At 36.9% G+C, this 117,582-nt stretch overlaps 5 protein-coding genes across 17 annotated transcripts; 1 reads left to right on the top strand and 4 right to left on the bottom strand.

Moving 5' to 3' along the window:
* Positions 1-6,233: 6,233 nt before the first annotated feature.
* glrba (glycine receptor, beta a) lies at positions 6,234-34,562 on the bottom strand. 6 transcript variants are annotated; one of them, XR_014626501.1, is made up of 12 exons: positions 34,065-34,511; positions 32,213-32,338; positions 31,608-31,714; positions 29,976-30,043; positions 29,593-29,819; positions 27,297-27,379; positions 27,011-27,151; positions 15,483-15,635; positions 14,252-14,322; positions 13,967-14,115; positions 9,787-9,945; positions 7,010-7,731 (listed from the first exon to the last, which is right to left on the bottom strand). XR_014626501.1 is itself a non-coding variant. In XM_084402306.1 (11 exons), exons 2-11 carry the CDS (start codon positions 32,326-32,328, stop codon positions 7,435-7,437), a joined length of 1,494 nt encoding a protein of 497 aa, XP_084258432.1. In that variant the 5' UTR covers positions 32,329-32,338; positions 34,495-34,562; the 3' UTR covers positions 6,234-7,434. The 6 variants fall into 6 exon arrangements, 4 of the variants coding, with proteins under 4 accessions (XP_084258432.1, XP_084258430.1, XP_084258431.1 ...); XR_014626502.1 differs by having other exon boundaries at positions 7,013-7,731; positions 9,793-9,945; XM_084402306.1 differs by lacking the exon at positions 14,252-14,322 and having other exon boundaries at positions 6,234-7,731; positions 9,793-9,945; positions 34,495-34,562.
* Positions 34,563-35,557: 995 nt separating this feature from the next.
* Positions 35,558-64,870, bottom strand: wdr19 (WD repeat domain 19). Of its 3 annotated transcripts, XM_084401579.1 has the most exons (37): positions 64,809-64,870; positions 64,317-64,408; positions 64,166-64,231; positions 63,877-64,002; positions 63,659-63,774; positions 63,143-63,258; positions 62,955-63,035; positions 62,452-62,564; positions 61,618-61,791; positions 60,894-60,964; positions 60,599-60,771; positions 58,633-58,747; positions 58,102-58,208; positions 57,886-58,008; positions 56,722-56,871; positions 56,268-56,415; positions 55,769-55,976; positions 55,422-55,581; positions 53,418-53,528; positions 53,200-53,309; positions 49,970-50,027; positions 49,449-49,595; positions 48,394-48,476; positions 48,196-48,279; positions 47,166-47,312; positions 46,869-46,993; positions 46,098-46,207; positions 45,812-45,880; positions 42,653-42,730; positions 41,329-41,425; positions 40,936-41,060; positions 39,688-39,769; positions 39,156-39,306; positions 38,109-38,232; positions 37,774-37,850; positions 37,524-37,670; positions 35,558-36,833 (listed from the first exon to the last, which is right to left on the bottom strand). In XM_084401579.1, exons 1-36 carry the CDS (start codon positions 64,812-64,814, stop codon positions 37,556-37,558), a joined length of 4,038 nt encoding a protein of 1,345 aa, XP_084257705.1. In that variant the 5' UTR covers positions 64,815-64,870; the 3' UTR covers positions 35,558-36,833; positions 37,524-37,555. The 3 variants fall into 3 exon arrangements, with proteins under 3 accessions (XP_084257705.1, XP_084257703.1, XP_084257704.1); XM_084401577.1 differs by having other exon boundaries at positions 64,317-64,812; XM_084401578.1 differs by having other exon boundaries at positions 37,532-37,670; positions 64,317-64,812.
* A 3,617-nt stretch (positions 64,871-68,487) lies between these two features.
* ncapd3 (non-SMC condensin II complex, subunit D3) lies at positions 68,488-85,372 on the bottom strand. Of its 3 annotated transcripts, none has more exons than XM_084403291.1 (35): positions 85,261-85,372; positions 84,683-84,834; positions 84,389-84,551; positions 84,007-84,182; positions 83,663-83,833; positions 83,307-83,368; positions 82,651-82,738; positions 82,435-82,568; positions 82,206-82,278; positions 81,623-81,748; positions 81,251-81,503; positions 81,089-81,127; positions 80,894-81,001; positions 80,733-80,806; positions 79,855-79,989; positions 78,408-78,628; positions 78,103-78,294; positions 77,800-77,897; positions 76,023-76,132; positions 75,827-75,934; positions 74,286-74,394; positions 73,928-74,029; positions 73,599-73,837; positions 73,421-73,500; positions 73,189-73,326; positions 72,910-73,043; positions 71,593-71,789; positions 71,393-71,503; positions 70,461-70,631; positions 70,203-70,336; positions 69,967-70,034; positions 69,656-69,697; positions 69,498-69,560; positions 69,299-69,362; positions 68,488-68,742 (listed from the first exon to the last, which is right to left on the bottom strand). In XM_084403291.1, exons 1-35 carry the CDS (start codon positions 85,310-85,312, stop codon positions 68,670-68,672), a joined length of 4,260 nt encoding a protein of 1,419 aa, XP_084259417.1. In that variant the 5' UTR covers positions 85,313-85,372; the 3' UTR covers positions 68,488-68,669. The 3 variants fall into 3 exon arrangements, with proteins under 3 accessions (XP_084259417.1, XP_084259419.1, XP_084259418.1); XM_084403293.1 differs by having other exon boundaries at positions 81,089-81,124; positions 85,261-85,360; XM_084403292.1 differs by having other exon boundaries at positions 83,663-83,830; positions 85,261-85,360.
* Positions 85,373-85,676: 304 nt separating this feature from the next.
* primpol (primase and polymerase (DNA-directed)) lies at positions 85,677-93,538 on the top strand. 3 transcript variants are annotated; one of them, XM_084395447.1, is made up of 15 exons: positions 85,677-85,758; positions 86,054-86,190; positions 86,272-86,469; positions 86,551-86,645; positions 86,821-86,959; positions 88,194-88,341; positions 88,496-88,547; positions 88,732-88,868; positions 89,871-90,033; positions 90,159-90,253; positions 92,081-92,167; positions 92,321-92,429; positions 92,524-92,606; positions 93,020-93,066; positions 93,166-93,538. In XM_084395447.1, the coding sequence occupies exons 3-15, from the start codon at positions 86,287-86,289 to the stop codon at positions 93,400-93,402; spliced, it is 1,575 nt and encodes a 524-aa protein (XP_084251573.1). In that variant the 5' UTR covers positions 85,677-85,758; positions 86,054-86,190; positions 86,272-86,286; the 3' UTR covers positions 93,403-93,538. The 3 variants fall into 3 exon arrangements, with proteins under 3 accessions (XP_084251573.1, XP_084251572.1, XP_084251571.1); XM_084395446.1 differs by lacking the exon at positions 86,054-86,190 and having other exon boundaries at positions 86,191-86,469; XM_084395445.1 differs by having other exon boundaries at positions 86,054-86,469.
* Positions 93,539-94,815: 1,277 nt separating this feature from the next.
* adamtsl7 (ADAMTS-like 7) lies at positions 94,816-110,458 on the bottom strand. 2 transcript variants are annotated; one of them, XM_084402272.1, is made up of 12 exons: positions 109,644-110,458; positions 107,296-107,479; positions 104,046-104,221; positions 103,525-103,636; positions 102,758-102,925; positions 102,200-102,329; positions 101,452-101,665; positions 100,290-100,463; positions 100,040-100,216; positions 98,336-98,515; positions 98,108-98,252; positions 94,816-97,050 (listed from the first exon to the last, which is right to left on the bottom strand). In XM_084402272.1, the coding sequence occupies exons 1-12, from the start codon at positions 109,791-109,793 to the stop codon at positions 96,911-96,913; spliced, it is 1,950 nt and encodes a 649-aa protein (XP_084258398.1). In that variant the 5' UTR covers positions 109,794-110,458; the 3' UTR covers positions 94,816-96,910. The 2 variants fall into 2 exon arrangements, with proteins under 2 accessions (XP_084258398.1, XP_084258399.1); XM_084402273.1 differs by having other exon boundaries at positions 102,758-102,922.
* Positions 110,459-117,582: the final 7,124 nt, after the last annotated feature.

Here is a 117,582-nt window from a genome sequence, read left to right as displayed (position 1 = left end):
CTGTATAAAATTGTTTGCAGTACAGTTTAATATATTAATGTAATTTACAGTTTATTATGGTGCTGCTTACATTAAAAAGCCATTAAAATAATCATTAACCTAATGATTCACATACTTAAACATCAGCGACAACATTTAGTTGAATGTTACTTTTTTTTACTGTAGCTTTGGTTGATGTTATCTTAATATGTACTTCATAAAATTGTTGAGGGCTTTTGACCTTGTGGTCACAGAAATGGGTCAGTACATAGAATCTGAGCAAATCTCCATTGTGCTTGTGAGCCTTTTTGTATGTATAAGGAACATTCTAACAAAAAGGAACTGATTTATAAAATAACGATGAACACATCAAGATGAAACAAGTGTAAATATCTTTAAAAATACAGCACATAATTGACAAACTCTGAACCCTTGATCAATTATAATATTTAAAAGAGTTAGTTCACCCAAAATTGAAAATTCTGTCATTATTTACTCATGTCGTTCCAAACCCGTAAGACCTTTGTTCATCTTCGGATCACAAATTAAGATATTTTTGATGAAATCCGAGAGCTATCCCCCCATCGACGGCAATGTTATTACCACTTTCAAGGCCCAGAGAGGTAATAAAGACATTGTTAAAATAGTCCATGTGACTACAGTAGTTAAACCTTAATGTTGTGAAAAACAAAAATAATGACTTTATTCAACAATTTCTTCTCTTCTGTGTCAGATCTCTGACGCTGTTCACGTGAGCACCACGACACATGCATGTGACGCTTATTGAGCCGGCGTTCTGACGTAACCCAGAAGCAATGCACTGTGTTTACAACGTGAACAGCGTCAGAGACTGACAGGGAAGAGAAGAAATTGTAGAATAAAGTCATTATTTTTGTGTGTTTTTGCACACAAAAAGTATTCTCGTCGCTTCATAACATTAAAGGGATAGTTCACTTTGAAATTAATTTTTGATATGTTTTAGCTTACCTCAAGGGCATCCAAGATGTAGGTGTCTTTGTTTCCGCAGTAGTTTCAATTTTGATATTTTTAGGTCAAACCGTTCTTGACTGTCAGTCATATAATGCAGGTCGATGGTCACTGTCTCAAAACACAAGCACAGAGTCCAAATTAAAACAATTCCCCATCGTCCAAATGAAACAATTCCCCATCATAAGTACACATTGATGGCCTAAGACACGAAACGAGCGGTTTGTGTGAGAAAACGAACAGTATTTATATCGTTGTTATCTCTTGAAAACAGCACACGTCCAAATGATCTGACGGCGCGGGCGGGTATAGACATATACATAGATGTCGCCTTGGCTACGGTTTCGTTCCAATGAACTGCAGTAGCGAAGGCGACATCTAGAGTATACATCTATACCCGCCAGCAGGCGGGTATAGATATATACACTAGATGTCGCTTGGCTACGGTTTCGTTTCAATGAACAGTAGCCAAGGCGACATCTATGTATATATCTGTATATATCTATACCCGCCTGCACCGTCAGATCATTTGGACGTGTGCTGTTTTCAAGAGATAACAACAATATAAATACTGTTCGTTTTCTCACACAAACCGCTCGTTTCGTGTCTTAGGCCATCAATGTGTACTTATGATGGGGAATTGTTTCATTTGGACGATGGGGAATTGTTTTAATTTGGACTCTGTGCTTGTGTTTTGAGACAGTGACCATAGACCTGCATTATATGACTGACAGACAAGAACGGTTTGACCTAAAAATATCAAAATTGAAACTACTGCGGAAACAAAGACATCTACATCTTGGATGCCCTTGAGGTAAGCTAAAACATATAAAAAATTAATTTCAAAGTGAACTATCCCTTTAAGGTTGAACCACTGTAGTCACATGGACTATTTTAACAATGTCTTTACTACCTTTCTGGGCCTTGAAAGTGGTAATAACGTTGCAGTCTTTTTTGGGGTATCATCAGCATTAAACAGCATATAAATCAAAAATGCCTAATGTTACTGACTGAAATGTCGACCCAGGACGAGGTCTGTGCAAGCTTTGGGGGTGTTGATGGACTCGATCTACTCCATCTATGTTTTGATCATCGTTCTGAAATTTATCCAGAAAAAATTCGATTTTCTCAGTTTGCTCACAAAAAATCTTTTTATTATGTAACACCCATTCAAGTGCTGATAAAACACTTTTGACTTTTGCATGTTCAGATATTCATGCAAAAATATTCTGGGGGCCATGAACATTTTGTTAAAATTATCAAAAATGCTGCCATGGCTGGCAATTAAAAACAAAAAAAAATGCTGGCGAGGAAAGTTAACATATCACAAGGATGTGCATAGACTAGAGTTTAAGCCAAACAGTATATAAATTGACTTCAACAAAACATCAAACAAAACAAGATTAGGTTTAGATATTGAAGAAGTCTTTAGGTGCCCTAATGAATTGTGTTGTTTTAACAGCAATTGTCCAATACTGCCATATGGCTATTCAAAATCTGCTTGCAGCACAGTAGTTCCCAGCACAACCAGCAGAGAGCATTGAAGTGCTGTGGAAGCCTGATCCAACAAATGCTGAATCTTCTAGTACAGGGGTGTCCAATCTTGCCCAATTTCCTCCAGAGTTTAGCTCCAACCTGTCCCAACACATTTGCCTGGAAGTTTCTAAGACTGTGTCCGAAATCGCTCCTATACCCTTATATAGTCCATTTGTCTACATTATCAAGTGCACTCATTCAGTCTCGTAATGCACCTTAAATCAGCGGTGTCCAATCCTGCTCCTTATGTCCTAATTCTTATGTCCATCGTATGCACACTTCAGAATCTTTCCGGAAGAAGTAGGTCATACGGGTTCTTTTTACCTACTCTTTTATGAATACTGTGAATTGTACATACTTCTTTTGTCACATACTGTTTTTTGCCTACTGGACGAATGCAGACACTTTCAGGCAGGTGTGTTGAAGCAGTTTGGGGTTAAACTCTGCAGGACGGCAGCCCTCCAGGAGCAGGATTTGGACACCCCTGCTACATATTCCAAACTTGTAATTCTTTTAAGACACCATTATTTTAAGCCCTCATATAAAAAAGTGCTTTACTTCAAGTTCATTCTATTAAGTATACCTATGTAAAGTTCAAGTATTCTTTACTTAGATCAATGTAGTAGTATACTTGTAAGTGTACTATTTCAGTACTTCTTGGGACTAAATTGGGCCACTTTTTAGAATAGCACGTAAAACTATGTGGGAAAAAGTTATTAATTGGCTGCTCAATCAAAAGAATAAACACAGTTACAAGCAAAGTATACTTAGAATATTTAATTATACTTTTTAAAATATCACAATCAAGTACATAAGATTGACTTTTCTGTCAGTATAAGTCAAGTATGCTTTTAAGAATATTTGAGAAGTAATAAAGAGTAGACTGGAAGTATACTATTAGCACACTTGAATAAACTTATTTTTTTTGTAATGGTATAGGCATATAGGCTGCAATGTGCATGACTTATACATAGCCTATGAGTTCTATGAGAACTAACTATAATGTCAAAGTTAATTTTATTATATAAGAGATGAATACAATAATATGCAAATTCTGTAGAGGTTTGATCATTTTAAATGTGCATTGTGCATGTATGGGTTTGACTAGCTTTCTCACACCATTCCAGTGAATTAAGTGTTAAACATTTGAGGGACTAAGGAATATTCTAAGAATATGCAGCCAGATAAAGCAGCAAATTTGCTGAGGAAGTGATTTCCTTAGATGAATCAAATCATTTTGCAGACATTTTTGCATCAGTCATACAGATTCCAGCCAATTGTATGATTAACTGTGATACTCAGTTTCCCTAATTTCCCCATGTTTGCATGGATATGTAGGACTGGGCTTCATTATTACAAATGTCTTAATTTAGGAAAAACACATCTACATCTGAGTAGGTCAGCCAGCAGCCATATCACCCTGTAGCCCAAGACTGGTTGTCCAATGAAGCTAAGCAGGGCTGAGCCTGGTTAGTACCTGGATGGGAGACCTCCGAGGAAAACTAGGTTGCTGCTGGAAGAGGTGTTAGTGAGCAGGGGGTGCTTACTCTGTGGTCTGTGTGGGTCCCCTAATGCCCCAGTATAGAGGCGGGGACGCTATACTGTCAAAAAGCACCGCCCTTCGAATGAGACGTAAAAAATCCCAGGATGTTCTTCGAAAGAGTAGGGATTTAACCCTGGCATCCTGGCCAAATGTGCCCATTGGCCTCTGTCCATCATGGCCTCCTCATATATCCCCATATATACTGATTGGCTTCATCACTCTGTCTCCTCTCCACCAATAAGCTGGTGTGGTGGGCGTTCTGGCGCACTATGGCTGCCGTCGCGTCATCCAGGTGGATCATACAACAAATGCAAGAGCGTCAATGGCTGATTTCTTATGTATTTAAAGCTTGTATAGCTTTATGAACATAACTATTCCAATAGCTGGCCTTTCTGCACATTGGGAGTCTATACCTGCGGGCAGAAGGAAGGGAGATAAAATACTGATAAAGTGGAGGGTCTGGATCATTTAAAATTTGATGTGCCTTCCTGAAATGAAATGACACAGGCCAATAAATTTTCTAGCTTAAAGCGGGGCTCAGTCTATGGGCTCAGTAACTTCGGGATTTCTTCGCTGTATTCTCGCTTTTTGCTCGCAGGTTTCTCTCTAGAGCTCCCCCCACAGCTTCGGAATAGATATTTGACAACACTGTTGTAAAAACTCGTTGGTGATTCTCAGACACCAGAGGCTAGCAGATCAACGACATCAAAGCAGATGGGACATTCTTTAAAACGTCTTCTTCATTCGGGTTCGAACAGCGTGAGGGAGCGCAATAATGACAGCATTTTAGCAGATTTCTTTTGGCCGTAAAGCAATTGTTTACATCGCGAGACCTGATATCACGCGATACTTCCTGACGCGGCGGCCAGCGGCCCGCCGCCCCAAAGTTGCAAGTGCGTATTTTCCGCTCACGGGCACCAGGGGGGTGCGAAACGACCACCATTCAACCCGAAATAAGTAATATAACCATTCCAATGACTCCGAAGCTGTTCAGTTAAGGTAAAAAAAGTTACTTAGTTCACCTTTAATTGGTTATCTTTAAGAGTGTGTTCTTATTGGTAGCTGTTTTGAAAGAAACAAATGGCACCATACTTAAGAACTGGCTTGATAATACTTTGATACAGAAGAAGAAGAAGACTAGGCTGAACAGACAGATGTTTTAGTTTACGGATAACTGTAAGTCTCTGTTGACAGCACTTGTAAATACCTAGTGTTGAGATGTTTATCCAATGTAATGTCAAGATATCTGGAATGCTCCGCCCTTTCAACCATCTCTCTGTTAATGATAATACTGGAAGGATTAGTTCCTTAGTCTTTGAAATATTATCATCACACCATGCACTAAAATATGCTATGGGGTGTTGATAGTCCAAAAAAAGAATCATATTAAGTTCTTATTAAGCAGTGCAAGAATGGCTGTATCATCTGCATATTTAAAGTAATGAGTAGCGGCAAGTAGACTCTGACAGTCATTTGTATGGAGAATATAAAGAAATGGGCTTCGTACACGCCCCTGAGGGGCACCAGTGTTGAGAACAATGGTGGATGATAATGCATTGTCCACCTTTCCCACTTGTGGTCTATTAGAAAGGAAAGAATAAATCCAATGTATTAGAGGATGGAGCTTGCAGACACTGTAATTCCTTGATTACCCGGTGACACTGAATTGAATTAAAGGCGGAGCTACAGTAAAGTCAATGAGAAGAAGTCTGGGATAATTTCCAGGGATATCTTGGTGTTGAAGTAGACAGTGCAAGAGACAAGCCACTGCATCCTCATTTTCTCAAAGCATTTTCATTATGATAGAGATTAATGATACAGGCCTGTGGTGATTTAACTCTTGATAGGATGAGTTTTTGTGGGGGACAGGAATAACAACTGATGTTTTCTATTTGACCGGAAGTGGAGTGCAGATTGATCGAAGGAAAAGAAAATGAAGAATGGGGGTTAATATGAAGTCAAAGAACTCAACATATGTATTTATCACAACCAAAAGTGCTGCACAATGCATTTAGTAAGTCTGCATTAGACACACACACACACACACACACACAAAAACAGAAAATAATGGAGAGATTTTCATGCATAGAGATTTATAGGTTAATAGTTTAACTAATAGCAACACATAATCTTGAAAAATAATGGTGAAATTAATGTTATTGTAATGAAGTCCACTGAAGGCAAGTTTGCAGAACCCATGTGCAGTTTATTAACATAAACGTAGACGAAATATACAATAAACAAAGACTTTGACATGAACTAAACTTGAACAGAAACACAAACTTTTTACACGATTACAGACAAGGGAACAATGAAACATGAAGCATAAAGTAAAATAAACCATGCAACCAAATCAAAAACAACATGACAGTTATAGAGTAATACTGAACGTAATACATCTGTCCACTGATGAAGCCCAGTCCTACAAACACAAAAATAATGTATTCTTTAAGTATTTAACTAGTATTCATCTAGATATCTCCTAAAGGAAATACCAGCGCTTGCTAGGCAGTAATACTGTACAATTTGATGTACTCTAGTCTTTCTGCATAAAAGAAAATGCTGCAGAGCCGTTGTCATGACAGTGATCATGTGTCTTGTTTTCAGGCGGCTGCACACAAGATTCAGCACTAGTGCAGTGTAAAGGCAGCTAAAAATGGCTAAATGCAAGACAGGAGTAATTCATTCAAGATGTACGAAAGAGGACAACCAGTTGTAATTCAGTATGGAAATATTACAACATGATTGCCGTTGGTTACGATTTATGTACAGAGCATTTTTATTAAAGCACATATATTAGATTTTGACTGAAATGATCTTCAAAAAAGTCCGAATGTATGTTGTTTGTATGAGTCTGTACATTAAGTTGCTAAATTAATATGAGAAGTTTAAAACAAATCCCCGAACAGAATGTCAACGATGCAAACATATGATTATCCCAAATAATATAGACAAGAGAATGCAGTTGATAAAGGATCTTTATTGTACGGCTCAATAACAGCAGTTTAATCCCTTTTCATCACAGACTTATATGCAATAAGCCCATTTTGAAAACTGCATGCTGCCTTTGTCCAGATCTTATACAGTCCTTTATTCCATAAGCACATTCTCGCCTGAGTTTATAAACAACCGATATTTATTGAAGTGTTGGCATGGGACACTATCTAGCAGCCTGGGCCAAACATGGCTGAACACACACTGTCTGTACAGTCATGCTGCTCGTATTAAAGACACACATCTCAAAAAGCGACTTACAAGGAGAAATACAAATAAGCAGGACTATTTAACAGACATCAAAGTATGTAAAGGATGAACATTTCGACACTTTGTTCATGCTTAATCATCGCCCTCATCAACATAAATGCACACGCACACACACTTTGTCATGGTTACAGGTAGACAGACCAGTAAATAACATTGAAGAAGAGGAAAGTGAAAGGGAACAGAGCGCGTGCGTAGAGATCAACCCGTTTAGCAGCGGACGGAATGACGGGTTTCGGAGGTGAAGGCTTCTTGTTGTTCTTGTTCTGTGATTTGCCGGAGGCATCTGTGACCTCTATGGGCTTGCCGTAACAGTCGAAGTTTGAGAGTTCGAAATCTCGCGGGAGAGAACCGACAATACTGAAATCATTTGAGCGCAGATCTGATTTAGAAGTGCACACCTTCTTACTGCGGTTTTCCACAACCTACAAAAGCGTGAAACACACAAAAGACATTTAGAAATGTAGACATCCATCTATCTATGTATCCATCCATCTGTCTGTCCATCCATCCACTTATCCATCTATCTATCTATCAGTCCTTCCATCTGTCTACCTATCCAACCATCCATCCGTCCATCTGTCTACCCATCCATCCATCTATCCATCCGTCCTTCTATTTATCCATCTGTCCATCTGTCTACCCATCCATCCATATCTATCCATCCATCCATCTATCTATCTATCAATCTGTCCATCTGTCTACCTATCCATCCATCCATCCATCCATATATCTATCTGTCTGTCAATCTGTCTACTCATCCATCCATATCTATCCATCCGTCCGTCCATCTGTCTACCCATCCATCCATATATCTGTCAATCTGTCTACTCATCCATCCATCCATCCATATCTATCCATCCGTCCGTCCATCTGTCTACCCATCCATCCATCCATCCATCTATCTAGCAATCTGTCATCTGTCTACCTATCCATCCATCCATCTATCTATCCATCCATCCGTCCATCTGTCTACCCATCCATCCATCTATCCATCCGTCCATCTATTTATCCATCCGTCCATCTGTCTACCCATCCATCCATCCATCCATCCATATCTATCCATCCATCCATCTATCTATCAATCTGTCCATCTGTCTACCTATCCATCCATCCATCCATCCATATATCTATCTGTCTGTCAATCTGTCTACTCATCCACCCATCCATCCATATCTATCCATCCGTCCGTCCATCTGTCTACCCATCCATCCATCCATCCATATCTATCCATCCATCCATCCATCTATCTAGCAATCTGTCATCTGTCTACCTATCCGTCCATCCATCTATCCATCCATCCATCCATCCATCCATCTGTCTACCCATCCATCCATCTATCCATCCGTCCATCTATTTATCCATCCGTCCATCTGTCTACCCATCCATCCGTCCATCTATTTATCCATCCGTCCATCTGTCTACCCATCCATCCATCCATATATATCCATCCGTCCGTCCATCTATCTGTCTACCCATCCATCCATCCATCCATATCTATACATCCATCCATCTAGCAATCTGTCCATCTGTCTACCTATCCATCCATCCATCTATCTATCCATCCATCCGTCCATCTGTCTACCATCCATCCATCTATCCATCCGTCCATCTGTCTACCCATCCATCCATCCGTCCATCTATTTATCCATCCGTCCATCTGTCTACCTATCCATCCATCCATATCTATCCATCCGTCCGTCCATCTGTCTACCCATCCATCCATCCATCCATCCATATCTATCCATCCATCCATCTATCTATCAATCTGTCCATCTGTCTACCTATCCATCCATCCATTCATCTATCCATATATCTATCTGTCTGTCAATCTGTCTACTCATCCATCCATCTAAATATCTGTCCATCCAACCATCCATCTATCTGTCTACCCATCCATCCCCTACCCATCTATCTGGGTTACTGTGTTAATCAGACAAAGTATAGAGAAAAGGAAGTCAAAACCAATAAGTGTATTGTCAATTCGGTCAGTTAAATGCAAAATGAAAACCGTATGATTGGAACACTATTTTATTCATAAAAAAACTTCAATCTCCTGCCATTTCAGTCATCCTATCAAGACATTTCTCTTAAATATTGTTTTTAACATGACCTCTACCCCTTATTCATACACACACGCACGTGCACACGCACTTGTGAACCCCTGTGCTGCTCTGTCATAGCTTCAGGCCTCAGTGCTGTCGGGTCACATTACTCTCAGTCCCCCAGAATCCTCTGTTCTTCTCTGCACCCATGTCCCACTGAGCACGCCCAGAGCAGTAGACTCAATTACAGCCATTTCATCTCCCCATGTACCCATTAACACACACACATTCATCTTACATAAAGAGAACACATACACACATCATACATAGAGAGACAGTCACACACTCATAAATGTATGTGAATACAAACATTAGAGCACACACACATGAATGCACACATTCATCTTACTTAAAGGAATACATGTGCATACTTACACTGACCTGTAGTGTGCTGACATGTACAGGTGTCCCACCAGTACCATTGGCACTGTTAGTTTTGGGTGGTATCTTGCTCTCTCTTTCTATTCTAGCTTTCTCTTTCTCAGCCATCTTTATTTTTTCTTCTGCAATGCCTCTGGGACTGTTCAACATCACCTGGGACATAGCACAAAAAAACAACAACACTTGGACACTTTAGGGCCACTTACACAGAATGTGTTTTTCCATTGTACTGCACTACTTTTCGATAGTTCTTTCTATGTAAACACGTTAGACCAATGTCTTTAATCTTGTGTCTTACGTCTTTCGCAGCGTCTCGCGCATGACACGCCATTCTAAAAAACACAGCACTCAATATTAAAATAAGTTCAACTTTTAAAAACCAACTCTAGACCTCTGGATCATTCATTCCACTGACCTGCGACTCACGTTTTTTGACCACAAAAATGAGTTGTGTCAATTTCCCCTAAGCCACACTTTTTGTACGAATATGAAGTGACATTTGTTTTAGAGAAGTAAAGTACGTTTTTAATCAATACATTTCACGAAAACAATTTTGGACACTTTATGGCACTCAAACTTCATAAATAGTGTTCATATTAAAGGCACACTATGCAAGATTTGTACCTTAATATAACAGCTTCGAAATCATTTAGATGGTAAACAAACTCGTAGTAGGGCGTATCATCCCGATAGCAAAGTGGGGGGCAAAACCAGCAATGTAGGTTTGAGAGGTAGCGCCCCAACAAATCACGACTTGCTTTTCGGCACGACGTCACATACAACAACAACATATGAAGCAGCCTCTATGAAAGACACTAGCACGCATTTCAGATGTGAATCATGGCAGAGTCGACGAAGAAAGCGAAGCAAGCGCGGTCGGAAGAGTCAAGGAAGGGAAGGGGGGGGAATCAGGCCGTGAGTGTAGAGACGGCTCTGCGTGAGTGGTATTTACGATAGTAACGTTAAATACAAGTACTCCCCAGCGACTCTAGGGGTCGCTGTTTGAGAAAAACGGAAACTGCATAGTGTGCCTTTAATAAGATAGACTAAACCAGTGTTACTCATTGCCCTTTATGCAATTAACCTGAAAGCTTTAAGTCCCCCTGTAGTCATAATTTTATCACTTAAAACTCATATTTGATCACCAAAATGATTTTTCATTGAAAAAAATGTCTTCATGCCTTAAAATAGCTTAAATGTAACTCTACACCCTTGCCTCATTTAAGCCCTGTCCACATGAACACGGGTATTTTTAAAACCGCAGCTTTTTCTATGCGGTTTGGCCGTTTGTCCACACGATGGATTTGTCTGCCGGAAGCTAGTTATTTTAGTCGATAAAGTTTTAAATATGGATATTTTTCTTACACGAACGTATCGCTTCGATTCAGACGGCCTTTATTAACCCCCCAGAGCTGCGTGGAGCACTTTCATCATGGATGGATGCACTTTGATGGACTAAAAAAGCCATTCACTGCCATTATAAACCTTGGAAAAGCCAGGACATTTTTTTTTATATAACTCCGATTGTATCCGTCTGAAAGAAGAATGTCATATACACCTAGGATGACTTGAGGGTGAGTAAATCATGGGCTTATTTTCATTTTTCGGTGAACTGTTCCTTTAAAGCATATTAAAAACACCACATAGACATATAAACAACATTAACAACATTGTGACTTGTTGGTTAACTGGTATAAATGTCCAGTTTAAAATAATATTAGGGCCATTATGGTAGCAGTCTTCTTCTAGCCTCCTCCTTTCTCTCTTTTCCATTGATTGCTCCTGTAGAATCAAACATATCTCTACTGGTGGGGAAAAAAATGCCATTTTTAAAAATGATTATTACTGCTGTGTTGATTTTACAATTCATATTTATAATAAATATTTATTCACACACAAAAAAATCTGATAATATTTGTAATGCAGGAGGTTTTCTGTTATCACTCTAGGTCACTTTTCAAATTTCTTAATGTTAAGCACAAAACTAAGAATAAATGATTAAGTAATTGCAGAAAGTAAAGTGCAGTATTTTCTGGCTCTGTGCTCCCGGAGCTGTTTTTTTTTTAGGATTGAAGGACAATGTAACCACAGGAACTGTATATCTGTATCATGGTTCAGAAGGATTTCATTGCTTCTTAGTAAGGATTTTTATTGCGGTTGCTGTTCTGTTTTCAGGCTTTGATTACTGATCTATTTTCTCCTCGAAAAGAGTGCATTTCCATGTCAGCCTTTTTTACTTTCCTATTTAAGGAACAGCTATACAAGACATTTTGGGTTCTGGGATAAAGTTTTAAGAGTCAAATTCAAACACACTGGGATAGAAATCCTGCTAATGTATCCAAAACATATGGCTAAAAGACTGGAGTAAGACAGCAACAAGAGTTCTCATCTCCACCAGACGTTCTGCTCACATTACTCCTCTGTTTCATGACCTTCACTGGCTACCCGTGGCATCACGTATTCACTTTAAGGTATTACTTCTAACGTTTAAGGCATTAAATGGTCTTGCACCTTCATATCTGTCTGATCTACTTTACTCTTACCGCCCTGCCCGGTCCCTTAGATCAGCTGAACTTGGTTTATTGTCCGTCCCTCGTTTCCGGTTGTCTACTGCAGGTGGAAGGTCATTTAGTGTTAATGCTCCTAAATTATGGAATTCACTACCCCTTACACTTCGTAATATCTCATCTGTGGCTACATTCAAGACTCAGCTAAAAACATATCTATTTAACATGTATTTTGGATAATGTGACTTTATGTGTCCTTATGTGATTGTAATGTGTGTAAATGCATTGTAATGTACAATTTAAAGCGACCTTGAGCTAAGGAAAGACACTATAAAACTTCTTCTTGGAGTGAGAAAACATCAGTATATTGCTACATGAGCAGAAAGCAATCGTTTAAAGTGGCAAACTGCTAATCAGTATTAGCCTACAGTTTCAAGAACTATTTAAAACTATTATTATAAATAAATAAATGTAGAAAACATTGGTCTCTGCTATCATTATTACTGTTTTTAATAAAAAAAACAAAAAAAAACAGAAAAGGTCATTCCTTGCGTTGATTTGGACTTTGTGTCATGTCTTAGAACACTCCTTTTCTGTGGTAAATTCACTGTACTGTACAACCTCTTCTGGTTTACTACTTTTAGTGATAGAGGTTTGCCTCAGCAGAAAGACGGGAAATCTCATACAAACAGATCCAACATAACAGATCTGTTGTGCAAATAACAACTTGCACATAAACAACACAAACTGTTTTGAGTGGTGCTGTCCGTGGTGCTGAACATCATTATACATAATATTCGCTCATGTTGCTGAATAAGAGATAAATACATACACAAACAAATACAGATATGAGATATAAATATAAAGGTATATATATATATATATAAAGATTCCTGAAGTTGTACAAACTCATGTGAAATAAATAGCTCTGGATAAAAATTAAGAGACCACTGCAGAATTAGCAGTTTTTCTGGATTTACTATTTATATGTATGTGTTGAGTACATTTTTTGTTTTTGTTTTATTCTATAAACAAGTGACAACATTTCTTCCAAATTTCGAATAAAAATATTGTCAATTAGACTACAGCAATTATTTACAGATTTATTAATGTATTAAAACATTTTTTATTCTATCTGTAAATTTGTGAAATTATGCAAAAAGTATTAAAACTGCATTTTAATTACGTGTTTTTAGGGTACATATAATGTTAAGCACAACATTTGTGCTTAAGCTTAAGCACACAACATTAAGTGCTTAAGTAATTTAGAGTTAAGCTCTAAAATATACCTTAGCAAGACAAAAGTCATTTTGCTATAAAATTCAGTGTCACTCTCACCACAGAACGTTATTAAAATACATAATTTAAACAAGGCTGAAATGAAAATCAAATTTTCACTGTGATGAAAATGTTCATGTTCAGAAAAAATGAATGACAAAAAAATACAGAATTCTGTTGTGATGCATTTTATCCACTGTTGGGTACTGTTAGCAGAAAAATAAACTAGTGAGAGTGTGAAATGTGTATTTTAAGCAAGTTTATTTTAAGCAAGTTTAGTCCACAGGGCCCAAAGTGTGAAACACCCATATAGTGTGCTGAAGCAGCTGTTAAATCTGTAGTTCTGCAGTGTTTCAATGCAAGACAACAGCAGACATGTGCATACACACCTGAACCACAGCGTACTCCACAAGAGAGCCAAAACCATACAGCAAACAGGCAATCATCCAGATATCAATGGCTTTCACATAGGAGACCTTAGGAAGTTCAGATGCTAGAGATGTACACTCAGACGAGAGCGACAGAACAGACAGAATACCTAAAGAGAGAAAGATGGGGGAAAAAGAAAGACACATTTGTCATGTAGTTGCATTCATGAATCACTCCACTATGCCCTGATCTTGAGCAGATATCTTGAGTTTCCTTTAATAAAACGCTTTAATTTTAAAACTGACCTGGAATTGACAGCCATCCCTGGAATGGACAGATGAACAAATGAGAGAAAGGAATGAAGGAGAGGTGGAGCCTATGAGAGGAGGAATATGGAGAGATGAGAGAGGAAAAAACGGGTTGGATTTCGGGTAATCATGGTAATGACTGACGGATGAAGTTCCCAGTGCAATTTTTTTTTTTAAATCTGTGAAACAAGTTCATGGCTATGAATCATTGTGGAAAATATTGTGATGTAGTGTGTTTAATTCAAGATTGTTTCGACAATTGCAATTAAATGCATGTGTTTTGTTTTGATGGCTCCCAGTTTATTTAATAAAGCTTATTTTTTGTTAAATAAAAATGCTTTAAAAAATGTGACTAATTTTGTAATCATTGCGTACGGTTAGCTCCCCCCCCTTGACCACACCATCCCTCCTAAAGATTTTTACAATTCGACCACTGGATACCTTTCAAGTAAGAAATTAATACTTGTATTCTGCAAGAATTTATTTAATTGATAGTAGTGAAAAAATCTATTTCAACTAAATGCTGTTCTTTTGAACTTTCTATTCATCAAAGATTTCTGGGAAAAAATGTTGGTTGCACTTTATTTTACAGTACATGCACTTACAGTGTACTTACCTTAGAAAGTACTGGTTAATATAAGGTAACTACATGGGTTAAGATTAGGTTTAAGGGTAGGATCACGGTTGGCACCTAGTTATTACCCAGTTATTGTAATAACTATAAGTAGTACACAGCATATACATAGGGAACAGGGATGTAAAATAAAGTGCTACCAAAATGTTTTATGATTTTCAGAAATATCAAGCAACACAACTGTTTTCAGCATTGATGATAATAATAAGAAATGTTTCTTGAGCAGCAAATCAGCATAAAAGAATGATTTCTGAAGGATCATGTGACACTGATGACTGGAGTAATGATGCTGAAATTTCAGCTTTGCCATTACAGGAATAAATCACATTTTAAAATATATTAAAATAGAAGACTTTAAAATGTAATAATATTAGTGTTTTACTGTATTTTTGTGAGCATAAGTGACTTCTTTCAAAAAACATTTAATTATTAGGAATTGCTATTACCAAAGCCTACAGAGCTGATCACCATGGTCACATAAAACCCCATGGCTTATAAAATCATTAAATGGGCAATGTAATGAAGAATAGTATCTCTGATATGGGTCATCGAACACAACACAACAATATCAGCTCCATCTGAAGGCTGACTCACCTAAGGGGACTCGGGCTGCACTGGCGTCTGGGTTGATCCAGAAGGACAGCCATGATAGGACGACAATGAGCAGGGTGGGAGCATAAACCCCCATCAAGTAAAAGCCCACCTGCCTCCTCAGAGTGAAGATGACCTCTACACATGTATAATAACCTATACGTTTTGAGAGGGGAAACAAGAGAGATGCATACAATTATATGAAGTTCTTGGAAACGTTGCACCATATCTTCATAATTTACTTTGCAACAAGGTGCATATGTAAAGCTTTTATTGTTTTATCCTCGTCCCAGAACTTACACTTTCAATCTTAAAATATAAAAATCCTCATAAAAACATTGCATTAATAATCTTAGCAAAGACAAAGAGTGATATAAACAAACCATTGTACTTGGTTACCCAAGAGACCAGGCACTGTTAAGTGTAAAATGTGAACAGAATATTTTCATTGCATGTATTTCCAATCAAGATGTCATTTGACAAAATATTACAAAAGTGTACAAATACTCAATTCTGTCTTTAGAATGAATTAAATACTGGCTATGAAATTAGCCTTAGGAAGATAAAAAATAGTGAGTTTGAAACATGTGTTTTCTAAAAGTCTACAGGGCCAGAAGTTGCCCATAGTTTAATCATTCTGATACACTCCACCAAATTATAGATTCAACTGATACACATTCTTATTTCAGTGCTCATGTGTCAGTGCTGTGTGTTTGTGTGCAACCATTTGCAGATTCCCTATAGGAGTTCATCTGTCTCCTGGGATCACTGTGAAATCTCTGTTGAACACTGAACATCTGTCAAAAAACCATTAAATAAAAAAATAAAAATAAATATATATCACACTGAATTAATCAGAGGAGCGCAAGCTTTAATTCCCCACATTAAATGGAGCAGAAATTAACTCATTAAGGCCAAGATTTTCCCCAGAAATGCCTTACATTCAATTATTTTCACATGAAAATACTGTGCATACTGTATAGCCATACATATTTGTGTTCTTTTGTCTTATGTCTTTAATTTATATTATTATTATTATAAGTTATTATAAGTATATGATGATAAATAATGATGATGAATAATATACAGCAACTTTAGTGATCATTGGGCATATGGACAAAAGTATTGGGACATCTGAGCATTACAAAAACAGGGATTGTAATGACATCGTATTCTAAACACATAGACATTAATATGGAGTTGGTCCCCCTTTACAGCTATAACAGCTTCCACTCTTCTGAGAAGGCTTTCTGCTAGATTTTGGAGTGTTTCTGTGAGAATTTTAGCCCATTCATCCAGTATAGCATTTGTGAGGTGAGGCACTGATGTTGGATGAGAAGGCCTGGCTTGCAATCTTTGTTCCACTTCATCCCAAAGGTGCTGATGGGGTCGAGGTCAGGGCTCTGTGCGGGCCACAATTCAATAGGAAAAAAATAAGGGGTTTTGCCAGGTGCATTACTGAAACTGCCAGGTGCACTTCTCAACACAATGAAGTTGGAACATGAATTGACCACCACATGGATACACTGTCCAGAATGTTGTCAAAAGCTCTTCCCAATGTTGTCGTGTTTTTTTCTTTTAACCTTTATAGTCACCTCAAAAAATATTCACAGTGGAAGAAACTTTAGCAACGGTGCAGTGAGTTCAAATGAATTATGTTTACAACCGGATCAGAGTGCAGACAAAGTTGTAGAATAATATTTGACAGATTTCTCTGATTTATTAGCATTACTGAAGACATTCATTACCTATATGTAATAGATAACACAGACACTCCTGATTACTCTTAGAAGCACAATCTCTAGTGTTCAATTTAAAGCGGTATCATCAGTCATACGGATCATCAGTCAAATGAAGAACAGAACAGTGCATTTAGAAACACAGGGCTGAATCGCTGACTTGTACATCATGTGGTGATATTATCATCACTGTGAAAATATAAAAATATGAAACTATGAAAAATATGATTTTTCTGAAGTAGCACAAGCTTTGAGCTAAGAGTGACCGTATTCCTGTAAAATAGTTAAAGAGATTATTAAGACCAGACAAATGTTTTTATTGTCTTGTTTGTGGTGTAACTGTGTTATTGTAAGTATATGATGATAAACAATGAGGATGAATAATATACAGCAACTTTAATGATCACTGGGCATATTTACATGACCGCGTGAACTAGAGGTGCTAAGGGTGCTGCTTCAGCTGTTTCACCACATTGCTGGAATTTAAGATGACACACCTTTTAATTTTCCATCTTTATTCATAAAATTACTCTAAAGACTATTTTGTTTATATATGTTGTCGAATATGTTTTTTTGACTTTGAGAAATTAATTTAGGCTATTTCAAAAGCCAATTTCGCATGGAGTGAGTGACGTGACTACACTGGTTGAGGACCAGCGTGTCTCAGAACTCATTTGACACTTATGCATGTTCACACAGATATCGGTGAAAAACTAAATATAGAGATCTTGATTAAAGCATTCATTGGCATCAGGGGCCGTTCACACTGAATCGTTTTTCCATTCCTCTGTGCTACTTTATTTACATTGCTTTTCTATGTAAAAATGCTAGACAGACATGTTCAACCATTGCGCTCGCGTCTTTGCTGCGTCTCGCGCATGACACAGCGTTCTAAAAACGTGGCGTTCAAGTTAAAATAAGTTCAACTTCTAAAAAACGTGTCTCGAGACCTTGCGTTTTTCCCTCATTCCAATGGCCGTGTCTTGCGTTTTTGCTTTGAAAGTTTTTGCTTTTTAAAATATTTGGATCAGTTAATAGAATTAACTTGATGTAGCAGATTTAATACCACAATCAACTAACCTGTTTGTCCAACGAACTCTTAGTATTAATTATTTATTAATTCTAAAAAAATAAATTTCTGGAGCAAGGGAAATAACTTTCTTACTGTACAGTACTACTCAGAGCATGCAGCCAAAATCTGCATGATTAGGGACTCCAGTATATGAGTTTGAAACACAAACAACTTTACATGTGACATGAACAAGACTTTATTAACTAGACTAAACACATACAGTAGACTAATTTAACACACACATACATGCATACATGCATACAGTTAAACAATGGAAAGAGACCTGAAGCAGAATACAGGAAAGCAATAAGTTATAGCATTGTTTGAAATTCAGCAGATCAACAACCTTGAGCAAACCATCAGTTTCTTAGTCCTAACACTTTTCTTCAAAAGGCGTAGGGATACTTAATGTATCAAATAAAGAGACTAAGGCTCACACTTGGCATGTTTGGTTCGATTATAACGAACCCAGGTGCCATTGTTCTGTTAGAGAGGTTCATTTGAATAAGTGTGAATGCTGCCATCCAAACCCTGGTGTGCACCAAACAAGCGGACCAAGACCACTGAAAAGATGGGTCTCGGTCCGCTTCCAAACGAACTCTTGTGCTTTTTGAATGATATAGGAACGCAACACAAACCAAATACATGTAAACAAACCAAAAACAGGAAAATGAGACCCTAAGAAGGACAGAATGCTCACGCATATATAGTTTTTTTTCTCGTCATAGTCGCGAGTTTGCCCATCACAGTTCAGTACAGGCATCAGAACTGCGTCTCCTCGCAGCAGATTGTTTGTGTATGTGACGGAGGGTTTCCCGCCGCTGTTTTGACTCCTTTACACATTTCTCAGTATAGCATTTGTGAGCTCAGGCACTGATGTGGGACGAGAAGGCCTGGCTTGCAATCTCCGTTCCAGTTCATCCCAGAGGTATTTGATGGGGCTGAGGTCAGGGCTCTCTGCAGGCCAGTCAAGTTCATCCACACCAAACTCATCCAACCATGTCTTAAAGGGGACCTGTTATGCAAAATTTACTTTTGCATGGTGTTTGGACATAAATGTGTGTTGGCAGTGTGTGTACACAACCACCCTATAGTGATAAAAATCCACTCACTCCTTTTTTTTTAAATCCCCATAAATCATAAGCAGTGTCTCCCAATGACCTGTTTTCAGCCATGGGGCTGGTGTGACATCACAACAGCCACAGGCCCCGCCCATGAGTGTTGACAGACACTGCCGTTTTAACATAGAACTGCCCTGATTGAGTTCACAGTGAGTTGTACACATCCGCCATTGCTGCACTGACGAGAATGTCTCCCAAGCGTTGTAGGTGTTGTGTGGCTGGATGTATTAATCCACATAGCTCTCTCTCTATTTACTCCCGAAATCTGAGTCAGCCACTAAGGCTCAGAAGAGGTGGATTGATTTTGTTTTCAAAGAAAATGCTCCCTCAACTCTACCGAAATGCGTTTATGTACTTGCGCCTTCTTATACTGTGTTTACTCAGCTCTTACGGTGATTTTCTGGAGTAAAACTGACGCTTCATCTTTTGTGTGATGTACTTGTACTTGTGTGATTAAACTCATCAGTATATTTTTGGGGACGGGGTCTGCTACAGCAGGCTTGTATTAATAGTGGATACAAGCAGATGACAAATACGTTATAACCGTAATTAAACTAAACTATACCTGTTCCATCTCCATACAGCATATATTCTCTGACTCTGAAGGCATTATTGTCCGACTCCGGGTCAGAATGAACACGGTTACTGAGAGTTTCTGTTTTGATATTATCATCGTTCCGTGAGATGAGATTGTTCTGAGACTGAGCGCGAGTTCGTGAGGCTCCGCCCCCTGTGCCGTGCAGCAGCAGCTCATTTGCATTTAAAGGGCACACACTAAAACGGTGCGTTTTTCTCAGCCCCAAAAGGTGACAATTTAAAAATACTGTAAAAAATTATTTGTTGGGTATTTTGAGCTAAAACTTCACATACACACTCTGGGGACATCAGAGACTTATTTTACATCTTGTGAAAAGAAGCATGATAGGTCTCCTTTAATGGACCTTGCTTTGTGCAAGTTGAAAGCATAGCATTGTCCAAAATGTCTTGGTATGCTGAAGCATCAAGATTTCCCCTCACTAGAAGTAAGGGGCCTCGCCCAACCCCTGAAAAACAGCCCCATACCATTATCCATCCTCCATCAAACTTTACAGTTGGTACAATGCAGTCAGGTATGTAACCTTCTCCTGGTATCTGCCAAACTCAGATTCGCCCATTAGTCTGCCAAACAGAGAAGTGTGATTCGTCACTCCACAGAATACATTTCCGCTTTTCCAGAGTCCAGTGGTGGCGTGCTTTACACAACTCCATCTGATGCTTGGCATTGTACTTGGTGATGTGAGGCTTGCATGCAGCTGCTCTGCCATGGAAATCTATTCCATGAAGCTCCTGCCGCACAGTTTTTGTACTGATATTAACGCCAGTGGATGTTTTGAACACTTCAGCTATGGAATCAGTAGAGTGTTTGTGACTTTTACCCACCATGTGCTTCAGCACTCAGTCACCCCACTCTGTTCACTGCTGTTCCTAAATGCTTCCACTTTCCCATAATACCACTTACAGTTGACTGTGATAGCAGAGATGAAAACTGATTTATTGCAACGGTTGCATCCACAGTACCATGCTTGAATTCACTGAGCTCTTCAGAACAACCCATTTTTTCACAAATTATTGTAAATGCAGACTGCATGGCTGGGTGCTTGATTTAATACACCAGTGGCAATGGGTCTGATTAAAACACCTGAAATCAAACATTAAGAGGTGTGTCCCAATACTTTTGCCCATTTAGTGTATCTCTACTAGGGATGTTGCGGTGAAGGAATTTCCCTTGCGGTAATTTTGAGTGGCTCAATATGGGACGAGAGGAGATTTTTTTTTCACTGTCAGCGAAGGGCAGTGCTGGAGGGACGTGAGGAGACTTTTTCAATATAGATTTTTCTTTGCCCGATGCCAGGCGACTCTTTCCAGAGAGACCTCTCTCTCCCTGGGTCATCCCCTGATATCAGACGTTTATGGCCATCGACTTTGTGACGGCCATACGTCGAGTATCTGCATCAGAACCAACTTGCATTCCCGTGTTCTGCTGCCACGGGCCTGCACAAAGAGACAGGTAAGTGTGACGAGCCGAGAAAGCCTGTCTTCCTCCGCTGTCACCAACCCCTGTAATGTGGGCCCCCGGAGCAAGGTAGGTGTGCTACTACACCATACGCCACGGTTTCTTCGGGATGCTGGGCCTACTGATGTGGCAGAACCTGCTCCACCTTGCCGCGAGCCTCCCACCCTGGGTATCCCGGATGTTTTTCCATTGGTGCTTCTTGTGCAGAGTCTAAATGTGTGGTTAGCGCTGTCCTAACCGTCATGTTGGCTTATCAACATATCGACTTGGCTATGTAATTCAGTCCACCAGGTACAGCATTGTGCACTACTCCTGCGGGCAGAGATCGCAGTCCTTTTAAAGAAGGACCTGATAGAGCCTGTCCCTCCAGCTGAGATGAAAGAGTTTACAGGCCTTACTTCATCATACCCAAGAAAGACGGTGGGTTGCGACAAATCTTAAACCTGCAAGTACCGACTCGGGCCCTGCACAGGCTCCCGTTCAAGATGCTCATGCCGAAACACATGTGGACGTGTCTGGCATCAAGATTAGTTTGTGGCGTTAGACCTGAAGGACGCGTACTTTCATGTCTCGATCCTCCCTCAGCACAGACCGTTCCTACGGTTTGCTTTCAAGGGTCAGGCATACCAGTAAAGGCTCCTCCCTTTTGGGTTGTCCCCATCTCCTTGTGTCTTCACGAATGTCGCAGAGGCTACCCTTGCCCCTCTCAGGGAAGTGGGCAATTTGCATACCTGGGATCTGCAAGCCCTCTCTTCTCTATCAGAAATTCATTCCAAGAGTTTGGCCTGGCATAGTCTCCTGTTGTCCTGAGACCCCGGCCAGGCTACGTGCCCAAAGTTCCCACTACTCCCTTCAGGGACCAAGCGGTGAACCTGCAAGCGCTTTCTCATGACGAGGGAGACCCAGCCCTGTCCTTGCTGTGCCCAGTGTGTACTTCACGCATATACTTTGAACGCACACAGAGCTTCAGAAGATCTGATCAGCTCTTTGTCCGCTTCGGAGGTCAGCAGAAGGGGAAGGCTATCTCCAAACAAAGAATTCCCCACTGGATAGTGGATTCCATTCATCTGGCTTACCAACCCCAAGGTGTACCTTGTCCCTTAGAGCTCAGAGCTCACTCTACCAGAGGCACTGCAGCCTCTTCAGTCCTGGCGAACGGTACGTCATTGACAGACATCTGTAGAGCTGCGGACTTGGCTACACCCAATATCTTTACAAGGTTTTGTAATCTCCATGTAGAACCAGTTTCATCCTGGGTTTTGGGTACTAACAGGTAAAGCTTGGACAACTGGTCGATTGTAGTGCTTGCATGAGCGGCCTCCCCCTCCACAAGGTGGAAAAGTGCGCCTTTTCATCCAAGAGATATTCCGCAGGTTAGGTGAACCTAGGACACCTATACCCCCTAGTACTCATCTGTGACAATTTCGGCAAAGGAATTCCCTACCAGGCACATTACTTGTGGTATGCCCCTTTTAGGTGAACCCTTGTAATCTGGCTAGTGCTCTGTATGTAGTGGTTCACTACTGGTGACCCAAAATGATGTATTCTTCCACTGTTCAGTTTCCCTATCGGCAAACCTTTGGTCTTCCCCTGGAGTACTCCCCATCAGGTGAGTCCTTAGGATGTACTTTCACATTCTAACCTCCTCCTTCAGGTAGGATGTGGTTTCCACAGTGTTAATTTCTCAGCAGAAAAGAGAACACTTCCCCAATGTAAACAACCATGTGTACTCAGCCGTAAAAAAACAACAACAAAAATTATATATATATTTTTTGAAAAGCAGAAGAGGGCCTACGGCTGGAGTGACCTCTACCAAGAGGTAAGGAGGTCCCCTTGATAGGGAGACCTGAGGTAATTTACTCTGGGTGCTGGAAGGTTGCAAGACAGCATAGCTGCACTTGTCATTCTGGCACATGAAAGCCTGCCAACATCTCCACCGCCAGTTCTCGAGACTCAGTTCTGTAGTTGTGGCTTTTAGTATAGGGACCCCTAGGGTCATCACATCGACACCACATCGAAATGAATGACAGTTACTGTTGTAACCTCCATTCCCTGATGGAGGGAATGAGACGTGATGTCCCTCCTGTCACAACTCTGAACTGCTCGCTGAAATGGCCTGTCTCAGCTGCTCAGCACAACCTGAATGAGTGGATGCACGCCACTTTTTTATACCCGTATGACGGGAGAATGGCATGCAAATTCCACTCGCCAATTTTCATGGGCCTTTTCTGATATATCAGAAGTGTATGAGTGTATCCCAAATGCGACCCCTAGTATCATCACATCGACCCCATGCCTCGTTCCCTCCATCAGGGAATAGAGGTTACAACAGTAACTTAACCGTTTTCTTTTAACATTTATAGTCACCTAAAAAAAATATTCACAGTGGAAAAAACTTTAGCAATGGAATGGATTATGGATTATGTTTACAACAGGATCAGAATGTAGATAAAGTTGTAGGATAATTTGTGACAGATTTCTCTTATTTATTAGCATTACTTATAACATTCATTACCTATATGTAATACATAACACAGATACTCCTGATTACTTTTAGAAGCTTTTAGTGTTCAGTTTAAAGCAGTATCATCAGTCATACAAACGAAGAACAGAACAGTGCATTTAGAAACGCAGGGATGAACCTCTGACATGTACATCATGTGGCAATACCTTTGTCACAGTGAAAATATCAAAATATGAAACTGACAAGTAGCACAAGCTTTGAGCTTAGTGTGACTGTATTACTGTAAAATAGTTAAAGAGATCATTAAGACCAGACAGATGTTCTTTTTGTTGACTTGTTTGTGCTGTAACTGTGTTTGATAATGTATATACAGTATAAGTGTGAAGGTATTGCTGTCAACTGTGTGTGTTCTTAGCGAGTTACACTCATGCTGTTTTCTTATATAAGAAGTGAATAGTGTATTATGTAATGGATTTCCACGGGAGAAATACACTCCAATACTTCTAAAGCTATACTTTATGTTAAAGGTACAAATGTGAGTATGTGTGTTTATTAGGGGGGGGGGGGGGGGGGTGTAAATAAGGGATTATGTACAGTTAGTAGGTTATTATTCCAAATTAAGTTTTTTTTTTTTAAATCACCCTGAAAGGATTTATTTTGCAATAATGACCAACTGACTATACACTATTCCCCCTTTTAAAGGCTACTTAACATTACAAATAAATAAAATAAATGTATATGACATTTTGATTCATGCATATGTACTCAGTACTTGGTTTGGGCCCCTTTTGCATGAATTACTGCCTCATTGTGGCATGGCATGGATTCTATCAGCCTGTGGCACTGCTGAGGTGTTATGGAAGACCAGGATGCTTCAATAGCGGCCTTCAGCTCTTCTGCATTGTTCTGTCTCATGTCTCTCATCTTTCTCTTGGCAATGCCCCATAGATTCTCTATGGGGTTCAGGTCAGGCGAGTTTGCTGGCCAATCAAGCACAGTAATCCCATGGTCATTGAACCAGGTTTTCGTTCTTTTGGCAGTGTGGGCAGATACCAAGTCGTGCTGGAAAATGAAGTCAGCATCTCCATAAAGCTTGTCTGCTGAAGGAAGTAGACGGCTGTGTTGACTCTGGACTTAATAAAGCACGGTGGACCAAAGTCCTCTTTTCTGATGAGAGCAAATTTTCATTCTCATTTGGAAACCAAGGTCCCAGAGTCTGGAGGAAGAATGGAGAGGCACACAATCCAAGATGCTTGAAGTCCAGTGTGAAGTTTCCACAGTCTGTGTTGGTTTGGGGAGCCATGTCATCGGCTGGTGTTGGTCCACTGTGCTTTATTAAGTCCAGAGTCAACACAGCCGTCTACCAGGACATTTTATGCTTCCTTCAGCAGACAAGCTTTATGGAGATGCTGACTTCATTTTCCAGCACGACTTGGTATCTGCCCACACTGCCAAAAGAACGAAAACCTGGTTCAATGACCATGGGATTACTGTGCTTGATTGGCCAGCAAACTCGCCTGACCTGAACCCCATAGAGAATCTATGGGGCATTGCCAAGAGAAAGATGAGAGACATGAGACAGAACAATGCAGAAGAGCTGAAGGCCGCTATTGAAGCATCCTGGTCTTCCATAACACCTCAGCAGTGCCACAGGCTGATAGAATCCATGCAACGCCGCAATGAGGCAGTAATTCATGCAAAAGGGGCCCAAACCAAGTACTGAGTACATATGCACGATTATACTTTTCAGAGGGCTGACATTTCTGTATGTAAAATCCTTTTTTTTTTATTTCATGTAATATTCTAATTTTCTGAGATTTAGAATTTGGGGTTTTCATAAGCTGTAAGCCATAATCATCAAAATTATAACAAATAAAGGGATGAAATATCAAAACTTTTGCACAACATTCACATTTTTCGAGTTTCACCTGTATATTAGGGCTGTGAAAAATACTTAAAACACTAAGTACCTTTGATTTCAAATCCAGTATAATGAGATAAAAGGAACGCATTTCAGCTTTGGTATTGATAGATTACTGATAGGAGTTGGGGGTACAAACATTAAATAAAAAATGCTGGGAATCCCTGAACTGCTAAAGCATGGTATTCATACAAGACTGTCACACAAAGATATAACTACACACATTACATGGCAAACATGCTGTGCACAATCTATAGCAACATTAACAGTATCATTATCACTAACATCTCTGCCAGTCTGCCTCAGGCACAGAGTGCAGCAGAAACTAAGAGAGCTATATATATGATTTGTGAATAAAGCAAATGATTAGCTATGTTCAGAATCAAATACCTGCATACCGTTTGCTATATACTGCACAGTACAGTATATACTAGATATAGTATGTGAAACAGTGTGCAATATGCAATACTAACATTTCAAGCACTGGAAACATCTTGGATTTTGTGTTTGGCATCCATTACCACTTGTAATGAATAATTTTTTTTTAATTTTCGAAAGATTCAATTTTTTAAGCACCCCTATTCGCTGTTTGGAAATATAAAAAGTTTCAGACCCTCTTTGTGGAAAGTGCCAGATACAGTATTTTGCACAATGGGCTATGGTTGAACATCAAGTTCAATGTATTTCTGTATAGCGCTTTTGACAATACACATTACTTCAAAGCATCTTTACAGAAAGTATTATATATATATATATATATATATATATAGATAGATAGATAGATAGATAGATAGATAGATAGATAGATAGATAGATAGATAGATAGATAGAATAGAAGGTGCATGCAAGATTTATCATTTAAAAAAACACTTCATAACAACAACATTCATTAAAAAAGAAGTGTGATCAATCCAAGAGTTTAATGCTATAGTAAGACTCTGGCTCTGATGCTGAGGTCGTTCATACAAGCTACCGATCTCAGAGGTATTGATTCATTTGAGTCTGAATTAGGAGTGTAAAAGAGGAATGAGCTCAGCAATTTCTCACTTGTGTGTGTGTGTGCTGTTGAGTTGTTGCCTTTCTAAACACTATGTCCTCTTTCTCTGTTGCCCTCCTTTTATATGTATGCAAATATGAATATATCTTTATGTCAATCCATACCTGTTCCTGAGTAGAACTTTGTGCAATTTCCATACTTGATGTCTTCTTGCTTTACATCAAACTGTGGCAAAGCAATCTCATCCATCTGAACAGGGTCTCCAGACTGCCACATAAACACCAGGTCCTTTGTGGTGTAGCCAACTACGTATGCACAAAAAAAAAAAAAAAAAAACACACACACCACATTAAGATGGCTGTTTTACCTTATCCTCAACTTTCTTTCCATTTCTTAAATAAAAATAAAATGTAACGCAGGAGCACCAGTGTGTGTGTTTAATTCACTTACAGCTCTCTAACTGCATCTTGCAGAGCTGGGTGTCCATAGGAAAGAGTTGTAGATCCAGAGGGCAAGACAGAGTGACAGACAACCTGAAAAAAAAAAAGGGAATTTACGTAAATACATAGCCAGTTTGTCCAGAGTTTAGAACAGACGGTATGTGTGCGAGAGAGTATGAAGAGAGGATACACACACACACACACACACACACACGCACACACACACACACTGCAAGGTTCATTAGTCTTGGGTACATGTGGAGCAGCAGTAGCAGATGAGAGAGAGAGCGAGAGAGAGAGAGAGAGAGAGAGAGAGAGAGAGTGAGAGTGTGTGTGTAAAGGAAGCTGTGGGGTGGGATTCTCACCCCAAGGCTCTCTCTCTCTCTGTCTCTCTGTCTCACTCACACACACACACACACACACACACGGCAAAGCAAAGATGTAGCATATTCTCTCATCTGCCACAAAGACTCTTTCAGCTTGAGCAAATAGCCATGGCTTCTAACATTCTGCTATCTAAATACGCTACAGTTAAAGATCAGAGCAGAATAAATAGCACGATGGAACCTAAAAAACAGCAAGAAAAATATATGCTGGAAAACTTTCAAAAGATAATTGTGAATGTGAGAAGAAACAGATCAGATTTCAACAGATCTTTCAGCAAAGGAAATGTGAAAAGAACACATTGCTAGAGGTGCAATAAGCATTTCATACAGTATATGTGAAATGAGTAAACTCCAGGGCCAGATTTAACATTATGTTCCATTATATAAGCAGTATTAAACAGTTTTTCTTCATATTTATCTTTATATCATCCTATATGCAACATATTTACAACTACTACAAATATAGTTTAGACCTAATTCTAATGTAGGCCAACTGCTACAAACCATTTGGTAAATAATGCATTAAACATTGGCTCACTGATGTTGTTTGACATGAAACTCTAAACTTTCTGAAACACCATAAAGAGATTACATTATTAGATTTGAATATATACCATATGATTATTAGATTTGAATGATACCATGTGATAAAAAAAAGTTCCAAGGATGGTGACTGCTTTAAAACTGCATGGGAAGCCCGGTTTACTTTTCAATTTAATAAAACCTACAAAAAATACACTGCCATTCAAAAGTTTGGGGTCGATACGATTTTTTTATGTTTATTTTAAGTCTCTTATGCTCACCAAGGATTGGTGTATTTATTTGATTAAAAATAGAATTGTGATGAATAATAGAATAGTGCTGAAGATCAATGTTATGTTCATCTCCTAATTTTTATAATAAATCAGATAGTTCCGACTGGTATAAATCTGTGGTGATAAATGCACACCTGTGATTACACGTTCTATAAAAATACTATATAAATAAACACTGTTGCTTGGCCAGTGTGAACGGTCTAATGACCTATATTACATGGTTGGTAATTGGTTATTCTGATGATATCATAAAGTACATGGTCTCATTTAAAAGGAAACATTTAAAATAGAAAGGAAAATAGATTTTGATCATGTTTGGCAGTTCTTATGTTACAACACTGCTGAGAAACCTGAGAAAAAATGGTGCAAATTATTGACTTATTCTGTTATTATTCATGCTTGACATGATGACTATTAGAAATTATAAAATCAAGTTTGGTTTAGTTTTTGATGATCTTCCAGTGCTGTTTTTAGCTGTGCGCTCCTTTTCTATGCCGCACGGTAATCAAGACCTGTCAATCAGAGCGATCGATCCAATCCAAGCGTTCTCCAGTTGTAAAACAGTGTCCGCTTGGTCTTGACACATTGTCCCTACCTCACCATACTCGAGATCCAGTTTTCATTGGTTGAACTTTCAAATGAAGTTGGAAAATGATCGCGATGCAATCCCGGATGTCCTATAGCTTTAACCAAGCAGCATATCATGTCACTCCGTGACGATTTTCTCAAGATCTGCACATCGTTATGTTGTGTCTGGGCTCATTTGAATCGAGAAAACCTGCTCTAAATAAAGATGTGTGACTTACTATAGTTTACTAAAGCTTCATGAAGATACAAAGCATAACGTGGCGCAAAAGCCTCATCTGTATACTGTTTACATGCGTGTCAACGGCAACTTTTTGCGGTTTTACGTCATCAAATTCCGATCGGTTCGTGAGATCGGCCAAATTTGAGTCATAGAATGTGGTTATCCATTTGGTAAATTCAGATATGGCAGATACAGATCTGCGGCCGATCGATCGGAGTATCCCTATATTGACCATTGCTGTTTTTATTATCATATTGCCACTGTATTATTAAAACAGTAACTATGGCCTTGACCTACCTCATGCTTATGAGGACATCTCCATTGCGGAAGATGAACAGGAGTATGTTATCCTGTGTGACGTCGTGGAAATTTGCATTTTTTTCATTGGCGAAAAACAGATCTGGCTTCCACAGGCACTGGAACATTTTTGGATCAACGGTCAATGCATCCGACTTAAAATCAGCTGGCAAACGCAGCCGTGGGTCATTCCAGCGCTGGCGCAGGAATATATTTATACGGTAATCCTGGAGATGAAACAATGTACAATGTAGTTTCAATAGAGGCAAATATATTTTGTAAATCAATCAAATGAACAACATTTAACAAGATTGTGTGCCTAAATGAATAATATGGATTAGAATATAAAGTAGCCAACAAGTAAATTACACGCACATACTAACCATTGTTGTCTCTTGAATCGACCCAAAGCTGTTGATGAAGATGTTCACTTTATCCTCCACTGGGATACCTGCAAACACACGATAGCAACTCTTTCATAGGAATATAATCATGGACATCAACCATGTGTGTAGGATAAAAGCTGTGTGCTATTCTCAGATTCCCCAAAGTGCAAAACAAATACTCTCAAATGTGAGAATATTCTGTGCTTCGTTGGATGTAAGAACTTGGAACCGTAGCAGAAGCCCATTGATCTAACAGTTTCGTTCTGACATATTCTTATCCTACTGGGTTCAGAACGACACATTCTAATCCCACAGGGTCTAGAGATGCTCAGCAGCACGATGGAGGAGAATTTCCAATTACTCTGTACAATACACACTCTTGCCATTTTCTGACACTGTGATTAAATTATCATTCCAATGAGGTCATCCATTATGTTATTTGTGACTTTTCGAAAAATGCAAGTACTGAATTTTATAGTTGTTTTATGAACATACTAGAGGTCTGAGACGTTTGGTAATCAGGGTATGACACACACAAAAAAAAAAAGCTTCACTAAAATACTACTATCAAATCAAAGACCACTGATCTGAACCTAAAAGAATTTCAGAGTAAAACAGGATATTTAAAATAAAAAAAATTGAAAAAAAAATGAATTGGAAAATAATTCAATTCTGTTTGCATCACTGAATCATTATTTTGCTGTTTATCACTGTAAAGCTGCTTTGAAACAATCTGTATTGTATAAAGTGCTATATAAATAAAGGTGACTTGACTTTACAATCAATTTCAATTCATTAACATTAGTTAATCCATTAAAATCCAGAATTTATCAGCTAGGTTAATTCATAAATATACTTACTACTTATTGTTATTACATGGCTTGGTTGAATTCCAATGTAGAATGTGATCTGTTATTTCTTGATAACAGACCGCTGCGAAGTATAACACACCGTTGCCATGAAAAACAGAGCGTTGCTATGGACGCAGGATTCTAACCGTAGAGACGGAACGGACTATTTTCTTTACCGGAAGCAATACAATAGTTTTTAAATCAATAAACTCCTTTTTAAATCAATATTTTGTGTCAAATTATTGATTTATTTGGTGGGTAGCCATGTAATAAGCGGAAAGAGTTGTAGATCCAGGACATCAACCATCTAGAATTTACGCTTCGTGTCGGGGTCCCGATCAGTCTGTCGGGGTTGTATTCGCTATAACAACCGCCTCGCTCTACATTATCCCTTACTTAATGTATGTTCATTCATAATATATTAACACATTTTAAATGTAATAATATTTCATATTTATATATTAGAAAAATTTGTGTATGTAGAAATTAATATTAACCTACAGTATATTAATAAATTGTCATTGTTAGTTCATATCTAATGCATTAACTGAAGTTCATTTTTATTTCATATTTATAGTTAGTCATTAGTCATTCTTACTGATTGAACCTTATTGTAAATGTGTTACCGATAATTTTCATTTTTAGATTTTTTGTCTTATTTTTTCGTCTGTAGATGTTTGGGAGTCATTTTGGTTATTCCTTCACTATGGCAAAGATAATATGACATAAACATTTTTATGAGAAAGTATTTCAAGGTAGTATTCTGAAATCTCAGTACCTTTGAAGTTTGGTCGTATTCGTGAATCATAGGTCATCAGCAGGCGGTTCAGTATGTTGCTGGTCGAGTTGGCTGGGACTCTGTCCAAGTCCTCTGCTGATAACTGACTGGCAATGTCAAAACAGACACATTCACATTATACTGGCAGTGCATCACTCATCAGTCATACTAGGATGTAACCTGCCCTGGCAAAAAAAAATAAAAATCACAGCCCTCTCAGATTTAAGAAATATTCACTATTCAGTACATCATTCCTCTGGAATAATGTCTGCTATCAGAAAATACAGTAAAAAGCAGACACAATTACTCATGCTTAGTCATACAGAAATGGACCACTGGCCCTGCCTATGGCCTGAGGCCAATTTAGCTAGATCTGTTAGTATGTAATAGAGAGTGTTGATAAGGACACAGCTGGTCCTGGACCAGTACTAACAGAAACATTCAGCCTGGCAGGCTCCGAAATGTATTGCCAGTCTTTCACTCTGCTTAACAGCACTGTAATTCTTCATGACTGACATCCTTGCAAACAAGGCAACCTTAGATGATTATGGGATCAGCACACATATGTATGCATGAGAGTGTGTGTTACTGCCTGGGAGACTTACGAGGGGCAGACGACCTGTTTGCCTTTTTTCGCCTTCTTGGGTTTGACTCCTTCTGCTGTGCTTTCTGCAGAGAACTGAAGCAACAGCATCAGCACGATCAGCCCCTTAAGAACCATGACTGCACACCTGCAACACACAGACCCATTAGTCAGCAAAAATACAATGGCAAAACGCTTGAATGTAACTGTGGGGTTAATTTAAATATGCCATTTACTACATCAATGCCGCAAAAAATCAGGCCAGATCAGGAATAAAGAAATTCTTTAATCATTTCACTTGAACAAGTTACTGCTGAATAGATAACAACGCAAATTCTAAATATATGAAATTTCTCTTTCAAAAAATCTTTAGTGCCAACCCAGTAACATAAAGTCGCCATGGAAGTTGGATAGTCCTTTTTCCATATTATGTTGTACATCCAAGTGAAACAGCTTCTCAAACAAGCGACAAAAAAAAAAGAAGGGCGGGACTTGATTTTGTCCGTCAGGAATTGATTGGATCGTAGTGGTTTGTGAGTGACAGCTTGTGCCGCCCTCGCGCCAGTAAACACATCATCAGAGAAGAGATGAGAAGAGAAAGTTAAAATTTTTAAAAGTTGATTGAGCTTGTATAGGCCAAGTATATTAAGTATATAGAGGCCAAGTATGCAATATAATATTTTATAATATATATATATAGTATATCATATATTAACCATGATTTAACCAAATAATAATAATAATTCCATGCATTAGGCCTATATGATGTATGAAAGATCAGTGCATTGTTTTTAAAGATGAAATTGTAACATTATATTTGAATAGAACAGGTTTGAAAATAAAGTGAGGGCCAATTCAAATTTAGAATTTTCACAGATTCTATTCTATTATACTTCTCCCATATAATATATAAACACAGTCACTTATTTTTATATGGGAGGCCTGGCCAAGGCTAGCTGTCTAGCTATTCAACATTTTGATGTCCAGAAACAGAAACAGTTCACCGAACACACGTTCAGCTGGGGCCATGTTGTCTTAGTTTTTATGGTCTAGGACTAGGTTGTCACAATGAAACATTATGTTGACCAGTAGGCCTTTCAGCTAAACAAATTGAATAAATAAATAAATACAGTAAAACAATTTATAAAAATGCAAAACTGCAAATGGAATGTCCAAAGCATATTGTAGGCTACATGAACACTTGAAACGATGAGCAAAAATGATAAATGTGTCAACATTCCCTGACATATTTATGAAATAGCCTACCCTTGTCCTGAGAGAACACGTTAGTTCAACATTTTGGTTAAAATCCATTTTCATTAATTGACAAGTCTGAATGTAATGTACATGTACATGTAAAAGCTACAGTGGCAAAAATATGATATCTGAATTTTAGTTTGGAGAACAGAATTCACAAAAATGATCCCCATGTAAAAAATTGTTTTGAACTATAGATGTTTATAATTAGGCCTATATAAAAATGTTTGGTTTAGTTGCGTATCGTGATAGAGAAATGTCATAGCTTAAAATGAACACTACAATATCTTACAAAACCCCTGGAACAGCTTGATCCTCGCGCTTTGATCAGACCTTGAGAATAATGTACAGATTAATTAAAGCTAATAAAAGCTCTCGCTCCAGTGGCGAAGTGAAAAACACCCGGGACTGAATCCAGCACTAGAGATCCGCAGTGGGAACACCAGAAAACACTCATTACATCGTTAAACACTCTTAAGACCCCCTCAGTGCAGACTTATCCTACAATATAAAGACACCCGTAATAAGTCTCTCTGAGAACTTGCGAAATCATGTTGAAGCGAAAAAAGCGCGTGTCAGTGAGAACATAATGACAGTATAAAGCCACGTAGCCTCACCTCAGGAAGAAAACACAGATTATATTAGTGCCCCCCGCTCAAACACGGTTCCAGCAAACACACGTCTGTCATTGTATGTATATCCACACTCCAGGCTCAGTTTCGGTGTGTGTTATGGATTGCGCGTGCATGCACCTGTCCCGCCGCTGCAGTGAGTTCTGCTGTGCTCTCGCGTGATGAAGCAGGCGCTGTCCCGCACCGGCGTCACTTTCTCCTCCTGGATTTAAGTTACGAAACCTACTGAGCTACAATACCATTAAGTGAATTTGAAGATATAAGGTACGTGTTATGTAAAAGCAAGAGTGGTATCATTTAAGCTGTTAAACGTACACGCACATTCAACGAAATAACGGTGAAAGCAGCACACTCTGATACTGAGCAAGAAAGACTTCACGAGATGTTGGTGGTTTTGTGAGCAGCTCCGCCTCACCTCGACTTGTCCTTTGTGTCACATTAAATCACGGCCCCTCTCTCTTAACAGATTTACACTGAGCCCACAGAGCTAAACGAGGGCATGGGATGGGCTCTCTGTGTGTGTGTGTGTGTGTGTGTGTGTGAGAGAGAGAGAGAGAGGAAGTGGCAGGAAAGATAAATGATCCCACGTGAGAATAATAAAGAGAGAGAGAATGAGCAAGATACACATATACAATATGAGAATAGGATGACTTGTATTTGCTCAATATATCTTATATATGTATACATAAATATATCATTAATATATGTATAAATTATATCATATAGCTCATATATTATTTGCTCAGTATACCCTATAAAGTTATATCTTTTATATTTATATCTTTCTTTCTTTCTCTCTGTATGTAGGCTATGTATATACACATACATGAAGTAACAGCATATAAAACTTGCGTGCATAGGTGTGTGAGATATCAGTACAAAGAAATAAAGTGCAACTGGGAAATAAAACACTACAACTGTGTTTCTGAATTTGTGAAGCCATTCTGCTCACAGTGTGGCACAACGCCAGCATGCTGCAGAGGAGACACACACAGACTCTCTCGCTGTGCTCGCACACACACACACACACACACACACACACACACACACACACACTGGACAGCTTCATGATGGTCTTTACAAATTACAAACTTACCTCAGCATTTCAGATGCTGTAAAACATCAGCTCTTAATCCTCTATCACACACACACACAAGCTTGTCAGATGTGGTAGTTTCACAGGTGAATCAGGTGAATATTGTGTAATACAATTAGAGTGAGTGACTATTATTCTTAATAAAGTGATCATTAAAGGACATACTACATAACCGCTCTGATACTACAAAACAAGACAGATGCTATGCTAAATATGGGACATGCTTTCATGCCTTCTACACATATACATATAACACACACCCACACCATCTGTCCGGGGCTGACAAGAACACAATTCATCCTGAGCTCAAACTATTTTTTGACCACTATAAGCAAATAATGGAGTTCACTGACTGAATACCAAAGACAGAGCAAGGGTACATATTTTTAATCCACATTATGGACAGTACTTTGTATGATAAGAGCACTGACCTAATTTTTTACTTCTAATTGAAATGCTCAAAAATATCTTCATAAAAATCTGTCACACAACACAGGGACACCTAAGATGTTCCAAAAATACATGTTAAAGGGATAGTTCACCCAAAAATGAAAATTCTGTCATCATTTACTCACCCTCAAAGGTCACCAAAACTAGGCTAACCAACATTTGTCAAAATATCTTCTTTTGAGTTACACAAAAGAAACAAAGTCATACAGGTTTTTGAATGGCATCAGGGTGAGTAAATGATGACAGAATTTTGGGTGAACTATCCCTTTAAAGAACATACTTCAATCTCTTTAAAGCATATACTGTAGTTCAGCCTCAGAGCACAGACATACCACAAAATGCAAATAAATCAGGCTTCACATGCTCTAATAATTAGAATTACAATTTTTTAGTACAGTAAAGCTAAAGCTTATACAAAATGCAGAACTACTGGCCTAAATGCCTAAAACAGTGAGGTGAAGCTCAACTTTAAAAGAGAGAGTTGTTGACTTTAAATCTATGTGCACTAATAAATTTAAGGCCACATGTAAGGTGAATGGAAAGTCCAGCTCATAATAAATGTCAGCACTTGGGTGGTTAGATTAACTGTCTTTCTCCTTTTATTAGCTCACACTGCAGTGCTGAACTCTTGTGGTCAGGCTACAAAACAGCAGTACAAAACACTCAGATTAAAGCTTATGTGCAATTTTCTCCTATACAAGTTTAATATGCAGAGATAACATTCATAGGCTGATTTCCCCAAAAAGTACAAATGCAGAGGCTTCGTGGTACTTTCAACATTGCTTTGAGTGTTTAAAAAAGGCCCAACATAGCAACAGCAACTTAGCCAATGGCATGAGTTTGGGACGGGACTACCTGTTTGTACAGCCAATGGCAGATGAAAGTATGCACTTTACCTTTAAAACACTGTAGAAGTACATGTTAGAGTCACTATACAGATATACATATTTTCTCTGTATTTTAAGATAAATATACCATGATTGCAAATTGCTACAATATTGGTAAATAAATATTATTGGTATATAAATAATATAATGTTTATTACCAATAAACATTTTTGTATTTTCAACAATATCAGGAAAATGCAATCATGACTGGCTTGAAAGGTTACAATAGTGATCCCACAATATTGATTCTGTAAAGACTGACCATCATACATCATCAGAGGTGTGACTGTCAGCAAACTTGAGAACATCAATTCTCTGTATCTGAAAACAAAAAACATAAGGGGCACTTTAGATGCTTGAAAAATCATCCATTTTAACTGTGTTTACAAAAAGAATCCCGAAAAATAATAATAATAATTAAAACACTAATATTCCATATCTGTCTATTTTGTAAAAATAAAGGGAATGATAAATATAAATATAATGTTAATACATAATTAAATATCAAGGACACACATTTTCATCAAAATGTTATTTGATTAGGCAAAAATAAGTGCTAGAAGATGTAGTCTTTGACATATATCTATATCTTTTGGAAAGTGTGCTGTGTAGTTATATACAGTGGAAATAAATACAAACCTAGAAAACTAAATGAAAGAACTGTTAAAATGATATAAAACAAACAAGAAATACTTAAAGGGATAGTTCACCCAAAAATGAAAAAGGCTTTCTTTCTTCTGTGGAACACCACAAAAGAAACAAAGTCATACAGGTTCGGAATTACATGACGTAAGTAAATGATGACTGAATTTGATTTGTGTGTGTAAATGTTAACAATAAATTCCATGTAAAAAATAAATTAATTTCAATTAAGCACTTTTTATATAATATATATATATTTTTACATTTATTAAACTAGATAAACGCAAAAAAGAAGCATTTTCATTAGTTTCAGACATTTAGCCCCGATTGTATGAGTAAAAACAGCAAGATATGTTTTTCTCTTATTACCCTTTCACCTCTCCTTTCTTGCTCTCTCGATCTCAGCGCTCCAGTTGGTCCTGCTGCAGATATTTAGAGCAGTCTGAAACCTTTTTCACATCACTGACATTTAAAGTCTCAGAGCACATGGGGCAAACTGACTCTGTCTCTAAGAGTCTGAAACAAAACGCATACAAATACAGAAAATCAATGGATGGATAGGTGACTAGATAGATGGATGGATGGATGGATAGATGAACCATGGATGGATGAGACTTACTGGGTGAATTGCGAGTAGAGAGCAGGAAAATCACAGTGTGGGCAGACACTCCAATCTTCCTTGACCAAGTGACGACCCTGAAAATGATGACACGCGTATCTATCAGACATACTGTGGAACTGTGCGTGTCTGCATTTACACACTTAAAGGTCAAGTCAAGTTTATTGTCATTCCTCTCATTACGGTCACAGATGAGTCATGAATGAAATATTGCACCTAAAGAGGGAGTTAAAATAGGGTCTGTTTGTCAGGCAGAGGAAGAGGCTGTGACGCCTGCACTGTGGAACTGAAGCTGTAGGTTGCAAGAGCTGTCAGTGCAGTGACGCAGTACTCACTGTGGCGATACAGTAGGGCAGACTGTTTTTGCATCCGGGACAGAGCAGCTCACAGTCAGGCAGGCTGAAGCTGCAGTAGGGACAGGGTGAGCTCTCCTCCTCCACCTCAGAAGTATCTGGACGACTGATGGAAGACAGAAAAAGGGTCAATGATTGGGTCACTGCAACAGCAGGATATTTCATACATTACAGTAGTTTAGAGGTTAAAAAATAAATAAATTGAACCCTCACATACAACAGATTGAAAACAAAAAAACAAACACTAATCAAACAATTTTAGAAAATGCAAACTTCTTTTCTACTTGTAAAAGACAGATTAACTAGTTCATAGATGGACAGAATGATTCAATTAAAAAAAAAAAAGTTTCTGTATTACCATACAGGTAAAGAGTATTCAATAAATTCAATAAACAGTTGTGCCACTTTTGTACACTGTATTTGTGAAATTGAGATTTATACATCTTCTGAAAGCTGAATAAATAAGCTGTCCATTGATGTATGATTTGTTAGGATTATAGGACAATATTTGAGATACAACTATTTGAAAATCTAGAATCTGAGGGTGCAAAAAAATCGAAACATTGAGAAAATCGCCTTTAAAGTTGTGCATTTATGTTCACGATTGTGCTGCATTCACTCACAAAAATAAATGTTTGATATATTTACGGTAGGAAATTTACAAAATATCTTCATGGAACATGATCTTTACTTAATATCCTCATGATTTTTGGCATAAAAGAAAAATCGATAATTTTGACCCATTCAATGTATTGTTGGCTATTGCCACAAATATACCCGTGCGACTTATGACTGGTTTGGTGATCCAGGGTCACATTTTGTATGGTTATTTGCTAACCATCCACAGTACAGAAAGAACAGAAAGCTCTCAGATTCCATCAAAAATATCTTCATTTGTGTTCCGAAGATGAACAAAAATCTTACTGGTTTGGAACGACGTGAGGGCGAGTAAGTAATTTTCCTTTCTGGGTGAACTACCTCTTTAATGGGTGCAATTCATTAATAGCAAATGTCTCTTGTGCGTCTTACCGGACCATGGCCTCTATCTTCTTCTTGTATTTGAGATCAATCTTGTTACGATACTCTGGTCTCATCAGCATAGAGGCAAAACTGAAGGCAGAGTTCCTTAATCCAGCACGATGACATTCAATAACCGCTGATGTGAGGATGGGAACAATGTCTGTAGGCCACACAGACACACACACACACAGACACACACAGACAGACACACACAGCTTTATGTTACATTACAGGTTGATCCAGAGCCTACAACATTAGCTCAAAAAGGAGCAATGCTCAGGGAGACCACAACTGCTATTGTGTGGAAACAGCTCATTACTCAGCACTGTAGTAAAACTCTTAAAGCGTTTCAATGAGGTCAGGGTCATTATATAATTAGCTCACAAGCGCAAGTGACCCATTATTGACAGTTAAACCAGTGATACAGACGTAGAGGTTGTCATCTCCTCTCTATATAAGAAAAGATCTGGTGGATATGACAGCCATAACAGTGCTGAAGTGTGTGTGTGTGTGTGTGTGTGGGTGTACAAGAGAGGCTCACGGGATGGGAATTTGCTGATGTTGTTGGACACACGGATAAGCATTCGTGCCCCCTTTAAATGATCTCCCCTTTTAACATGGATCTGAAAAATGAATGAAAAACAAACATCTAAAACTTTAAAGAACACTGAATACCTCATGAGCACATGAACACGTTGAATATGAACGTCCGACATAGACAGATTTCTAGGCCTTCCTCAACTATTACATGTTTGTTAATTCAGTTTTCTTCATTAAATAAACATGAAAAATACTGGGGCCACAAAAAGTATTTAAACACTCTTGGTAAATTAAACCACATTTAAAATGTATAAATTGAAAATATTAGATACAAAACATCAAATCATGTGATGCACAACCAACTGGTATCTAGGTGATTTTTAGGGTACGTTTACATGACAACGATGTACTAAAAACGGAAACAACGTTGTCAAATCCATCCCCATTCAAACGATTAAAAACGCTGTATTATGCATCCCAGGCCAGTAGTTGGCGATGTCCCTTTGTAAAGAAATCTACACACTTACAGACTGAACGCACTGAATTTAGTTATAAATCAAAAATATTATAAATATAACTATAATAAATTATACTATATACTCCCGTTTAAAAATTTGGGGTCGGTAAGATTTTTTACACGTTAAAGCCTCTTATGTCGCTCCAAGGCTGAATTTATTTGATAAAAATACAGAAAAAAAAAAAAAACTGAAATATTGTCAACTTTTATTACAATTTAAAATAACTGTTTTGTATTTTAATATATTTTAAAATGTAATTTATTGCTGTGAGGGCAAAGCTGAATTGTCAGCAGTCATTACTCCAGTCTTCAATGTCACATGACCATTCAGAAATCATTCGAATATGCGGATTTGGTGCTCAAGAAACGTTGAAAACAGTTGTGCTGCTTAATTGTTTTGTGGAAAATATAACACTTTTTTTAGGATCCTTTGATGAATAGAAAGTTGCAACCTTGACTGTTTTGTAACAATGTGAAAATATTTACTGTCACTTTTGTGTGTCAATTTCTGAAAAAAAAGTATGAATCATACTGAACGCACTGGTTTGCTATTTTTCAATATACTGCAATAACATTCGTTTTATTTTTACTTTTTGTGCCCACTACATAAAATGTAAAGAATGCATGTTGTAACAGTGACATTGTATTTTTCACTATTTTGCTTCAAATAATGTACATGAGAATGTTCTCATCCACAGTCAAGACATGTCTTTGTGTAAACGTGTTTCCCACCTTCACTAGTATGTAGCTGTGCAGGATCATCAGGTTTGTGGCCATCTCTGCTGGGATCTTAATGTGCTGTGTCTGAAGCTCAGCGTACATGCTGAACAAAACATCATGGGCATTCCTGTAGTTTCCTACAACACACACACAAATAAGTGTGCTTCACAAAAAACACATGGTGGGAATTCCCTAAGAATGTATTGCGTCTTCTTATTTGCACAAAGTGTCTGGATTGTTTTAGAGCTTGGTTGGAGTTAATAAGTTGATAGGTAAAGATGCAACATGCTACCAAATATTTGCGCTGAAGGCAACAACACTGAATGACAATCTGTTGCATAAAATAACATTATAATATAAACCTATACTACCAAGATAACTGACCAAAAAGCACTGAAATCTGACCTGCAGATTGCTCCTCTCTAGCAATTATAATAGCTGTTCTCGCTGCTTCTCTGTACTGTTTGAGAGCCATGTACAACCGGAACAGATATTTTGCATCCTAGGAAAGAGCAGAACCAACAAATATTATCTAGTTGATACAATATTTCTGATAGCACCGCTGATGCTAAATACCAGTACATTAAACAAAACATAAAAGTAGACCACCCAAGTTCTATACAAAATGATTTGGGCTGAATCAAACCATTTTCAAACATGTAGTTTAAAGAACTACAACACAAACACACACAGTCAGAATATGAAATGATTAAGGAGAGGAACTGAACTGAAACACAAAAACACTTTCACATATGCACACAGAGTGCCTTCTGCTGGCCGGGTCACCACAAGGGGAAGTATCAGCAGATGCAATGAGCTACTCACGGCAAGAGACTACACACATGCAATGATATGCAAGAGAGAGAGAGAGATGATGAGTGAGAGATGAAGAGTATTAGGACAACAGGCACCAGACAATGAGTTACAAAATATTTACAGAACATAATTGAAAAATCAATAGATGCTTGTTCTAAAGACAGGCACTTAAAGGGTTCAATGCCCACACATTTTAAAAGAGGTGACGCATTTACAAGAAACAATAAATGATAAAGTGAAAGTCAATGTTAGAGCTCTCTGGAGACACTAGATAATCCTCATGTTAATTATGATTTAATAAAAGATTATTAAAAGGGTTCTATTCAGTGAAAATCAAGTCCTGGATCAAGGAGTGGTGATGAATCCAGTGGGGTAATGGAACATACAGGAAACAAATCCAGCAAGTTGCAAAACTACTGTTCAAAATGGAGTCAGTAAGATTGTTTTAATGTTTTTGAAAGAAGCCTCTTATTTGATCAAAAATAAAGTAAAATAATAATTATTTGGATAATTACAACGTAAAATAAATGGTTTCTATTTTAATATATTTTAAAATGTAATTTTTAGTAGCCATTACTCTAGTACTGAAGTGTCACATGACCCTTCAGAAATCATTCTAACGCATTTGGTGCTCAGGTGACATTTTAATTGATTTAATTGACATTATTGTTATATGTTGAAAACAGTTGTGCTGTTTAATATTTTTGTAACAGAGTAAAAGTTTCTTCTGTAACCTTTGATCAATTTTCTTGCATCCTTTCTGAATAAAATGATCAACATCTTAATAAATTTAAATTAATTATATTTCTTGAAGGAAAATTTCAATTCAAAGAAATATGTTCCAATAAATGTATTCATTTTAATGTATTAAAATTTCAATTTTAGTTTCAGTTTAATCCGTTGTTTTAAATACCTTTGGCATTCCGTCACTTTCCCCCATCAGATAATCAATAAGCTGATTGGTTAGAGCTTCATCCTTTGCTTCTCCTACCTGTTAAACAGACAAATCATCATCATCATCATCATCATCATCATCATCACAACAATTTTCTAGCAATAACTGCAACAACTAGATATAATCATCATCACAATTCTCGCCAAACACCTTGATTCTGATTAGAGCATCAATATAGGAATTCTAGCTGATAAAATTAATTATAATTATTTGTTAAGATTAATAACCATCATGATGACTAGTTATCATTTGCAGCCAAAAATGTTGTAAGTTCATAAGTATTTATCTTAAGTTTAAAAAATATATATTTTATTAACCTTATTAAACTAATTATATTAAACTATGTTTGCAATTTAGCATCTTCAATATATTGGCATCATGTAGAGAAAGTTTGGTGTGAATCGTATGACGCCCTTTGGAGCATTAGTTAAAAATTCTGAGCTTCAAACAAAAATAGCTGACTTCCTGTTGGTCGGAGCTAATGACTGTCAATTAGAAAGTTGTCTGGCCCAATGAGAACAATATATGTAGAGAGTTTTGTAACTGTAGGTAAAACTAATCCCCCACTTTAGACAAAAAGTGGCACTACACGGCCATTTCTTAGAACTTTGTTTTGTGTGTCGAGTTTCATGCAATTTCAAGCATGCCAAGAGCCTCAAAAAGTATATTAAAGTTTGACGCGTTGCCATGACAACAGAATTTTGATGTCTTGACATTATGACAAATCTGACAAAGCCAATTTTAAAGCATTTTGAAAGTGACACACTTCCTGCTATGACTCTCACAATAGACACAGCCATGTGATCGTCCTCCTACAACGAACACACAGCTGAAGTTTAATCAAAATCAGTCAATGTATACAGAAGTTATAACACACTGCCTGTTTCCTTTTTATCGCCATAAATTTGTTGCCTCACCACAGCCACACCGTTTGAGATATTTAGGGGCAGTTGTGGCCTGATGGTTAGAGAGTCAGACTGGTAACAGAAGGTTGCGGGTTCGATTCTCAATGACTGAGATGGCACAGCAAAAATGGCTGCCAGTGTGTGTTCACTTCTAATGTGTGTGCACTAACTTGGATGGGTTGAATGCAGAGGATAAATTCCAAGTATAGGGTTTTATATCATGATCACTCTTGAAGATGATCAATCTGAAGAAGACGATCGTAGTGTGAAGTAGATCAATCTAATTTTCAAGCAAATCGTAGAGATTGTGATCTTTAATGTAATAAAAGTAATAATGTAAACATACAGCAATGACTGCCTACTAGTAGATGGCTGGCCAAATTATATCATGTGTCTCTATCAAGTGTATTTCATGGGTGGTGACGCATTTGAAAAACAATTCAATAGCAGCAGGGCTGTGTGATGTATTATGCTGTATTATTAATGAATAAGCCCTCAAATTATCTAGAGATCTGGCGATATGATCAGTCTCTGGGTCATAATACTATTCTGGGTCTACTATTCTATATATATATATATATGTATATATATATATATATATATGGAGGGGTCTGAAATTGTCATCGTAGGTGCATGTCCACTGTGAGAGACATAATCTAAAAAAAAAAATCCAGAAATCACAATATATGATTTTTTAACTATTTATTTGTATGATACAGCTGCAAATAAGTATTTGAACACCTGTCTATCAGCTAGAATTCTGACCCTCAAAGACCTGTTAGTCTGCCTTTAAAATGTCCACCTCCACTCCATTTATTATCCTAAATTAGATGCACCTGTTTGAGGTCGTTAGCTGCATAAAGACACCTGTCCACCCCATACAATCAGTAAGAATCCAACTACTAACATGGCCAAGACCAAAGAGCTGTCCAAAGACACTAGAGACAAAATTGTACACCTCCACAAGGCTGGAAAGGGCTACGGGGAAATTGCCAAGCAGCTTGGTGAAAAAAGGTCCACTGTTGGAGCAATCATTAGAAAATGGAAGAAGCTAAACATGACTGTCAATCTCCCTCGGACTGGGGCTCCATGCAAGATCTCACCTCGTGGGGTCTCAATGATCCTAAGAAAGGTGAGAAATCAGCCCAGAACTACACGGGAGGAGCTGGTCAATGACCTGAAAAGAGCTGGGACCACCGTTTCCAAGGTTACTGTTGGTAATACACTAAGACGTCATGGTTTGAAATCATGCATGGCACGGAAGGTTCCCCTGCTTAAACCAGCACATGTCAAGGCCCGTCTTAAGTTTGCCAATGACCATTTGGATGATCCAGAGGAGTCATGGGAGAAAGTCATGTGGTCAGATGAGACCAAAATAGAACTTTTTGGTCATAATTCCACTAAACGTGTTTGGAGGAAGAAGAATGATGAGTACCATCCCAAGAACACCATCCCTACTGTGAAGCATGGGGGTGGTAGCATCATGCTTTGGGGGTGTTTTTCTGCACATGGGACAGGGCGACTGCACTGTATTAAGGAGAGGATGACCGGGGCCATGTATTGCGAGATTTTGGGGAACAACCTCCTTCCCTCAGTTAGAGCATTGAAGATGGGTCGAGGCTGGGTCTTCCAATATGACAATGACCCGAAGCACACAGCCAGGATAACCAAGGAGTGGCTCTGTAAGAAGCATATCAAGGTTCTGGCGTGGCCTAGCCAGTCTCCAGACCTAAACCCAATAGAGAATCTTTGGAGGGAGCTCAAACTCCGTGTTTCTCAGCGACAGCCCAGAAACCTGACTGATCTAGAGAAGATTTGACCTCAGGAAACGTTTGACCTCTGTAATTGCAAACAAAGGCTACTGTACCAAATATTAACATTGATTTTCTCAGGTGTTCAAATACTTATTTGCAGCTGTATCATACAAATAAATAGTTAAAAAATCATACATTGTGATTTCTGGATTTTTTTTTTAGATTATGTCTCTCACAGTGGACATGCGCCTACGATGACAATTTCAGACCCCTCCATGATTTCTAAGTGGGAGAACTTGCAAAATAGCAGGGTGTTCAAATACTTATTTTCCTCACTGTATATATATATATATAAATTAACTATACATACAGTATTTAAATATCATGAATATATTGTGATAAATTGTGTGAATTTTATGTGGTGAAGAGTGAATTAATTGCTCCCCAGCTGTACTCACTGTCTCAATGGCCATCTCTATGGCCAAACTGTCATCAGAGCTAGGACATTTCAAAAAGTGCTTCAGCGCCTGTGTGCAGACAGACAGATACAAATATATTAATAACATTTAATGACCAAGGTAATTAGCACAGTCAGTTGAGTAAATAATCCCTCTGGAGATAATGAGCAAAGAGAGCGGGGCAACCAAGTGTGACGAAAGTGAGAGCTTGAAAGACAGAGGGGCAGTGCGCTCAGGCATGGCAGGGAAAGAGAAAGGAGTCTAACAGCACACACAGATCTCATACCCTGTTGTACTGTCCACACTTCTGAAAGAACTTCCCAGCCTGAAGATGATTCTTCTCCCCCTCGAAATACAGCGCTATGCTCTGATAGTCCTCTATTGTAGCCTCCGAACCTGGACACATGTAGTTAAATTAAGTTATTTACTTTTAACTATATATCTTAAAAAAAGAAAAAAAGAAAAGCTTAATATGCAGTATTTGAAGGAAGTATTTATATAACAGGGTTCCTCACATTTTTTGAAATATACACACTGGTCAGGTTTAGACACTTAAACTACTAATTATAGCTTGATTATTTACACAATGGTAAGAGAATGAACAGAAAGAAAATAAAGAATGAAGTAAGCCATTGCTAAGTGAAGGTTTGAGAGTTTACACAATAGCCTCAACTTTAAGTAAATTTTTTTTAACCATGAAAAATTATGTTCTTTCTTTGGCTTTGTAAATTAAAGGGATATTACAAAAGATTAACAGAATGAAAGTCCTGAAGAGTACATAAGAAAACCTATATATTAATTACCAATTAAAACTATATCCTCGACATGAAAACATGTTGTGTTTGGAACATTTTGATTAGAGAAAGAAAAAAGTAACCTAGAATATTTCTTAGTATATACCAAAGTATTCACATGATATAACCATTATCTTCACATAATTGTGATATTTTGAAAATTACTAAGATTTCCATCTTTTAAAAATGTGAATTTAATATTTTATCAAGACATATAATGGGACGTAGGAATGACCCAAGTATGAGATGATCAGAGAGCTCACCAATGATGTCAGCATAGACCTCCATCTGCCCGTGCTGCTGGGCGAGCTGAAAAGCTTCATCGCTGCAACGCGACAAAACCAGGAACTGGATCGCTGAGCCGTAATCACTCAAACGCAGGAAAAACCTGTGCAGTCAAAGAACATTTAATTTCACTAAAAGAACATCCAGATGAGCAAAGAACTTGAAATAAAGGCAGATGTTAAATCCTAATAATCTATAAAAAAAAATCACTTGTTGAGACTACATTTTACAAAAGAAAAAAATATTTCATTTCCACAGCTGCTCTCTTTACTGACCTGGCTACCATTTTGGCTCCTTCAATGGACTGAGTTTCTCGTACGATGCGGACAGCCTCCTCAGGGTTGTTAAGATTCTCCAGTAGGATTCGAATTACGTTGTCCCAGTCTCGTGCACTTTCATAGGCCATTGCTGCCTCTTTATATCTAAACACATACACGCACAAAATTTGAAAAGTGGCAATTCGGTTGATGTTTCTTGAATGTGGTTTCACAGTAGTATTCATAAAACAAGGAGAAACATTTTCCAGGATAAACACCCAGGAAACAATCCTACCCAGAGGACAAACATGCCTCCTCAGAGGACCATTTAATAAGCTGAGCTGAATTTTTATTTATTTTTTCATACTCCAAAAGCCAGATTATCAGTCAAGTTTGTTTGCAAAATAAACATTTTCTTTGTGAAAATGCACAGTGCTGTATCTCATTTCACATGTGAAGAGGCTGTACTACACAACAGTCACAACAATGAAAACTAATTGTAATGGTCACAGGGTTGAAAATGGATCATTCATATAAAAAAAAATGGGAAAATTATGGAAAATGTATTTTTCATTTTGGCAAAAAATCTTTAAAATAATAAATAAATAAATAAATAAATAAATATTAGTATGAAGTGACCTCTGTAAGTCATTCATTATAGACCTTATGTAGCCCCGCCCCTTTTCAGCGCTCCGCTCGTTGTCTTTTGTCTTCCGGTCTGTATTTTCATAGCGATCTTGCGTATTTATGAATGAATGGCTCGTTTTAAAATCTTCCCGGTCTACTGACATTTGTTTAGACATCTGCTTTAAACATTACAGTCCTCATGATAACTTTCGTTAACTTTACTTTAAGTAAATCCACTTCAAAAGCTAATTACTCCTGGACAGCAATGCCATAGAAATATACAGAGCGCAATATACCGCAAAAACGGAAGTTCAAAGACAATATTCTAAAGATGGCTGCGCCCTTGTTTCTCTGGCGCATAAGGTCTATATGAAGTGAGTGTTTACGTTGTTGGAGGGACTGCATTGCATTTGGTACATACTTGCCATCAGCCTCCTTTGCCTTAGCGTACTGCAGGTGAATCTTCGGGGAAGTCACATGGGGTAGGAGCTCGCCCACCTTTGCCCTGACATTAAGAGGTTAGAGATCAATATTAGTTACAAATCACAAGTATGTTTCCCTAGCACAATGTTAAAATCAGTGATGTACGCTGTTAATTACAATTGTGAAGTTGTATTACCAGTTTTTGCAGCGTACGTAGACGGAGGCAGCTTTGTCATAGTACTGGCCTTTCTCATATAGCTGAGCCGCTTCTGAATATTGCTGCACACAAAAATCATTCAGCAAAAAAGAAAATCTGAAAACTTTCACTAACTGCTTTATTCATGGGCTAGGGTCCTCGTACAGTGTGCATGACGCGAACATCAGTATACTGTACAAAAACATGCGCATTGAATTGTTTTGACCAAATTAGTTCATCCACAATGGGGCAACAGTGCCCCAGGGCCATTGATTGAAGGTTTGAGAGTTTACACAATAGCCTCAACTTTAAGTCAATATTTTTTAACCATGAAAAATGATGTTCTTTCTTTGGCTTTGTAAATGAAAGGGATATTACAAAAGATTAACAGAATGGAAAGTCCTGAAGAGTACATAAGAAAGCCTATATATTAATTACCAATTAAAACTATATCCTCGACATGAAAACATGTTGTGTTTGGAACATTTTGATCTCATATAGCTGAGCTGCTTCTGAATATTGCTGCACACAAAAATCCTTCAGCAAAAAAGAAAATCTGAAAACTTTCACTAACTGCTCTCACTTTTTATTCATGGGCTAGGGTCCTCGTACAGTGTGCATGACGCGAACATCAGTATACTGTACAAAAACATGCGCATTGAATTGTTTTGACCAAATTAGTTGCCACTGATAATGGCATTGATTCACAAGGTAGTTAAAGAACAAATTTAATAAACAGAAGAGAAAGAAACATGTGCAAACTACAACAACAATGGATGGCTAAGTAAATGAGAGATTTTGAAAGGAGGTTAAAAAGAACCTGCATTTGTACAACTACTAGCCTAAACGATTATAAAGATGTGTAAATATCTTCATGACAGATATTTCAGGGCTACAAAGATGCTAAAGGGAAGTAGTGCAAGTTGGCGTATTGCGCATGCGCCAATTGCCTGTTTAAGTGTACTTTTTTTTAAATGGGGTATACTTTGAAAGGCTATACGTACAACTGTGCGAAAATGACGTATACTTTGGGCTAAATGAACACACACACACACCTTCATGCTTTCCAGAATGGCTCCACAGTCTTTCTTCAGAGCCCTGCTGGGATGTTTGATGGCCTGGTTGGCTCCTCTACGAATGTCACCCATTCTAATGGACATACGAGCCACTCCTGCTAGACAGCTCTCATCATGATCCTGGAACTACAAACACACACATATCAGGATCTACTGTCTATGCGCATGGTTCTAGATACCATAAGGAGGTATTTTTGGAATTAAATCATGTCATTTTAAGTTGTTATTCATGTAAAATCTTCTCCTCTTCCATGATTCTCAAATTTTATTCTTGAAAAAGATATTGTATGGCTTCAGAAGACTCGACAGCCCTTGGTCACCCCATTCACTGTATTGAAATATGCACCATGAATATTCACAATTTCTCCTTTTCTGTTCCATGAAAGAAAGGCACTCTGACAACTTTGTAAATGTGTAAAATGATAACAAATTTGTCATTTCTGGATGAGAATTTCCTTTAAGGTGGTTGATCATCATTTGACACACATGCAGACACTTACCTTGTTGTTTCCTGTTATGCCTTTCTCATAGTGAGCCAGTGCATTCACATAATCTCCACTAGAGGGTGACACAAAAACATATGACATTACATCAACAATAGAGTGCTGTATAGGGATCACATATTTTTGTAGGCCAAAAGCCAGAAACAAGTTGGCATTTTAGCAATTTTATCTTCCTGAAGTCAATAGGTGTGTTCCGGTTTGCGAACTATTCGATGCTGTTTTGTAGTATAAATAGTGCGAGTAGTATGCTCAGACAGAAAATTCCAAAAGGCAAAAATTCAAGCATTTTAAGGCCTTTAAGCACAAGCGTATAAAGGTATGTTTTCTTTAACTAGCCCGTAACCACCAAGATCGTTGATGGAAAAGACCATTTACAGCCAATACAGACCATTTACAGAGGAAATTATGGTTTTAAAGCTTTTAACAGATATAGCCCCACCTATGGGCCGATCCCCATAAAAGTTTGCATGCTTGTTTGGAATCATATGTCGCATGTTCTCACTTGTTTTTGTGAAGTTTCGAGTTTTCGTTTAGAAATGATAGGCTTTTGGGTTGACTTGGCTACGCCTATTTTCTAAATGTCCCAGCTATAGTTTTCAAAAAACAGCTTGTTTTGATACTGGGGGGCCTCAGACCTGTGACGCCACACGGGCAAATACATTTGCAAATGACTGCCTCCAGAGAAAGACATTAACAATGAGTTATACATCATCGCACCATAGGCCCCGCCCACTGGCACTGAGTTGCTTAACGGCTGACATTTGCCAACACAGGATGCGAGCGTCACATCAAAAGCAAAAAGAACCCATTATTGTCAACCAGACAAATGGAAGACTGAAACAACGTTTGTTTTGATGCATCCAATTTTTTGATTTTTTAAATTATTTTAAGTATTTTACAACAATACAATATGAGAAGAAAAAAAAAAGAATAAGGACTAATTTGATGTAATGAGGGACAGCTCTGAAAGTTCTCCTAACAAACAGAAAGAAGGGGATAAATTGTATTTTAAAATCACAATTTCTCCGTAACCTCAGACCAAAAAATCTGAAATTGGGTACAATACCATTAAAAATAGAGGGCTATTTTAAAGTTACATTGGACACAGACTGGTGAATTGGTGAATTGACGCATCCAATTTAAACAGCTTATTTGCGTCTCTGTATAGACTTCAGAAGGATCCCAGCGTCGGAAAATAAGTGGATGGTTTATTTTAATGGCGTCACAGTATAGCATTGAAGGATTATATGTTTCATCAGACCATTTTGTTGGAGAGTGCGCAAAGAAACTTTTGTTGAAAGATGAAGCAGCCAACTGTATTGGATTTGACAGCAGCTCCATCACAAACCGTAAGTAAATGATTTCATAGTGCTTTGTCTGTAAATGATGGTTTTATATGGATAAAGTTTTCAAAACACTTACTTGGTTGATACTGTTTCCTATGCACTGACGTTAGCCAATCATAACAGTGACCGTTTACTGACAAACCTTAAAGGAGCCACCCCTTAAAAATGGGTCATTTCAGACAGAGGGTCAGAATGTAGTGATGGCCAGATCGAGGCCTCGTGAAGCAATTGAAACAGTTGAACCAAATGTGCCATATTGTTTCGAGGCTTCGAATCAATCCGACACCCGTCTCAACGGTGACACCTAGTGGTCACTTGCAGGTGTTGATCTGAAACAACCTTGACGAGCCATTAAAAAAAATGTGTTGTTTTTTTTTTATTATAATTTTCTAATATGTGAAGATTGTAACCTATAGGCTCCTCACTGTGCATAATCTTATTTTGGTCTTGCAAAATGAATATTAATAAAAGAAATCAAGCCACAATGTCTCACTTTTTTAGAGATTTTTATTCAAAAATATTAATTTCTCTGCTGTGGAAGGACTTAGACTACTTTTTTTACAGATAATTTCTCCAGCCTTCTCACAAGGGACACTTGTTGCTGGCATGCAAAGATATATATATATATATATATATATATATATATATATATATATATTGTTTTGGTGATTTTCCTTTTATTGTGACAGGACAGTAGAGAGATGACAAAAAAAACGAGGCGGGAAAGGTCCACGAGCCGGGACCCGAGTGCAAAGACGCTACATGTCGGCGCACTGACCACGAGGCCATTGATGCCGACGGCGGAGATATTTTTTTTAGCTAGGACATACAAATGAGGAAAGATTACTGCTATCTCTTTCCAGTTTCATTTAAATTCATGTTAAATTTAAATGCAAGCCTAAATAGCCTATAACTAATCAAATCGCACTATGTCACTATATCACCAAAAATCCGCTATCTCAAAATCAAACTCCTCTCACAAAAACCCACGAGGTCAAGATGCGTTGATTTCACTTTTATACAGATGTGCGACTGTGTGGTCTGTTCCCGACCGTGTCAATTAAACGCTGATTCGGCGGACCACACCTGATGAAACACTTAGTGAAACACTTCGAGGCTTCGTTTGGCCATAGTCACGTGACATAGGTGTTTTGAATCACGCTTCGGATCAGTGTTTCGAAACATCTGCGCTTCGGGATCTCGCAAAGCTTCGGAACGACTGTTTCGCGTCAGCCATCCTTATCAGAATGAGGGTTAAAAACAATTGTTTTTCTGCATATATATATTTGGTTGGGGGGATTTTTGTGCAAAAAACTTTATTAACATTATAAGTAAACATTTAATTGAAGGAACATATTAAATAAAAAAAATGAAATCCATTTCATGAACCCTTTAAACATCATAACAACAAACAGGTCAATTCATCTACTCACTAGTTCGCTTTCTTTCAGGGAAAATGTTTTTACAAAATGATGTTGGAAGATTAATGGTGGTGACCGTGGTGTAGTTTGTTTGTAGCCTAAATTTAGCTTTTTACTTCTGGCGATTGTATTTAAGCTTCAAAATTCATAAAAGTATTGTTAATTTGTGAAGTTTATCAGGGAATAATTATAAACTTTTGTTGGTCACAGTGCTTATTTCCTGCAAATGGAAGCCAATGGAAAAATCCTATTGTTTTTGTATTGAGGGAACCTAAGTAATGCAAACATCCGTGTTGACACATCAACCTTGCAGCACTCTATTACACCGGCTTTTTCTTTCAGGTGCATCTAGTACAATAAACAAGTCCATGTCACTTCAGGTGCAGTGAAATGTGCATGTGATGTGTTTCCAAAACAGCTGTTTTAGATGTAATTAACTAATGTAATGTAGTTGACTTACACAAACTCCAGCTGTATGGCATATTCTTTAGAAATGAATGGGATCTCTTCAGGGTCCAGTCTTTTAGCCAGCTGTAACGCACTGTCCCAATGCTGCAGGTCTCTTCTCATCTACACACACAACAGTACAGTAGTCAATGTGACTTGGGAAGTCTAAAAACGTACATAGTTAGCATGCATATAAACGGTCATGCATGTGTGTGTGCATGCCTATTTTACCTCCAGGGCTGCCATGGGATACGAAGATGTCAGATACAGGTCCTGGGCTCGGTTGTAGTCATTGCAGAACATGGCCAAATGTCCAGCCAGCAAATTTTGATCCTCTATTCCCTGCAGACACAGTCAATGAACAATTTACACATTTCAGTGTGTAAAAGAGTTCAAACTCCTTCTTTACTCCGGACACACAATGTCTCCGTTCCAAAACCCAGTGAGCTCCCTCACTGCTTACTGCCTAAATGGGGTGCTTCCTTCTATGGCAACATCCTAACTGAAATAGAACCTTATAAAAGACCTGATTTAGAATGGTATAATGTGTCATATAAAAGTGCTGCTTGTGCACTGGATACTCAACATTGATACAGGCAACACAATAATTAATAACAATAAATATACGTGGCACACAAATTTTATATTAATTACATTTTTGGTAAAACTTTACAGTAAGGTCCCATTAGTTAATGTATTATCTAACATTAACAATGAGCAATACATTTGTTACTGTATTTATAAAATTGTATTAACATTAGTTAATAAAAATACTACTGTTGATTGTTAGCTCGTTATCTGAGGTCTATTAAATAATATTAACAGATACAACTTTTTATTTTAATAATGTATTAGTAAATATTGAAATTAAAATAAGCATAAGTGCTTTAGAAGTATTCTTCATTGTTAGTTCATGCCAACTGATGTAGTTATTAACTAATTAAACCTTATTGTTAAGTGTTTTTCACTATTAAAAAAATGTATCAATACTTCTAAGTATTGAATGAATCATTATGTTATCATTTTAAAATATTTATAATAAACTTTGGTTCACATTGGTTGTCACAGTGCATTATGGCATTATATTCTCCGTGGAATACATGCAAAGCTTTTATTTTAGGGGGCAATGAAATGAGATGCCAAGTTTTTGGAACAGAAGCTTTAAGAATCAGTGCACATATGATGAAGTCACGATTTAATGGAAGTAGTGAAAGATCTTTTCTTCAATACTGTGACATATACATCCGAGTGAAACGGATTATCGGAAAAAAAAAGTAGGATGGGTACTTGATTGGATAGAGGAAGATCTTAATACGAACTTGCAGTCGATTGTAAGTAAGGGGGAGGGTTTATGTATACAAAATAACTGGAGAAGTCTGTTGTTTCGCCGGAAAATCGGTTTATGACAGTCTGATAAAAAATGTGAAAAAAATTCATAAATGCATGGATAAATTGTTCACAATAAGTTCAATAACATGCATTTAAAAAAATAGATATGATAAATTGCAATTTTATGCTAACTTTAAACTTCTGCCTACCTACTGAGGCAGTACACGTTTAGAACAGATCTAGGCCTTGTCCACACTAATACGTTTTTGTTTCTGTTTTTCCCTTCTGTCTACACTGAGACGGCGTTTTTAGCAACAAAAAACAAAGCTTTTTGAAAACGCTCTCCAAAGTGGATACATTTGAAAATGGCGTTTTCGCGTTGTAGTGTGGACTGTGAAAACGGAGGCATTTAAAAACGATGACGCAAGTTTAGTCATGTGACGCATATTGAACCCAGATATTCATGTTTATACTAGTATTGTGCTTGTTATATGCTATTCACTTTCACACAGTTGCTAAAATATGTTACTTTGCACACTCTTCATATCACAATCACAAACAAAGATGGCAGAAAATTCACTCGCATTTGCTGTCCTGTGGCAAAACATGAGAGCAATCGTGTTTTAGACCAAACATGTAATGGTGAGTGAGTGAGTGCAACCTGGGCGCATCAGTGAATGGTGAGATATTTTGCTAAATAAAATGATCCTGCCAGAAGAATTGCATGATAACTTGATTATGTCTTGTTCTGTCTGTATCAACTCAGTTAGGTTTTATGATGGTTTACGCATGCTCTGTAATTAAGTGCTTTACGACATTTCAGTGTGGTTGAGAAACTTTTGGAAAACACTTGAAAACTCTAGTGTGGACGGAGAGCATTTTGTGCATCTAGTGACATGGTCACACCTTGATGTCCTCTAGGGACATGACCATGCCGACGTTTCCCATCATGCGGTATACTCTAATGGCCAGTTCCACCTCCATGTGGTGCAGGCATGCCCTGCCCAGCTCACCCCATGCCTCGGTTTTGTTCAGAGCTTTACAGGTATTCCACGCATCAGAAAACCTGCACACAAACATTTGACAGAGTTCAGAACATTGCTGAAGACATCATGTGGATACAATCATTGATAAATTATACATTTAACAACCTTGCTTTCAGAAGCATTTAGGTTTGTATTTTTGGGCTTGATATCCTGTAGTTAAGAATGCACAATAAACTTCCAAATCAAACTAATGTAGCATGAAATTACCTTTTCAGCATGATGGCCTGTTGCAGTAATGACTGGAGTTTGTCTTTGGTAGTGTCACTATGTGGGTTGTTGAGGAATGAATGTGTGTTTAAAACCACACTGTTAATCTTCCCACTTTGGGTTTGACATGTCAGCTCCCCGTTATGCAACAGCAAGGGCTTATGGGAAAATGGCAACTTGGTGGCACCAACTAGAATCACTTTAGAGCCTAGAGAAAAACACACAAAAACACGCTACTAACGAACATTCAGTAGCAATGTAGTCTGTTTCATTGCCCAATAAAACAAAATGTCTATTACAAGGCATTGATGATTAGGAATGGGAATTGAGACCTTTTTTTAAAAGAATTTTAACACTGTCCATGCTTCCTCAAAAAAATGACTAAAAGAACGTCTATCAGAACCATTAATACGTATCCGTAATCATTACATGAAATCGAAACCAATATTACAACTCCCATACCTATTAATGATAAAAACATTCTGCTTTTTAGTTTTACCCTGTATGGTGTCTTTGTGGAAGGCATATGTGTAGACTTTGTCCTCCTCATACGCCACAAATACACCCTTATTGCTGATCCAGTTTTCCCACAACACCCCTTTAATGGCAGGAGAGAAGTCTGGGATCTCAAACACTGAATCATTCACCTATAGGAAAAACAGATGTCACTTGGTTTAAAGGTTGTCATTTTTATTTATTTTTACTGCTGGTCATTAAAGACATAGTTCACCCAAAAATAAAAATTCTGTCATCATTTACTCCCCCTCATATCATTCCAAACCTACTTAACTTTCTTTCTTCTTCGGAGCACAAAATAAAGATATTCTGAAAAAAGTAATACAGGTTTGGAACAACATGATGGTGAGTAAAAAACAAAAAAACAAACAAAAAAGGTTTTAATTTTTGCATGAACTACCCTTCTAAGAGTGGAAAACGTGTTTGTTTGTGTGTACCGGACAGTATAGGAAGCCGTCACTTTTTTCATCAATAAAAACGAGACGTGTCCCATTGGGGTCGGGAAAGACTTTGCGTACACCCACTGTATGGCGATATTCAGTCACACTCTGCCAGTCCTCAAAATAGAAACACTGAATCAACCCGGTCTACAGAATGAGAGAGAGACAAAAACAAAGGCAGAAAGAACACAAAGAATGACACATTTAGGTAATAAGGTACGAAAGGCCATGTTATATAATGAACAGAGTCACACTAAAGGGCTCACATTACTCACGCTTGAGTGCCTTATTGCTTTTATCAAACTACAAAATATTAAGGGCATACATTTTCATTAAAATGTTATTTTAATAAGTATCCTGCTGCTAGAGGACATAATATACTTTATATAAATAATACAACTATAATATATTATTAAATAGAGTGAATCTCCAGTTGTCTCAGCAATTGATTCAATTACGATTCAGAAGTTATTGATTAGATTATAAAACGATTCCTCGATGCATCTTCTCTCAAATTCTTTTAATAATACTAAGGTTGCACTTTATTTTACAGTACGTGCACTTACATGTACTTCCAGTGTACTTACCAAAGAAAGTAGTGGGCAATACAAGGTAACTACATGGGTTAAGGTTTGGTTTAGGGGTAAGTATCTAGTTATTACCCAGTTATTGTAATTACTATAAGAAGTACATAGTATGTACATGTGGAACAGGACTGTACATTGAAGTGTGACCAATAATACTTACTATATTAATAATCACAAAATATATTTTTTCCCCCAACTGTTTACATTCACTTAAGACGTAACGACGATGTTTATGTAAATACTCACCAAGACAGATATTTTGAAATGTGTCTCTGACTGTTCAAGCACAACTCCCCGCTAAAGAGAACTGAATTCAGGATCGCATGACGTCTATGTCCATGGCTTCTTGCGCTTAACTCTTTTTAACATTAAGCATGTTCTGCACCTTATTTTGTCATTCATGCATGTTCTTTTTTAAGTAAAAACAGAAATGTGCCCAAATATCGGCTTTTAAGAAGTCACACAATGTGTTTTATAAAGTGTATTACAAACCAAACAGCATTCAGAACCATAACTATCAATTTAATAAAATGAGGTATGGATGAAAAAGAAGATGTATTTGTGAATGACTCACATCAGTCCCATAATACAGAAACTCAGAGGTGAGAGCATGACTGAGGATGCGGTATTTCTGATCGGGTTCCGGAAACAGTTTCGTCTGTCTGTCCTCTTGAACAACCTGCTCATCTCCATCAATCTTTCATACACACACATTAAAACAAAAAGTAAGTAGAAAAAGCTGACAGTCATATATTCAGAATTATGTCTATTTAGACGATTGTCTTCTTACCACATGCAACTGGACTTTCCCCTCAAACAGGGCAGCAGCATAGTCACAGTTCAGGCACATACTGGCCACTGTCCCTAAATACTCGGTGTCTTTTACACGCTCCACACCTGAAACACACACGCGCACAGATTAATTCACTTCAAAATGAAAATTCTGTCATCATTTACTCACCATCAAGTTGTTTCAAACCTGTATGAATTTCTGTCTTCTGCTGAACGCAAAAGAAGATATTTTGAAGAATGTCGGTAACCAGTCAGTTGATGTACCCCATTGACTTCCATAGTTGGAAAAAGAATATCATGGAAATCAATGGGGTACATCACCTGTGTGGTTACCAACATTCAAAATATATTCTGCATTCAACAGAAGAAGGAAATTCATTCAGGTTTGAAACAACTTGAGGATGAGTAAATGGTGACAGAATTTTCATTCTGAAGTGAACTAAACCTTTAAGATGTAAAGAAAGTTACTGCTACAAGTCAGAATATTTCCTTTTTTCTCAAATGTGAATTCATACTGTTCCTCACTTACCACCATCTCCTAATGCATAAAACCATGCTCTGTTATTCATGCCCACAGCAACATGATATGGTCCCACAGCTATGAAATTAGGCTCCACCTCCACTGACACAGCAACGGGGGACTCCTAAGAAGAGATAAAATGCCATCTATAAACTATATATTTTTACATTTTCTGGAAGAAAACATTCTGGCAAAACCACAAAATGATAGGGTGTTGTGGGTGGTTGCAAGGGCATTGTTATGCAGTTGTTAGTCGTTCTAATGGCCCGTTCACACCAAGGACGATACCTATAAAGATAGCGATAAAGATACAGTTCTAAAAATCTTTCTCAATATTAAAGAATAGCTGAGTACGCACCACAGCTGTAATGATAACGATTTTATCCAGCTGATGAACGATAAAAACATTGACAGCCAATCAGAATCCATCCTGGTGTCAAGCATTTAAAGTGACAGACAAGCACACGCTTAGAATAAACAGAACAATATTGTCCACTGGTGTGAATGCTACTACAGTTATCTTTATAGTGATCACTCTTGGTTTGAACGGGCCTTAAGGGTGTTGCTAGGGTGCTCTGGGCGGTTGCTAGATGGTTGAGGTTGGGTCCAAATTAAAAGAAACCCACCCTAAATCTCTAGATATGGCTCAAGTCCTTCCTTCAACAAAAATCGAAGGGATTTTCTCAACCGTTTCGTCATGTACCAGGTAAAGCTGGACAATTAATTGTTAAAAGGTTGCAATCTTGATTCAAACACCCACGCGATTTATTCATAAATGACAACGATTTGTCTTTTATGTTCAATAAAAGTATTTGTCATTGAAACATTCGTTCAAGAGATTAGTTCAAAAACGCTGATTTATCTATTAATGCAACAAGTTAATGCTGTGTCCCAACTCGAATACTAGCCATCCAAAAGAGTATTCAAAACTACAATGTAGTACTTATGTTAAAATGAGTGTTCCAATGATACCCGGATGGCTTACTATTTCAGGTTAGAATCTGATAATTGTTGGCTAATATTGCCCACAACCCATTGCGTGTTGGATGAGGATTCATGTTTATTTAATGTTTATTCTATGTTTATTCAATGTTATCCACATTATATTTAATCTGCAACACCATTGTGAACTTTTATGAAGATAAGTTTGGTCATTAACTTTTAAATGCATCATTATACAAACACACATGAGGAGAGTCTCTGCATGAAAGACCCACGACTGGCAGATCTACATTTCTCTTCGATACGGTAGGATATTATATTACATTGAATGTGGAGGATTTTAACTGTGACAAGATGATTGACAGGTCAGTTTAAATGGTGACAGGATGCACATAAATAAGTGACAGAGCTGTCCGTTAAAGATGCAATTATGAAGAAGTAGTATGTCCCAAAGCTTGCCTACGATTCTGATACACACTTAAAAGTATGTACTTTTTCTTCACAAAAACAGCACATACTTTTAGGGCATAGTATAAGTAGGCGAACTGGGATGCAGCAGAAGTCTTTATGAGGAAGTCAATGAATCCTTCATTCAAAACTATTTTTTTTAATTATTAATTCAGATTAATAAAATATTTTTGTTAAACAGACAGCAGCAATTAACCTTTTTTCAGAACCCAGAAGTTAATTATATGTTATTTTGTTTGGTTGTATATTCAGAATCGTGATCTCTATCTTAAACAACAACAAAAAAAATCGTGATTCTCAATGCATCCTGAATTGAGCAGCTCTAGTACCAGTAAAAAGTGCAATTCTGATTGCTTAGAAAAGTAATAGCACACCCACACACTCTTTTCAAGAAGTTGCACAATTTGCAGTATCATACACATTTGTAGTGTTAACAATGCAAGACATTTTTTGTATTTAGCTTTAGGAGTTTGGAAAAAGATGATCAATAGTTATAGTAATGCTTTGCGAGCACATTTAACAGATTTTTTGTATAAGTGTATATGTCTTTGTATTGTCTTCTCACCCCTTCCAACTGGTTAGCGACTGTAACCTCCAGCAGGGATGTAAGATATGCGATTCTAGTGCCACTGCTGTCTCCCAATATGGGAAGCTTGGTGAGGAAGACATGCAAAGTGCCCTGCTGAGAAGACACTGCTAACAGCTGCCCATCATCGGTCCAACACATCTGATCAAGGCCTGAGAAAGACATGAGTGAGTGTTCACTGAATATGCACACTTCAGAGAGAACAATTTTTAATTGTCTTTTTTAACACATATACAGGGCATCAATTTGCATCAGAAATTATTTCATAGCATACCTTTGGTCTCCTCATCCAGCGTGACTATAGCGTACATCTCCTTCAGATCAGTCAGGTCATGTATCTTAATACTCACAGAGAGATACAATAGTGTTATCTTAACAGCACAGAAATAAAATTTCATGTTCAATGAGAGTGGTGGATAAAACTGTCATGATTGGACGAAACAGTGAAGTGTGCGTCTGAGAGCTGTAGGTGAAGTCAGTCCTTTAAATCTATTTATAATGACTTTGTATATGGAAATTGGTTTTGACAACTGACCTAAACTGTCGTTCAGCTTACCGGGAAAATTATCCAGACATCTATTGTAAAGTGGACACTAGCAAAGTCCCTTTAAGGCAAGTAATTTCACTCAGCGGGCATCTTTGAAATTATTCTTGGGCAGTCATGCAAGTATAGCTCATATCTCTTTGATTGGGGAAACATCAAATTCTCTAAAGCTGTTCACCAAGCTTAAGATTAAATTTCTTATTTGAAATCACCAATGAAATCTGACAACAACTGTCTCATAAAAATCATGACAAAACACTGCATTTCTCAGGCTGGACCAGCCAATGCACATGTGCAGTCATAAGTGTACATCTCAGTGACTTTACGATTGGCTCTTTTATTTAGAAGGCGGGGCTTATTCCGGCATATTGCGCGTTGCACTTTCTCCCATCCACAGTTATACGAGTGCACCGTCTTTGTATATCTAAAGTCTTTGATACTAATAAACACTTACCAGTTGTCCCCACAGGACGCAGCCTTGTTTAGTGACTGTGAGATGGCAATGCTAGAAAGGCTGTCTTTATGATTGTGGGCTTGAAACAACTCTTGGCCAATCTCACGGATATGTGTGGAAATTACCACAAAATAACCATGAGAAAATCCTATCATGATATAGCCATCCCCATACCTATAGACAGAAAGGAAAATATGTGTTCAGTATATGAAAAAAACACAATAAGCAATTATGTTTTGAGTGGTGTTTTTTTCTCTTTGTGTTTTGGTTGACTTTTTTGAACCTTTCAGAAAGGTACATTATAAAGAATTTTTTGCTGTCAAATCGATTAATCGCATCTTACATAAAAGTTTGTTTACATAATATATGTGTGTACAGTATATATTATATTTATGTGTGTGTCCATGTCTTTGTATATATACATATATATATGTAGAAATATGTGTGTAATATAGAAATATATATACATATATATATAAATATAATAATATATACACACACACATATATTATGTAAACTTTTATGTTAGATGTGATTAATCGATTAGACACCACAACAATAATTATAAATGTATTATTATTATTAGTAACTAAAATGGCAGTTAACTTTTGCGTGGCACTGGCAATCAGGACGTTATTATTTATTTAGCAAATAAATAAAATTTTTAAATATATCCAAAATGACTAAATTGAATGAAGGAACAGTCCTTCAATCTGTAGTTAAATGTCTTGTTTGAGCACAGTGGTCAAAGAGTTAAAACAGTCACTCCCACATTGAAGTACATCTCTCTGTGTGTGTGTGTGTGTGTGTGTGTGTGTGTGCGTGTGTGTGTACCAGCGGTAGGAGATGATGTTGCCATAGCGCTGCTGGAAGGCCAGTTCTATAGGGTTATCGGGATCATTAATGTTAAAAAGAAACAGGGTCTTCTTACCCAAAGCCACACTCACCTGCAAGTTAAAGATCATTTAGTCAATCTGTAGAAATATTTGCATACTCATGAAACAACGTAGAAAATAAATAAATACAGAGATGGAGAAAGTTTAGTTTCACTGTTTGTACAGTAATGCCAGAAAGCTTTTTACATCCATAAAGTTCAAAATAAAGAGAAAATAACCAAAAGACAAAGCACCTTGCATTAAGTAATTAATACACAGAATAATCCCATATTGTGATTATTACAATTATAAAAAAATAATATATATTATCTAAAATAGTTAATATTAGTATATGAATTTTACTGTGATATGAAATTACTTATAATTAAGATTTTGCTCATACGTTCACCTCTACCTATAATCAGTATAAAGAAATCTGGTAAAATGAGCATGTCAACATACAGTGCTTTCTCCTGGAGATGATCTTTCATCTGTTTTCATCACTGAGAACTGAACTTCTGCAGGATCTGCTCTCACAGAGGTCTGAAGGCAAGAAAGAGCGGAAAACAACATCTTAAACTATGCTATCTATACATCTACACCAACAGATCCGATAACACAGGATCTCGCTCTGACAGATCCTCACGTGCCTGTCGAATGGTGTCTCCCTCGTGGTTGCTGATCGTTATGCTGCGGTCTTCACTGCCTAACGCCAGAAGGTTGTGAGAGCTCCAACAGCCACATGTGATTTTCTTTGTGTGCTTACCTACATGAATATACAGTATGCATGTTTTTTTTTAAATCTTTTTTTACCCAAAATAAATAGTAGAATGGAGAGGAACATAATATTTGATAAGGAGTGTATTCCATACGGCAAATACTTTTTTGTGTCTGCCCAAAATATATGTCAAGCATATTATAAATTGTAATAAATTTTTAAATAGAAAATATATTTTGTTTAAACCTTCACATTTCGTGAATATATATTTAAAACAAATTGCAAGAGGGATCAGAAACAATTAAAGCATTAGAATAAAGGCAACCTTTTCTGTTCTTTTGGAAATGTTTTATCCATTTAATATATTATATAATAAATAAATAAATAAATATATGACATGAGAAATATTCACACGTTTCTTTTTTGTTCTTTTTTTATTCTATTTTACCCAGAACAGGAATCTTGCGAGAGGTTTGCTGGTTGTAGATGAGAAGGTTTCCTTTAGATGTGCCAACAGCCAACAGTGGCCCAGTTTTGGACCAGAGCAGGAAGGACATCTGATCTCTGCATCAACCCGAAAATAACAACCGAAAAAAAGGCATCAGCTGAAAAACAGTTTAGAGAGTTTATTCTCTAACACATTCCCTCTCTCATCACATCACTCACCTCATACCACTGTCTAGCTGAGAGGTTTTGTTAACATTTGCATCCCACAAGTAAATGGAACTGGACTTTTCAGCAATCACAGCCAAGATATCACCATCTTTATCCCAGTCAAGAGATAGACAATTCCTGTACGCACAAAAACACTAAAGTATGAGCAACTGCAGGAAGAGAATGTCCGGCCTGCAATACTGCTCTATAGTTGTAAAGAAACAATATTACATAAAATCTTAAAATATCTTTAAACTCTAAATTAGAGTCTCAGACAGAGCATGGCTGAATGCTCACTTACCCAGGGAGATTTAACTCATTGACCTTCTGTCCATGTCGATCAAAGATTTTTACAAAATTGTCAGGGCTGTGGATATATAAAATATTTCACTCAAACATTGCCTAAAAAGATAAACACTTCTTACCTATATAAACCAGCAAACGGTACTCACCCTGCAGCTGCAAGATAGTTTCCTACTGTTTTCTGCCATTTGTATTGCAAACATGATCCAGACCAGGACTTTTCTGACAGCGTGAAAACACGCTGAAAAGAAACAAAACAAGTCTCAAATAAATAGCAGCTACAGTTCATTAATAAACGGCAGTCATTGAATATCAGGCTAAAATGACAACAAAACTAACGTTACATGCAATCTTAAAAGAGAATGTAATAACTGTCCAATCTTTTTGAACAACATTTATATTATTAGCAGACAGGAAAAAGTTGAGTTTTTTCAGTATTTTGCAGTTTGTTCACTTTTATTTACATTAATTTCTTTTCACTAGTAAAAGACATTGCTGCTGAGCTAACTAGCCATCGTGCTAATGCTATACGTGATGCTTTTAAAAGCATCTTCGCGAAAGCACGTGTACTTCAAATAGCGATATTCAGTTTAAATGCAATAGGAAACTAAGTGTTTATATATATATAAAAACATACGTGCCTTCATTTTTGTTTGCTGAAAACGTTTCACTTCCCAGGGTGCTTCACTCCGACGCGTCTTGATCTCTCTTAGCAACCTCTAAGCAACAGCCAGTCAGCGTTCAGCAAACAGTAAAACATGATTTACAAAACAGCAGAATAATAAATAGTCGAACAAATAATAAGAAAGGTACTAATTAATAAATACGGTAATAAAATGTATAGAAAACTACCGTATATTTAATGAGGAGTAAATAACATTATTTGTCTGCCCAAATTATGTTAAGCATAATATAGGCCAAGTAACGTTAGTTGAAAAATGCATGGTTGTTGAAAAAGTAATATATTTTAATAGAAAATGTACCTTCACAAATCACGATCATGAAAATATTACCATATGTATAGTCAAAACTTACAGAAGAATTAAATTCATTTAATTATATTAACAAAAATAGAAGAACAAGAACATTTGGGGTTGCCTTATTCTAATAATGAGTACAACCATTAAAAAGTTGACTGAGACCGAATTTGAAATGTAGATCTTAAAGACAGCAAACTGTTACTTTATTTCTTGATGTCACAATTCCATTTTTAATCATGTATCATGGACCTTTTTTTACAGTCTATGATCAGGACAGATATCAAAAGGTGTCAGTCTCTCTCATGTGGAAGTGAGAGGAAACGCAACAATTGGTATGTTATTTGGAATATTATCAATTCATGCTGGTTAACATGATCATCAGGTTTTGAACGTATTGAATGTAACTTCCAAAAATTATTCATTCATTTATTTTTCACACACACGTTTTTTCATTTTATGGGGACTTTCCATAGACATGATTTTTCTATTCTATCCCCTTACACTAACCATACCCCTAAACCTACCCATCACAGAAAACATTCTGCATTTTTTTACATTTTCAAACAACATCACAATATGATTTTTAAGCTGTTTCCCTCATGGGCACCAAAAAATGTCCCCACAAGTAAAAGGATTTCAGACATTGGCATCTTGGTGGGGATATTTTGTCCTCATAAATGTAGGGTTTACCATTTTCTTCATAGAAAAATGTCAGATTTAGATTTATGGAGCACACAGGTGCTGTATTAAACACTAAAGTACTGAATGAAAGAATTTTGGTTGCTACATTTGAACATTAGAAATGTCTCATATGAATGTCTCGTCAAATACATTTAATCCACTTCATCTGCAATAGAGACAGCAAACACTGGTAATCCACTCTGTAGACACAGGTGATAATATTCAGGGATTAAAAGCACACAAGAAAGTGGATTACACCTTAAAAAAAAAAAGTCACTTGCATGACAAAATGTTTTTATATATACACACTCACCTAAAGGATTATTAGGAACACCATACTAATACTGTGTTTGACCCCCTTTCGCCTTCAGAACTGTCTTAATTCTACGTGGCATTGATTCAACAAGGTGCTGAAAGCATTCTTTAGAAATGTTGGCCCATATTGATAGGATAGCATCTTGCAGTTGATGGAGATTTGTGGGATGCACATCCAGGGCACGAAGCTCCCGTTCCACCACATCCCAAAGATGCTCTATTGGGTTGAGATCTGGTGACTGTGGGGGCCATTTTAGTACAGTGAACTCATTGAAACCAAGAAACCAATTTGAAATGATTCGAGCTTTGTGACATGGTGCATTATCCTGCTGGAAGTAGCCATCAGAGGATGGGTACATGGTGATCATAAAGGGATGGACATGGTCAGAAACAATGCTCAGGTAGGCCGTGGCATTTAAACAATGCCCAATTGGCACTTAGGGGCCTAAAGTGTGCCAAGAAAACATCCCCCACACCATTATACCACCACCACCAGCCTGCACAGTGGTAACAAGGCATGATGGATCCATGTTCTCATTCTGTTTACGCCAAATTCTGACTCTACCATCTGAATGTCTCAACAGAAATCGAGACTCATCAGACCCGGCAACATTTTTCCAGTCTTCAACTGTCCAATTTTGGTGAGCTTGTGCAAATTGTAGCCTCTTTTTCTATTTGTAGTGGAGATGAGTGGTACCCGGTGGGGTCTTCTGCTGTTGTAGCCCATCCGCCTCAAGGTTGTGCGTGTTGTGGCTTCACAAATGCTTTGCTGCATACCTCGCTTGTAACGAGTGGTTATTTCAGTCAAAGTTGCTCTTCTATCAGCTTGAATCAGTCGGCCCATTCTCCTCTGACCTCTAGCATCAACAAGGCATTTTCGCCCAAAGGACTGCCGCATACTGGATGTTTTTCCCTTTTCACACCATTCTTTGTAAACCCTAGAAATGGTTGTGCGTGAAAATCCCAGTAACTGAGCAGATTGTGAAATACTCAGACCGGCCTGTCTGGCACCAACAACCATGCCACGCTCAAAATTGCTTAAATCACCTTTCTTTCCCATTCTGACATTCAGTTTGGAGTTCAGGAGATTGTCTTGACCAGGACCACACCCCTAAATGCATTGAAGCAACTGCCATGTGATTGGTTGATTAGATAATTGCATTAATGAGAAATTGAACAGGTGTTCCTAATAATCCTTTAGGTGAGTGTATATATAAAAACCTCTCAAAGACTCTTTTTGTTTACTTTACAGTTTTAGAAAAACATCATAAAAGGAGAAACAGAACGCTTGTGTACCAATGGGTGATAAATCTGCTCCATATAATAATCATGGGCCAGTTGTTCAAAAAGTTTAATCTGGATCAGAATGATCTGGATTTGGAAATCCCATGTTTTGCTATCCAGGATCAGGTAATCCATCTTACTTTTGTGCCGGTTTTTCAAAGCAAAATTGGATTGATCACCCTGATCTGGATGTAAACTTTTTCCGATTACCAAATCTGGATTACTGGTGCTCTACGGAACCCCCAAAGGGACATGGTCATGTAAAAAATATGAGATAGGGAAAAAAAATATATATATATATATATATTTCAATGCTTTTGCGTTCTCAGAAAAGTTTTGTATAGCGTTCACCAAAAAAACGTTGTGTTTGCTTGCAAAGATCTTTTGACTGGTTCATCTCTTATGATTGTGCCAATGTAGTTTAGAAACAGTGATAAAACACTTTGAATTAAATATACAGTAATGTTTTTGTTTGATTTTTACAGCTGTTTGGGGATTATTTAATGGCGCCAAAATCTCTTTTTTACTTTACAGTAGGCTACCGAAAGGCCTAATGTCTACTTCTAATGTATTATTTTAACAGTTAAGCTAATCAAAAGCAAAATAAAAATATGAGTGTGTGTATATTACATGATACAAATGTTGTATTTTTGACCAATTTTAAAGTTTTACTACATTTTCTTGCTGGAATCCACCTTGAAATCCTACAATCAGGATCAGGATAATCCTGTTTTTTTGGGATCAAAGTTATCCAAATCCTACTGACAAGTTTTGAACAACACAAACTGAAGGTTTGATCCAGATTAAAACTAGGATTGGATTCCGTGATCTAATCTGATTTCAGATTCCTTCTTTCCCTTTTGAACAACCCATTTTCAAGATCTGATCCAATCCGAGAACCAAAATCCGATCAGCTTACCTTTGAACAACTGGCCCCATTAGTTGCCACACTTTCTCTCTACTGATATGAACGGCAGGGAAAGTAGATTGCGAATTTCAGACACATTCAGTACATTTCCATATAAGAATCAGGCTTGGAGGAAATCCACATGATACGATCCAAAGTATCAAAAGCATTTAATAACATTTCCTTTTTACAAACAAGACAAGTCGATGAAATGGTAAAAAAGGAGAGTTATCAAGAGAACAGTGAAATAAAGAGGGCTTGTTATAAAGGTACAGTGAACTGAAAGGCAGAATCAATACATACTACATCATAATAAATGCACAGATAAACATTCACTAAAACCTTTTCTTGGATCTCAGTTTTTGTACAAGAGGAGATTGCACATTCCACTGCCTGGGCACTGGTTTTCTAAAGGGCGGAATAAAAAAGAAAAAAAGAAATCTTAACCAATATACCTTCATGCTTCATCTAATATTTTTAGTTCATTGTAAAACAGTATATATTGTGAAGGGTCATTTCATTATGGTTGTTGTAGCGCTGTGTTGAAAATTATTTTCAAGGAAGTACCTTGTCTATTAATGGGTAAAGCTACAGTAACATCTTCAGCTAGACAGCTTGAGATCCTTTCTATCTAAACTGGTTATGTTTCTTAAGCCTAGTAGGGAATGTTTTATGAGCAGTAGGATGACCATTTTCATCCGCATGCAGTGCCGAAGCACAACCAAAAAAAATGTATTCTGCAAAATGCATGCAGTTCTGTTTTTTAACAGTGTACCTTTAATTGAAATGTTAATGAACAATGTCTAAAACTTTGTATTACTATCACTTCTCGTGTCTATTGCCTCTTTAAGATGAAGTGCTTGTTGTATCCCTCATTAAGTAACTTTATTTTAAAAGTGTCTGTTTAATGAATAAATGTAAATTCAGCTTAGCTCTCAATGCATAATGAAATGTATAAGCTTACTGTTGCTCTGGTGACATCAGATGTAGAACACTCTCTTCTTCCTCCGCATCTTTGCTACCTGTAGCTAAGTACACATTTGACCATTTTCGCAAATTTCCAAGTACTTGTTGAATGGTTTAAAACATTTGAACACCACAGTATTGTAAATGAGATTTCTGACCATAAGACTAAATGTTAATGACCATTCGCAAAAACATACCTCTTCTAGATTCATTGCAGATGGCACTGACTTGCTCTCCAAATGTCACTTCACTGATGCTCGCTTAAAAAGAATCAGAAAAGAGCTCAATTAAATAGCGGTTTCCCTAAAGATGGACTTTTGTAATTATGGGAGACGTCCAAATGAATTAACCTTACCCTGTGGAGTACTAATGGCTCTCCCAAGCTGTTTTCCTCGTCCTGTCAGGAGAGGGAGAGAGAGAGAGAGAGAGAGAGATTAAAAAAAAAAATTCCACTGATAATACAGATGTCCTTTATAATATAATTATAATAAAATACATGATCTAAAATACCCTTGAAGTTGTGTGATTAATTATTGTACTGCAGATATAAAAAATTAAATAAAAGATATATATATATTTTTTTCAGAAATAACTGATCTGTGTTGTTCTGTATGAGCAATATTATTGTTGGGTTGCTGACAAAAGAAAATGCTGATTTTGGTTTACCTGTTGAAAACACTGTAGGGGAAGAATGGCCCCTGACTGGAGTTACCATGCCTGCAAATGTGCGGCGCCTGAGAGAACGAATAATTGTAAAAGTGATGTGAATATTCATACATAACACTTTTGCCTTATTTGTATAGATAAAGTGTGCTGCTGATGATATTATTATATTGATATTGGTGATATCTAACTAAAAAGTGACAGGTTATCTGTTGTACTTGGATGCGGCTCAGTTTTACCTCAGAGCATCAGCAGATTTTGGGGTTCGTGCGGGTCCTTTATTAGCATGAGGATGTAGAGGGGTGGCAAAACCTCCCCTCGGTGTCTGCCTCCCAACATTTGCTGCCTGGGCAGGAGAAGCCATGGCATTACCCTAAAGAAGAATGGGCAAGGGAGGGAAACAGAGGAAAGAAAGAGAGACAAGGTCAAAAACTGGCAGTAAAGGCTTAGTTGTTAAATTTCTGCTACTTTCCGATGCATGCGTATGTTTGACTAACGTTTTGTCGGGGTGACATTGTGAAGTTGGCCAATTGGTTTTCCATCAGTTGTTGTTCTTGTTGCTGTTTTTCCTTTTCAAACTGCTTCAGGTTAAACTCCACCTCTGCAGCCAACTGCTCATCAGCAGCAAACAGCTCCTTCACTTCTGAACGATAGTCCTGCATGGTCACCTGCAATAGACACATAAACAAAAGGCTTGTTGTCTTGTGATGGGTGTGAATAACTTGACATTACCTCATAAATTACATCAATGATCAATTGCCTCATCTTCTCACTTGATTTTAAAATTGTGGTTTATTTTAAATGTATGAATACATTAATATGATTTAATGTCATAAAATATTACTGAATGACACATTCGCATTTTTTGTGTGCTTTCAATCTGTCAACATTGCTACACAAGTACTAAAACTACCACAAGGATGTGTTTGATGAATCAGTGTAAACTAATGGACCCTTTTCACAGAATATATTGTGTTATATTAAGTTAGCATTCCCACAATGTCTGAGGAAGGGGCAGCAAATTTGACATCTTTCTCTTTTCTAAACACCATAATCAATCTCTCTATATTTTTTCCCTCTTTTGTAAAGTCACAGAAACCCTGTCATGGACTATAGTTTACTATTTGAGCAAATTATAACACAACATTATATTTGTTGTATTCTCTTGTTCACCACCACGGAAGTTTACCCAACTACGATGACTTCTGCTTCTGAGAACATGAAAACGTGAAAAGGATCCATTATGGCACTAAAAAAATCATTCTGACTCAACTTAAGAATGAAAAAAATTTAGATGAGATGCAATGGCCCAAGACATTTGTCTGATGTGTTTGATATGTAGACAAATAATTAAAAACTAATTTATTTTAAGAAGTAGGGAGGGGTGGCGGGCACATCCCTTATATCTAATCATGTCTGTATGCATCACCTGTAGGTACGCCATAAGGTGTTTCAGGACAGGTGAGTGTTGCTCTTCCAGCATTTTCTTCAGACTGATGATGATAGGAATAACATTCTCCACAAAATTTCTCTTTTGGACCTGCACATAAGACAGATGGCAAGTTTAACAAAGATCTGATGATAGTTTTTTGACCACCCCCAGAATTTACACTCAGGATGTTCTCTCACCTGTGACACCAACTTTTTCTGGGCCACCTGTAAGACAGCTTTAGCCATGGCCATCTCATCCTCCTGAGGTTCCTCTCCTGCTGCTGGGCCGCTCATGGCTGACAGTTTCATCTCCTTCAGGGAGAGGATGTCAAATGTATCTGCAAGCAACTCTGAACCCTGAGAGTCCAGAGGCAGCTCAGAGTCCACAAAAATGGCTGGAGAAGAGAGGCATCTGTAAGGGTCACATCTATGTAATAAACCAGTATTTCTCTGAACTTCTGTCGAGTCCCTAACCATTTGCTTTCAACCTGTAAATTGGATTTACAGCTACATAAGTCATGGATAAATATTCCTGCTACTGAAAAAAACACAAGATAGTTAAAGGGTTAAACATCGATAAACAACATTGTAACAAAATTATGATCGGGTGGGGCTGTTGCTCTATTCAGGGTTCATAAAGAGTTTGGAAAAAGCTTGTTTTAAACATTATGTTTTCAATGTTTTCAATGTCCTTGAATTTTGAAGATCCTCTTTGAAAAGAAATGCTTAGTATTTTTCCTTAGAACTTCCAGTTAGATTAATAAATATTTTTCTGTGTCAGCAGTAATCGCATACTCTCATGAGTAGGTACTCATTACTAGTAGGTAATTACTTCACGACCGCTAAAAAAATATGTTCTATATAGTATAAATGTGTACCTACCAGTGTGAGTTACATTGCTATACTGCCATTTATAAATCCTCTCCTCTGCCCTCATGGGATAGTAAAGTCTACATCGTATGTGCACTTCAGAATCTTGCCGGAAGTAGTAGGTCATCCGCATACTTTTTGCCTACTCTTTTATGAGTACTTTCTCTTTTATGAGAAGTATCGGACATACTTTTGTCACATACTGTTTTTCGCCTACTAATTAGTAGGGACGTATGCGTATTCAAATGCAGCCCGAGTCATGGGTCCCCTGTGTTCTGTTCTTTTAATATCTGGAATGGTATTGCAGCAGAAAAGGTGTTTCTGTTGCACTGTACAGATGTGAATTTGTACTTCCTTCAGCCTGAATCATTCAGATTAAATTTTTTGTTTCATATTCATTTTTGCTCTTGGTGTAAAAGGACCATTCGTCTGCGATTCATTTCACTATATCGCATAGCCTCTGGTGTAAAAAGTTATTTTTCTCCAGACAGTTTTGTCAACTCACTGTTTCAATCACTGTATTTTGTCCTGCTTGGAAGCCCATTGAATGTGCTGGAAAAGTGCTTACATTTCACTCCTAAAATCTGTACAAACCCTGCACACTGCAAACACCACAGAAAGCAATCTATCACAAACAGCTCTCACCAAGAATGTCCTGGCAGATTTTGGTGGTGATATTGAAGCGTTGCTCATCTGTAAAGTTTTTCAATAGGAACCTGTAGATCCTGAAGCGTTTGCCTTGATTCTGGTGTCCTCTCAGAGAAAACCTGCTTTTCTCACTGACAGAAAACAAACCAAAACACATTTTCAGAACTCCTAGCATGCCACATTAGTCGATTCCTCCCATAAAGGGAAAGGAAATTAAACATTGTTTCTGAACCAGTGAAAAAAATCTAACATACGATGGATAATTTCAGAATGTACCTCTCAGTTTGAGGAAATTTATTATATTTCTTATGTTTCTCATAAGAGTTGAAGTAGAAAATGCACTCAATGAAATGCTGGGAAAACATGAGGGGACTCTTCTTAAGCAGGAGGTCAACCAGGCAGTACTCACACAGACTAAACAACAAAACAAACGAAAAACAACATTATATTAAATGGCAAAAGAAACTCGACTGTAATAAGCTTTTCTTTGTGAAGCCATATTTCTTACTCTGCAATGGCAGGATTTTGGTCCACAAGAGCAATAGCAAAGCGGAAAAACAGCGCACCTTTCCATTTCACATATTCCTCCTATTGAAGAGCAAAACATCACAATACAGGACATTTAAAGAATCTGACACAGCCAGATAAAAAAGAAAATAAATGATTGGAGGGTCTTGCATGAGTACCTGCAGTAAGTTGGTGAGCATAATGAGGGTCTGTTCTCGGACGATTGGCTCTTTGTCTCTCAGACATGCTGAGATGTTTGGGATATATCGGCTCACTGTGTTGGTGTAACGCACGCAAAGGTCGCACATCACCACCACCACGTTACTGCGCACGGCCAGCTCTGTGCCCACTTCCAGCTCCCGCGCAAACACAGGGAGATACTTCAACATTAGTTCCTCGTGCTGCAAACAAAGCTTACCTATGACACAGAGAGAAAAATTCTATCACATTGAGCCAGCTGGGTAATGTGCATCTCAAAAAATAGAAACGGTTTGTAAATGTTTATCACCTAATGTGATAACAGCATGAGCTCGGACCACTGTTGGCATGGAATTGGGTTTGAACTGAGACAGAGGTTGACTAGCAGGCAGTTCATGTCCTTCAACAGGAACTGAAAGAAAACACAGAACAAAAAACAAAACATGCAGTTGATGAGACAGATGTTTTTAAAGCATTATTCCAAGACCTTGATATTGACACCAGCTGTAAATTGCATCTTAATCTGTGCTTACAGCTACAGCAGATTTCTGAAAAGCTCTTGGATGTGATTTACTGAAATTACACATGCACATGATAAGAATCCTGGGATAGATGTGCATCCATACCAAGCAAAAAAATAATAATAATAATAATTTGAATGGCCTCACCTAGCTGCTCTGATGGAGTTAGAACAGACTGAACCAGAAGGAAAATTCTCTTCCCCACTTTAGAAGGACAATGGAGAGAAGTGGCACCAAGTGTATAAAGATGTTTCACCTGAGATACACAGGATATATTGAAGGGAATATAACATTGCCATTTTAAAATGCAAAATTTAAATTAAACTAATCACTTTATTTAACGCTTTTAACAAGTTGTGGTCTCTGAGATTCGTTTTTGAGTTTAATGTACAGAGTCAAAGGTACGTTCATTTTTAACAAGGTTTATGATCATTTAAGTCTGATTGCCAAATTTCAACAGCAATAGTTTTGTGATTTCTTTCATAATGTAATGCAGGTTTCTAAAGTGGCTGTGACTGAGACTGAAGGATTGAGTGGTTTAAAAACTATGTAGATACCGCATTAACACTATAAAGCTAATGGGCCTGTTTACACCTGGTCACTTTTACTGATCAGACAACCATCTGATATGTGAAAACTGTTCCATTTACACTCAGCCACATAAATGTGTCACTGCAAAACAAATATAAATCCGAACTTCAATTCCCATACCATATGCAAATTTAACGTCAATAAGAGCTGCATATTATTTATCATCAGCTGATTTCTCATCAAAAGACATCAATAGGAGAGAGAGCGGCATCAGCTTATTTTTATTCTAAGATTATTTAGTCTCACTATTTTTAATTATTGTATGATTATTGTATGTTCAGGATGCGACACCGAATTTTCAGTTTCATGCTTGCACAAACAAGGAATATTTCTTACAAATATATAAAAGAATAAAGAAAGACACAAACATATTTAAAGTATTAAGAGAAATATGAATGAATATCAACTAAGTTTACAAAGATATTGCACTAAGCAGTGGAGTATTGCACTTATGCCTTGGGAGGCATTTAACCGTTTAAGAGGGAAATGGCCTGTGGGAAGAAGCTGTTCCTGTGTCTAGGCGTTCTATTGCCCAGTGACCCGAAACATCTAGGGCACAGGAACAGCTTCTTCCCAGAAAGCCATTTCCCTCTTAAACAGTTCAATGCGGCATTTTGAGCATCTGCTTGCTGAAGAAATGCTCAGCTGCTCATCTGAGGTGGGCCATATCTTTGGCATTGCGTGATGCAGTAGCACTGTCATATCTGGCTGCCGATAGCCTAACACACTCTCACACGAGTAAAATTTACATATGTGGCTTCAACAACCAGATGCATTTCGGTTGTCCAGTTTCGTTTGGAATGAGTTTCAAACCACCTCCTGAAACCATCAGTCTCGAAAGCGTTTCGGAGGACATTTACAGTACACCTTGTCTTTTCCGATCAGAGAAAACATATGAAATGACCAGGTGTAAACAGACACTATATTGTTGCTTTCTGATTTAAAAACCACAACAGCAAGAAAAACAAAACAGCCGTTTAACTATAAGGATCAGAGAGGGTGAAAAATTGATTGTTTTTGCTGCTTTAATAATGTTATAAGTAGGCCTCAAAGAAAAAAGTGTGATTTATCCCCCTTAATAAAGGCTCTGTCTGTACCAGAAGGTCTTCATTGATGTTCATAGCTCCTTTCTCTTGTAGAATGACACCAGACAGATAACTCTCACAAACAGAGACCAGCTCTCCACAGAAACAATCCAGGAACCTCTGAAACACACACACACACACACACACAGAAAGTATAAATAAAATACATCTAATAAGCGCTTCTTGGCAATAGTATGTATGATCTTACCAATGTGTCCTGAGTGTTGTCTGATCTTCCAAACCTGACCAGAGTATCCACACAGGAGCTGATCACCTCCAAAGGCAGACTGAAAGTCTTCAACCAGCCCATCAGATCATCTACACAGGTAAAACATGCACACATTTGTAATGTATTTGAATTAAAATTTCATTACTAACAAAGCTGTGTTTTGAATGTGCAACTTTCATTGAATTACCAGTGTTACATAAACATCCAGTAGGTAATTAGACTGACTACCCTACACTACCATTCAAAAGTTTGGGCTCAGTGAGATTTTTTCTTTTTTAAAGTAATATATTTATTTATTTTATTTTTCAGCAAGGATACATGAAACTGACAGTAAAAAGTGACAGCAAAGATATTTATAATGTTACAAAACAAATGTCTATTTCACACTGATAATACAAAATGTTTCTTGAGCACCAAATCAGTTTTTTAGAATTATTTCTACTTTAGAATGATCATGTGACACTGAAGACTGGAGTAATGGCTGCAAAAAATTCAGCTTTGCCAATAGGAATAAATGTAAAAAAATTCAAAAATGCTTACATAGAAAATAGTTATTCTAGTTTAAATTGTAATAGTATTTCTATTTCCCCCCAAAAATTCCGAATTTCTGAGCATAAGAGACTTCTTTCAAAAAACTTAAGGACAAATGAAACAATAGCGGTTCTAGGTTCATCTGAACCCAACCTGACTTAAAGGGATAGTTCACTTTGAAATTAATTTTTGATATGTTTTAGCTTACCTCAAGGGCATCCAAGATGTAGGTGTCTTTGTTTCCGCAGTAGTTTCAATTTTAATATTTTTAGGTCAAACCGTTCTTGTCTGTCAGTCATATAATGCATGTCGATGGTCACTGGCTCAAAACACAAGCACAGAGTCCAAATTAAAACAATTCCCCATCGTCCAAATGAAACAATTCCCCATCATAAGTACACATTGATGGCCTAAGACACGAAACGAGCGGTTTGTGTGAGAAAACGAACAGTATTTATATCGTTGTTATCGCTTGAAAACAGCACACGTCCAAATGATCTGACGGCGCGGGCGGGTATAGATATATACATAGATGTCGCCTTGGCTACTGCAGTTCATTGGAACGAAACCGTAGCCAAGCGACATCTAGTGCATATATCTATACCCGCCCGCGCCGTCAGATCATTTGGACGTGTGCTGTTTTCAAGCGATAACAACGATATAAATACTGTTCGTTTTCTCACACAAACCGCTCGTTTCGTGTCTTAGGCCATCAATGTGTACTTATGATGGGGAATTGTTTCATTTGGACGATGGGGAATTGTTTTAATTTGGACTCTGTGCTTGTGTTCTGAGACAGTGACCATAGACCTGCATTATATGACTGACAGACAAGAACGGTTTGACCTAAAAATATCAAAATTGAAACTACTGCGGAAACAAAGACACCTACATCTTGGATGCCCTTGAGGTAAGCTAAAACATATCAAAAATTAATTTCAAAGTGAACTATCCCTTTAAAAAGTCTTGAACTCACAAGTTATTGGTCTTACACACTCACTTAACCACAAGTCAGATTCAGGTTAAAAGGAACTGGCTCACAATACCTACTTGTTTGCTCCTTAAAGATGTAATAAACTAATGCAACCTCACCAGATCAAGTAAGATGAAACCACACCACCTGTCACCAATGGCGACTATTTTTAATTATAAACACAATTAGTCATTTTTGTGTCGCATTTACAATAATTTCAGTCTCATTTCAGTCCTGACACACAACACTTACCAACTATTCTGGCCTTGGTGTCATCATTGATATTAGAGGCAATGTCACCCATAACGCTCAAGATATGACAGGTCATTGTAACTGAAACAACTGGTGACCTGATAATTAAAAAACACATCATTAAAAAAAATATTTTAGAACAAAATCACATGCAAAGCAAGCAGACACCATTTACACTATTAAAATAAATTATTCACAAAAAAACTAAATAGTCTTTGACCTCTTTCCTTTATAACTGTCTGCACATTTACCATATGGTTTGATGACACAACAAATTCCACTTTCTCAGCTCTGTTTTCTGACCTGATAGTATTCTCCCAGGTATCCAGAATGGTGGAGTAGTTCAGTTTAGGAGAGCAACTGGCAATTTTAGCTAACAGCAGCCAGGCAGCAGCAGCCCTCTCTCCCTCTGTGTGAGACAGCAAACTGTTCACAAAGGCAGGAGTGAACTTCTGCTGTGGAGCCCACACGCTGAAAGCCTTGCTGAAATACCGGCTACAGAAGAGAAGGATGTGGAGGAGGACAGAAATAAAACAATGAAAGCAAAGAAAGGGGGAGACATGTCACACACTGGTAGTCACAGATGATTAGGACAACGTGTAACCAACCTGAGGTCTTGACACTTCTCACACATCAGTCCCAGTAAATCCCAGGCCAGCCTCTGAGAGGTGTCGCCATCCCGATATTTGCCTTGATTCTTAATATGAGTGATGATGACATGGTCCAGACACTCTAGAGCTTTCTCCTGCACAGAGCTCTCAGAGTCCATGACAGCCGGTAACACTCCCCTCAGCCAGGCCTCCTGCACCTCTCTATTTTCAGGCAGAGCCTGGACACATCATAATTGAAAGAAAGAATGTTATAGGACAACGATACACAAAATAAACTAGCACTTTTCTTGAGGTTGAAGGCCCGTTCACACCAAGGACGATAGCTAAAATAATAACGATAAAGATAAGATATAGTTTTAAAAATAATTCTAAATGTAAAAGAATAGCAGAGTCCCTTTAAGACAAGTCATTTCACTCTGCAGCCATCTTTGAAACTCATTTTTTGGGGGGGATTTCCGCTGAACTGGTTTAAAAAAAAAAACCACGCATGTCGGTCATGCAAGTACAGCTCTTATCTCTTTGAATGAGGAAACATAAAATTCTCCAAAGCTGTTTATCAAGCTTACGATTCAATTTCATATTTGAAATAAATCATGAAATGGTTTCTTATGATAAAATAGCATTAAAAAAGATTGATGTGCAGTCAAAAGCATGCTTCTCACAAAATGTACTGTTTCTAATAGCAACCGGAGCTTCTTACAGCAGCTCCAGTGACGAGATGACTATCAATCAACGACTGGCTCTTTTATTTAGAAGGTGGGAATTCTTCTGCCATATTGTGCATTGTAGTTTCTCCCATTTATTAATATGAGAGCATCGTCTTTGTATATCTCAAGTCTTTGATTAAGATAATGGTTGGAATCACTTTCACAATGATTTTTTACATTGACACGACGATAAAAACATTAACAGCCAATCAGAATCCTTAAACATTTAAAGTGGCAGTAGACAACCTGCAAGACTGTGCATTGGTGTGGACGCTAATATAGTTATAGTTATAATTATCGTTCTTGTTATTAACGGGCCTTAAGAGATATGGCAACCCCTCATTGGTCTGGCCTGGCCATCACCATTTCCATGGGTGAAAAATTTTTAAATCGTGATTTTTTTTTTATTCGTTATGTTATTATTTTGTGGGTAAAATTGTGCATTTATGAGTAAAAAAATATGATTCATATCTTATTTGTCAGAGAAAGCTACCATACCAGCTGAAGATAAGTCGTGAGAAAAAAAAGGATAAATGTCAAGTTCTTAAAAACACAAGAATTAGAATTTAAACATGACCTCAGTTGTAAACATTAAAATGGAGAGGCACAGGTAAAAGTTTGACTGTTTTGACTAGCTAATCATTTGATTGGTCATAACAGATACTAGAAGATAGTATGAATCCATCTGTTAGACGCAGCAATAATGTTGTAATGTGAGGTTGGAAGGGGGTGCTCACAGCGAGGAGGTCCATAAGGCACTGCATGGCTTTCTTCTTCACTGAGACAGCAGGATCCCTGCAGCGCTCTGACAGTATACTCAGATTCTCCGCACTGCATGAGACCACACCATGCTTCAGCAGACTCATGACGGTCTACACAAACACATGAAAGACACACGATCAGATACATCTTCTTGCTTTAAACAGTTTTGACAATGAAACTAATGGCCTTGCATACTCTACCATTAAAAAGTACGTTTTCTTTAATGCTTTCTGTTAAAGAAGTCTTACAAAGGCTGCATTTATTTGATCAAAATCAGTAATACTGTGAAATATTACAATTTACAGTAACAGTTTTCTACCATAATTGATTCCTAATTCATTCCTGTAATAGCCATACTGAATTTTCAACAGCTTATTTGGAGCTCAATAAACAGTTCTGGAAAGTTTATGGAAAAAGTGAGGCTTTTGTTGTTTAGGATCCTTTGAGTTTGATGAATAGAAAGTTCTAAAGAACAGTATTAATTGAAATAGACTTTTGTAACCACGCACATGTCTTTACTGTCACTTTAATCAACAATGCATCCTTGCTGAATAAAAGTATAAATTTCTTTTAAAAAAAGAAATATTACTAGTTGGACGATTAATCGCCCATCGTGACCCAACCCTACTGTGAGCTACACCAGTATCTGAAGGTCAAATATCTGGCAATCACAAACAGTAATTTATTGGGTAATTCAGCAAAAACTGCCTATTTTATAGACCACAGTGGAACGTGGTCACATACAGTAAAAATAAATAAGAACCGTTTTGGTGCAATAAACATTGACTTTAATAATATAAGTAGAATATATGGAAAATGTGAGATGTTACAAAGTGTACAATGTATTTCATACCTCCAGTGCACTTTTTCTAGCATTGGTTTTTGGATCACTGACATGCTTTTTAAACAGAGCCATAGTTTCCTCATCTAAAAGTAAATTAAAAAAATTAATAAAGAAATAGTGATGTAAACATTTTTATTTAAAATGACAAGGCCTATTTGAGTTACACTTACTCTGAAAAGAAGTATTCATACCGCTCCTGTTGGTCGTAGTGATGCTCTTGTGTTTTGTAAGCTCAATGGTTCTGAAGGTCAGGGCAGTTTTCTGACCTTTCAGAGTTTCTGAAAAACATAACACACACTGAACCATCATTGACTATAAAAATCCATCTACCTAATTTCATTTTAAGTACCAAAATACAATCTTACGCTCAGATTGGGCTGAATCCAGCATAGTCTGAGCACCTGCTGAAAAAAGAATGCGCTTAATCAGTATTCAAATGTATGTTACAAATAACGAATAGAATTCCCTCATATACAAACATTTTTACACTGAGATGTACAGTTATTATACTGCAGTAATATACATACTATTGGAGAACAGCTCATGCACACATTTTGTGGCATTCTGGGAACCCAGCTCCAGACACTGTGCCAGGCAGTGCAATGCGTGACCTCTGACCGTGGGAGAGACGTCATTACGATGATCGTAAATTATATTGTGGACCAGGAACCTGTGAGACAGGAACACAGCCAGCTCAGGGTCCACTGTGTCGTCCACGTCCCTCTCGCTCTGCTGCAGAAGGACCATGGTAACATCAAGCGCAAACATTCTAAATGCCACCTGTAGAGAAGGTTTTTTTCAGGAATCAGGAAAAGACCAGTGCATTGACAAATATCAAATAATCTGTGCAAATGTCAAGTTGTGCTCAAATAAGGGGCCGTTATAGTCACACTATTCACCTTGTTATTTTGGGAGTAGTTATAGAGCCACTTAACGATGGCTGCGTAGTCCTGGCACGGCATCTTAGCCATCAGTTTCCCAACAGCCTGTGCTCCACTGGATCGATATTCAGACTTCTCTGCCATCTGACACACAGAGTGAGTTACATGGAATTACATAGAAGATGATTTTTTTTTTTTAATGGCGACACCTCACAGGTTAGTTCACCCAAAACTGAAAGCTGCTGTTGTTGTTCTTAGAATTGATTTGAGAGCTGCATAATGACTTGCATGAATGATTTGATAGTGAATAATGATGTCTGTATGTGTATATAGCTTTGGAAAATTTGGAATATAAGACAAGTTGTATGAACTAATTTTATGGTTCTTTAATAGAGCTTTTTGTCTATTTTGAAGCTTAACAGCTGTGGTCACTATAATATGTCATATATGCAACTGTATGTAGATTTTTATGAAAATCTAATTTTACACTCCATGAAAATAATAACTATATAATAAATATATCAGGAACGACATGAGGGTTGAGAGTCAATAAAGACAAAACTGAAATAATTAATAAATGTTCCTTTAAAATAAAATATACCTGATGGCAGATGTGTTGCACAATGATCCGTAAAAGTGGCAATGTGGCCTCCCTCTGCTGATCAACAATATGACTAGAACACATACATCAGATAGAATCAACTCACATTATCAATGCTGAAGAAATATTAGGGGACAAAGTAAATCCAACATAATATATTTAGAGATTGTATGTCATAAAAAAAAAAAAAAACTCTTTTCCTATATGAAAGTGAATTGGAGTCACTAACCTAATGAAAAGGATGGCCTGGTCTCTGGCACCACAGACAGCCTGAGATGGAGCAAGAAGACATGGCTTGGATCTCTCCTGTGCTTTCATCATTAGAATCACATACAGTAGCTTGCGGAACACTCGGCGACGGCACTGTATAATACAACACACGATGATCAAGCAATGTAATCATGCAACCAAAATAAAGTGGTCTTCTTGAAGTAACCCCACACACCTCATCTCCTTCACCATGAATGGTTGAGCAGAGTAGCCCCAGTCCGTGATAGGACAGCTCAGGCAGACTCTCTAATTGGTCGACATTCCTGTAAACACACACACACACACACACACACACACACACACATACAAAAAACCCTCAGAAGGCTGCAAAGCTTGATATAAAGTCAGATGTATTTGTGTAAAAGACTCTTTAAGAAGAAATGCATCAGTTTTGATATTTTTAACTAAAACAAAATTAAAAAACTATTAAACTTTTTTGTGTTTTTAGCCTGGTCGTTAGAAATTGGGTGTGCAAATCTGTGGAAAATTGGGAGTGTAGAGGGGAGACAACAACCAATAAAACACAGACCGTCAACACACTCATTATTCAAACAAACATGAGCGGAGGAAAAAAACCCTAAAAACAAATAAATCTAAAATGAAGTCAATTTTAAACATTAGATGAAAAACTTAAATTTAAAAAAAAAAACTAAAAGACAATTGTAAATCTTGCCTTGGGAACAAACTGAAATTGAAATATTAAAAAATGAATAAACAAAACAAAATAAAATGAAAACTGAAAATAAAAGCTAATTCAAAATATAATAGTATATAAATAATACTAAAACAATGCTGTAATGCATTTCCTCATGTTTCTAATTTTGAATTTACCTTTCCTGAGAGAATGACAGATCTCCAATAACTGGTTCAAAGTTGGTAAGTTCAGTGAAAAGCTGAAAAATGAAAATAATGTAAGAAATCTCAGCATTCTGTTAGTATAACTGTACAAAATGCACATGCTGGTTTCAATATCAACATGTGAAAGTGTTCTAACTATTCTCAGATCTATCCATTAACGCTGCTTTTCTGCTGAGACAAATATGCTCTGAGAACGTTATCTACACTTCAAAGGGGTCAACCTTCTTTTTAATGGAGTAGAAGAAACAAAAAAAGACCAATCCCTAACTACCACAAGAAGCACACAAATCCTGGGTGAGCCTGGCACACATCTCGCATCATTTACAGACCTGAACACAACTGTCAGCACTCTGAGGTTTGTCTCGAAGCGAAATTCTCTCTAGGAGTCTCAGAAGTGTGCGAACCAGTGATACAATGCTCTCCCTTAGTTTCAGCAAATCCTGTGCAGAAAAGTACACCCCCTCTTCTTCATCATCTTCATCATCATCAATCTCCATCTTCTGGGAAACAAAACACAAAAATATGCAATACATGACATCACTGTCAACACTATCATTGACAGATAGATTGAATCTAAGTCTTTGGGGAACGTGTCAGATTAGGAAAATACACTTTTAAAGATGATGAGTGTAAATGTCACATATGCAAACAAACAATAAAAAAAATACTATACCTCTTCTGACGCTTTCTTTGGGGGTTTGAATCGTTTTCCAGGTTTGGGGTCACCTTGGGAGCATTTCAGAGAATCTTTCTTGCGTTTCTTGCCAGAGTCTTGAGGCCAGCATTTTAGGGGCATGTTCAGACAGGTATCAAAAAGGATCTGATGGTACACTTTATTCGCAACACTACCTGAAGATGGACACACACACACAAAAAAAAGGAAACTAATGAGACATTCTGACAGTGCTATGTTAAAATAGAAGGATCTGACATCACATTTGCTTTTATGTAGGGATTTTGGTTGAGGATGACAGGTCCTTGACATCACTAACAAACTTGAAATCAGTTTTTTTTTTTTTGCTCTAGGCTATATTAATAATCTGTTGCAATCTGACCTGGTATTTTCAGCAGCAACAAGTATAGAGACGCTGCCTGTAGACCACACAGTCTCTGTTCAAGACTGGGATTTTTGGCTTTAGCACTAAGGATGAAGTAGGACAGGACAGCCACCAAAGTTTTTGCAGAGACACCATTCTCACCAAACACCACCCAGACACTCTACAGGAAAAAAAATACATGATCAAGAAATCATAAGTAGATAACATTGCAGTGAATAACAAAACTGATCTACTATGTTTGTGTAAGCCCTTGGTGAAACAGAAAGACATCACAGAATCATCAAGTTATACCTGTGTATTGTCATCATCCTTATTGGAGAAGGTCAGAAGCTGCATGTAGACTGTTTTGAAAACATCAGGGTCTTCCTTTATCTCCTCCTCAATAACAGGGTCAAGAGGGTCTGTGTCGGTGAACTCGAAATCCCACACTGCATCCACCCAGTCTGAAACATTTCAACAAGTCAATACCATATGTACATTGTGGCTAATGATGCACAAACATTATGCAGGCAGTTCATTAAGTTTTAAAATAGACAAGGAGCATGCGATTTACACTATGACTAGGCTATATAATATTACTATGGCTATACATATAATATAATATAATATTACTATAACTATGAACGGATAAAGACAGTGAGTTTGGATATAGCAGAACAAAATGTTTCGCTAAAAAAACACCTAAAATCTCGCATATTACAAAGTACAAACTATGACCCGAAACCAAAACAACCCCCCGGGATGACAGTGTCAGTTGCAGCTCAACATATTTTGAGGTTTAATAGAACAATACACACGACGAGTCTCAAAAATAATTTAGCAATTGTTCCCAATAACGTTACATGCTCGTGACAAAAAAGACACTATACCTGAAGGCACGCTGTTTAATTTTAATAACTGCAGAGCACGTATCAACTCCATCTTCCGTTCAAAACAACGCGCCAACAACAGCCGCTGACTGGGACGTTGCGTCACATATCCCGACATGCACGGCGGCATTCACGGACGACCTCATGAATATTAATTAGAAAATGACTTTTTTGTTTTGTTTTAACTAAACCTAACCGTAATACCAGTATAGTAACGTGCATATATGGTACTAATCTCCAAAAATAATAATAAAACAATTAGACAACAAGAGAAAATAACTTCTAATAACGATGAGGGGTGTCAACTAATTAATATTCATGATCTTAAACAAGTTCCGTTTCGCGCTCGGTGCATCTAGCGCATGCGCAATGCTTCCTTCTGTGACGCGCAATTACGCGCGTTCCTCAAAAGGCCGCTGTGATGCTCAGATAGAGGAAGTGCTTCAGACTGTCAATATGTAAAAACAAAATACAAAGGACTATAAAGCAAGAATACAAGTAAGCAACCAAACTTGGTGTATGTGTATGTGCACTTATTTCTTAATGAACATTACTTATTTCTTAATGTATAATGTAGCACTCATATATATTTTTTTATTAACATGTAACTTACTGTATGCAGTCCCTGTTCGATGTTCCTTATTTTTTTGTTCGGTTTTATCCCGCCTGGCTGTCTATCTATCTATCTATTTATTGTTTACAGTGCATTAGTAACACATTGTGTGTCTGGCATAAAGCATTTACATAAACAAAACCAGTAACGTTTTATTTATTTGTTTCTCTGTCTATTTAGGATTTAAAAATGGCCAACATTCTTGATAGTTAATAATTTCACCATTCATATACCAGCCCAGTAATATCCCAGTATTACATCTGCTGTACCAGAAGCCTTCACTGTACATTTGCTGTTGGACTTTTACCTGCTCACAGGTGACTTCAGTTTTCCTGACCTCATTACTGTCCTCTGATGATGACATCACAGAGCATGAGTGAGATTTAATCATACTCCAGTGTTTTGAGGCAAGGATGATGGGAGGAAAGTGGCAGGACAGGCTGAAGTCTTTGGAGCAGAGAGCCTCGTCCTTTCAGTCTTCTCCTCTGTGCAGTCCATACAAGCCACGTCTGTCCCGGCCATGGCAGCCCTCCTCTGTCTGGAGACTGTTCCCACGGCAGAACGCAGCCATCGGCTTCATTCAGCACATAAAACAGGTCTAGACATTAGCTGTTAGATATCTGTTCAAGTAAAGTATATCATCAGCTGTTTTTAAAATGTTTTTCTGTCTTTGTCAGGACGTGCACATATTTTCACTTGAGAAGGAAGGCAGTGATGCTGGACAGAGGATTTTCCTAGTGACCAGCTACAGTGAACTTTGGCATTATTACAGGTAACTGTGACATATATAATGATAAATCAGTGTTAGGGATGTTACTCATGGAAAGGAATCTGCTACAGAATAGTTACTTTGCACATTATTAGTTTATTTTCACTTAATTTTTAATACAATGTACATGCACTTAGAGGCATTGTTGTAGGTGAATGAGAGATCTGTGTCTCTTCAGCACTCACAGACAGTCTCTGATGCACTGCTATGAGGTCATTCTGGAAGGAGCCGTCTGCAAACTCTACTTTGACTTAGAGTTTCACAAAGGCACCAACACGCACCTGGACGGCAAGATTATGGTGGCAAAACTAATTCAGGTAAATATGCTACCATTCAAAAGTTTGGGGGTCAGTAAGATTTTTTTTTTAAAGAAAGTAATAGCCTACTTTATTCAGCAAATATGCATTAAATTGATTAAACAAATGTTTGTTAATGTTAATTCCAACATTTGCTAGTGCATTTTTTTTAACATTAGTTAAAGGTATAGCGGAGGATTTTCTTTTTCCGGGTGGATCATCAAGACTATTGGTCCTCCTAAGTGTCAATCATTCTAGTGATATGTTTACGTAAGGCCGTCGTATGTGCTCGTGCACACGATTCACACGATGGCGTGCGCTCAAAACACAGGTTGGGCTTCCCACTGATGCCTCAGTCATGAAGTTTCTACTTGACAGGTTAAGTTTGGCTTGCTATTTGGAGAAATCCATTTAAAATCACTGCTAGTAAAAGTTAATGTAAGCTATGATTAGCTCCTGCATGCTCTCTCGTGCACACGTTTAATAGGCGTTCCCTCTCGGGAGCAGGTAGAGTGTTGCGCATGTGCATTTTTTCAAAAAGTGGAGAGGGCGGTTCTTTTCTAAAATTCGGGAAAATCCTCCGCTATACCTTTAATGCACTGTGAACTTGAACAAAAATGTTCTTTTTTTTTTTTTTTTCATTAACATTGCCAAAGATGATTAAATGTAAAAATATATATATTTCTCACTGTTAGTTCATATTATTTAATACATTTACTAATGTTAGAAATATTGTTACGAAAGATTTCTATTTAAAAATGCTATGATAAACATTATTTATCTATTTATTTAATTATCAAAAAAATAGGGGAAAAAATATAATGTTTCCTCAAAAACATTTAGCAGTACAACTGTTTTAACATGAATAATAATAAGAAATGTTTTTTGAGTACCAAATGAGCATATTAGAATGATTTCTGGAAGGATCATGTGACACTGAAGACTGCAATAATGATGTTGAATATTCAGCTTTGCCGCCACAGGAATCAATTCAATTTAGAATTTTTTTTTTTTTTTGTACTTGTAATAATATTTCACAATGTTATTGTTTTTAATGTATTTTTGATCAAATAAATGCTGCCTTGGTGAGTTCAAAAGGCTTTTTTCAAACACACACACACACACACACACACACACACACACAAATCTTTCTGGCGCCCCTAAACTTTTGAAAAGTGGTGTGGTGATTTTTCTGTTCTAGTTTTAAAATGGTTTTCATAACTAGACATGTAATTTCCTCAATATACAATAACAGTATGTGTGTGAGAAGCTAGAGGAGATTTATAGTCTACGCTGCTCTGCAAAAGACGTCCTTAATCTTGACTCCAGCACCTCTGAGAAGTTTAGTCGCCATCTTATCTTCATGCTTCCCAGTGCTGCCTTCAAAGACAACTGCCATGTAGGTGAGTCATTGTCATGTCATCATCATGTGCTTTGAGTGACTCTGTTGAGTGGCACTATTGATGGTTGATAAATACATACATATATATATATATATATATATATATATATATTTGTCACAATCTGTGATTGTGATTTTTGTGTGTGTGTTTGCAGGGCGATTTATTCATGATATCCTACATTCTGCTATAAACAGCCTTCAAAAAAGGTGAGAGATGACAAACATTGGAAGGGCTGTAATTAAAGTCATTATTTTGAACTGATTTCTTTATTGCCCCTCTTGGTTTCTGTAAAAACCCTCCACCAGTTTCTTACAGCCTCATTTTTTAAAAATGTTTTTGCAGTGTTAATACATCCTTTCTGTTATAATATTGGTTTGATTTGGTTTAAAGCAATCCAGAGGCACCAAGAGAGAACAGAGATGATGTGGATGGTTCTCAGACCAAGAGAAGAAAGTTTGAAGAGAAGGATCTTGGCTTTCTAGTAGTCAAGAGCAAAAATGGGCAGGAACAACTTTTTGTTGATCTGGGTAAGAATTTAAAGTTGGTTCTTTAGTCTACAGTCTTGAAAACATTGTTTCGATGGCACACTGGACTTTAGAGGACTGCTGTACACAAACTTCTTTGCTGTTGATTAAATAAATTAAACACATTAAATGGTCTCTTGTGAAAAACAGAATACGTATTATGGAAATAATAGACTTTAAAAGGATACACTTAAGTGCAAACTACATGTAATGTTATCAGACACTTAACTGCATATTATTTACAATTAAATGTAGATGTAGCATACACCCTAGTCAGGGTAGCGCCATATTATTATTATTATTATTATTTTTTATCAAAATGATGTGTCCATGGTAGCCAAAGTAATCAACAAATTGAGGGCTGAATTTAAAATCACACCAAAAATCAAAGTAAAAATTTAAATTACAGGCTGATCCAACTTGAGCACGTGAAGGTTTGTGCGACCCTCCGAGACCATCACTGACCCACTATCAAACCAGTCTTGCTGGATGGTTTTGCAGTCAGCATAACATTCCCCATGGCTTCTCCAGACTCTTTCATGTCTGTCAGTCTCGATCTATGAAGAGAATGGGGCGCCAATAGCAGACCTGCCAATTCTGGTGTTCCCTGGCAAATGCGTTCGAGCTGCACGTTGCTGGGCTGCGAGCACAGGTCTCACTAGAGGACGTCTGGCCCTCATGCCACTCTCATGGAGACTGTTTCTGACAGTTTGTTCAGAAACTTGCACACCAGTAGACTGCTGGAGGTCATTTTGTAGGGCTCTGGCAGTGCTCCTTCTGTTCCTCCTCACACAAAGGAGCAAATACCGATTCTGCTGCTTGGTTGTTGCCCTTCTACGGCCCTTTCCAGCTAGTATAGTTTTTAAGAAAATATATTTTTAAGATTTGAAGTACACTACAAGTGTATATTCAATTAAATTAAGCACACTTCTTTTTTACGCGAGTTTATTAAGGTAAAGGACAAGAAAGTTATGCCTGATGTTAATACCATGCTCTCTTTTGAAGGTGTCTACACCAAGAACCGGAACTTTCGCCTCTACAAGTCCTCCAAACTGGGAAAGAATGCAGCCTTCAGTGTGGCAGAAGACAACAAGTTTGTCCCAAAGCCCTCCAACCACACCACTAAAGAAGAACGCATATTTCTAGATTCTTTAATCACCAACATCAGGTTATTGTATGCAAAAATCGTGTAAATATGTTGTCCACACTGTGGTGGAGCAAGCTTTTCGTGATTTTATTTTTGTACCTCTCTCGCTTTCACACACACTAACGCACATTTCTGTTTTGTACCAGTTTCACAGGACAGAGGATTTTGACGTATGATATACCACAGAAGAAAACAGCAGGGTCTCTGTGTTCAACCCTGCAGAGAGAGTCACACAGCTCTGGTGAGAAATACAAATAAAGTTAACATCACCAAGAGCTACCCTCAACCTTCCCTCGCACTTTGTAACAAATCTTTCCCTCGTGGGTCAAAATGACCCGAAGCCCTTAAAATAAAGCTTATTTTATTGTGGTAATATTTTTTCTATTTCTTAATGCAATTTTTGGGAGATTTTTTGTTATTTAATTTACCTTTAAATGATTAGATTTGATCAATAAATAATAAATAAGTAATAATATAAATAAGTAAAGTAATTCATAAGTAAAAGTATAAAATAATTTTTGGTTACACTTTTTTTTAAGGTGTCATTGTTACAGTGTAATTATATATTTAAGTACTGAGTAATATTAAGCAACTACATGTACTTGCTATAGGGTTAGGGTAGGATCAGGGTTTGTTTGAGGGTTAGTTTCATGTAATTACGCATCATTTACTGTTATTACTATGGTACGTACATATGTTACATGTAACAAGGACACTGTAAAATAAAGTGTTACCTAATTTTTTGGTAAAGTTTAAGCATTTTTAGTTAGAATTTTGAGCAAGTTTTAGTTTTTTCTATGTGTATTGAAGTATTCCTCGCATTCCATTCATTTCTAAGGGTCACATTGACCCTCGAGGGAAGGATTTGTTACTTTTTTAAATTTCAACCACAAAACTCCTCGAATCCAGTAAAAAAAAGAAAAGAAAAAAGAGTGTATTCGTGGTTCAAGTGTGACAAAAGTCCTAGGTTCTTGGACCACTCTGATGGACACAATTATTTATTTAAAAAAAAAAAAAAGACTATCGGGTCAAAATGAATGGAGGAAGGATGGGTAAGTGAATTTATTCAGAATTAACCATCTCAGGTCAGTGCTGTAATGTGGTTTGCTTAAACTTTGCATTAAACACAGTATATAATGTTATGGCAAGCCGTTTTAGCTTAAATTGTACCCAGCGTTACTCGTCGTAATTGCATTTTTACTAGTAAGAATTCAATTAGAGAGCTCTACAATTCAATTCTTACTAGTAACAATTACAATTAGAGAGCTCTCTAATCCAGTTATTACTAGTAAGAATTACACTTACAGAGCTCTCTAATTCCATTCTTACCAGTTACAATTCCAATTAGAGAGGTCTACAAATGAATTATTACTAGTCATATGTCTCCATTGACTTCCATTCATTTTTAATTACAGAGCTCTACAATTGAATTGTTACTAGTAAGAATTACAATTAGAGAGCTCTCTAATTCAATTATTACTAGTAACAATAACAATTAGAGAGCTCCCTAATTGGAATTGTTACTAGTAATAATTGGATTAGAGAGCTCTCTAATTGGTATTCTTACTAGTAAGAATTGAATTAAAGAGCTCTGCAATTGTTACTAGTAAGAATACAATAATTGTATTCTTACTAGTAACAATTCAATTGTAGAGCTCTGTAATTAAAAATGAATGGAAGTCAATGGAGACAATGGAGATGATGACTAGTAAAAATTAATTTGTAGAGCTCTCTAATTGGAATTGTTACCAGTAAGAAAGGAATTAGAGAGCTCTGTAAGTGTAATTTTTACTAGTAATAATTGGATTAGAGAGCTCTCTAATTGTAATTGCTACTAGTAAGAATTGATTTGTAGAGCTCTCTAATTGAATTCTTACTAGTAAAAATGACGCTGGGTACAATTTAAGCTAAAACGGCTTGCCATATAATGTGCATTTATATATATGAAATTGAACATTCACTAGCCTGGTGGCTGTTGGGTGAAACAAATGTAATGTCGTGTTTTACTTTTCACACCATAGACAGTTCATTACAGTTAGAGATTTCTCACTCCGCCCTCTCTGTATAGATCTGTTAGGTGAACAGAAGCCGTCTCCTTTTAAAGAGGTGGATGAATTTGTGCTGACACTCGTGTGCAAGGATGGCATTCAAGGAAGTAAGCAGGAGAAAAAAGATCTGTATACTATTTCTTTCAAATGAAAATTGTCATTATCTACTCACACTCAGGTTGCTGAAGGCATGTTTTTCACAAAAGGAATTACTTCAGCTGAATGCTTTGTTAACTGACTGTCACATTTAACCCAAACAGGTATCCGGCGATGGAACTACTTTGCATCTGAACAGCTGCTGGTTTATGACATTGAGAAATTCCGCTGGTGCCACAATGTGAAGCGCTTCCACAAGAGCAACAACATCATGTGAGTCTCTGTCACTGTGACTTGCATTGCTTTACATTCTCTGTTTGATGGTTTGCAACAAATTACGAATGCTCTTTATTCTTCTTTTTGATAGGATTGTGGTGGATCTCAAAGAAGAAGTGTGGTATCAGAGATGCCATGACCCTGACTGCAGGAGACAGAACTTCAGATCCTCCAGTACGCTCCATAGAGGAATAAATAGATGATATTACACTCCCAGATAGGCAAAATTTCTGTGTTGTTGTTGTTAACTAAAACTATTAAAAGTAATTTTAGGTCACTTACAAAAAAAAACTGAAATAAAATCAGATACAAATATTTGATGAAAACCTTGAAATTAATATTAAAAATGTTTTGTTGGCAACTAACTGTTATAGGTTTAAGCTGAAGTAACTTTGCAAATTAAAACCAATTAAGACATTTTTTTCAAAAAACGAATAAAATTTTAATAAAAGTTAATTAAAAATGTTAAGAAACTTTATAATACTATATAAATAATACTAAAATAAGAATGTTAAGATATGGCTAGATATGGAAAGTTTGTGGGGAATGATATTGCATTTAAAAGGGTTTGTTTTTAATATGTTCAGGCTTCCCACTGCCTCAGGAGGTCTGCATGAGCCACCTACTGATGAAGGTTTGTCAGGATTCATTCATTTCACAGTCATTCGCATAACCGTACATTTGGCTGAGTACATGTTTGTGTGTTGACTTGTACACCTTTCTTTATCTTAAGGATGAAGAGGATCAGGAATATTTGACGGATGAACTGGGGAACATTGAGCTTGCCAAGAGCTCTGTACCCATGAATGCTTCAGCAGACTCCTCCTCGGCTGCCCAGCCTGCGAACACTGAGGATTGGGGAGAGTGGCCTGATGACCCTGCTTATCTAGAAGCTTTGCAGGAAGTAGAAAGCACCACTGAAGAGGTACCTGATGAGCTTCTGCTCCAGGCAGTGACTGAGTGTGAATGACACCATTATTAACTTACTATAGTGCAATACATGAATTTCTTTCTTTCTATACATTCATTTGTAAAATATGTGCTTAAACTCTGTTTCCGTACTACGAAATGTTCAATACAAAGTTAAAGACAAATGTTCATTCATTTCCATTATTATTTTAGATGACTTGGCTTGGGATATTACAACTGAACAACAGGTTTTATTTACAGAGATCGATATATATGTCAATATGCACTTTTTACTGCAAACTTAAGAAAATAACAAGAGAAATACAACTTAATCTCGGAGCAGAAATCATATAGTATAATAGATTATAAATATACACATTTATAGTGCTGAGAACTAATGCAAATGCTTAAGTACAATGCAATACATTTTATAAAATTATAAATACATAACATGTTGATCTGATCGGTCAAGATTGTGACACAAGATCATCTAAATGTGACACCTTTGACCCATTTCAAGATCCTCAAAAGGGACATAATATTTGATGTCATCTGTTGCATTGTAAAAGGTTTTAACCTATTTAAAAAAATTGTTTAAATGTAAAGTTTTGATTTAACGGTAAAGTTTGATTGTTGTCTTAAATTAAATATTTTGCCAAAATTACAACCTGCAGTGACAAGGTAATTGCACCTTTTAAACCACTTTCGATTGAAGAAAACTAAGTTTAAACTCTGCAACTGATAATCCATAAAAGCGAGTATAAATGACAAAAATTATTGTGACGAGTTGAATGGAAACATTTAACAAAATGTTTGAACAATAATTACATTTTCAATGGTGTGGATCAAAAACAGTAAATACTGCTTTTGGTTACTTTTCTGATTTAGGATACATTTTTTTAAAGGAAAAGTCTTGTAAGTAAAACAAACCATTAGATTCATTTTATTAATTTATTCAGTCAGATTTATTAACATAATATACTGGGTAATGTACAGAAGTGTCCATTTTCCTCTCGCTCTGATATTCCAGGAGAGGGCAGCATTTGTCTACTTCTGAACACAGATTCAGGACAGGGCTGGACATGCTTTATGTTGCTGTATAAATTTAAATATGAGAACCTGAAGAGGCGGTCTTCCCCAGAGCCTTGGGTTCTTCCCAAGGACACATAAGGGTCTTTTTTTTCTCTTTAAAGCTTCTTTAGAACAATATGCATCATGAAAGTCTATATTCAAACAAATTGAACTTGAAATTAGTAGGGTGGATGAGTGTTCTACAAACAGCTTTTTATTTCTGATACACTGTTCTGTGACTGCGACTCTACAAAAGACTATATTTACACAATTACACGGTGAATTTTTTTTACATATACAAACAAATAGAAAACTTTTTTAATTCAATAATATTTTGTATTAAGAAAAAATGGTAACATTGTAAGTTAGTTATGCATTAACTAAAATTAACCAGCAATGACTTGTTGCTGTATAAATTTAAAGCAGACTGCTGCATTTTAATTTCGGCATTGATAGGGTTGACATAGAAATGCATAAAACAGATTAGAACGGTTACGGTAGAACCGTTACGACATGGCGGGATCACAGCATAAGCTCATTGTTTTGGTTCAGGAGAACTGTAAAAGGCGGCTGCTGTTCGTTTGTGGCGCTCGGTGACTGACGTCTGTCTACAACGCATGCATTGCCATACGGAACATGCTGATGACGTGTGATGTCTACGCGAGCAGGGTGTGCGGAGGTATGTTGACAGGCAGGTAGGAAATCTAAATCTAAGTGCAATGATTGGATGAACATTTTTTGGTCCTACTCTACCATTTTATGTTAGCTCATGTCCATTAAATAACAAGAATAACATATACAACATTTAGTTTTATGTATTAGTAAATGAAGTTAGTTCATGTTATCTAATGTAAAAGCAGATGTTTTTTTCATGATAAATTAGAGTAAGTAAATGAATCGCCTATTAATCAATTTTGTTTTATTTCTTTGCACACAATGACCCTAATCGTTAATTTTGAATGCCAAGATTAATAATGATATTTGTTAAGAATGTTTTTTTTTTATTGCACAAATGAATATAATTATTTATATCAATATTGTCACTGAAAGTTTGTTACCTATATTGAAATATGGCACTTATGGGATGTTTTCCCATAAATACCATAATGTTATTAATGAGTTAACAACAATTTCATTCATAATGGATTGTATTATCTAACAAGGAAGTACAGGTTTATTCTATTCCTTTTCCCACATTATAGACACCACTGTGAACTTACAGCATTTTCAGAGCATTTTATGTTCTTGTTTGACTCTTGTTTAGTTTTTTTGTACATCTTACAGCAAATAGAGTGTCTCACTGAAGGAACACATCTTTCCTTTATTTTAGAATTCACCTTCATCATTAGGTTTATTTTTTATTTCTTTATTTTGTCCGTTTTTCAGAGTGAGAGGGTCATTCTGAAGCATGTGTGCATTTCTGGCTAGTCTGTTCAACTCATACTGAAGTGACCTCTTCAAGGGGTCATATCAGGACAAATCACATTATCTTTGATCTTTTGAATCAAAACTCAAAACCTCCCCAGTCCAAAAAGACAATCTGTCGAAATTCAGCTAACAACGTAAGCACTGTTTCATTTCACACACCAAGTGTTCGCATAGAAGTCTTAAATGTACAGTAGCTAAAACAGGCCTTTTAAACCTGCGTGAAATGAAATTTCACACAGTTTATTTTCTAAACACATGTAATGAAACTATTTGTAAATAACTCACCCGTGTTTAATTATTTTTTTTAAGTTTTAATCTCGTTTAATTGAAGTCTTATAACTCGATCTTCTGGTATATATGAACAATAGACTTATCTCTGGTGATCAGACTTCTCCAATCATTTCGTCTGCTTCAACCCGCCTATTCCAGCTTGCCCACATCTCAAATCCAGTCATCAACCGATGTACAGGACCATGTTTTTTCTCTTCACTCAGACATACGTCACAATTCGGAAGATCTGTTGCTACTTCCATTTCATTGGAACTTTAAAATTCAGGATCAAAAAGAAGGTGAAAATGGTTTTAAAAACTAAACTCATTTTGGAGCAAGAAACCTTGACTAATATTGCATGTGGACCTCTCTTTAAATTATGAAAAATACAAGGACCCCTCTACAATGGCAGAGAAGCAAAGTTTTAGATGTTATATTTAGATAGGTTAATAGTCATAAATTAACATTTAAATATAAAGATTCATTTGAAAATCAGTCATTGTTAATTTTTTAGACATTACTGAACATGATAAATGAAGTAAAAGAGGCTCAGTTGTTTTTATTTGCAATAAATATTCAATTGCTCATAGAGCATTCTCATTTTGTGTTTTAAAAAAGAAAGGCAGTGAATGTATACTTAAAGTCTTTTGAAGTGAAAGACAGAGAGGTGATGAACAGTGATGTCATCTCAGGGTCAGATCCAGCTGAAAACAGGTGGGCGATGATGTCATGAGGAGACAAGGACATAATAATCCAAGGAAAGGCGAGCGGTGATGTCACATCCCAAGGAGCCGACCTGATCACCTGATTCTATGCAGTGTGTCTCTCTGAATGACCCGAGAGCATGATGCACAACATGTGGTGCGGTAGTATGAGTACACACACAAACGAGCCTGGACCACCACCACACAGTTATAGTACAAATCCCTGCAGGACTCGTCTACGGACAGAGACAAAGAGAAACATCTTAAAGGTACAGTTCACACAAAAAAGAAAGTTCTGTCATCATGATCATTCCTAACCTATATGGTTTTTTCTCCATCAAGTACAACATAATTTACTTTTTTTTTTTTTTTTTTTTAGTTTGATAGCTACAGTCTTCATTAACTTGTATACATCATATGGAAAAGAGCAATTTAACATTTAGCTTAAGATCTCCTTAATTGTTCCATGGAAGAAGAAAAATATGGGTTTGGAAAGAGCTGGGTAAAAATATAGATTTTGATTAATCATGATCTTCATTTACACAATACTGATGTTCATTGTTAAAGTCACGATGTAACGGAAGAAGCGACCGTTCTTCTCTATATTGGGATGTATAGCTATATGAAATGGATTATCAGAGGGGAAAAAAGTAGGGTGAGGACTGGATAAGAGCTTGCAGCGATTGTAAGAAAAGTTTAAGTTTTAGTATCTCTATTATGTGTCTCAATTTGATTTCGTTTTTGTTTTATTTCTATATAAATGTTACATTTTATTTCAGTTTAGATTTGGTAATTTTAGTACATCAACTTAAATGTATGCATTTATTTTATTTTAGTTAAATTAAATTAATTTTCATTTAAGTTTTTCATCTAATATTTATATTTTATTTTAATACAGTTTTATTTACTAGCTTTCATTTCCCCCCCAAAAATGTTTTAATAGTTTCAGCTTTAGGTAACAATAACAACACTGTAAAACAGAGAAGTTTAAAATAAGTCTGAAGCACTGGCCATAATAATGTATAGCATAAATTTATTTCTGCAATAAGAAGAATATGTAATCAAATGGAAGAAATAAATGATTCGGAATATATTCAAATCGATTCAAGAGCTTGTGAATCAGATTCAGATTGGGAAATCTGTATCGATACCCAGCCTTAGTTTGGAATGACATTTGGGTGATTAGATGGCAGAATTGTCATTTAGAGTGAGCGATTTGTTTAACAATACTAGATGAAGTACAAAGACAAATTATTTTAAATGAAGAAAGTGCCAGCTGTAGAAAAATCATACCAATCTGTGGCGTGCAGGTGTCTGTGTTACACTTCTCTTGATTTGCAGGTTCAAGGGCAGGATCACAGTCATGGCTTGTGGTCATTTCATCTTGCAAACAACGTACCTCCCTCACTCGAAAGCCTCCGTCGCAGGAACGAGAACACTGAGGTAGTTAAAAACATTCTTGTTAAACGAGTTGATTGAAACAGCTTGGTTGAAGTTGCACTGTGTGTGTGAGGAACTAACCGAGCTCCACTCCGTCATGTACCACTGCGCACCACAACTCTTCAAATAGCAGGTCTGTCCACTCGGAGGACGGGGCAGATGAGAGCAGCGCTCATCTGAGGTGACTTCTAATTGGACATTGTTTTGGACAACACAGACCACACCTCGACTCTGGGTACCATTGCCACATTCAGACGAGCACTGTTACACACACACACACACACATAAGCAAACAGGGTTTCAGTATTAGATCTGGGGTTTCTTCAGTAAATCAAAAACACTGAGTTACTAGTGCAGCTCAATTCCAATTACAACGACTCTTATGAGTCAGCTCTTTTAATGAATAGTTCAATAGGCAGACTTATTTAGTATTAAATTATATTATTATAGTATTTATTAATATTTTAATTACTGTCACCTCCATTTTTGAGCATAGATGTGAAAAGGCTTAAAGGGATAGTTCACCCAAAAATGAAAATTCTGTCATCATTTACTCACCCTCAAGTTGTTCCAAACATGTATGAACTTCTCTGTTATGTGGAACATGAAAAAAGATATTTTGAAGAATGTTTGTTACCAAACAGTTGTGAGGCATCCCAAGGTATTTTTTTTTTTTCATACTATGGAAGTCAATGGTGCCCCACAACTGATTGGTTACCGACATTCTTCTTAATATCTTATTTTGTGTTCAGCAGAAGAAAGAAATTCATACTGGTTTTGAACAACTTGAGGATGAGTGAATGAGGACATAATTGTCTTTTTTTTTGGGTGAACTATCCCTTTAAATTAACCTAAATTGCTGTAAATCTTGAATGCTTTGGAATCCAGACATAAGGTTGATCTCTTTTTAGAGAAAACACTCTCAGATTATTATAGGACAAAACAGTACTTAAACAAAACAATTTAAAAAATAGGGTCAAGAAAAGCACTTACACGGCTCTTTTAAAACAGATTGCAAAATACATTTAAAAGTATTCAAAGGTGGCAAAGACTTCAATTTAAGTACGTTTTGCAAGTCATTCCATAAAAGGAAGAAGCATCCATATAATTTACAAAATATTTTGAACTCTAAAACCGCTAGAAAATCAAAGCCAAATATTTAGTTGTGTTCCAAATTGAAAGTTTATCATCACAAAAATGGAGGTTCCTGTGAGCTTTTGAAAAGGCGCTATGCTAAAAATAGCCACTAAGTGACTCACACGCCATTGAAATTTTAATTGTGCATTCTCCTGTAACAAATTAATACATTTAATTACAAAACAGTGGTCAAATACAGAACTTTTAGTCTCCATATGTGATTTGATTTGTCAAGATTAGAAATAGATTTGACCATAAAATAATGCAGTACATTTTGTAAAATGTGAAACATGACACCGCTCACTAGGGGGAGGAGCCGGCTAAAAGGATTAAAAGTATGATTTCCATGTCCGATTTCAAAATATGAATGATATCTGATTTATAATGATTACTAAAATATTTGACAGGAAATAAACACAATTTAAAAACACTGGTATGGCCACGGGACACTGACAGTTTTTTTTAATTAACTTTTATTTTATATTTTTAGTTGTAATCTTTGTTTTAATTTTAGAACTTTTGTTGTGTGCTTTTATCATTTTTGTTTCTTTATACCTTTCATTTTATTTCAGTTTTAGCTTTAGTAATTTTAGCACTTCAACTAAACTTTCAGTTAGTTGACTTTTCTGCATGTGTGTGTCCATGCACCTGTCCCCAGGCTCCTGTGTACCATTCCAGTCGCTGTGAGCAGGGTCCCAGGTCACACGGCATGAGCTCGTCTGGTTTATCCTCATCATCGCAGTTGTCCAGTGGAAGTGAGTTGGTCTGACTCATCATACACACCACCGACCGGCTGCGACTTCCTTCCGCACAGTCTGCAGAGCACTGCAGAGAGATATAAACAGCTGTTTTAGAAGTGCTACTGGGAAATACTGAAGAAAAGCGCACGATTTCTCACCCTATCACTCCAGAGAGAATAGAACCAGCTGCTGGCACACACTCCTTTGTCACAGTTCTGCAGGTCCTGTGGGCGAAGCGCCATGTTGCATTCCTCATCAGAAACGATGTCACCCAGGTTATCCACACACACGACTTCTCTTCTGCGCTGACCTACTCCACACGGCACAGAGCACTGAGAGAGAGAGAGAGAGAGAGAGAGAGAGAGAGAGAGAGAGAGAGAGAGAGAGGTTTTCTCTGAGCACTTTGTATTGATGGCTATTGACCTCCAAAGACCATGATCTGTTAGGCCTAATATATTGTATATTGTGCAGATTATCATAAGCAAATATAATGTAAATAATAATTCCTCTTTTAAATCTTCTCTTCTTTTACACATCTACACTACCGTTTAAAAGTTTGGAGCCCATAAGGTTGTTTTTTAATGTTTTTGAAAGAAGTTCATTTATTTGATAAAAAAATACAGTAAAGACAGTAATATTGTGAATTTAATTTTATTTTGAAGCTGAATTTTCAGCATCATTACTCCAGTCTTCAGTGTCACATGATCTTTCAGAAATCAATCTAATGTGCTGATTTGATGCTTAAGAAACATTTATTATTATCAATATAAACAGTTGTGCTGCTTAATATTTTTGGTGTACGTGATAAATAGACATTTAAAAAGAACAGCATTTATTTGAAATATTTTTTTTTTGTAGCAATGTAAAAGATTTTACTGCCACTTTTGATTTATTTAGAGGATACTTGCTAAATAAAAGTAATTCAATTTTTTTGAAGAAAAAACTTCTTATTGACCCCAAACTTTTAAACTGTAGTGTAAGGGGAGAGCGAGGTAAGATGAGCCACCATCTGTGTTTAGGAAACTACAATTTTTGTTTCGTTTTTGTTGATAATGACAACTCTGTTAATGAGGTAATTTTTTCCTAATTAGGTGGTTATGGGACAAACTGAGACACATTTATTCAAGTCAATATTTCAATAGCCAGATGTTATAATATGTTATAGATGCGTTCTTTTAATTCCAGATGATAGATGATGTCGTGAAACACAGTTATGACTATTAGTTTAACCTCTGTCTCATTTCTTCTTGCTTCACGTACTAAAGTAAAAACTGGCTCATGTTACCCCACTCTCCCCTACACACAGACACATTCACAAACCTCTGTCCACTCTGAGCGGATCTGCCACTCACTGCAGATCTTGAGCTGGCACACAGTGGTCGTCTCTGGCACTTCTGTGTCGTCGCAGAGGCTGGCCGCCACGATGACTGTGCTATTGCCATGGTGTCCCTGCGTCTGCTGGCAAATCACCTGACGGTACTGGAAACCTGGACCACAGGTCTTACTGCACTCAGACCACTCCCCTACATCCCAACTACACACACACACACACACACACTGGTTGAAGGACAACTGCTTGGTTTCATTCACATGTGCTTCTCATTTGCACCATTTGAAAATCAAGTCCAAATGCCCATATGGACAGTTTTTAAGTGTGCTATTAGTTGACTGTGTTTAAAACTAAAAATAAGCATATTTTAAGTGTATACACATTTTTATGTAAGATACAAAATTATACAAAAGTAAGTATACTTGGCTTAGACTGACATGTATACAGAAAAGTTTAAGTACATTTGTCATATAATTGTACTTCATTAAGAAAAGTATGATTAAGTAATAAGTATTCTAAGTATATTTGGCAAGTAGTTGTGACGATACCAAGATACATGTAAAGTAGGACTTGATTATAATTTTAACTGTAGTGTGTTAGGCCTATGTGATAGGCTTATTTAAGTATATATATTTAAAATGTATTAATATAATATACTTCAGTGACTGACTAACTAAATAATCTTGAACTAACTTTAGTGCTGTTTTTCTTTGTCTGCAGTAAAAGATGTTCACTCACAAGGCTGGACAAGGCTGCGATTGACACTCTTCTACCTGGGGGCCAGAATGACTGGTGTAGCTACAGAGATCTCCCGGTACAGTGGTTTGAGTGGCCCTTTCCACACAGCTGAACACAACTTGACGACTGCCTGATAAACACACCAGACAAACAGATTAAACAGAGACAGACAGGACAAACATTGTCTTACAAGTTCAGTGTCTGCGGCTAGTAGAATACCAATCTATTTTGGTTTTATTCGCAAGCACAAAAGTATGGTTACTCTGGATTTGATTTAGATTTTTAAACAGTGAGGACATTATAAAACCTCTGCAATGGCCTGGAATGCGTGAATGGTGTGTGTGTATGTGTGTGTCACTACATTCAAATTCAGAACACTATTCATTAGGCAACACAACAGTGTGTTTATATATCTCAGGGCCAAAATAATTATTTTCTAGTTCTGTCTTACACATATTCTAGGAATCTTTTAAGAGACAATTGGGTTTACCCAGACCAAATTTAAAAGAAGAAAGGACCACAAATGTGCATTAATGTACGGACTAACAACAAAACTACCTGTTCCACAGGTGGCACTGCAGGGTGTTGTTTTCATGGCAACCCAGCTGTATTGAGGAACTGGTTCCGGGGTTATAGGGTCCAAAGGAACTTGGTTAGGATGAGGGCTGCCCATTGAGCTTTCACCGTCACTATTCTCAGGATCAGGAAACATTCCATGACTCTCTACTGGAGGATGAGAGAGGGGGTAAGAAGACAGAAAGAAAGGTGAAAGATGGTTGCTTAAGATAAAAAAAAAAAAAAACATTTTTAATACAGCATATAAAATGTCCCTATTACCTAGCAGATAAAAACCCTTAAAAAAATTATATGTACAAGCATGGAAACAGTTATATTAATCTAAAAACCTTGTTAACATCTTGTTTTTATAATTGTGAATCAAAACTCTTTGTTTTTGAAAGTTTGTTTTTCTCACCAAGGCTGTGTATGTAATCAAAAATACAGTAAAAACAGTAATATGAAATATTACAATTTTCAGAAGCCATTACTCCAATCTTCAGTCACATGATCCGTCAGAAATCATTCTAATATGCTGATTTGGTGCTCAATAAACATTTCCTATTATTATCAATGTTGAAAACAGTTCATGAGAAAAGCATTTTTTTTTTTTTTTTTTTTTTTAACAATGTAAAAGTGTTTACTCTCACTTTTGATCAATTAAATGTGTCCTTCCCTGCTGAATAAAAAATCTTTATTTAAAAAAAATCTTTATAGTGTACTCCATATGTGCATTAGTATAATATAAAATTATACATTGAAATACTTACCCAGAGGAAGTACACTAGAATCAGAATAGGCATCTGAGTAAGTGTCAGTGATGGGGTCTTTGGGTAGAATGTATTCATAATACACTGTTGGATTGGGCTGTTGATAAATCACCTGAAAAATAGGGAGTTTAAAACAAAAAATCCACAGTCTTACACACTATTCATATGGACTTAATCAGAAGCCTTTGTTATCAGAAAAACAAACTTCCTAACTTTCTAAAACAATACATCACACTGTAAGGAAAATGAGCCAAAACGGAAAGGGTACTAGTCATTTTATGTAGAACATTATCAATTGAATTTTCTTTAACCCTTAAACACAGCACAATGCAACGTGTAATACAAAATACAGATGGAAAAAAATCGATACAGAAACTTCCTTTGTATTAACGCAATACTGTTCCTTATTTTAACACACTGTTCTTAGAGTGTAGATTATCTGCCACACTAAGCCGCTTTCTATATATGTATCTTTAATCGAGGCAGTTTTGTGATATCATACAGTAGGAGTGGTCTCTCACAAAGAGATGCAGCTCCTGATTGGTTGGGCCAGGAGCAGTGATGGATTCTCCCGCTCTGCTGCGGATCTCATTGGGCCGCTTGTATGCGAGCTGAGTACCCACAGCATAGAAATATCCTGGCCTGTCGATTACCCAGTCACCATTTATCACTGATTCACCACTCGCTGTCCTGAGAGCTTGAAGAAAGAGAGAAAGGGGGGGGGAAAGATTATGGATGGAAGAAGGACAACATGGTTCCGTAACACATATTAACCTTTATGGGATAAACCAGGTCACACCAGCTGGCGTCTGGAATGTGGTAGCTGTTATTCTGCTGGTCCACAGTGGGCTACCAGCTTGGACTATTTAGAAGTAAAACCAGTTACCACCTTAAGATATGGCACTTTGAAGAATAGGGTATAATAGGGCCTGAAATGCTTAATAACTGTCAGTGAAAGAAGCAATATACAGTCAAACCAAAAATTATTCAGACACCAGATATTTTTATTATTTTTTTATTTATTTTTTTACTAGTGGGTGCAGGACACTATAGTTCATTTATGTAAGTGATGATAGCAAAATGAAGTAAACTGTGACATCATATAGCTACCCAAAAATTCTTCATACCGTGGACTACCAGTAATTTAATTGCTAATGCGACCTTTTTACACCACAGACTGAACAAAATTAAGCATTGCTTGGTAATTGGTTGACCTAAATTGGTATCATCTAATTGTGTACTTAAATTAAACAGCTGACAGCTATTCAGCCTAATTCATTTGTGAGGCAGTCTAATAGAAGGATGAGCCAAAACCAGTGAAATATCAACTGATTTGATAACTCTGAGTTCTTGTCATATTTTATTACCATTTTCTAAACTATAACGAATAAACTGTGATAATGTGAGAAATGTTGAAGGTGTCCGAATAAATTTTGGTTTGACTGTATATATATATATATATATATGAGGCTTGCTTCCAAAATTTGGGACATGTCTACATACAGTTTAAAAACATGATTTGTTTCACCAACAAACATTAAATATTCAAAATTGATAAATATGTATACTGCACCAGAAGTGGGGTTACAGGTTTTTGCCTAAATTAAGCTGTATTGGAACCAAATGTTGATTTGTAGTTATTGATAAACCAATTAGGTTTTTGTTCTGTTCAAAAGTTTGGGGTTGGTAAGATTTCATTTATTTATTTTGAAGGAAGTTAATACTTTTATTCAGCAAGTATGCATTTAATGGATCAAAAGTGACAGTGAAGAAATTTAAAATGTTACAAAAGACTTCTATTTATGCCGTTCTTTTCAACTTTCTATTCATCAAAAAAAAAATTAATCACTGATTTCTGAAGGATCATGTGACATTGGAGACTGGAGTGATGATGCTGATAATTCAGCTTTGCTATCACAGGAATAAATCAAATGTAAAAGAAAAATGTTTTAAAAAAAAGAAATTTTTCACAATATTACAGTTTTTTAAATTGAATTCTGTCAATGCTGCCTTGTGAGAGAGACTTCTTTAAAAAAAAAGTAAAAAAAAAAATACTACCAACCCCAAAATATTTGAATTATTTGATTAATAATTTTGTCTAAAATGGTTGTGCACATCAAATACAGTCAGAGGTGGGAGTAAGTCACACATGTGCAAGTCACAAGCAAGTCTCAAGTCTTTAACCTTCAAGTCTCAAGCAAGTCCAAGTCAATTTTGCGAAAAGCAAGTCAAGTCAAGTCAAGTCACTGCTTTATGTCAAGCAAGTCAAGTCAAGTCGTAGCTTGGGTCACAAGTCACTGGCAAGTCATACAAACGTTTGATGATTTCACTGAATTTATATATTAAAATAAGTTAAAACTACAGAGGTTGTGGACGATGGTTTTATTTGCAACATTTTTTTTTAAATATGCATTTCCACAGAGGCCTACAGCTGAGTGGTTACTACAATAAAAATCTAAAAAATAAAAAATAAATAATATTTCAAACTACATAGCCTAAAATGTAAATGTAACTGAAATTAGGCCAACATTAAAGCATGAAAAAATAAATATGCCTCAAACATTGCAGAAGACCATTAAAAGGTCAAAAGTATAATGGTTCCTATGCCACCAAATGGTATTCTTCAAACTGGCATCCCCTTTATATAAGTTATATATTTTTAAATATGAAGTTAAATCCACCTAGGCTAATTATAAAAATAACTCATACTAGGGCAATTTTTCCACCACATTTTGAATTTTGGGTGCATATTAATTCTGCTGGCATTTTGCCCCTAAGTTTTAAGAGAAACATAAAACATGACAAAACATTAACATTTTTTATGTTGTTTTTTGTCATTGGACAGAACGAAATATTTGGCTTTAAAGCATGATTGGAAAGAAATGTGGCAAATGTTATACAAAACATATGCCATCATTATCATTTGAATATTGACAACATTAAGCTACATTTGAAAACATAATTGTGTATAAAGAGGCATGCTGTTTTGACCAATATTCTCTCTAGATTTAAAGATTTAGTTTTAAAGAAAGTCAAATTAACAAACAGGTTAAACAAGCCATAGCTTACTTTTAGACGTGGTGAATTAAGTTTGACTGTTCGAGGTTGTGATGGTCGTCCGATATCCCTTGCCAGTTATTATGCGTACAGCAAATCTTCTTGTATGAATATGGTCAATCAATTTTAGTCTTTATATCCAAAAAGAAACGATGCTGGGAGATGTTTTTGTATTTAGCGCGCTCACCGCGATGTGTGTTTTTTCTGTGCTTGTGCAGCGTCACGCAATCGCGCAGAATCTGATGACTGGCGTCAATGGTTCCGTTGCTTTCATTTTGTTCATCAATTGATGTTGCGATGATTTATATAAAAATGTAGGCCTATATCAAGTCATTCTCGAGTCATACAGGTCAAGTCAAGTCAAGTCTCGAGTCATTGGATCTCAAGTCAAAGTCAAGTCGAGTCATTTTCTTAATTTAGTCAAGCAAGTCTCAAGTCCTTAAATTTGCGACTCGAGTCTGACTCGAGTCAAGTCATGTGACTCGAGTCCCCCATCTCTGAATACAGTCAATGCTAAAATTTGATTATAAATGAACAGAATGAGATTATTTATTTGTATTCTCACCTGCCAGTTTTTTTATCTAACATATATTTCTCAGAGCACACACACACACGTCTCGAAACACTAAATTGCACCCTGTTTGAGGAACGTGCCATGATAATGAACCTGAAGTAAATTAAAAACAAGAGCCGGCAGGAATTCAGTCCCATTACCTAAGTAGTTCCTGGTCTTCTGTGTTTCCTGTATTTTGATTCGTTGAGCTCCAGAGGGGATGTCCAGGATCTTGTGGTAACCAACAGAGAGCACAGAAAGAAAGAGTGTCCCACTGAACAGCTCACACGAGCTCCCATCCCCTGCGCACACACCACACACATCCACCTGGAAACCCTCACAGACCTGCACGAGAACAACACACACACACACACACACACACACGAATCAACCTTCAGACCTGAGTAATGACTTCACACAGATGAAAACAGGGATTTCACCACTTCAAATGGGAGACTATCTGGGCAGATGTTTGCTTGAGATCGTATTAATAAAAAGATTAAAATCAAAATTGAACGGCTAAGATGATTCGATTTCAGAAAATTCATCAACGTTGTCTTATCTGGCAAGAGTTAATCAAAAAAAGCAAACATGTAGTTCTTCAAAAGGGCATTGCTGTCTTTCACTGAAAATGCACTCACACTGAGCTGTATTTATGCCAGTAAAAATGCTTTCAGTCATTTATAATTTATATGTAAATTAGACTCAAAGCACATGAGTGCATATTTTACGAAAGTTTTAGGTAACACTTTACATTACGTAACATTTGTTAATGCATTAACAAATAATGAGCAATACATTTTTTGTTCATCTTTGTTAACTAAAAATACAACTTTTTATACACTTTCTTCACAGTTTTAGTATACTGACCATGTAAACATCAAATTCAATATTCACCCATGCTCGCAGATGAACAAAGATAAATACAGAAAAAAAAAAACCCAGATCAATGAAGAGAGAGATTGCTTGTGTTTGAGATTTACAGATTTGTAAACACTGCTACTATAATCGCAATGATTCAATGTAAACCGTTTCCTAAAACTTTTTCATTCAAACCATCATCAGTCCCTCTTAGCATAACACAATAATGTGAAACATACACACACACACACACTTTATGGTCAGACAAGGACCACATCGTTTCATGATTCAAAATTACTCACTGCAAGCCATCTAATGCTTAAACAAACTGCTTTTATTGTAAGTTCCAAAGAATCTATAAGAACTGGGATTGATTAAGACTATGAAAAAAACACCTTTTCTCCCAGTTTGTCAGACTTACAATAAGAAACAGGCTTAGTTTTAAGAATATCATACTTGACAGACTGGAAAAATTCTGCTTCCTGACACCAAAACACACACAGTTTTGTTTTTCTATCATAGTGGGGACTTTCCAGTGACTTCTTTTGTTTTTACTCTGAGTCCATGATGTTTTCTATCCCCCAAACCTCAAATAAACCTTTCGGCATTTTTTTTTTTAACAATGTTATTAATGTGTTATTTAGTATGTTTACTAAGCCATTTTCCTCGTGGGGACCTTTGACTGATCCCCACAGTAGAGGTGATTTGGGGTTTTACTATTCCTATGGGGACATTTCTTCCCTACAATGAAGACAAAACCTGACCCCAGAGCCCCACACACACACATCCGTACTGGATAGTTTTGCAATGTTTTGTCCCCAAGATGATCTTTACAAGAGCCATCAATGTTTGCTCCAGTGTTTACTATACTGGACTCAGGAGTTTATGAGTAATCTACTCACATTCTCACAGTACTCAATAGGTTAAGATTTTTTTTTTTTTTTATATATATAAAAATTATATATATTTATATATGTATTTAGACACTTAAAGATTTTTTTTCTCAATAATACTATATTACAGCATAATATAATATATCATTTAAAAAAAAAAAAATACATATAGGCCTATTTAAAAAAAAATCCTTTGCACTGCCACTGCATAGATAACATTTAGAAAAATACATAAAAAAACAAGTTTTTTTTATATATAAATTTTTTTTTTTTTTTTTTTTTTTTTTTTTATTAAACTTTCAGAAATGTAAACAGGTTGCTATAGGAACTGTAAGAGACAGTATTTTTTTCACAACTTAATTTTTTTTTTTTTATCTTTGTAAAGTATTTGCATTTTTGTAAACATGTGCATCCTTTTAAAATGCAGCAATATACTTTTTGGAAAAACCTTCTTGAAAATGGTATCACATTATGGTACTATACCAGAACATTTATCAAGTCAAGTCATATTTATGTAGATTTCAACCTATTAAATTGATAACTCGATGTAAATTTAGGAACTTAAAACTATAGATGTTGAATATTTCGAATTTTTTGTAAGTGCAGATTTATGTGGATTTCTACACCTAATTAAGTTTAAAGTATTCCAACACACTATAAGATATTGTTCTGCATAAACACTGTTTGTTACAGACGCTTGCATGCATTCTAGTTCTGCCGGCTGGAATCATTTGTTCGTTCTCTGCGGTTCTTACCTCTCCAGGGCCGCTGCTGAAGTCGTTGTCCCAGGGAACAGGCTCTGTGGGTGGGCACAGGAGGGAGAGCAAAAGGGTCATCAGGAGGAAACGCTGGATGAGCCTCCACTGGTGTCCGCTCCAGGTCGGCAGTTGCATCCCACAAGCCATGAGCAGAACAAGACAGTTAGTAAGTGTGTAAATGTGTGTGCATGTCCTGGTCTTAATGAGAAGTAATGCAGTGGCGCTGTCTCTGAATGGAGATGTGTGTTTGTGTGAGAGAAAGTTTTAGTGAAAGGGGGTTTCTCTCTTTTGGTATTTAAGTGTGTGTGTGTGTGTGTGTGTGTCTCACCCCCAGACAGCGAGTCACATACACACTGGCACACATCTCCCTCCTCTCCTCTTTCCACTCACCCCATTTTTTGTTCTTTCATAAGCAGCAAGGTTTCCTTCCAAGAAATCTCTCTGCATGTGAGAGAAGCTGTAAAATGCTTAGAATTACAATCACTTTCTGATGGACAGACACAGTCTCTCTATCTTTCTTTCTAACACTCAGGGAGGCTTATTCTGACCTAACCAGAACTAAATCAGAGAATTAGAGCAACACACACACAAAAAAAAAAAACTCTCCCTCTCCCTCTAAAAGCCACTAGAACAGAAAACAAATGTAAAACAGGCCCATTCTGTAATGCAGTCCACAGCCGTCTCTTTGCATACTTGAGTGTGTCTCGTGGTGTGTAATTTTGTAGTAATGAGGGTGTATGTCACTCGTGTCCAGATGGTAAGTGTGTTTTTCTATGACCTGCACACCTTCTGGAGGTCACATGAACTTCACCTCATCAAACAGGAGAGGAAAGGAGAATATCAAGACATCAGATCTAAAAGGAAAAACACAGAGAACGTTCAGAACTCTTGCACTGAAACAATCGGTCAGTTCTGTTCACAGAAAATATTTTCACGGACATAAACTACTGGAGCTCAGACTGACGCGGCAAAGGAATGTTTCTTGTGGCAGTGGTTTTGTGTTTCTTTATTCCAGGTCAATAATGCAAAGCGACTTACAGTTTTTCTTCATTGCAAACACATTAAAACGGATTCTATTAGCATAAAATCCCAGAGCATTACTTCAGCTCCCTAAACAAAGACACATTCTTCGAAACTTTAAACTCTATTCACCTGTTTTCACACATGGTCCATTTTTATTCCTTTTGTTTTTAATCTTCACAAAAATGTCCTCACGAACAGATTTCACCATGTTCTTTTTTTAGGAAACCCAAGCACTCAGTATGTCTCAGTTAACACGCATGCAAAAACGGTTCACATAAAAATCGAAATCGCAAAATCAAATTAGGGTGAGTATGTTTTGGAAGAGGCAGAGCGTTGAGGGACTGAGACCAAGAAGATAATGAAGGGACACAGTTGTCTCTGATGAAATCTATGTTCCTATGTCTCTGTGTTTCAAAATCACGATTGTTTTGAACCGTCAAAGTTTTGGGTGAATAGACTTTCAATAGAAAATATCTTCATTTGTGTTCTGAAGATGAACGAAAGTCCTAAAAAAAAATAATATATATAATTTGGGTACGATGGAAGCTGGGCCAAATCTGAGCCATTTCACGATTGCAACTATCACCAAAGACTTTCGATGTCCTTGAAAGGGACTTTGCTATCGCTCAACCTCAAAAATATAAACATGCTACTACAGTAACTACAAAATACTGTATTTTTGTCTTACTGTAGTTGCACAGTATACTGTATTTCTTGTTTTCAAGTCAAGTCACCTTTATTTATACAGCGTTTTATACGATACAGATTTGATTCAGTTCCGTTGTAAAGATCATACTTTTCTAAATTAGTTCATTTCATCTACAAAGCAGTTCTGCATAAAACAGTGATGTCATCGTCCAGCTCAGTTCAGTTTTCATCCAACAGTGTCAGTGCAGTCAACTCAATAATATTGTTGTATGTAATTACACATTTATTACACATGTAATTACACATTTATTATGATGATGTTACAATTTACTACATTTAAAATATATTAAATGCAATCTAACAACACACTACAGGTAAAATGATAATCAAGTAGCGGACCACATGTGCTTTAGTATGTTAGTCAACACATCAAAATAAGTATACTTTAAAGAATGACATTATTACAGTGCACTTTTTAAAAGTGTGCTCTCTACTGAAGTTGCCTTTTATTGCATTCATATTATAAACGGTACCCTATAGACCATCTTGAGGTCATAACAGTTATCTCAGGCCAAAGTTTGGTTGTGATGGAAGATGATCTGATACTGATTTACAGTAAGAGCTCGAGTTCGTCACAGAAATTTTAGGTTTGTACAAAATGAAGAGCGGAAAATATTGGATTTAATACTCAGATGAAATACCAATAAATTGTGAATAACATGGATAGTCTAGGACTGAGTCTGATTTAAGACCAAGCATAATTTGTCTAAAGTGCGCAGCAGCTTTGTATGCACTTTTTAAAACCCTCAAAGAAGAAGAAGTTAAAGACTCCACTTACTGGTAGTGAAATTTACTCCGTTCTCTTTTTTATGAGATCTACTTAGACTGGGTGACCACCACTGGTGTTGTTGTTTTTTGTTGTGTTCTGCAATATGAAAATATTTTTTTGTCTGGAAACTACAGTGTGAAGCACCGGTTGAGGAGGAAGGAGAGGTATAGAGGGGCTTTACTCGGATTTGCAAGCATAAAACGAACACATTCCCAATCCGCACACTGTTGACTACACACCTGTTGCAGTGCAGTGATTTAGATGACACGCATCTGTACATGCGTGTGTGACGTGGTCACTAGTCACATTTGCTCATCCTTCAGGATGGTAAATAGAGAGAAGTCTATTCAGTGACTGCTTGGAGGAAATCTCAAAGTGACGTTAAACGCAGACGAGTCTGACAGCCTTCGTAGAGAGTTTTTAAGAGACAGAAACAGATAGCTGGAAACTCGACAGAGACTCATCCAAAAGTACGGGGATTTGGAGAGGAATGTCAGTACTAAGCATACTTAATAACAGCTCTGAGCCCTGCATTCTACATGCCCGCTGTGGATTAGTATGGACAGTAAATAACATAATAACAGTGGATGTCTCCCAAGTGTACTAAATCAAACAACCCCAAATCTTTATGCTGAAGTACTAAAGGTGGAATGACTGTTGAGAGGATGGAAATGCAAACTGAAAATACAGAATTGTCAATAGAGATCACAGCCTGTGTTACGACATTAGCAGTGGAATTTAACAGTTGTGAATTCCTGTATTTCCGTGACTTTTATACAGATTTAAATGATCCTAGAGTACAAATTAGTGTGCAAATATCTTTAATAAGACCCTCAGATGACAAACGAGACTGATGTTATCGCGCTGCCTCGAGGGAGTTTACTCTACACAGCAATGTCTAGCCGATTAAATACTTTAGAGAGGAGCGCAACTATAAAAAAAAACTATGCATCTCCCAGTAAAACTTTCCAGGCCTAGAAATCAGAATTGTAATGTGTTATTTTCAGGTTTTCCATGGCCGTGGGAACCCTGGAAGACAGTCTCTCTCCCGCCCTACAAATATTCATACTTCCCTAATATGCAAAAAGCAGTATGTCAGATGAGAAGGATGTTGAAATTTGCAGACTTCATGATACTGGAGGCAAAAATATCTGGGTAATCTAACCTACAACTTGGCAATGAACTATGAGTTGAGCTTCTCTTGGTGCTATAGGTCCCCAAAAAAGTTGTTTCTAGTGGTTAAATAACACCAGTAAATTAGTTTCGTTGTTATTAGCACATCATCATGTGATAAAAAAACGAATCCCAAAAATTACAACTTCATGCTGTGCAGATCACTCAAAAACTTGACTGAACGTCTTATTTCACTTGGGCCATTAAAAACCAAGGCCTTCATTTTATGCGTGTTTCTTTACAAGGCAGTGGAAACATAAAACGTTGACATAATCAATGTGATTTAAGACTTTAATGCTAAGTTCATTTTAAGCCACATTTATCTCTCACTTGAGGGTGATAGAGTAACAAACACACATATAACGTTCTATTAAATGGAAGAATTTATAATCATCCCAGCCGTTAGAAAGAGGATTATATTATATATTCATTATATAATTTTTTTTTTTTTTTAAATGTCAATCATGAGAAAATTGAGCCGTGATAGAGAAAACAACGTTTATGTCAAGACCACGAGAAAATTAAGTTGTGATCACTAAAAAGAAAAAATGTATAAAATGAATCCATGGCCTCTTAGGGCTTCCGTGCAGTTCTGAAAGAACACTGGTCACACAAAAAATGTGTAGTTATTGTGCCGTGAGTTGATGTCTGTTAGATGTTTTGAGCTGACTTGAGTTTAAAACAATAAATAAAACCTGCATATTGGATAATTATTTGTGATTTTAGGCCAAACTACAAGGTTGTTATTGTTAACTAAAATTAAAACTATTAAAAATCATTTTCAATCATAATAAAATATATATGCTAATTAAATAAAATTATTAATCTTAGCTAATGTTAATCTCAACATTTACTAATAAATGTTTTCGATCAAAAGTTCCATCTGTTAACATAAATGCACTGTGAACTAACATGAACAAGAACATTTTTATTATCTACCATAATATAATAAATGCTGTAAGAATATATAGTTAACTCGTGTTTACAAATTAGACCTTATTGTAGTGTTGCCATATGTAGTAGATAGAAATAAAAAAAACTAAAACTAATAAAAAATAAAAAAAAATAACAAAATCACAAAAGTACTAAAACAAACTAAAATGAAAAGCAAAGCTAATTTTAAACTATTATTAAATACAATAGTATATAATACTAAAATAACACTGCTTCAGAAATATTTGAGCATGCAAATTACATTTTCAGTTCAAACCAAAATGTCTTTTTTTTTCTTTTTTTTTTTAAATCAGACTCTGTCACGGTTTCCATAAACTTGGCCATTCTCAGCACTGAGTGACATTTTCTGGCAAGCAATCAGCACATATGCAGGGACCATAAAAAGCACTGTAAAAACCTATGAACATCTATTTTAACCGCAAACTTTTCCCATTTTTCATTATATTTTGACTTTCATGGGTTTAAAGCTATATTTATAGACATATTTATATGCTTTTTTTATAGCCTGTGTGCATTGTATATATACAGCATTTATTAAGCCCCAGTTGGGCTGCACTGAGAACTGGACTAATGAAAAAGACATGTCACACACAGCTGAAATGGACCACAGTAGTGGAGGAAACTAGAAATCACAATCTTACAAACATGACCTAAATAAAGACTTTACAGGCAAACACTGTCCTTGAAATGAAAATGACCTTCAGTATGATTCAGTAATTACACTTAAGTGGATGACTGTGATTGTTTTGAGAGCTGTAGGTTGAGTCCAAGTGTTGTGACACATTACTGGGAATGTGTTGTGGCCAACTATGCCAGTAAGCAGCCTGATTAATCATTTCTAAGGAATTAGTCAGTGAAAATCAGTGTGAGTGATTCACAACTAAACTCAGTTTCAATAGTGACTGCATGTTTCTTCACTCACTCACTCCGTACTGCATCTCTCTTACACATCTCAGCCAAGCCCTGGGGGACCCTTGAGTTGACATTCTGTCTGCAAATCTTTTTTCTGCATGTGGGCTGGATTGCCGTGTTTGGTGTTGGATTTATATTTGGCTTAAGTAATCATCTCTCCTGTTTTACTGTTGAAAACTTTTCAGGCAATAAAAACTTGATGGCACACACTTTCACATAAACATCCACACACACAGAGACAGTTCTGCAGAGCAGAAAAACATTTGACAGAACAACTCTGTACTCTTCTGGAGCTCAAATATTGTTCTTAACAAAAACACAACCCGTAAATGCGAAAGGAGGAATTGTATATAGAGAATAAAAAGGAATGTGGGATCTTAAAAAGTGAAAAATAGGGAAAGGGAAGGAAACGGCAATGGTTTAACCACTTAACCAGCTGTTTTCTGCCTGTCATTACTTCAAAGCTGAACAGCCCTAAACACAACACCTGGAGCTCAAGAAGATAATCACGGGAAAGAGGAGAAAGGTGGAGCGCATATTTTTGTCTGAAAGTGAGAATTTAGTTCAACGGACAGATTTTTAATATGAGATTGCAGGTAATCACAGCCGTGCTGACACTCAGATCAACAACATGATTGCAAGTTCAATAAACAAGAAGCTCATATCGAGGAGCTTAACATCGAAGGCGCAATATTGCCAGTTACTTATCTGTTTTGATCCGACAACGAAAACTGTTCCAAATGACGCAAAAGCAGAATCCACCATTGAGAATATCTGAGCGAAAGTTCCAAGCTGCATTCCTGAATGAATCGGCGTTGTTGAATGAATCGGTGGAGTGAATGATTCAGTTACTCGCTCACTCACTTGTCACCACCAACTGGCATACAGATATTTGGAAAGTAAAAACAGGCAAGCACAAAACGGGTATATTTTATTTTATGAAACAAAATTGCAATAATAATAATGGCTGCTTTTAAACTGGATTTCAAAACACTCCCACATCTGCCATTGATTGATAAAACAGATAGTCCCACCCCCAAACTCATCTCATTGGTTAAGCTAAAATAAATGTTTTGTTGGCCCCACAACATACAATATGTTTATACTTTGTACAAAATCAACCAATCTGTGTCTTAGTTTTCTTTTGCATACTAAGCTGGGATAGCTTAAAATGACACTTTCCCTCAAAAAACTTGGATAATCATTAAAGGTGCAATAGGTGATTCTCTACAGAAACATTTTTTTTGTTATGCTGGTTGAAAGTCTCCTCATATCCTGATAGCAATTACAATGTTAAGTGGTCTAAATGTTTTTTTTGTTTTTTTTTTATAAATACAGTACTGTGCATAAGTCTTAACATGCCTAAGACTTTTGCACAGTACTGTATATATCGTTTGTGGAAGGCGTAGGACCATAAAATATTCGTTCAATCATTGCGTTCGGTCCAATGAAATGAAAGCACGAGTTCCCTGTCAGCAGTGGTGGAGGAAGTACTGAATCTCAGTACTTAAGTAAAAGTACAAATAACCAGAGACATATTTACTTTAGTAAAAGTAAAAGTACCACAATGAAAACCCTACTTAAGTAAAAAGTAAAAAGTACCTGATTTTAAATGTACTTTAAGTATTAAAAGTAAAAGTACTTTCATAACAATTTATTCTCTTAATGCCTATATTCTAATAATTAGGGCTGTAACAATATGCAATATGAAACCGAAATCGCGACACTCGGATCCACGAACCTGTGTCGCGGTGTGAGTGCGAGAAGGCAGAATCGCGACACACCCCTTATTTGAAGTTAACATTATACAATACGTAGACCTGGATCAATTAAATTCTTTAAAATTGGGCAATCCCAGCGTTATGGTCGTGACAATTGCAGTAAAAACTTGAAATGTAAATTCTCAAATACCAATTGAAACTGTTTATATATCCATATATGGATTATATATAGAGTATACTCCCTTAATAAAGAAGTCCAGACATTAGAAAAATACTAGTCTACTACAGACACATGCGTTTTATATTTTAATATGAGGGAAATATAAATCCGTAACGGACGTGACACAAAAAAAATCTTTAACTTTTAGGTGGCAAAATATTTTTTTGTAATTCTGTGAATTTCACTGTGCAAACCAAAAGTAATAGGCTACCCACCGGATGAAGAACATATCACAGACCATATCATATTCATTTTATTTTTGTGTTCACATTTATGAGGAAAAAACAATGTTACGGACGTGTCAGTTCTCCGTTACGCACGTGAGCGCTCTGAAAGCAGCACTAAAATACTGCTTTAAAACGTTCACAGAGACCTCAAAAGCCCTTCTTTAAAGTGAATTTCGTTTCGTATTAATTGTATCTTAATTTTAATCAATATTTCATTCATGTTTCATGG

This window comes from Rutilus rutilus, assembly GCF_951802725.1.
Source record: "Rutilus rutilus genome assembly, chromosome: 2".
NCBI classification, from domain to species: domain Eukaryota; kingdom Metazoa; phylum Chordata; class Actinopteri; order Cypriniformes; family Leuciscidae; genus Rutilus; species Rutilus rutilus.
The sequence above is the reverse complement of the archived record's forward strand: the minus strand, read 5'-3'. Positions and strand labels throughout refer to the sequence as shown.

Excerpts from the sequence above, each read along its gene's own strand:
- adamtsl7 (XM_084402272.1), bottom strand. The coding sequence starts at position 109,793 with ATGGCTTGTGGGATGCAACTGCCGACCTGGAGCGGACACCAGTGGAGG. Across the intron at positions 101,666-102,199 it reads TCGCAGCCTTGTCCAGCCTT|TTGGGATGTAGGGGAGTGGT; the intron begins GTGAGTGAACAT and ends GTGTGTGTGTAG. Across the intron at positions 98,253-98,335 it reads ACATGACGGAGTGGAGCTCG|TGTTCTCGTTCCTGCGACGG; the intron begins GTTAGTTCCTCA and ends TAACTACCTCAG.
- ncapd3 (XM_084403291.1), bottom strand. The coding sequence starts at position 85,312 with ATGGAGTTGATACGTGCTCTGCAGTTATTAAAATTAAACAGCGTGCCT. Across the intron at positions 73,838-73,927 it reads TCATGCTGTTATCACATTAG|GTAAGCTTTGTTTGCAGCAC; the intron begins GTGATAAACATT and ends TCTGTGTCATAG. Across the intron at positions 70,632-71,392 it reads ACCTTATGGCGTACCTACAG|GTGACCATGCAGGACTATCG; the intron begins GTGATGCATACA and ends TGTCTATTGCAG.
- primpol (XM_084395446.1), top strand. The coding sequence starts at position 86,287 with ATGATGGGAGGAAAGTGGCAGGACAGGCTGAAGTCTTTGGAGCAGAGA. Across the intron at positions 88,548-88,731 it reads ATAAACAGCCTTCAAAAAAG|CAATCCAGAGGCACCAAGAG; the intron begins GTGAGAGATGAC and ends TTTGGTTTAAAG. Across the intron at positions 90,254-92,080 it reads GAGAGAGTCACACAGCTCTG|ATCTGTTAGGTGAACAGAAG; the intron begins GTGAGAAATACA and ends CTCTCTGTATAG.
- wdr19 (XM_084401577.1), bottom strand. The coding sequence starts at position 64,456 with ATGAACTGTAGCTGCTATTTATTTGAGACTTGTTTTGTTTCTTTTCAG. Across the intron at positions 58,009-58,101 it reads GGAAAGTCCAGTTGCATGTG|ATTGATGGAGATGAGCAGGT; the intron begins GTAAGAAGACAA and ends TGTGTATGAAAG. Across the intron at positions 41,061-41,328 it reads TAGAGAGGAGCAATCTGCAG|GAAACTACAGGAATGCCCAT; the intron begins GTCAGATTTCAG and ends TGTGTGTTGTAG.
- glrba (XM_084402304.1), bottom strand. The coding sequence starts at position 32,328 with ATGGTTCTTAAGGGGCTGATCGTGCTGATGCTGTTGCTTCAGTTCTCT. Across the intron at positions 31,715-32,212 it reads AAACAGGTCGTCTGCCCCTC|TCAGTTATCAGCAGAGGACT; the intron begins GTAAGTCTCCCA and ends TGACATTGCCAG. Across the intron at positions 29,820-29,975 it reads CGATTCAAGAGACAACAATG|GATTACCGTATAAATATATT; the intron begins GTTAGTATGTGC and ends TTTCATCTCCAG.